The sequence below is a fragment of the Balaenoptera acutorostrata genome, chromosome 3 (assembly GCF_949987535.1).
Source record: "Balaenoptera acutorostrata chromosome 3, mBalAcu1.1, whole genome shotgun sequence".
NCBI classification, from domain to species: Eukaryota; Metazoa; Chordata; class Mammalia; order Artiodactyla; family Balaenopteridae; genus Balaenoptera; species Balaenoptera acutorostrata.
The window spans coordinates 118,258,512-118,402,690 of record NC_080066.1 but is presented as its reverse complement, the minus strand read 5'-3'; the positions used below and the strand labels follow the sequence as shown (position 1 = coordinate 118,402,690).

The 144,179-nt window shown below is 41.6% G+C and overlaps 1 protein-coding gene, 1 long non-coding RNA gene and 1 pseudogene across 3 annotated transcripts; 2 read left to right on the top strand and 1 right to left on the bottom strand.

The window, feature by feature from the left end:
* The first annotated feature begins 35,404 nt into the window (after nt 1–35,404).
* NKX2-1 (NK2 homeobox 1) lies at nt 35,405–38,519 on the top strand. The gene is made up of 3 exons (XM_057543930.1): nt 35,405–35,509; nt 35,609–35,994; nt 36,952–38,519. Exons 2-3 carry the CDS (start codon nt 35,622–35,624, stop codon nt 37,677–37,679), a joined length of 1,101 nt encoding a protein of 366 aa, XP_057399913.1. The 5' UTR covers nt 35,405–35,509; nt 35,609–35,621; the 3' UTR covers nt 37,680–38,519.
* Nucleotides 38,520–41,578: 3,059 nt separating this feature from the next.
* LOC130707685 (uncharacterized) lies at nt 41,579–84,124 on the top strand. Of its 2 annotated transcripts, none has more exons than XR_009007699.1 (5): nt 41,579–41,850; nt 63,196–63,293; nt 63,459–63,747; nt 78,000–78,327; nt 83,920–84,124. It is a non-coding gene; the product is annotated as an uncharacterized LOC130707685 (long non-coding RNA). The 2 variants fall into 2 exon arrangements; XR_009007698.1 differs by lacking the exon at nt 83,920–84,124 and adding an exon at nt 82,987–83,418.
* Nucleotides 84,125–86,952: 2,828 nt separating this feature from the next.
* On the bottom strand, nt 86,953–89,056 carry LOC103003308 (ferritin light chain-like; annotated as a pseudogene).
* Between the last annotated feature and the right edge of the window lie 55,123 nt (nt 89,057–144,179).

Here is a 144,179-nt window from a genome sequence, read left to right as displayed (position 1 = left end):
TCCCATGTAGAAGAAAATGAAGTTAGGTCTTTATCACACACCCTGCAAAAATTTTTCAAATTTGTCTAGGGTTATTTTTATTAATTCTCAATAATCACTGGGAATCCCCAATTTCAGTGTTTCACTTTTTAATGTATAGATTGTATCAAGAGAGGTCAGGGCTAGGAGAATCCTCTGTATAAGGTTGCTAGTTGAAACCTCTCTTTCCCTTAAAAAATACATGTTTATATCTTATAAAAAAAGATACAAAAGATAGACACTAATATTCTCACTTTTTAGGTGAAATGTTAAATTATCTTATTCTAAATAACATGGATAATTGGGGACAAAAATGAGTTTAGAGCCCCAGATTTTAAAAATTCAATATTCAATTATGCAACACTTTACTGTTTTAAAATTTCCTCCTGTCTGATTTTAGCACTGAAAGTCCTGAATGTCAGGGAAACCCTTAGTCCTGGGCAACTGGACAGTTGGTCATCCTACAAAAGATCTTCTCTTTTATAAGCTATGACAAACTATAGCAGTAATAGTAAAAAAAAAAAAGGTGAAATTATTGAGCCATAACTTTGAAGAGGCCTTTAATGTGAAGAAGCATTATCATCTTGAGGAATTTCTAATACTTTTAATTATAGGCAGCACTGTGTGAAATATTGAGTCTGGGTCCCTGTAGAGAAAAATCAGTAAAGTATATGCATGAAATTGCCATCTTAACTGACAGGGATATGTGACAGGCGAAGATATAAAACAAATGATAATTATCTGATCAATAACCAAGTTTAGTATATTTGTTCATTGATTTTCCCATCTCTGTGCACATTAGCTGTCAACTAGCTAGAAGCTAACTAGCTAACTAGCTAGTTGAGTGATAGATCAATCTATGCCAAATCTTTACCTTGAGTTTAAAAAAAAAATTCCATTTTCTGTCTCTACTGTTTTTATCTACTTAATTTTTGATAATGTATATTAAATAGTATTCATGTAAGTAAAAAATTATGAGAAGGTTTGTTCTTAAAAATCTGAAAAATTCGTATACATTATCATAGACTTTAAAACAGATTCCTTCTCCCTTTGAATCATCAAATTTTAAGCCAGCTCAGTATTGAAGCCCAGCTGTGGTGGAGTAAAAAGAGTTTGCACTTTGGAGTCAGACAGATTTACTGGTTGTGTGATCTTGGGTAAATTACTTAGCTTTTCTGATTCTAGTTTCTTCCTTTATAAAATGTGTATAAAACCAACCATCTGAACGAATTGCCTGAGAATCAAATGACATCGTAGACAAACCACCTGGCAAGCGGAAGATTATCAGGAACTAATAATGTTACACATCATGATTAACAGTGGCAAACAAAATGGATGGTGCTAAGAGGCAGTTAGAAATACCACTGAATCAGGCATCAGTATTTGGATTAAGACCAAACTTGTCACTTTCTAACCTGGACCTTGAAATACATACTTAATAACTGTGGCTTTCAGTTTCCTCACCTGTAAAATGGGAATAATTTATCCTTGTGTACCTTTGTTAACTTTTTTCTTTATCTTTTAGTTGCAAAAAGTAAAGTGAAATAAAATACACCCTCAAAGTAAAGAAAGGACTCCCCACCCATGTGATGCTGGGTTCCCAGGAATATTAACCCTCCTGTAAGTTCATGTCCACACATCAGCTCACCTCCCACAAGTTTTGCTTCCTATATCCATCATTTAGGCATCATGACCTCCAAGCTTGGCCTTTATTTAGCTTTTTGTTCCCTTCCAACCAAGGTATGGCTCCTAGCCACCAGCCCAGTTCCTTGCCCCTTAAGTGAGTTCCTGGCAGGGCAGCTACGTAATTTGCAGGGCCCAGTGCAAAAATGCTGGACACTTCATTCCAAAAGCAGGAAAACAGCACAACTAAAGGTACTAAATGTAAAACATGACAAAATTAAATCGTTTTACCATATGATTCAGCAATCAAGCTTCTTGGAGTTTACCCAAAGGAGTTGAAAACTTATGTTCACACAAAACCTGCATGTAGATGTTGATAGCAGCTTTATTCATAATTGCCAAAACTTGGAAGCAATCAAGATGTCTGTCCTTCAGTAGGTCAGTGGATAAACTGTGGTATACCCAGACAATGGAATAAAATTCAGTGTTAAAAAGAAATGAAAAAAAAAAAAAAAAAAAAAAAAAAGAAATGAGCTATCAAGCCATGAAAAGATATGGAGAAAACTTAAGTGCATATTACAAAGTGAAAGAAGCCGATATGAAAAGGCTACCTACTGTATGGTTCCAACTCTATGACCTTCTGGAAAAGGTAAAACTATGGAGATACTAAAAAGATTAGTGGTTTCCGGATGTTGGGGGGAGGTAAGGATGAATAGGCAGAGTACAGATGAATTTGGAGGCAATGAAACTACTGTGTATGATAGAATAATGGTAGATATATGTCATAATAAATTTGTTCAAACACATAGAATGTGTGGGCACCAACTGTGAACCCTAATATAAGCTATGGACTCTGGGTGCTAATGATGTGTCAGTGTAGGTTTATCAATTGCAACAAATGTACCACTCATATGGGGGATGTTGATAATGGGGAAGGCTAAGCACTAAGTGTAGAGGCAGAGTATATATGGGAAATCTCTGGATCTTCCCCTCAATTTTGCTGTGAATCTAAAACTGCTCTAAAAGGTAAAGTTTATTTTTTTTAAAGGAACATGGGGTTGTCCCCTTGACAAATTTGGCCATCATTCTTCCTTGGGTAGATTGTAGCTATATCTTATATTAGTTGTTGATTCATCATATTTCTTTCAAGAGTCCTTGGAAACTCTCAGCATTGATTTCACTATGTAGCACCCACAAGGAGGACTTTGTTTCCCTAAGCTCTGTTTTAACTGTCCAATGAAAGATTCTCTGTCCTCTACCTTTTCTGATTCCTCTCTCCAGGGTATTTTTTCTCAACTAATGTTAGTGCCAAACAACCCTATTTACCCTTTAATGGTCAATTCTACTGTCTGTTTGAAACTATTTCTCCTTTTTATACAAGTCACTAGGGCTTGATTGAAATGCACTAGTGTGCAGATTTTATAAGTTATTCTTTTATAAGTAACTGTATCTTGTGTCTTACATTTCTCAGCAGAGACTAAAATCAGAAGTTTCACCTGAAAATGAAATAAAATTATAAACTGTTCTTTTAAAAACTCAATGATACATGTTCCAACATAGGCAAGGGTCAAAAACATTATGATAAGTGAAATAAGCTAGATACAAACAATCACATATTGTATGGTTTGATTCATATGAAATGTCCAGAATAGACAAGTCTATAGGGACAGAAAGTAGATTAATGATTGATGAGGATGAGGAACGGGCTGTTACTACTAATGGGCAGGAGGTTTCTTTCTGAGCTGATGAAAATGTTCTAAATTGCGTTGTTGTGATGGCTGTACAACTCTGTAAATATTCTAAAATTATTGAGTTATAATTTACAATGAGAAATTTATGGTATGAAAATTATATCTTAAGTGGTTTTACAAAATAAAATCAATGGATATGATCCTCTGTTGAACATATACATCTAATTCCAGTTTCCTGTCTTTTTCACATCTCTTTTTGTCACTTTCTATTTTTTTTAATTTTAATTTTAATTTTTTATTACTCACTTTCTATTTTTATTCATTCTAGAGTAGGCTTCTAAAACATATCCTGTTACTTTAGAACCAAGAACATCTCAAATTTTCTTTTAAAAGAAGTGCATTAAATACATAAAAAATCTGAGCAGAGACAATTATTAAAGTATAAAATTTTGATTTGTTTTATGAGATCTTCCCTAGTTTCTTTAAATTGGCAAATTTGCCTAATAAATTTTAAATATGCCTATATGTATGAAATGTTTATTTAAGCTCTTATGAAAGTTTACTTGTTTTATGAAAAATACCCAGGCAGGGTTAGAGAAGGAGCTATCCCAAAACAGGGCTGCTGTTGTGGACTGAATGTGTCCTCCCTAAATTCATATGTTGAACCCTAATCCCTAACGTGATAGTATTAGGAGGTGGGGCCTTTGGGAGGTAATTAGGTCATGAGGGTGGAGCATTCATGAATGGGATTAGTGCCCTTATAAGATGAGTCACAAGAGAGCTTGCTTCCTCTCTGCCATGTGAGGATATGATGCTAAGATGGCTATCTGCAGACCAGGAAGCAGACCTCACTGGACACCAGATCTGTCAGCACTTTGATGTTGGACACTGCAGCCTCCAGAACTGAGGCTGAGAAATGAATACTTGTTTAAGCCACCTAACCTATGGTGTATTGGTTATAGCAGCCTGAACTCGGACAGCTGCTGAGTGGGAGTACTAGGGTCAGCAGAGCCAGAGTCCCCCAGGGTTCACAGCCACTGGGACAAAGTTGCTGCCAATATCAAAATTTTGGCTACATAAGCAATCCCTAAACATATATTATTTTTCTGGCTGCAGGATCTGAAGTGAAGCAGAAGCAGTAGAGAAAAGCTAAATGTAAATTAATAATAAACAACTGCCGTTATTGGCCATCACTAAGCACCAGGCACTGTGCTGAATGCTTTACACACATTCAATTAATCCACACAATAATCCTATTTCTAAAATACAAATAGAGAAACTGAGACTCAGAGAAGTTAAATAACCTGCCCAAGGTCTCAGAGCTATAAACTAAATCTCCGTATACGTAATGTTAAGAAGATATCAGACCTTTCATGGAGTAAAGAACCCCAGAAAATTACTTGTCCATTTTGGAAGCCACTAGTTGTATGGTATAGAATTGAGACTGGTTTTATCATCAATGAGGTAGTTGTTTTCTTCATAGTTGCCTGTTCTGTTCCAAATTGCTGAGTCTCTTCCCCAAAGTATAAAAATGCACATTAGAGGTTTAACCCATAACAAAGGGAAGTGTGTCATATTACAACTTAGTTTAAACTAACCCCTGGAGTGCTGCGATGTGTCCATGTTGGATCAAAGGTTCTTCCCAAGCAGTCTGATTTTATGAATTTTCCTGAGCTGTGTTAAATAGCATCCCATTAGCATCATCATGAATGAGGAGTGAGGGGTGGGCTCAGCACAAAAGCATGACCTCTTATTAGTTGCTATTCTGATACTTTATTTGTCAGCACTGATTCAATGGCAGGGAGAGAAGCCTCATAGGAGATTATGTAGAAAGACTATGCTACACTTTTCAGCCTTTCTCAAGCCATCAGGGTAAAGAATTGACTGCTACTTATATCCATAATTATATGTGGCAGTTTGGCTCTGTAATTAAATTCAAAATAAATCACATGCAGCAATTTGTTAAATTTAAATAATGTTACAAAAAAATAAAAAGATCAGTGAATGAAATGAGCTTCTGAACTTAGGGATATGATTTGAGGAAAGACTGTCATTCAAACTAACAGGGTTTTTGGCTGCAAAAATAAACTCAGTAACACTTAACTCTGCTGAATCTAGGATGTGATGAGGCCATTAAAATCTGTGCCATTGGACTGGATTATAAAGGAAACGACTGCAATAAACCTTCATGTACAGGAAATTCAAAACAAGTAATGTTCATAGACTGGTTTCAATTTATTTTCCAAATGATTAAGAATTACACATAATATTAAAATCTAGTTGGATTTTCCCAGTCCTTCAGAAGAGGCTGAGGTACAAAGAAGAGATTTATCCAAATCGGTATCAGAAGTAGGATAAATTAAAATAACTGTGTATAACAACAACAACAGCACTACGTGCTTGCTGAATTTTTTTTTTAATTAAAAAGCACTCTCATATACATTAAATAGGTACAAGTATCCCAAGAGAGTCCAGAAAAAGACTTGATCTGTGGTCACTTTAAGCTGCTCACTGTCAGCTGGGGGAGACAGACAGGGTGGGACAGGGTGAATGGGGTAGCCTAGGGCTAGATTTGCCCAACAGACTTGATGGACAGAAGAACAAGGATTAATAAGGGGATTTCTCCCAGTGTCCTCGTAAAAAGAACTTCAAGGCCTGGAACCTAGACATTAGGCACGGAGGATGTAGCTGAGCTATCACTCTGTGTGGTGGAAAACAGTGTGCTGGTGTGGCTGGAGGTGTAAAGGTCCTCGCTTCTCCAGCGGGGGTGGGGGTGGTGGGGGGGTGGAATACCTGACCGTGGGCAGGCTGACAAGAGGCATTACGCTTTAGTGTCCCCCCCGCCGAGATGTGAGGGGGACAGTGGGAAGCCACATCTATCTACTTGCGTCTCTATCACGTGCGTAAACTTCGTATGCTTATCGACTGCTTTAGGAGTAAATTAAAGTAGAAGCAAACCTGAACCAAGTCTAAGTTACTGTTCTTGCCCATCCTTGAACCTGAACCAAACTTCGTGGTCTGATGAATACCGTGTAGTCAGGCTTCCATGGCTAAAACCAGGCCTCCAATAATTTGAATTATGAGTTAGTCAGTCTATTTTAAATTTTTACTTAGAACACAAGCAAATAATTCTCCAGCTTGTCAAGGGAGCAATCCACCAAAGGTAGGCAGCTTCTGCAGTCAGACTTTTTTTTTTTTAATTTTCTTTTTATTTATTTATTTATTTATTTGGCTGCTTTGGGTCTTGAGTTGTTGCTGCGCATGGGCTTTCTCTAGTTGCGGCGAGTGGGGGGCCACTCTTCGTTGCAGAGCACAGGCTCTAGGCGCTCAGGCTTCAGTAGTTGTGGCTCTTGGGCTCAGTAGTTGTGGCTTGCAGGCTTAGTTGCTCCACGACATGTGGGATCTTCCCGGACCAGGGCTCGAACCCATGTCCCCTGCATTGGCAGGCGGATTCTCAACCACTGTGCCACCAGGGAAGTCCCTGCAGTCAGACTTTTAAAAAACTTACAGTTTTATCTAAGAAAATTTGGTAAAAATTTTAATTTATATATTTTTTGTTACAAAAGGGCTGATTCTAATTTTCCTGAACTGAAAGAAGCCTGTTCTATGGTAGATATCTACCGCATCATATCTGCCATATTCTCTCATTAGACTAAGTAAGTCAGTAAGTCCAGCCAACTCTCGTGAGGAAGAGCTTATACAAGGGAATGAGTACTATCAGAAGGTGGAGATCATTGGGGACCACCTTACAGGCTGCCTACCACAATATCCAACCTCACTAATAATCAAAGAAACACAAATTAAAATTAAAAAGTATCATTTAAATTGTTTATATTATTAAAGTTTTAAAATTATAACATCCAGCAATTGCCAAGGTATGATGAAATATGCTTTATTGGGAGCAAACGTAAATTGATACGTTTTGGAAAGCAATCTATAAATATGCATTAGAATCCACTAACATATTAAAAATCCTTTAAAGCCAGTAATCCTGCCTCTAAGAATCTATCCTAAGGAAAGAAATTATAAAAAACAAAACCCAAAATCTGTAGGCATGGATGTGATTATTACAACACTTTTTATAATAGTAAAAAGGAGTGGTTAAATAGAGGTTTATTTACTTTACAGAATATTATACAGTCATTGCTTTTATTTTTTATTTTTTTAATTAATTTTTTGCTGCGTCGGGTCTTCGTTGCTGCGCTCAGGCTTTCTCCAGTTGCGGCGAGCGGGGGCTACTCTTCATTGTTGTGTGAGGGCTTCTCACTGCGGTGGCTTCTCTTGTTGCGGAGCACGGGCTGTAGGTGCAAGGGGTTCAGTAGTTGTGGCGCGTGGGCTCTAGAGCACAGGCTCAGTAGTTGTGGCGCATGGGCTTAGTTGCTCCACGGCATGTGGGATCTTCCTGGACCAGGACTCGAACCCGTGTCCCCTGCATTGACAGGCAGATTCTTAACCACTGTGCCACAAGGGAAGTCCCAGTCATTGTTTTTAATATCATGAAATAACATTGTGAAATGCTTATGATTTAATGTAAATTAGAAAGATAAAGGTATAAAATTCTTTGTCAATTATAGTTACTATCAAGTAAAAATATTTATAAGAATAAAAGACTAAAAAATTTACTCTCAGGTGCTATCAATAATTGAATTTGAGTGATAGAATTATAGATGATTTTTATCTTCTACTGACTACTTTTAACCTTTTTTTGGATTGTAATTATTAAAATTAAAAAATTATGTAGGAATTGATTCATATATGTATATATTCATCCAATTACTTACCTTAAAAATATCACCATACATCTATACATATTTATATAGTGCTTTAATTTTTGATTGGGGTATAGTTGTTTTACAACGTTGTGTTAGTTTCTACTGTACAGCGAAGTAGAGTTCTCTGTGTTATACAGCAGGTTCTTATTAGTTATCTATTTTATAAATATTACTGTATATATGTCAATCCCAATCTCCCAGTTCATCCCACACTCGCCCCCCTTCTCCCTTTGGTGTCCATACGTTTGTTCTCTACATCTGTGTCTCTATTTCTGCCTTGCAAACCAGTTCATCTGTACCATTTTTCTAGATTCCACATATATAGTGCTTTTATAAGTTTCAAAACATTTTACCTACTCTTCACCTTTTTAAAATAAATTTATTTATTTTATTTATTTATTTTTGGCTGCGTTGGGTCTTCATTGCTGCACATGGGCTTTCTCTAGTTGTGGCGAGCAGGGGCTACTGTTTGTTGCGGTGTGAGGGCTTCTCACTGTGGTGGCTTCTCTTGCTGCAGATCACAGGCTCTAGGTATGCGGGCTTCAGTAGTGACACACGGGCTCAGTAGTTGTGGCTTGCAGGCTCTAGAGCGCAAGCTCAGTAGTTGTGGGGCACAGGCTTAGTTGCTCTGTGGCATGTGGAATCTTCCTGGACTAGGGCTCGAACCCTTGTCCCCTGCATCGGCAGGTGGATTCTTAACCGCTGTGCCACCAGGGAAGTCCCACTACTCTTCACTTTTATTGTCACTATATTCTTTTATTTATTCTTCCCATTGCAAAGATTAGAAACTGAGGTTTGAAGAGTTGCTGGCAAGGTTACAGAGCAAATGGAACTCTCACATGATGAGTGGGAATCCAGGATGGTACAGGCGTTCTGGAAAACAACTTGGCAATTTCTTACGGGGTTAAACATAAACCTATCATATGATTCAGCATGCAATCCCACACCTAGAGATTTACCTAGGAGAAATGAACACATGTTCATACACAAAAAAATCTATTTGCATGCATCTAGTAGCTTTATTCCTAATTGCAAAAACAAAAACAAAAGCCCCCAGACGTGGAACAACATGCTCTTCAACTGGTGAATGAATAAACAAATCATGGTACATCCATACAATGGACTGCTCCTCAACAATAGAAGGAACTACTGATAGATGCAACAAAATTGATAAATTTCAAACACACTATGCTAAGTAAATGAAGCCACACTCAAAAGGCTATATATTATATGATTCCATTTATATGGAATTCTGGAAAAGGTAAAGTTATAGGGACAGAAAACAGATCCTCTGTTGCCAGAGGCCAGGGGTGACAAGGGTTGACTGCCAAAGGGCAGCACAAGGGAGTCTTTGAGACAACAAAACTGTACCACATCTTGGTTGTAGTGGTGGTTACCTGACTATACATACTTTGTCAAAACTTATAGAACTGTGTGCCAAGAAGAGTGGGTTTTACTCTACATAAAAGAAAAGAATAAGTGACTTGCTCAAGGTCATTAGACTAGTCTGGCATTGTTTCCAATATTGAGTAGTTCTATCTCTACATCTTTCTACCTTCACCCTGCTATTCATAAAACAAATATCTCTTGTTAAAGACATTTCAGGCAATAGCAAACCAACTGGATACATTTTGTTGAGTCATGGTTCCCACAAGGATGACCCTGAAAAACAGCCACTTTAACGGGTTTAGAGTGCCTGGAGGAATCGGTTTGGAGGTCATTTAAGTGGTGTCTCTTCACTCTTAAGGATCTCTTGCATTCCTAAAGACAATGGGCCCAGCTGCTGCAGCATTAGCATTAAGGCTTCTCCTCTGGGAAAGGAAGAAAGGAAAAACTAACATTTTATTGAATTCTTACCATGGTGCCTGAAGGATATGAAGATAAGAAGTTTCACACATATTATCTCATTTTATCATCACAGCAGCTTTCCAAACCAAGATATTATTATTCCCGTTTTACACATATGGAAACTGAGGCTCAAAGTGATTAAGTAATCCACTGAGAATGAACTCAGACAACTCTGTGCTTAACTGTATTCCACCTTATTTGAACACAGAGTTGACTGATAGACTTATTAACCCTTTCTTTCCCATTGCAGAGTCACAAGAATTTTCTATACCTTGAATATGAAGCTACATCTATTCTGGAAGAAGGAGGAAGTAAGTGTCTTTTTCCAATTTGTACAAAAGTGCTATACAGGCAGATAGTGGACCTGGAGTCTTTTATTGGCCCTGACTGCCCTCCCATGTAAATGGTCATGGTGCCTCTCTCTACAGACCACCCTCATCCCCTGTAGCCTACTTTCCTTCTGGCTTCACGAATGAGAGTTTTAGCTGGTATATCTGGGAGAGGGAGAAATTCTCTAGAGTCTGGGGAGGCAGGATGGCAGAAGCAAAGGATAAAAAACTTAAGGAAGTGAGAAGGATAAGGGCAATGAAATAAAACAATGAACCACCAGGAAACTCTCATTGCTTTGTCTTATGCATTCATTGTGTTAAGCTTTCAGAGTCTGCTTACCATCGAAAAGCTAGGTCTCTGGTTAATCAATCTGGTGAATTAACATCCAGGCCAAAGTCTTTTTTTTTTTTTAATTTATGTATTTATTTATTTATTTATGGCTGTGTTGGGTCTTCGTTTCTGTGCGAGGGCTTTCTCTAGTTGCGGCAAGTGGGGGCCACTCTTCATCGCGGTGCGCGGGCCTCTCGCTATCGCGGCCTCTCTTGTTGCGGAGCACAGGCTCCAGACGCGCAGGCTCAGTAATTGTGGCTCACGGGCCCAGTTGCTCCGCGGCACGTGGGATCTTCCCAGACCAGGGCTCGAACCCGTGTCCCCTGCATTGGCAGGCAGACTCTCAGCCACTGCGCCACCAGGGAAGCCCCAGGCCAAAGTCTTTAAAGCTCATCCTCTATAGCCTTAAGTTTTATCCTCATTTTTATTCCAGGAGAAAAGTAGGAGTCAAAGTGATGAGTAAGCTTTGTGACTGAATGTTTTGTCTACCATGTACAGATCTGAGTTGCTTTTTGCTACAGTCTTCCAGGCAACTCTGTTGGGGTTCCGCAGTCTCTACTATTCATCTGCCCCTGATGGAGTAGAACTGGGCCTGAATGAAATAAGAGCTGTGTTTCAGTTGAAGTTCTATCCCAAGCCTACAGGAAAGAATGTCTGTTGTAGTCGTTAATGCTGTTCATCAAATATTTCCACACTTCTTGAAATATGTTAGGAATGTCCATCCTGGCTCCTTTCTGGTTTGGTGTGGTCATGTGTCTAGTTCTGGCCTGTGAAATGTGAGCTGAAATGAATTGTGATACTTCTCAGCCCAGTACTTAATTGTCCTCTGGCATGGAGATGGGCTGTGTCAGGGACATGCCTGCTCATAGCCTGGATCCCTGAGAGACTACAATGAGGAGAGCCCCCTGCTGATCATGGGGGGCGTGCTGTTTTAAGCCCCTGAGGTATGGGGGTTGCTAGTTACCACTGCATAATCTATTTTGACTGATACAATGCCTTTATGGTTTTGTATAATGTTTTCAGTTTTTGATACTTTTGCAGGCTATTAATAACTGATGGGCTATATTTCTGGTTCAAGCAAGGAATGTTCTCACAGAGCTATGTACCAGTATGATACAAAATTTCTCAAAGCAAAAATATGGCACGGTGTTTGAGACTGTCTAAAAATAAAGTGTCAAGAATTACCTTAATAAAATACTATTAAAGTAGGAAGATAATAAAATTAATTGTTTATCTCAAAACCATCAGGTTAATTACGCTTTTATTTATTTATTTATTTATTTTTTTCTTTAAAGATTTATTTTTATTGATTGATATGTTGGGTCTTCGTTTCTGTGCTAGGGCTTTCTCTAGTTGCAGCAAGTGGGGGCCACTCTTCATCGCGGTGCGCGGGCCTCTCACTATCGCGGCCTCTCTTGTTGCGGAGCACAGGCTCCAGACGCGCAGGCTCAGCAGTTGTGGCTCACGGGTCTAGTTGCTCCGCGGCATGTGGGATCTTCCCAGACCAGGGCGCGAACCCGTGTCCCCTGCATTAGCAGGCAGACTCTCAACCACTACGCCACCAGGGAAGCCCTTAAGCTTTTATTATATGTCTCTAATACAATGTTCCTTTAAGAAAAACTCAGTGGGTGTACAAATAAACCTTTCATATTGACTAAAACAAGTTTTCTTAACTTTATTAATCTTGATATTAACTATTACTTTATCACTTATAATCTGTTTGATGTGTTGGAGGCATTTAAAAAATGAAAACAGAAACATTCTTAAATGTCCAAAAAAGAAAAGCAAAATGTTAAAACCATTAGAACTGTTAGATTTTGTTGCCATCTTTTAAAAATATCACTAGCTTTTAGAATATTATATACTGTATAGAGCATGTAGGAAGAATATATTCACAATGAAACTTCCTTTTTTATTTTCTTTAACTTCAAATCTTGCCGGCATGCACAATACTGCTTTGAAGCTGTTCATCATACTTAAAGAATACATTTTTATTTTTTATCTTATATGTCCCTAAGTTAACAAGGGCATGTATGTTTCTCTTAGACAACAAGAATATCCTGATATTCAAATTACAAGACCTCAGAGAGAAAGTCCTTAAACATTTAATTCTTATATTCTCAGAGCTGAGTGGATCCTGCTTTCCACAGACTTGCTGTATTTCATTGATTCTAAGATACATTCTTAAAATTTTTTACATTTTATATTTTAACATTTACTATTTCCCACTAAATTGTGGAGCTATCACTCTGATATTTAATATTTTATATCTGGGAATAACATGATTTTTATTTCTTTAAAGACAACTTAATTATTCTATCTAGATACTCCTAGAATTTTTGTTTATGTTTTATATTTAGCTAATATTTTATATTTAGCAAAACACCCCAAAATATAGTAGCTTAAAGATGCAACCAATTATTATTTGTCATGATTCTATAAGGGGAGCTAGGCAGTTCCTCTGCTGGTTTCATGTGGCACTGTTGTACAACTGCATTCATCCGGATGGTCAGCTGGACTGAAAGATGCACAATGACATTACTCCTGTGTCTGGCAGTTGGTCTTGGCTGTCAGCTGTGGAGTCTCGGTTTTCCTCCATGTGGCCTCTCATTCCCCCATTAGATTAGACTGGATTCTTTTCATGGCTGGGTTCCCTCTTAAGGCCTAGGCTCCAGAACTCACAGAACATCACTTCCATCATGTTCTCTTGGTCATTATAAGACACACCCAGATTGAAGGGGTAGAGAAATAGACTACACTTCTTGATGGAAGATGCTTCCAAGAATTTGTGTCTATATTTACCCTCTAGCCACATAATTATTTACATTCCTCCCCCATGCATAAGACACTTATCTCCTCCTAAGACCTCCAAAAATTTGATAGAACTATATCATCAGATGCAATATTTCATTATCTGCATCTAGTTCAGATATGGATAAGGTTCCTCCCATATGGCGACCCATGATCTAAAGATTAGTGAACTAAAACAGAAATCCAAAAACGATTTCTGTAAAGATCCCCTTAGTAAATATTTTTGGCTTTGTGGGCCATTTAGCCTCTGTTGTAACTATTCAATTCTGTCGTTGTAGTGTGAAAGCAGCCATAGATAACATGTATACGATGAGTGTGGCTGTGTTCCAATAAGTGTGGTATTTACAAAAACAGGCTATGGAATGGCTTTAGCCCATGGGTCACAGTTTGTCCACCCCTGAATAGAGGATGAGAGGCCCCACAGAGGAAAACTGAGGTACCCCAGCCAACAATCTAAACCAACTGTCTGACATAAGAGTGAGATGATTTGTGCCCTTTCAGACCAGCCAGCCCTCTTACTGACTTAGCCCATGTGAAACCAGCGAGGAACTTCCCAGCCAACCCACAAAATCATGATAAATAATTAATTGCTGTTTTTTTAATCCACTAAGTTTTGGGCATTTCATTACACAGCAGTATTTTTTTTTACATTCCAATAAAGCTGGAATATATATATATATATATATATACTTTTTCAGATTCTTTTCTATTATAGGTTATTACAAGGTATTGAATATAGTGCCCTGTGATCTACAGTAGGTCCTTGTTGTTTATCTATTTTATATATAATAGTGTGTATGTGTTAATTCCAAATCCCTAATTTATCCCTCCCCCTCCTTTACCCTTTGGTAACTATAAGTTTGTTTTCTACGTCTGTGAATCTATTTCTGTTTTGTAAATAAGTTCCTTTGTATCATTTTTTTAGATTCCACATATAAATGATATCATATGATATTTTTCTTTCTCTGCCTGACTGACTTCATGTAGTATGATGATCTCTAGGTCCATTCGTGTTGCTGCAAATGGCATTATTTCATTCTTTTTTATGGCTGAGTAATATTCGTATATATATATATATATATATATATATATATATCACATCTTCTTTATTTATTCATATGTTGATGGGCATTTGCTTCCATTGGCTTTTGTAAATAGTGCTGCTATGAATATTGGGGTGCATGTATCCTTTTGAATTATAGTTTTTGTCTTTTCTGGTTATATGCCCAGGAGTGGGATTGCTGGGTCATATGGTAGTTCTATTTTTAGTTTTGTAAGTAACCTCCATACTGTCTCCATAGTGGCTGCACCAATTTACATTCCCACCAGCAGGGTAAGAGGGTTCCTTTTTCTCCACCTCCTCTCCAGCATTTGTTATTTGTAGACTAGACTTTTTGATGATGGCCATTCTGGTTGGTATGAAGTGATACCTCCTTGTAGTTTTGGTTTGCATTTCTCTAATAATTCACGATGTTGAGCATCTTTTCATGTGCCTGTTGGCCATCTGGATGTCTTCCTTGGAGAAATGTCTATTTAGGTCTTCTGCCCATTTTTTGATTGGGTTGTTTGGTTTTTTGATATTGAGCTGTATAAGCTGTTTGTATATTTTGGGAAATTAATCCCTGGTAGGTCACATCGTTTGCAAATATTTTCTCCCATTCTGTAGGTTGTCTTTTTGTTTTGTTTATGGTTTCCTTTGCTGTGTAAAAGCTTTTAAGTTTAATTAGGTCCCATTTGTTTCTTTTTGCTTTTGTTTGCATTACTTTAGGAGACGGATCCAAGAAAATATTGCTGTGATTTATGTCACAGAGTGTTTTGCCTAAGTTTTCCTCTAAGAGTTTTATAGTATCCAGTCTTACTATTTAGATCTTTAATCCATTTTGAATTTAGTTTTGTATATGGTGTTAGAGAATGTTCTAATTTCATTTGTTTACATGTAGCTGTCCAGTTTTCCCAGTACCACTTATTGAAGAGACTGTCTTTTCTCCATTGTATATTCTTGCCTCCTTTGTTGTAGTTTAATTGACCATAAGTGCATGGGTTTATTTCTGGACTTTCTATCCTGTTTCATTGATCTATGTGTCTGTTTTTGTGCCAGTACCATTCTGTTTTCTTTTTTTTTTAAATATTTATTTATTTATTTATTTTATTTATGGCTGTGTTGGGTCTTCGTTTCTGTGCAAGGGCTTTCTCTAGTTGTGGCAAGTGGGGACCACTCTTCATCGCAGTGCGCGGGCCTCTCATTATTGCGGCCTCTCTTGTTGTGGAGCACAGGCTCCAGACGCACAGGCTCAGTAATTGTGGCTCACGGGCCCAGTTGCTCCGCGGCATGTGGGATCCTCCCAGACCAGGGCTCGAACCCGTGTCCCCTGCATTGGCAGGCATATTCTCAACCACTGCGCCACCAGGGAAGCCCCCCATTCTGTTTTAATTACTGTAGGTTTGTAGTATAGTCTGAGATCAGGGAGCATGATTCCTCCAGCTCCATTCTTCTTTCTCAAGATTGTTTTGGCTATTCAGGGTCTTTTGTGTTTCCATATATATCTTACAAAATTTTGTTTGGTTCTTATACAGTAATATTTAACTAAAAGAAAAATTGATACCTGGAAGTGGGGTGCTGTTGTAACAAAATCATATGGCATTTGGTAAATAGTAAATATATGTACAGTTTCCTGGGGAGAGAATGAATAATTTTAATTAAATCCTTATAAGGATATAAGGCCTACAAAAAAGATTAAGAACCCCTGATCTTAATATATCCCAATAAAATTTTTAGTGTTAAGATGTGGTAGATTAAATATGATCACACATTTTTTTGCTCTAATTTAAAAATTTCATTAACAATCAGAAACTCATCCATGGAGAATGTCAAGTTAAGAATCCCTGGCTTGAGTATTGGTATATTTTCATTAATTTTCAGTTTACCCTCTCTATCTGCAGATACAGTTCTTTATTTAGCTTATTAAAATTATTTTTCATTGTTATAGCTTTATTGCCTCCATTCCAAGTGCACCATCCATATGCAGGCTCTCTCTGCTCTGTCTTCCACTATTACTAGCTTCTTGCTTGTCATTTTCATCTCTAAATCCTTTTCTTTGTAATTTTAGCAAGCTTCGCAAATATTTTCTCCATATTACTAATTTGGTTTCCTTTGGGGTTGGTTCAGTTCATTATGGACATATTACTTAAAGGCAATGTGTGGATCTGGTTTGGTTTCTGATTAGATAAGACAAGTACTTGAAGAAATAATTATTGAGACAATTGAGGAAATCTGAATATGATCTGGGTATTAGATGTACTAAGGAGGTATTAGTCTTATTAGGTGTGATGATGGAATTGTGGTCACCTTTTTTAAACAAAGGGAAAAAAAGACTATGTATCAGATAAACTCACTCAAGTAGGAGACTCCTCATTAAAATTAATGCAAGGCAAAAGACAATGGAATAACATCTTTTAAATGCTGAAAGGAAAGAAATTGTCTCATTAAATGATATACATTAAATATGTACAGTTTTTTTGTAATGACAATTATAACTCAATAAAATGGTTTAAAAAGAGATTATCAACCTATAATTCCATATCAAAAAATTCTTCAAAAAAGAAAGCAAAATAAAACATTTTCAGACCAATAAAAAAATGACAGACTCATTGCCAGCAGACTTACACTACAAAAAAATGTTAAAGGAAGTTCTTCACATTGAAGGAAAATAATACTAGCTGGAAAATAGGAGCTACACACAAGAATAGAGAGTTCCAGAAATGGTAATCATATGAGTATATATAAAAGATAATTTCCCTGGTTTTAAATTTTATATTTTAAATAATAGACTGTTTACAATATATGGAAGTAAAATATATGACAATAGCAGAAATAACATAAAGAAAAAATTAATTATGTTGCTGTAAGTTCTTTACACTATGTATGACGTGTTGTAATATTTGAAAGTAAACTATGGTAAATTAAAGATGCATTATAACTTATTTATAAGTTATGAACTCTAGGGAAACCATTTTTTAAAGAATTAAAATAGAGAAAACAATTGTGATTCTAAAATGAAATACTAAAACATACTCAACTACCAAAAGAAGGCTGAAAAAAGAGGGGGGAAAAAGAACAAAGAATAGAGAGAACAAGTATTAGACTAATAGCAGTATGGTAAAATTAAACCAAACATATTAAAAATTACTTCAGCTAGATATGGTCTAAACATCCCAATAAAAAGGCAGAAGTCATCAGTCTGGATAAAAAAGCAAGATCCAACTACATGCTGTCTACAAGAAAAAGAATTATATAAAGTCACAAATAGATCAAAAGTAAAAAAAATGGGGCTCTGCTTCTTGTAATGGCAACGTAGCTTCTATTTAACCAAATGTTCAACAGATAACTATAAATTCTAGACAAAATATAAAAACAACTACCTAAAAGTCCCAGAGAGTAACAAAAGCAGGCAGAATCTAGAAGGGAGTCAACATTTGGATGAAGAGGACATCGTTGGAGGAGTTTCAGACTTTTATGGCTTTTTTCTTAGAGAGAGGCCACAGTGAAAAATAAAACTCAGTTAGAAGCCCACAGAGCCTCTACAATGAATCATTCACAGTGGATGAAATCCAACATTACTATGAAGAAAAAAGAAAATGAGACTCATACACAAAAGATAATCAGTGGATACCAGCCCTAGGATGACCCAAATGTTGAAATTAGCAGGCAAGGATTTTAAAGCAACTATTATAGCTATACTCAAGGACATATGCTTGTAATAAATGAATATGCTTATAATAAATGAACAAATAGAAACTATAAATAAGAGCCAAATGACAAGGCAGCAGCTTGAGCACATGGTAAGGTTGCAGGCTCATGGACAAAGTGAGCTGGAAAGCACTGGAGCAGAGAGAGTCCAGGCCAAGTATTAAGTTTGGCTTGTGATGCTTATAATTAGAATCAATAATTTGCAATTGCACGTTCACCTGATGCAGTCCTGTCCTCTTCATCCAATTTCTTAAGGTCCCTCTCAGTTTATGAACCTCTTAAAAGTATTACTATTCTAAGATCTGATAATTAAACCCTGTGGGATAAATCAAATCATTATTACAGAATTGTCAAGTTAACGTTGCTGCTGTTTCAAGGTCCAACAATGGGTCTCTTTTTCACTAAAAGGTGTAATGATGACTAGAATACCAAGATCTGGTATAGCCTACACTGTGCTTCTAAAGCTTGGGCCTTTAACCCTTACATGTAGTCACACTGATTGTGACAAAAGAAAGATCTATGAGCTTGGCTATAAAATGTATGAGAGGTATTTTCTACTGCTACATGCACCATGATGTTAAAGTTCAGCAGTTTAAACAAGACTCAACCCATGCCTAGTGAAGTTAAGCGACTTCTGTTGGATGTTTTGCAGCCTCAACAGCATGGAAGACATTGACTAAGCAGGCATCAGATCAATGAGTCTTTGAATAGAACTTCAACTGGGTTCTCTGACCAAGCATTGCAGACCCTGCAAAAAACACTGAATGGTATCATTGCACCTAAGAGGCATTTACCATAGCAACCAATCTGTCAGACATGATCATGTATGAGAGGAATTTCTTTCTCCTTCTTGAAGACATATTGGAAAAGAGCAACTAGCCGAAGAACAGAGAGATCATTGTGGAGTTATTAATGGCTGTACCCATCGTACTCAAAAGAAATCTTCAGCCAGACTTTCAAGACAAAAAGTAGATCTAGACAAACTAGTAAAAGAAGCATTTCATTAATTTCAAAAATATGAGATTGAACTAAAGGAAGTTGAAAAAAAAAGATGATATGGTTTTCTTTTACAACACTCTCTCCAATCCCCTGGAAAAAAGAGGAACATACAGCTATTTAACAAAGGCTCTGATAAGTATTCTGCTGGAGGGAGAAGTCAAGCCAAGCAATAATGACCTGTGTTTGGTTAGCTGGTGAGGCAGGTAGAAGAAACTCTGTTGAGACACTTTGTTCAGAAGTGTGTTGTTTTTTTGAAGCTTAATCAAGGCATCCATAAATTAATGGACTGATTATGCTGGTGAGGTACTTGCCACACTGTTGGCAGAGTTATTGGACCTCTTGAATGCTATAACCAATCTAATGGTAAGAAATATCTTTATTCAAGAGTAAAAAATTTGATGATCATGCCAATAGCAATAATAATCTTCACTGAATGATAGAATACTTTTAAAATGGAAAATTGACCTCTGCTTGTTTAATGATCTAATAGAGCATGAAAATGAATCTGTGCTTTATGTTTTTTGATCACTTGATATTGTCTCACAGGTCACTGAAGCTCTGCTTTTTTAAAAAATCTTTTTTCCTCTGCTTTTCAGATTGGATAATTTCTATCAATCTGTGTTCAAGTTCTTTGTCCCTTTCTTCTTCTGTCTCCAATCTTCTCTTCAGCTCATCCAGTGACTGTTTTTCCCATTTCACATGTTGTAGCTCTTTAGTTTCAGAATTTCCATTTGATTTATAAAATAGCATTTATTTCCCTAAAGTTCCCCATTTTGTTTAGCTATTATCAATATAATATTTTAATTTGTCTTTGAATATATACATATATATTATTATATATATTTACCTCTTTAAATGTACTTTTCTGCTAATTCCAACATTTTGGTCATGTAGAATTCTGTTTCTATTAACTGCTTTCTCTTTTGACCTTGGGAACTATCTCCTGTGTCTTCACATGCCTAACAATTTTTTATTATAATCTGGCCATTATGAATAATACATTTTAGGGTCTTGGGATTCTGGATTCCTTTATCTTCTGCTAATCTTCTTTGAAGAGTACTCGTTTTTGTTCTACCAGGAAGTTAAATTACTAGCTGATCCCCCTTGAACTTGCAGAGCATTGGTTTTACACATTACTAGGCATATTTATTGAAATATTTGCCCCTTACCTTGGAGACCAATCTTTTAGTACTGTGACATTGCCTGTTTTTCCAAGGCAAACTTTCTTTTGATGGAAAGCCAGAGGTGTTCACTGAATCCATTTAACTTGGTGAGAATCAAATTCCAAACTCTCCTGCTTTTACATTCTTCCAGGTACTGTTTTCTGCTGAGCTCCTTGGAATCTCTCCTGTGCATAAGCATTTTGAGAGTTGGATTGTGATTTGAATAGCATTTAAATGCAAATTTGGGGTCTTCCCTCTCTCCACCCCAAACCCTCTACAGGGTTCCTCTATTCTGGGATTTCCCTAACGTAATTTTTCAGATATTTTTGCAGCCTCTAACTTCATGCTCTGATACCTCCAGCTGAAAACACTAGTCTTTTCTGTTCATCTTCTATCTGACCTTTGTGTGGTCTGAGTAGTGTCCTCAGTGAAATAGCCCGGTAAACTTGCTTCTCACCCAGTGAATGGTTCCATTAAAGACTAGAACCCCCTTCAGTTTCTGCCTGTTTTTGATCATTTTCCAAAGCCTTCAAATAATTGTGTGTGTGTGTGTGTCTGTGTGTGTGTGCATTGTCCAGAGTTTACTGTTGTCTGAGAAAGACTTAGTCTGATATGAGCTACTTTCCATTACCAGAATCAGAACTCCCATTCAAGAATACACACTTAAACAAGCTTTTAAGGTGATTCTTTTATACTCTAAAGTTTAGGAGCTGCTGTCTTAGATAAACTGTTGTTCTTAACTTGATCCTTTAAAAGTCATCTTCACTGCAAAAAAGAATTTAAACTCTTTAGGTACATTAGTCACACTCCTTTTAACCGTGAAAGTAAAGTCCTGCAAAACATGATAACTATACTCTTCCCCACAATGTGTTCCTTGTTACTACAGTTTCCTAAAGGGACTGGAACCTCTTTGTTAAAAATCAGAGAACATTGTAGTAGAGTGGAAAGAATACAGTGTGGTACTCGGTTGTTAGGTTTTAAATGTGATAATGCCTAAAGTAAAGATCCAATAATATCAAAATTACCCTAGAAAATCTTATAAAATGGTGACAAAAATTTGTGTATATAATATGATACAGTAATTTTTATGTGTGTTAAAATTTGAGAACTACTGAACTAGAAAAAAATGGTAATACAAAGAAACTCTCTAAGCAGTGAGTGGACATTCAAACTATCCTGCTGTCAAAATAACTACAAAATTAGAAGGTGTGAATGGGGAGCAGGTAGAGAATTCTTAAAACTCCCTGTTTGTCAACCCAATCCAAAAATGGGCAGAAGACCTAAATAGACCTTTCTGCAAAGAAGATATACAGATTGCCAACAAACACATGAAAGGATGCTCAACATCACTAATCATTAGAGAAATGCAAATCAACACTACAGTGAGATATCACCTCACACCGGTCAGAATGGCCATCATCAAAAGGTCTACAAACAATAAATGCTGGAGAGGGTGTGGAGAAAAGGGAACCCTCTTGCACTGTTGGTGGGAATGCAAGTTGATACAGCCACTATGGAGAACAGTATGGAGGTTCCTTAAAAAACTAAAGATAGAACTACCATACGACCCAGCAATCCCACTACTGGGTGTATACCCTGAGAAAACCATAATTCAAAGAGTCATGTACCACAATGTTCATTGCAGCTCTATTTACAATAGCCAGGACATGGAAGCAACCTAAGTGTCCATCGACAGATGAATGGATAAAGAAGATGTGGCACATATATACAATGGAATATTACTCAGCCATAAAAAGGAACGAAATTGAGTTATTTGTAGTGAGGTGGATGGACCTAGAGACTGTCATACAGAGTGAAGTAAGTCAGAAAGAGAAAAACAAATACCATATGCTAACGCATATATATGGAATCTAAAAAAAAAAAAAGGTTCTGATGAACTTAGGGGCAGGACAGGAATAAAGACGCAAACATAGAGAATGGACTTGAGGACATGGGGAGGGGGAAGGGTAAGCTGGGACGAAGTGAGAGAGTGGCATGGACATATATACACTACCAAATGTAAAATAGATAGCTAGTGGGAAGCAGCCACATAACACAGGGAGAACAGCTCAGTGCTTTGTGACCAGAGGGGTGGGATAGTGAGGGTGGGAGGGAGACGCAAGAGGGAGGAGATATGGGGATATATATATATATATGTATAGCTGATTCACTTTGTTATAAAGCAGAAACTAACACACCATTGTAAAGCAATTATACTCCAATAAAGGTGTTAAAAAAAAAAAACCTCCCTGTTTGTCTAGGCTATGACTTCTCTTATGTTTTGGAATATGACATGCTGACAATCAAAACTTAGCTCTACTACTTACTAGCTATGTAATCTTCAGCAATTTGCTTAACCTTTCTGAATCTTGGTTTCCTCATCTATAAAAATTGGGAACCCTTCTTTTGTAATATGAATGCCAAAATGCCTGGAACATTTCCTAGGACATGTCAGAAGGGAGGGTCCCGGACTTTCCCTTTATCTAAGAGTATTCCCCGAGCTTTGTTCTCAAAAGACCCAGGCAAATTCATTTCTGATGATTGGTTTGGATTCAATCTATATTCTCCCAATACCTTGTTTTTAAAGGGGGCAAGGTTTCAATGAACAACTTCAACTTAAACACAAGGGAACCTTTTGAAAACTTATAGTTTCCTGCTCATTTTCCCAAATGAATGCAACTTGATGGATAATTTATAAGAGGCTTAGTCAAGATAAGAATAACCATGATAATGACGATTACATCCCAGAAAGGGCTTAAACTAATGATTATAGAATGTCTAACTCTGATATCTCCATTTATAAATATACTGCCTGCTGTTCTGGGAGCAATCAGTGGTAGTTCTATAATTTTCATATAGGATACAGTGAGAGGTGACAATCTTGTGTGCCTTCAGGCAGATGGTAGGCAGGGCCATGAAACTGTACTTACACAAGGTAATAAAAATAAACTTTCCATATCGGAGGCTGGAGGGAATTTTTAGAGTTTGTTGGGGAAGAGGTGAAATCCTCCCAATGCTTCTCACTTGTGCTGTCCCTGGAAACGATGTAAGCCAGAAGACAGTGGAACAACATCTTTAAAATATTGCAAGAAAAAAAAATACTGAACACTTATAATTCTGTACCCAATGAAGCTATCTTTGGAAAATGGAGATTAAAATAAAGACACTTTCAGATATGCAAAAGCTGAAAGAATTTATCACCATCAGATCTGCACTACAAAAAAATATTTAAAATAAATTCTTTAGGCAGAAGGAAAGTAATACCAGGTGGAAATATGGATCTACTGAAGAGCACTGGAAATAGTAACTATGTGTGAAATAGAAAAGTCTTTTTCCCTTAGTATTTAAATCTCATTTAAAGATAACTGATTGTGTAAAACAAAGGTAATAAACATTTACTGTGGAGGTTATAATATATTTAGAAATAAAATGTATGACAACAATAGCACAAAGGACAGAAGGCAAAGAGTTGGAAGTATGCATTTGTGAGGTTCTTATACTACACATAAAGTGGTACATCATTTGAAGGTAAACTGCAATAAGTTAAATTAAATCTTAAAGCAGCTACTGAAATAACACAACAAAACAATATAGCTAATAAGCCAAAAGAAGGAGATAAAATGGAATCATAGAGAATACTCATTTAATACAAAAGAAGACCAAAAAAGAGGGAAAGGGGAACAAAGGAACAGTCTCAAATAGAATACAAATAGTAAGATGGTCAATTTAGCCCTAACAATAGCAATAATCACATTAAATGCAACTGCTCTAAATATCCCAATTAAAGGCAAAAATTGTAGAGTTGGACTAAAAGCAAGACCCAACTATATGCTGCTTACAAGAAACCACATTAACTATAAAGACACAAATAGGCTAAAAGTAAAAGAAAGAAAATGGACATATGATGCTAATACTAATCAAAGTAAAGCCATATTAATATCAGAAAAAGAAGAGATCAGAACATGGAATAATACCAGAAATAAAAGGAGTCATTTCATAAGGGTAAAGTGTTGAATTCAAGAGGACATAACAATCCAAAATGTTTATGAACCTAGTAACAGAGCTTCAAAATACATGAAGCAAAAGCTGATAGACCTGTAAGAAGAAATAGAGAAACCTACAATTATAGTTGAAGATTTCAATATCTCTCTCTTAACAATTGATAGAACAAGTAGACAGAATAACAATAAGAGCACAGAAGACTTGAATAACACTATGAAGAAAGTTGCCCTAATTGACATTTATAGAACACTCCACTCAGCTTTAACAGAGTAAAAATTCTTTTCAAATGTACTCATAGATTTACCAAGAGAAACCATATTCTGAGCTATTAAACAAGTCTCAATAAAAATATTTGAGTCACACAAAGTAAGTACAGTAAGTACTCTGATCACAGTAGAATCAAGAGTACAACAGAATCACAATAGATCACAAGAGAAATCAATAACAGCAAGATGTCTGGGAAATCCCCAAACTTTTAGAAATTAAAAAACATAAATCTATGTAACCCAAGAGTCAAAGAAGAATTCAAAACAAATTAGAAAATATTTTAACGGATTTGCAAATGAAAGTGAAAACACAACCTATCAAAATGTACAGGATACAGCTAAAGCAGTGCTTATAAGGGAAATTTGTAGCACTAAATGCCTATTTAGAAAAGAAGTTCTCTATAGTGGGCTGAATTGTGACTTTCAAAAAGATATGTCCACATCCTAGTCCCGAGAACCTGTGAATGTTACCTTATTTGGAAAAAGAGTCTTTGCAGATATAATTAAGGATCTTGAGATGAGGAGATTGTCATTATCCAGGTAGGCTGTACATGCCATCACAAGCATCTTTATAAGAGAGTGGCAAAGAGAAACACACACAGAAGGAAAGACCATGTGAAACGGAGACAGAGATTGGGGTAATGTATTCACAAGCCAAGGAATGCCAACAGCTCTCAGAAGCTGGAAAAGGCAAGGAACGGAATCTCCCCTAGAGACCCGGAAAGAATGCAAACCTGCTGACACCTTGATTTCCGACTTCAGGCCTCCAGAACTGTGAGAGTATAAATTTCTGTGTTAAGCCTCCAAGTTTGTGGTGATTTGTTACAGCAACCACAGGAAACTCATATAGTCTCAAATCAGTGACCTCATTTTCCATGTTAAGAAACTAGAAAAAGAAGTGCAAATTAAGCACACTGTTAGCAGAATAAAAGAAATAATAAAGATGGGAACAGAAATCATTGGAGTGGAAAACATAAAATCAATACAAGAAAATCAATGAAACCAAAAGTGGAGTCTTTGAAGAGATCAATAAAATTGATAAATCTCTAGCTAGACTTCTCAAAAAAGAGAGACAGAGGGAAGACACAAGTTATTGATATCAACAATAGAAGAGGTGATGACATAACTCTAGACCCTACAGGTATTAAAAGGATAATAAGGAAATAGCTTATATGAATAATTTTATTTCAACAACTTAGATGAAATGGATGAATTCATTGAAAGACACAAACTACCAAAGCTCACTCAGGAAGAAATAGGTAATCTGAATATCTATTTTCATAATATACATATATAACCTTTCCACAAACAAAACTCCAGGCCAGATGGCTTCACTGGCAAAGTCTACCAGACATTCAAGCATTTGCCAAAGACATACAAATTTTTCACAAACTCTTCCAGAAAACTGAAGAGGTAGGAATATTTCTCAACTCATTCTGTATAGCCAGCCTCTGATACCAGAAATAGACAAAGCCATTACAAGAAAAGAAAATTACAGATTAACATGCTCATGAACATAGACGCAAAAGTTCTTAAGTAACCTTTAACCAATTAAATACAACAATGTATAAAATGAGTAACAAATGATGACCAAGTAGAGTTTATCTCAGAAAGGCCAGATTGGTTTAACATTCAAAAATCAATTAATGTAATTCAACAAATTAACAGACCAAAACTGAAAAATCAAGTGGTCATATCTCAAGAGATGCAGTAAAAGCACTGGACAAAATCCAACATCCATTCCTGACATAAGCTCTCCAGTAAACAGGAATAGAAGGGAACTCCTTCAGACTGTTAAATGGCCATCTACATAAAGCCTATGGCTAACGTCATGCTTAAGACAAAAGACTGAACGCTTTGATAGCCATACATGTAACATCTCACCCAGCTATTCTGCTCCTAGGTATTTACCCAAGACAAATGAGAGCATTATGTATAACATAAATGTTTATAGCATCTTTATTTGTAATAGCCCCAAACTGGAAATAACCCAAATGTTCATCCACAGGTGAATGGATAAAGCACATTTGGTATATCCATACGATTGAGTACTATTCAGCAATGATAACAACAACAATAATAATAAACCAACCTATACATGCATGTGACAACATTGATGAATCTCAAAATAATTATGCTAAGTACAAAAAGCCAGATAAAATAGAGTGCATACTGTTTGATGCCATTTATGTGTAATTCTAGAGAATGATAACTATAGGGACTGAAAGCCACTAGTCTGATTGCCTAGTAATCAGGATGAGTACAGAGAGGAATAAGAGAGAGGGCTTACTCTAAGCGTCATGAGAAACTTTTGGGGTGTTATACATGTTTATTATCTTGATTGTGATTATGGTTTCATGGGTGTATACATATATCAGAACATCTAATTTAATGCTGAATACATGTGCAGTTTATTGTATGTCAGTTATACTTCAATAAATCTATATAAAATGAATAAAATTGTGAGAAGTTTAGGGAGACTAGAGTGTGAAGGGGTAGGTAGGAAGGCAGGGAGAAATTAGTTTGAAGAGATAGGTGGGAGTCTGTCCTGTGGACAGGATCATGGACTAGACTAGAGAAAGCCTAATGGTAGAAACAAGAACTAAGTGATTAGGCAATAGATGATATACCGCATTGACGAAGGCAGTGAAAGGAGAGAAGAACTGGTTATGAAGAAGTGGGGCTGGATCTGGGAGACATCTTATATGTGGAATTGATATAGCTTTATGACCAGTTGGTCTTATTAGATATCTGATACTCAGATATCTGGCTTGGAAGCTGCTTTAGACTGAATTTTGCTCCCCCAAATTCATATGTTGAACCCCTAACCTTCAATGTGACTGTATCTGGAGATAGGGTATTTAGGAGGTAATTAATGTTAAATATGTTAATGAGATTGTATAGGTGGGCCGTAACCCAATAGGACTGTAGCCTTATGAGATGAGGAAGAAATAGAAATCTCTCTTTATCATGTGAAGACATGGTGAGAAGGAACTGTGTGCAAGCCAGAAAGCATCTTCCCCTGAAACTGAACCCTGTAGGACCTTGATCTTGGACTTTCCAGCTTCCAGAACTGTGAGAAAATTAATTTCTGTTGTTTAAGCCACTCAGTCTATGGTATTTGTTATGGCAGCCTAAGAAGACTAACACAAGCTTTTGGGGGGTAGTTGGGTTGGGGGGGTGCAGATATGTTCATGCCACTCACCTAGATCAAGAACACAGAAGGTGAAGCAAGTTGCAGCAGTGTTATGAGTTCAGACTGTGATATGTTTGGTGGACATTCACATGAGGACGTAAACAATTGGAAACATAGGTCTGAAGCTCTGGAGAGAGATTGGCTGGAGGCACATATTTGGGAACCATCAGCAATCAGTGGCAGTTGAAACCATGGAGATGGGTATACAGTTGGGGAGGAAAGTCCAGCAATGGAGAAGAAATGGCCAGAGACAGAGGAGAAGAACCATTACTGAGTGGTGATTCTGAAGCCAATGAGAGAATTTTGAAAAGAGTTGATTAACAGTATCAAATGCTGCAGCACACGGGGACATGTTTCTAGGGACATGTTAAGTGTTTGGCATCAAGGACCCTACAATCTAGCTGAAAAGAGAATACATATGCATATGAAACAATTACGAAATCATTCAAGTAGGGTAAATTGTCTTATTAGTGTGACGGAGAAGTGCAGTAAAGATTTGTCCATTTATTCTACAAATGTGTTGAGCTCCTACTATGTGTCTGATGTTTAGTTGTTGGATGAGGCACTTGGGCTTTTAAAAAAGAAGGGTATGACTGAATTACGGGGATGCGAATAATGATATTCTGGTGAAGTGGAAAAGAACAAAAGCAGAGTAATTTAGGTATATGGGACGAGATGGAGAGGATCCAGTCTTGACAGGAGTCCAAGGAGGGGAGAATAATTGGGGAGAAAGCCTGGATGGGTGAGTTGGTGCCAGAGATTAGAAGACTGTGGGGTGCCCACCCTAGTATAGCTAGTCTCAGAAGTATTCTTGCTCCAGTATTTTCTAGGCACTAAGCACCTACAGCTGCAACAGCGAGTAGAGCCTTCTCATGTCAAGCAAGTAGGGCCACTGCTTTCTGCAGGTTTCGGATATGCAGAAAGTACAAGCTGCTTCACTGGCTACCAAATACATGTACAATTGCCGTCATGCATGGAGGGAGAACTTTCATAACGAGATTCCAAGGCAAAGCATAATTAGGTCTTTAGGTATCACAGCACCTTCCGTGGCTCTTTCAAATAGTGGGTGCGTGAGGCTGGGTGATCCCAAGAGTCCATTGTAACCTATATTGCAATGGGATTGGCAAGTAGATATGTGGCCGGATGGATAATACGGTGAATTGTTAGATGGACAAATTCGTGGCGGACGAACCACTACCAGGGAACTAATTAACAAAGCTTCTCCAGGACCGCCCTGAGGATGCAGTTCTCCTGATGGCCGGAAGAGGGCGCTGCGGATAGTCTCAATCTGCAGCTGTCAGCAAAAGAGTCCTGGGCCGCGAAGGGGAAGCTAGCCGTGGTCACGTCCCGGAAAACCCAGAGCTGCAGACATCTCCCAGAGAGCTCCTGGGGTTGGTACTGCGGCTACCTGAAACTGCCCGGGGCCAAGTGTTGGGGGAGGGGGAATGGTGGGAGGTTGGAGAGGAGAAAGGAGCAGAGGAAGAAAGCCCAGCGCTGTTGCTGACTCCGCGGGAAACGCGAACGCTGAAAACCCATGGGAGCACACCGCTGGGGCTGTGGTTTGATGAGAGACAGAAGGTAGAAAGAGCAGCGGGTTTCGGCGGTCTAAAGCTGAATGCGGCCGCATACGGACCCTGGGGCGAAATAGCGGTGCTGCCGCAAGGATCCTTCCCGAATCTGTCTTTTAGGCCTCAGGTCTCAGCAGCAGCTACAAAACTTTCCTTCGAGCTGCCCGCGCCCCAGAGCGCCTCCGCGGGTGCCCCTGCTCCTTAGCATGGGGGCTTCCCGTATCCTGAGTATGGTGGAATCACCACTATCCACTCTCTCGCCTGTTTAGAGGCTCTTAATTTTAACAGTAATGAAGAACTGGGAAGAAACAGAAGCCGATTCGCTGTGAAACTCAGGCTCGGATCCGGCATCTGTCTCCTGCGTCGCCCCACATCGGCCTTGCTGAGTCTCCGAGCAGCTGCAGGCCCGCGTCCCCCGCTTCCCACCCACCAAATCTCGGTTTTCCCCATTTCAAAGGCTGCTGCTAGCGCTGAGTCCCCCTTCTCTCTGCTCTGTAACCCAGTCCCCAAATTCTCCCCGTACCCCAAACCCCTTCCTGCCAGGGGGCGCCTCTGGAGTTAGTGGAGAGGGTAAGGGCTCTGACTATAACTTGGGATGAGTTGAATCTAGGCTTGAACTGTGTGACGTGAAAATAGGAGGGTTTCAAGACCACAGGTATCGACTTCTGGAGGGCTTGACCTGACAAGACACGTTTCTTTGACACCAAAGAGCTGAGGGTGGGAGTCTCCTCTTTTCCTGGAGGATGCTGGCCTTCACATGCGCAATCTCGCCTCTCATTCCAACCCCAGAGTCCCGAGTGGAGTGCAGGGAGAGGGCTGCACAGAAGCCGCGCTGGGACGTCCTAGTGTCTGTCATCCCCCTCCTCGGTCCTGCTCTCAGGACCTGCCCAGAGGCCACGGTTTGAGGAGAGCATCCCCCAAAGAAAGGCCACCCTCAAAGACCCTAGATGGTCAAGGTGAGATGGAGAGCAGTTAGAGGAATTTCCAAATCTCTTCTTTGCCCCGCGTCTGCGAAATCCTCCTCCGGAAAGCTGCCAGACTGTACTCCCTGGGGCTTCGCTTCTCGAGAGGTTCTCAATTTTGGTGCCTGGGAAAAGGGCACAGGGGGTTCCTGTGGGATCCTTCAGGGAGAGGAAGACGCCCTCCAGAGGGGGCTCCGGATACTCTCTCAGTTCCTTGCATCTCGGGATTGGAGGCCAGCGCCCTCCAGCGCCCAGCTGCGTTCCTGCTTTCTGCTCCCTGGGCGGGGTTGCCTCGAAGGCACCCGGAAACCCAGCTCAGCCTGGCTCTGGAGTCTGCGCCTGGCTGAGGAAGACTCGCCTGCCTCTGGCCTGGGCGCGGGAGCAGCCGAGGGGGCAGAGAGCTGCACGCAGAGTAAGAGGCCTGGATTCACAGTTTCTATAAACCCAAGATACAGAACCAGAAGTAATAACCCCTTCCATGTGCTAGCAAATTTTATGATTTACGAACTCATGTACATCCCTAGCACAACCTGGGAGGTACACCGGACAGGTTAGGATCATTTTTGCAGCTCAGGAAACAGGTGCTAAGAGACTTTGTTTCCTTAATTCAACATTTCTTGAGGCAATGGAGGATTCGAGGATAAATAAAGCAAGGACTAGCTCTTGGAGGAGGGGGTGGGGGGGCTGAAAATAACACCCTAGTTTACTCTGGCCGTAAGGGTAGTGGCTCCAGACTGACAGGCGTCCACAAGAGCTATACCACATGGCTGAAAAGTGGCAGAGCTGGGGCTGGAACCGGGACTTGTGACTTATATTCAACAGCCTTGCCCACAGCCCCGACCGCGTGAAGATCAGGAAATGGTGCATAAACACACACACACACACACACACACACACACACACACAAACCTTCATTACGACCCTCTCTATCTCGGTTGAAGCCTGAAGTTAACATTTGTCACAAGCTACATATTATTTGAGAGATTTTTGTTGATTTGTAAGCTCCATGTAGGTAGGAGCCTCATCTATCTTATTTAAGGCTGAATTTTCAAACCTAGCTCGGAGCCTGGCACAGATCCCACACTTAATAAATATTTGTTGAATGAATCACAAATTGCAATAACTCAGAGCAAAATAACACCACCAGGAAACAGGTCGCTCCCTTCCCTAGGGAGTGTGAAGGACCATAAAGGGAATTAGAAGAATGGGGGAGGGGAGAAGATAGGCTTTCCCATCTCATCATCCCCCACCTGGTCCGAGCTATAGCCCCGAATTAGCCTTCTGTATGAGCCTTCTAAGTTCTCAAAGAAGTGGTCCAGAAGGGAAAGAAGGGCATTTCCCTTTGGCCAGGAGGGTGGTGAGCAAAGGCTGATGGCAGCTCCGCGTGTCTCGGACTCGGCCTGGGCCTGCACCTCCCGGGCTCCTAGATTCCGTGCCAAGCCGCAGCCAGCGAAGCAGAGCGTGGCCGAGATTGAGGAGGGTGTGGGAGACCGCGCCCGGGAAAACTCCTTGAGAGGCCTGAGCTGGGCCTCGCTCTGCGTCCGCCCCACCGGGCCACCTCGCCCGGGAGCGAGCTGGCTGAAGGCTAAGGGAAGATGTGCGGGCTCTATAAGGTGAACTCGGGCTTCCCAAGTATCCCCTGCAATCATGGAGAAACTACTGGTTTAACTGGGGTCCGCCCCATTTAAGATGAGTCGGTGGGTGGGGAGGGGGGGCTAGAAGAAAGGACACTCTGGGCAGGAAGAGGTGTTGGGGCCAGGAGAGGGACTCTCAAGGCCCTTGCTTGGACCAGCCCGGAGATATGGGTAGCCACCTTTTCCCCACAAGGCGCCTTGGTCCTCGGGCTTATTCTTGGCAGTGCAGCGCATCTGGGAAAAGGTGCGGAGCGGTGCGTGTGTGAAGGGGCAGAAGCAGAAGAGGCGCAGGGGCAGGTGCCTCAAGGTGCAACAGTGGCCCAGACGAGGTCCAGAGGAGAGCAGGTGCTGGCGCGTGCCGTGCCGGGGGAGCATGGAGCACAGTCTCGGTTGCGGAGGGGAGGGGGCGTGGAGCAGGAGCCCTTGCCCTCCACCTCCCTACTTGGAGCTCCCGCTCCTGCTCAGGGCCCCAACCCAACGCCTGCCAGCTGCCTGCGTGGCTCCGGGTCCTGGTCCCGTCCGCAAGCCTGGGCTGGGGGCGGGGAGCTGCCAGCCACGTGCCTGCTTCGGAGCTGAAAGCTTCCGAGGGACCAAGGCCGAGGAGGCATGGCTCAAGGACTGCGGAAGATTCACCCAACTCTTCCCCTCACTCAGATTCAGGGCTTTAACGCGAGGAAGAGGGGTATGCTAATAATAACAATACAGAAATCTCGAGCGCTGGCACCGAACTTTAAGTACTTCCAAAGCTTTCAAAGCACTTTCACGTGCCCGATTTTATTTGAATCTTACAAAAACCTTGTGAAGAATTACCTCTATTTCTAAATGGCACTGAGACTGGGAGAGACATACAACGTTCTACACTGAGTGTTTCTTACGTTTACTGATAATATAAAATAATGGAGAGGGAGAGAAGAGAAAGAAGACGGGAGACTGGGAGACCCATCCCGCCTTGGCATTAAGACCCCAGATGAGACGCAGGCCCAGGGCTGGGGGCCCAACTGCAAACAAGATCTGTATTCAGTTTTGTCCGCTCTCCTCAGTTTTGTCCTTTGTCCGTTCACTTGAGCCCAGCGTCGTCCTCTTCCCTCCTCGCTCCAGGACTTAGGCATCGCATTGACCAAGGCGCAGTTGATGGGGGTCTGAGTCCTTCCTGAGAGCGCCCCCAAGAGAAGTCCCTTGGAAGGAAGGGCAATGAGCGACCTGGAGCCCGTCTTTCGAAGCACAACCGACGCGTGCGTCTCGGCGCCCATACACAGGTTTGCCTGCCCCAAAGCCAAAAAGCGGGCCCAGAAACACGGGCCCGTGCGGTAGGCAGGAGATGGGCGTGCCCTGAGCTTTCTCTCCCCTCCTAAGGGGCATAGGTGGTGAGGAAACTGAATGTAGTATGTAAGTTGGCTTTGTATTGAGGGAGTGCAGAGCACTCCTCAAGGGGAGGATTGAAATCTTGAAATAAAAAGCCAATAAACAAAACAACTTTCCCTACAACGATTGCTATTAATGGAAAAGGCGTCTAACCTGCTGAATTAAATCGTTCAAAAGAGCCTGTTCATCATCGGGAGCTCCTCTACAAGGAGGGGAAGGAAAATGTGAAAACAAAACCAAAATCGAGAAGCCTCCTTAACCGGCCCCCGCAGTGTCTTGGAGGCCCCTGCCCGACCTAAGAGCCCTCCGCCCTCCCAGCCCCCGGCGCGGAGAGGAGGCTAAAACAGCCAAAGAGAAAACAAAACAACAACAAAACGTTTAATATCCAAGGGGAAAAGTCGGAGTGGGTCTCCGGATCTGCACCGCACAGGGCTCGGCTCCGTAGTCCACTCTGCTGGAGGCCCGGGCCTGGCCGGAGCGGCGCGGCGGATGCCTCCGGCCGGGCTGGGGAGAGCAGCCCACAGTTTCTCCTCTCCAGGCGCCTAAGGACCCTCAAGGCGCGGGGCTCACACTTGAAGCCTGGGAACGCGCAGACAGGAAACCCACTTCCTCCTAAGCAGTTTCTTGCTAGCCGGATGAGAGGCGCCCAATTGAAGCAGAATGATCCTCATCTACTAATATCCAGAGTGGCCACAAAGCGACTGGCCATTTATGCCGGCACTTTAAACAAAGATATTTGGTTACTGCCGGGGAAGCAAGTGCACTTTTGCATGGCTGAGCTCCGGGTGGAGGAGGCAAGCCTCAACCCAGCCTCCCGCCCGCTCGGCTGCTCACGCCCGGGGATTCGCCCCCTCCCGGCCAGCTCGTCCCGCCGGGGTTCAGGCTCAGTTCCACCCGGCAACAGGCGGGCGGGCACTCACGACCCTCCCTGCCCGAGCCCTCCCTGAAGCATCAGGGGGGGAAACAGCGTGACCCTGGGCTCGGGTGCTGGGGCTGTGATGTCCTCGGAAAGTCAGCTCCAGTCCCAGAACCCCGCGTGTCCGGGCGATGGGCGAGGGTCGGGGACACCAGGTTTGTTCGAGGTGGAGCAACTTCAGCGATGGCCCTTCGCGTTAATCCCCCCAGCTTCTCAGCTCCGGCGGCCAGTGGTGTCCTTGCCTTAGCAGGGGATGGGGGTGGGGAAGGGTAGCCGAGTGTGGGTTGGGGGGGGCGGTGTGAAGCAGGGGGCCCTAGCCCTCTGGGAAGACCCTGAGCTGGGGGGAGGGCGGCGCGGGGATCTGGGACAGCCTCTCGGCGGCAGCCGATCCCCTGCTCAGCGCCTCCTCCGCCCGCTGGGATTCTCTCTCGGGTAGGGGGAAAGGGGGCGGGGAGCAGAGGTGTCCTTCTGACGGCGGCAGAAGAGGCAGACAGACTGACAGACACGCAGACCAACAGTGGAGCCCCAGGGTTCGTCCCCTGACTCCCGAGCTCCTTTGGTGGCGACTGGGGCTCGGCGCTGCGAAGCCAGATGTGGTCCGGAGGCGGTGGGAAGGCGCGGGGCTGGGAGGCCGCGGCGGGAGGGAGGAGCAGCCCCGGCAGGCTCAGGTGAAAACCCACCCGCCCCTCGGCCCACTCCCCGTCCCCGCCCGGGGGACCCCGACCGAACTGGAAAGTGGTTCACTTTGTAACTCCGCAATTTGGTTGCAAAGCGGCGTTCACCTTCCTTCCTCCCCAACAGCCCTCCTCCTCGGCTACTCCCCATCCCACCTCTTGCCCTCCCCTCTCTCGGTTCCCTCCTCCTTTCCCTCTCCCCCGCCTCCCCCCCCCCCGCGCGCCACCGCACCCCACAAAAATGGGGGTAGGGGTTCCGGGGGAGGGGGAAAGAAATGCTTTGGGTTGCGTCTCTGCCTCTCTCTCTCTGTCTCTCTCTCTGTCTCTCTCTCTCTGCCTCTTTGAGACCTAAAAATCCTGACAAGTGAAACTTAAAGGTGTTTACCTTGTCATCAGCATGTAAGCTAATTATCTCGGGCAAGATGTAGGCTTCTATTGTCTTGTTGCTTTAGCGCTTACGCCCCGCCTCTGGTGGCTGCCTAAAACCTGGCGCCGGGCTAAAACAAACGCGAGGCAGCCCCCGAGCCTCCACTCAAGCCAATTAAGGCGGACTCGGTCCACTCGGTTACGTGTACATCCAACAAGATCGGCGTTAAGGTAACACCAGAATATTTGGCAAAAGGAGAAAAAAAAAAAGCAGCGAGGCTTCGCCTTCCCCCTCTCCCTTTTTTTTCCTCCTCTTCCTTCCTCCTCCAGCCGCCGCCGAATCATGTCGATGAGTCCAAAGCACACGACTCCGTTCTCAGTGTCTGACATCTTGAGTCCCCTGGAGGAAAGCTACAAGAAAGTGGGCATGGAGGGCGGCGGCCTCGGGGCTCCGCTGGCGGCTTACAGGCAGGGCCAGGCGGCACCGCCGGCCGCCGCCATGCAGCAGCACGCCGTGGGGCACCACGGCGCCGTCACCGCCGCCTACCACATGACGGCTGCGGGGGTGCCCCAGCTCTCGCACTCCGCCGTGGGGGGCTACTGCAACGGCAACCTGGGCAACATGAGCGAGCTGCCGCCGTACCAGGACACCATGCGGAACAGCACCTCGGGCCCCGGATGGTACGGCGCCAACCCGGACCCGCGCTTCCCCGCCAGTAAGTGAGGCCGCCCCACTGCAGGGCCGCGGGTTGAGCGCAGGAGGTGCGGGGAGAGCCGCCGGGAAGGCGCGGCGCCTGCCGGCTGCGCGCTGGGCATCAGGGTGGGCGGCCGGGCAGTGGCGCCAACGAGTCGGGCGCAGGAGCTGGGGAGTCTTCCCTTGTTGAGCTGAGGGGTCCAAGAAGAGGCACTTGGTAGCTCTGGGGTCCTGAGGGCAGGAGCTGGTATTTGGCGCCTGCCAGATGCGGCCAAGTGGCCGCTCTGCTCCGCGCGGGAGACCTCGGAATGCGGAGGGAGGTGGCCCCCTAACTAAGAGAGCCGGGACGAGCAAGGCGCGGAGAGGCGCGGCCTGGCCGGGAGGGAGGTTGCCCTGCTGGGATGATGCGCTCAGGCCCCTGGCCTGGCCCACTCTCCAGTCTAGGCTGGTGGGAGGGCTTGTGGCTCCAGAGGGGGTTCTAAATGGGCCGAACAAGTGCCCTCATTGGGGCTGACAGGAGAGAGCGGCCAAGAGGCAAAGAGTCTGGGGTCTCGGGGTCTCTAGCTTTTCGAAAGCGCACACCTCCCTCTCCTAAGCTCCCAAAGCTGGAGCCTACAGCTAGACCCCAGTTCCTGGCCTGGGCCCAGTTTGCTGCCCGTGGCCCACTAACCGCACGAATCCGGTGGGCTGGGCACGAAAGGAACAGGAGGAGCAGTCTTTCTCCACTCTGCTTTTTGGGTGAAGCACCGAGACTGAGGGAGGGAGCCGGGGTTGAGGCGGGGAGCTCTGCAGTAAACCCCTCGACGGCATGGCCTGGGGCAGGCGCTGGCGATCCCCGCGACTGGGCCTCTCAGGGTGGAGGCGGCCTAGGTGAGGAGTGCGCCGTCGGGGCAGGGGCCGGGCCGGCCAAGCGCGCAGAAGGCAGAGGTGGTCTGGCCCGGCCCGGCCCCTGCCGACGCTGTGCGTTTGTCGCTTACAGTCTCCCGCTTCATGGGCCCGGCGAGCGGCATGAACATGAGCGGCATGGGCGGCCTGGGCTCTCTGGGGGACGTGAGCAAGAACATGGCCCCACTACCAAGCGCACCGCGCCGGAAGCGCCGGGTGCTCTTCTCCCAGGCGCAGGTGTACGAGCTGGAGCGACGCTTCAAACAACAGAAGTACCTGTCCGCGCCCGAGCGCGAGCACCTCGCCAGCATGATCCACCTGACACCCACGCAGGTCAAGATCTGGTTCCAGAACCACCGCTACAAGATGAAGCGCCAAGCCAAGGACAAGGCAGCGCAGCAGCAACTGCAGCAGGATAGCGGCGGCGGGGGCGCCGGGTGCCAGCAGCAGCAAGCGCAGCAGCAGTCACCGCGCCGCGTGGCTGTGCCGGTCCTGGTGAAAGACGGCAAACCCTGCCAGGCGGGCGCCCCTGCGCCGGGCGCCGCCAGCCTGCAAGGCCACGCGCAGCAGCAGGCGCAGCAGCAGGCGCAGGCCGCTCAGGCGGCGGCAGCAGCTATCTCAGTGGGCAGCGGCGGCCCCGGCCTCGGCGCGCACCCGGGCCACCAGCCGGGCAGCGCGGGCCAGTCTCCGGACCTGGCGCACCACGCCACCAGCCCCGCGGCGCTGCAGGGCCAGGTCTCCAGCCTGTCCCACCTGAACTCCTCGGGCTCGGACTACGGCACCGTGTCCTGCTCCACCTTGCTATATGGTCGGACCTGGTGAGAGGACGCCGGGCCGGGCCTAGCCCAGCGCTCTGCCTCATCGCTTCCCCTACTGCCCGCCACACACCACCAACCACCCACTACACCGTGCGCTTCGACTTTTCTAAAGAACCTGTCCCGATAAGACCAAGGGAAAAAACACAACGACCAAACTGCTGGACGTATTTCTTTTTTCTTTTCTTTTCTTTTCTTTTTATAAAACGTGCAGGATTTTTTTTAAAAAAAGAAAATAAAACAACCAAGTGATCCAATTCTTTAAGGAGTCTTAAACAGAGAAGGACATAACAGGAACCGCTTTGGGGGTGTCTTTTGGGTGATTCCGATGGGTTTCCCACGCTCGGGTGGGGCGCAGTTTGGAGAGGGCTCTACGCTGACATGCCTCTGGACTCTAGAGATCGAAAACTTCACTCTGGGTACACCGTGCCAGCAAAGTGGACTTGCCTGTAAATACCAGGATTTCTTTGAAGGGGCGACGGGGGCTGGGGAGAGGAAAAGACTCCTCGACAGATCCCGCTTGCCACTGACACAAAGGAAATGCCCCCTCCTGGCCCCCTCTGGCCACCCAGGCTCAGCTGAGACCGGCCCTGGTTAAAATTGTTTTATGTTTGATGTGAACTTGTAGCTGTAAAACGCTGTCAAAAGTTGGACTAAATGCTTAGTTTTAGTAATCTGTACATTTTGTTGTAAAAAACAAAAACAAAAAACCAGTCCCCGTTCCCGTCCCCAGCCCATCATATTTTTTATGGGCCTTGACAAATCTGTGTATATTATTTGGCAGTTTGGTATTTGCAGCGTCAGTCTTTTTCTGTTGTAACTTATGTAGATATCTGGCTTAAGTATAGTTCCTAAGAAGCTTCTAATAAATTATACAAATTAAAAAGATTCTTTTTCTGATTAAAAAACCCATCTTTTGTTTGGTTTTGATTTGGCTTTTTTGGTGGTAGGGGGTGTGGCTCAACATTGGCCTGATGAGATTCGAATTGTTTGGGGGCTCAAAGGATCCTGAACCAGCTAAGGAGGCCGGGCCCAGAGTCTTTGCCCCACGGGAAGAGGGAGTTTTGTTCTGCCTCTGAATTAAGTAGAACCAAACCTTGAGCAGTCCTGGGACTTGGCAATAGAGAGTAGAAAAGCTAAACTCCTTCCACCAGGAGGAAAAGGGAGAAACGAAGAAAAAGAGACCAAAGGACTAGTTTTCAAAGCCAGGCTTCTGTTTCTTTAAACCTCAGAAGTATCTACCGTGATCTTGTACAGCTGAGCCAGTGTTTTAAAGCAGCCGGCCTCGGACATTCGTTTTAAATAACCCTGAATGAACGATTATTTTTACTAGACGGATCATGCCTGTAGATTTCAACATTAATTCTTTATTTCGAATCTTTGGCGGAGCCTCCTTGGGACTAGAATTCGGTGTGAGGCTGTTTTCGAAAGCGAGGAAGTTGTTAAGGGTTTCGTTTCTGCTCTAAAACAGTTATCCCCGCACAGGTTGGCCGACGGCTTCTCATGGCTTCTCCGGCCTTGGGCGGTGTCCGACTGGGCTGCTGGCCTTGGGGACACCCCTGGCAGGGCTTTGGGAGCTGGCCTTTCTGCTCTTTGTTCCAAGGTTTCCGTCTCTGGGCTCCTGGTCTCCTAAATCTTTGTAGTAAGGAATCTTTCTCCTGTCTCCAACTCTCCACCTCTCCCCGCGCTCCCGCGCCCCCATCCCAGCAAAAACAAAACAAAACAAACAAACAAAAAACTGACCTCTCTCGCTACCTCTAATTTCTTGGTCTCTTTGGTACCCAGATATATCTGTTGGGGAAGTCTTAATTGCCCCGGGGAGGCGAGGAAGAAGGAGTGGTTGTGGACAGAGAGAAATACGTAGTCCCTAGATGGGCTGTTGCCCCTTCCGTGTCACTTCTGACAAACCTACAGGAAAAGTGGCTGGGTGGGCTGTGGACAGATGCCCCTCCTAGAACTTTTCTCTAGGCCTGAAAGTGTTTGATTGTGGAGGATTGATTCATATTTGGCATGTACTCATTTATCGCCTGGAATTTCAACTTTCTTTTTTCCGTTCTTGCCTGTCACCACCTTTTCTTCCTCTTCTTTGCAGCTCATTCTGACTCCATCTCTCTCTTCCCAGACCTCCACCCTCACCCCCCGGAAATGTGTAAGGAAAATGGGGGGGGCAGAGGGGGGTATGCTGGTACCAGCAGTCCTCTCTGTTAACTTCCTTGGGGCTCTTCTCCGTGGCGCCCTGACTGGGGACTAGGACGGACCTCCTCCCTCAGGTCTGGCTGCTGAGATACTGTTTTCAGTATCTAGAAGAGACTCGGAGATTCCGAGAGGGCGGTTGGTTGGATCTAGAGAGTGTGCTAGTTGGGGGAAGTCTCAGCAGGCCTCACGTTTTGGAAAACAAGGAAAAACCCGGGAAGTCTGAACACTTGTATTGGAGTGGGCAGCAATGGTCCTGGGACAGTGTGTGTAGGTAGTTAAGTCACCCAGCTCAGGCCCGGCTTGGCAGGGGAGACGTTAATGTTAAGGTCTGAATTCTGTGGGGTGGGAGCTTCCGCTCCACCTGCCCCTGTGCCCAACTCAAGGGAGGGGCTGGGCGGGCGGTGCCCGACAATGGCCAGGGGGTCTGTCCCCCCAACCCTTCTTGCCCGGAGCGGCCCCGGCCCCGGAGAGTAACAATTTTAGTGAGCTGTGGTACCCTCAGTCTTATCACCCTTGCACTGGTTGGAGTTTCTACCAAGTACATTCTTCTCCCCGCCGTCTAGAGTTGGCTTAATTTTGAAGTCTGTTTACTGGTCCCGAGAAAAGGTGAATTCAGCCAGGTCTGCAGATGGGGCCGAGACAAACAGGGCCTTGGCCCCTTCTCTCCGTCCATCACACGGGGTCCACCAGCTCCGGTCCCTGGCCGCGCATCGCTGTAGCTGCAGGAAGCGGCCCTGGAAGGCAATCTGAAGCGTCCTGGTAGGGAAAAGGGTGCGCGCTGGGTGCAGCGAAAGACCAAAGACGGAGACACACTTCATCCCCACATCCCAGTCAGCCTCTGTGATCTTTGCCTTCTCCAGCAGTGGACCTCCCCTAAGTCTCCAGCATCTCTGGCCCGGGGAGGTTCTGGTCTCCTCTGGTGGAGAAAGACTTCTGGTGATGTCCCTGACGCTGAAGTGCCTGGAAGAGCCAGAAGCTTCTCCACGCGTGGGGGCAGCACAGTTCGCCCCGAGGTCCAGGAGAAGCTGAACGCCGCCACCTAAGCACCCCATCCATCCCTAGGCCCCGATGGCTTCGGGAAGTGGGGGAGATTTTGCAGACAGCATCCCCCCCCCTTCCTCCTCTTCCCCACCCCCAACCCCTCCATGTAAACACGAGGACTTTCTCGAGAGCCTTGGAGAGCGGCTCTAGTGGCTTCAGGGCCTGAAACCCCAGGCTTGGCTTGTTTGATGTTTAGCATCCCAAAGCGGCTCTCCACCCCCGCCCCAGCCTGGGAACCCGGAGCTGTGGGTCGGAGAGGCAGGAAAGCTGCCCTCTCAGCTGGCCGGGCCAGGGACTGGGCCGGGCTTAGGGGAGGCGACAAGATCGGGAAAGAGATGCTCCGAGCCGGAAAGAAGGGAGCCCGGGCTGCCGCCGCCCCCAACAGGAACAGAAGCGGGTACAGCTGGAGTCCTCAAGCCCAGGAGGTGGGTGGGGGCAGGGGATGCGTCACCAGCCAGGGCACCGGCTCTGGGACCGGGCCGGCACGGTGGGAAGTAGCTCGGGGCCCACGAGTGAAATCAGAGGCAGGCCGGAGCCGGCTCGGCGAGAAACGCTCAGGGCACTTACTCCTGGAGGCGGGGACGGCCCCGCGCGCTCCAGTCCAAGGGCCTCGCAGGAGGCAGCTCTTCCTCCCACTGCTTAGGGCTTGGCCTTTCTAAGGGCAAGACTGGCTCGGGAGCCTTCCAGGGGATTTTAATCGTCCTGGGGCAGGGGTAGGCCTAGGTCTGGCCTTGAGGTCCCCGATTTTGAGACCTCAGGGAAGAATTCTCATACTTTAGAGGCCGCACACTCTCCGAGCGCGCTCGCGGGCGTTTGGGCGCCGGTGAGGGGTTTTCTCCGGGCGCGAGTGCACAAAAGGTAGCGCGAGTCTCTTCTCAGGCGACCCGGGATAAGAGGAAAGGAGAGCGGGGTTTTCTGACTTCCAACTCATTAGGGACCAGGTAAGGTCAATGCTTTCTCTATTATGGCTTTATCTTAAAAGCGGGTCAATTTAAGATAAGGGGGGGGGGCGGAATCCAGGATCTGTGTGAACCGTGCTGATAAAGACTGACCCCTTTCCTGAACTAAAAGCAAGCCAGGCAGACATTCATTTTCTTTAAACAAGAGAGCTGTGAGAAGCTGCCTTGAATTCTGATCTAATGTCCCCAGTCTCTCTAGACATCGCTCTCCCCTCCCCCCAATTATTGGTGTGTATGTGGAGTGGGGAGCCAAGTGATCGAGGATATTGTTTGCGGAGAACTAGAAAGCCTGTTGGGAAATGTGAATCTAAGATGATATGGCTCTTAGGCATGGTTTGCTGGCTTGTTTGTTTCAAATGCTGCTGTCTTTTAGAATGGATGGAAAGCAACAGACTTGAGTATTGGGAGGGATGAGCCTGAATGGGTTCCTTGATCGGTTCCCTATTAGGAGATGCTGGGTACCACCTTCCTCTGGCCCTCCCTGCCTTCCTGACTGGTGTGCTTGTGGTTGTGCAATTGTGTTCTGTGACTTCAGGCCACCCTCTGTGGGGCCCAGTTTGGGCTTCTGCCTCAACTGGGAGCACAGAAAGTTTCCTGGTGCCTCTTTGGCCAGTAGCTTCAGGAAAAAGCGTCCTATCCCCCAATCACCCTCTGTGGCAAGCTTGTCCGTCCAAGTGGCGGAAGGAATTGGGTGTTGATGGGAGTAGAGGAAAGAATGTTTTTATTGAAGGGAGAGCCAAGGTCTGAATGCCATCTCCCCTCCATGTAGTTGTATTTCTAAACTTTCCTTGATGGTCCTCAAAGACACGGAGGAGGGACAGGTTCAGCATCTCGAGAGCGCAGCTTCTGCCTCATCTGAAGCCACAGCTGAAGTGGCTGGCTGTACTTCTCTCTGATAGTGACCTAATGCCCTACTTGGAGGGCATCTAGGCACAGCCCCAGGATCCTCATTTGATAATGTTTCCCATTTTGTCTCTGCTTCCTAAACATGTATTGTGTTCGTTATTAGTTGAGTTGTAACGAAGTTTTGGAAAGGGTGAGATTTAAATTGACTTTCCTGTTTTCTTTCTTTTTTAGTTATTTGCAGGACACTGCAATGTAAATTGATCACCGTTAATGTTCTGCTTGAAATGAGAACAAACATTAAAAAAAAAATCACAGGCAATAACAGGCTTTGTTAAAGAGGGCTCTTTTTTCCAATACAATATTCACATCTGATTCTGCCCACTCTGTATGTAGGTGTAAGTGGTTGCATACAGACACCTGTCTGTGTGTGTATTGTAGAAATACATACACGTATGTATCTAACATATCTATTTTATTAAGATATTCAAAAAGAAAAAATTAATATAGGATTCTCTTAGTAGGGGATCTTATAGAACCTGTTAGATGCAAGAAAGTTGAATGCATTTACTACCTCAAGTAAGATGTCACATGAAACTGAGTTTTCCTTAAGAAAATCAAGTGAACGAAAACCTTCTTTAGTTTTTCCCACTTTAAATTGGAATATTAATTTATTTTCATATGAAACTCTAGAGAACTAATTCTGTTTGGGGAAAATATTAAAATTTGTCCTTAAAGAAAATGAACTTGTTGCCTGAGACACACAGCTGTAGATGAGACTTCTTGAAGCAATCTACAACAAAAATTGTTGTCATGTGCTGCACCTACCTTACCCACTAGTAGTAATCGTTAGTATGAACACTGTTTCCAGCTAACAAAAACAAATGGAAGTGTTGCTGCCCCTTGTTTGTAGCAAGTGTCCCCCCTATTCTGGCCTTCACAGAGTAGTGGAAATAAAAGGGCAGGTCTGAGTGTAGTCTGACAACAAGAAAAAGACAAACTTTCCCTCTTCCTTCCCCCATTTTGTACATTCCCCAGAATCCTCTCTTTGATTGCTACATGAAATTGTCAGTAACACCAAGCTGTTGGCGGAGTGTTAAACATTGCATTTCTAGGGTTTCTGGTGATTGTTGACAATGTCATTTCTACAAAAGATGTCGGGGCCTAAAAAGTGTACTTGGATACCCTTTTCCAGTTGCTACGTCCTGGAGCAATTCTGTGGAAAATCACCCAGAATGGCCTGGCCTCCACCTTACCTAGCATTCTCCCTCCCAAGGTTGCTGTGTGAAGGTGTCCAAAGCTCTAGGAAAACAAGGGTTTATTTGGTCTGAGCGTGACTGATTTACCTGATCTCCCAGGCACACACAAGGCTGAGTGCGGGCCTCTTAGATGTAAACCTGGGAATTACCTTAATGACGCGAAGAGGACTAAGCTGGCTCCTCTAACCTAGGAGGCCGGGTCAACGGTTTAACAAATCTGGCTATGTGTATAGAGGGAACACCGCAAGTTAGGGTCCCTTCAGGTGCGCGCAGAGCACCAGGTTTCTAAACAGACTTTTTCAGACAGGCTTTTTCAGAGGAGACTCTGAAGCCTAGAGGATTAAACCTCTCTCTCCCCTCCTGGCCACTCAATGGTGCCTTGAGGTCTGCAAGGCACTGTTTTCTGGGTGGAGTCTAAGGGAATCGGTGGTTCTGGCCAGTGATGGCGTCTTCCTTCCCTTGTGGGTGTGCTTCAGATAGACTTGCAACTCTTGCACCACGGGTGTGCATAGAGCATACATCCCTGCCTCTGGCCAGGGCAAACAGAAGTTGTAGCCAGTTCATTACTACTCACCAACCTGCAAGAGTCACCGAAATGTTGGTTACTGCTCCCTGGCAGGACTGCTGAGGCTGGCGCCAGAGTGTAGTAAATTTTGGAAGTGCTGCAGTGTCTCATACCTACAACTCACGCAGCTGGTAAAACTCAGATAGCTGTCTGCATGTCACTTTGGCTTCAAATGGGAGAGCTGTTGGAAATATTTAACAAAAGCCAGCTTACCCACAGCCATAATCTAGCCCAGGATGGGGGGTAAAGAGAAAATCTTTGACAAAGACGGTGCCCTACAAGGACCATCAGGCATCCGTAACAGTTGACATTAACCTTCCGGTGTGAACTGTTTTCTAACAACTACAATGCCACGCCAACCCAAAATTAGTTGTTGAAAATTCTCGACATGGCTAAATACTTAGATTCTGTTGGTTGGGTGTCTGGGGAAGCTGGGGGTTTGTGTGTTTGTGGTTCTGTTCACTGGTAAGACGAGAGAGGGAAAGAGAGGAGAGTGGAAAGGAGGAGAGGGGAGGGGAGAGGAACAACTGTGCCCAGTGAAAGTGTGCGAGGTTCTGTTGTTGTTTGTGACAGCTGAGTCTCCCGGGTTAGAGCGTTGGGGCAGGGTGGATGAGTGAGTGTATGGTGTCTGGTGTTTAGGGGTGACGCTAGTAAGGAGGGCTGGGGGGGCAGAATGGGAGGAAGCGTGTGTACCATGTCTTTGCGTTGGGCCAGTAACACGGTGGCAACGTAATTATCCCGCTTAAACATGCTCAAATGGCAAAAAGTTGCAAAATAGATGACCTCCCTGAGAAGAGAGGGAGCTGGTTACAGAGGTCTGCAGCCATCATCCTTTTTTCAATACATTTTAAACAAGAGGATCTAGCAAGTGATTCCGATTCAATACACATAATCAGTTTGCAAGTCTTATTTCCATTTGAAAACAGGGCCATTTGCAATCATAAAAGCTGGACACGCTGAAAGATTCAGAGCGCTTTCCGAGCAGATGATGGGTGACAGAATCTGCAGGCAAGCACTAAATATTTTCTTCTAGCCTCAGACCTTATGCATCAGCCTTCCGTCCCGATGTATTTTAAATCGAATATTCCTGTTGAATATATAACTTAATTGCTTAGAAAATCGAGACTCAATGATTGGAGGGGGAAAAAGCCGGCAAGAAAGGTGAGAGAAACCACGTTAGTTGTTTTCCCAGGTGCTGGTTAACGGTTATTTAGTGAAGAGTACACGGATAAAAGATTTGATGAAAAATTCAAGCTTGTTTTGAAAGGAAGGGTCACCAGAAGAGGTTGTCTGGGGCTAAAATTCGAGCGTTAGAGCCGCGAAGCCCTGCGCGGGTGCGGCGGGGGCCACAGGGCGTCTGCGGGGCGGGGGCGGTGAGCTGCCACCGAAGCCCACGGCGCTGCTCCGCGGCCTCCAGCCTCACCGCCAGAGGCCTGAGACCCCCTCCCGGCCTCGCGGTTTCATATTGGTTGCCAGGGGTCTCAGCTAGAAGTGTGGGCACTTAAAATGTCGATCTATTTTAAGGTCTCTCGTAGAAAGTTTTGGTTTCCAGGATCAAGAGAAGCAACTGTCCGCGACCTCCCCATTCCCGCCGGCGGCCTCAGCTCTCCCCACCCCCTCGGCCTCCCCTCCATCCCGGGTCCGAGGCCTCCCCCCGCCCACGTGCGGCCTCCCCACCCCCCGGCGCCCAGCCCCAGGCCTCAGTTTCTCCTCCCACCCAGCCTCGCCCCCCCCCCACCCCAAAGCCAGCGGTGACTCTCCAGCCGGTTCCTAGCTGGGGACAGGAGCAACTCCGCTCCGCGCTGCCTGCCCACCCGGCCCCCAGCCCCTTCTGGAAACCTCCCCAAGGAGTCTGGTGTGCGGCTGAATAGAAATTTCCCGTGAATTTTGACCCCAGATTATATAGTGAATATATTAGTTCACTGGGTCACCACGATGATCCAAACCCTAATCTGAAGGGATTTTTAAAACGATCTTAAAACACAACCTTTCTTTGAACAAATAAAATCAAACAAAGCCAGCGAACTGCTGCTGTTTTCCCTGATGAGTGTTCCTAAGGAAAAGAGAGATTTCGTCTCTGCCCAGATACCAACATCTAACGAACTTTCTAGTAGGCTGAAACTCAATCTAATAATAGCATGTGCTTAATGTCGATTCCATTTTTATTTCGAAAGGAGATAATTTATTAACCTCCTCAAGTTGGTGCCTCTTAGGCAGGTGTTGTGTTTTTAGACGTCCTTGCAAAGCATTTTCGCCTCTGGGAAGATCTCAGGAGAACCAATAGACGGAGCGGGGGCAAGTGGGGGAGATTCTGCACAGCTCCTGCTGGCTTACTCAGTTTCCTGCAAAACTCATCCTAAAAGCCCTGGTGTTCTTTTTAACAGATGTCAAATTACAGGGACCACAAAGATCTAAAGACATCCTTCACACATACACACACCAGCTGTAAACTCTCTAGTTTGTTTGTTTGTTTTCCTCTCTAGGACCCATTTTGTGGATAAGCAAGAGTGGTCCTGAGGCACAGGTCCACCCTGAGCCAAGGGGTGGGAGCAGGTCAGGCCTCCTACAACGGGGAGCCTCCACACTCCCTATTTCTGCAAAGCGGGAGGACAGAACCCCAACAGCTGACAGGAGGTGAGGGTGAGGCTGGACCAGTAGGACCCAATCTGCTAGGGTGTAGGGGAGCTAGCTCATCCACCTGAGGGCAGGGCCCCAGCCTAGGCTGGTCTGGGTAGTCAGAGGGGGTGCACAGGAATGTGTCCCGCAAAGAATCAGAGAGCCAGAGCAGGCTCCCAGGCAGGAAGTTTCAGCCACCTGACAGCCCCATAGCGATATGGTGACTACATAACCATTTCTAGGAGTGCCGGTTGAATTGTGCTGATTCCGTCCCACCCTCGTGGACCTCCCTGGGGACCAAGCATACACAGGTTTAGGATTGCTGGCCCGTCTTCAGCAGCAATCCTAGTCTGGGGGAAGAAACTTCAACCTGCCTTACTCAGGAAGTTCTGTCCCTGACTCCCAAGGCTGATGTGGGAGACCCTCATTAGGACCCAAAGATCACCTGCAGAAGCATCATATTCTTGTATTTATAGCCCGAAGTGACTTCATTATCTACTTTTCGTTTGTTTCCTCATCCTCCTCGTTTTCTATTTTTTCATTTCAATGCCTACATTTTACTTGCTTACTTGTCCAATTCCAGCCTCATAGCTGCAGTATTACTTCGTAGGCAATTCGGTATCATTTTCCTAATGTCAGTACTAAAAGGAAAAGGAGATAAAGTGGATGCGCTAAGCCATAGAGAATGAAAGCCAGCAAGGCCCATATGGGAGGCCAGTTGGGGGGTAAGAAGACCAGAGAACCGCCAAGGTCAGCCTATCAGAGGACTAGCGAGAAAAATGAGGAAAGCAAAGAGAAGCAGCAGTGCAGAGAAATTCAATTAATGTCAGTAGATGGGAAGGAAGGAATACAGCCCCGACCTAAGGCGTACGCCTGGCCTGGGCAGGCCGAGAACCGGCTGAAGAGGAAACATGTCTGTGTATGGTGGTCCGTCTTTGAGCTGAGGGGCGAATCTAGCAACCCCTTCCTTCCCTCCTGCCAGACCTTAAGAATAGGGACTTTATGCCAGAGCCAATTAAAGGGCTATGGAGCTGAAGGACTAGGGACTGGAGTTCGCCTCCCAAATTCCGGCCTGGCCAGCTCCGGGCTCTTTACCCCTGGGGGGAGCGAATTCCTGGGAACCTGATGGCGGCGGGTGGGGGCAGGGCAAGAGGATGGTGGTAGAGGGCGGAACCACCCGGTGAGGAAATAGTGGCTTCTGGAAACTTCCGTGGAAACATACAAAAACGCTTTCCTTCACACAAGTGCCTCAACCCTCCTCTCTGCAATTGGAGAAGGGACTTTAGAAAAATTGGTCTTTGCCGACCCTGACTGTTGGACAGCGCCCCCTTTCGTCCCGGTCGGCGCGGCCTCGAAGGAGGCGCCACGTGGAGGGAGTCCCAGCCGCCTGCGAAAAAGGCAGGGCGATTCCGCTGGGACTCGGAGCCGAGCCCGCCCCGCAGCCCTCACCTTCGGGTCCTGAGCCGCTTCCTCCGGTGGAAGGCGGGTCCCCAGGGGGCGACCGGTTCCCCGCGACCCTGGAGGGCGCGCTGCGGGCAGAACCGCGTCGGTGCTGGAGATCCCTCCCCAGAGCGGGGCGCGCTCCCCACGCCCTCCCCGGGCCCGCCCGGCTCTGTGGGGCGCTCGCAGCCTCTGAGCCGCGGCCCGGGAGGAGGCCAGGGCTTGCCCCGCCGCCGGGGTCTCTACCCCTGGGAGGAGGGGGAGGAAATCCCCACCCCCCAACTTTCAACGACCGACCAGTGATCCCCTCCTACCCTCGCCCAGCCTGCTTGCAGCCTTCTCCCAGGGGTCTGAATCCCCGGGGCCCTTCCTTTTTTAAGGGTCTCGCGCACACTGTGATATGTTTTAGCTGCAACATATTAACCCTTTTAATACCCTAGCATGACACTGTTAGTGAGGACCTCATGTGGTTGGTGACCGCGGAAGGGCACATTTGAGACTCTTCCCCGCCGTTGAGGCATAGGCTCCCCTCCCCACCCGTGAGGCCGAGGAGAGGGACCCAGGCCGAAAGGCGGCCCGTCGGGGCGGAGGGCGGCCGCCCAGCCTTCCCGCCGTCGGCGCCCACCGCTCGGCCCCAGCGGCCAGAGGCGTCCCGCATCTCGGTCCCCGGCCCCTCGGCGACTCCGCCGTCGGGGCTTTTTCCGGAAAGGACGAGGCACCGCAGAGCAAAGGCAGGCAAGCCGGCTCCAGACTCCCAGGTCCTCCCTCCTGGACCCGCGCGCTCGGCCTCCCTCCCCCGTTAATATTCTTCATTAATTTCGGAGGCAAAGATGTCCAACTTTGGGGGGAATTTGTTTCATCTCTCCTAAATTCAGAAACGGAGTCTTCAAAAGTCTTAATGTATGTGTTTAGTTTTTATCTAGCATTCAAATGAATGCGAAGCCACGGATCGAATCCCGTCACTCATTTGGGGTTAGCTTCTCCCGATATTTCACACGGAAAACAAAACTGGGTCCCTCTTATTTGTACTTGTCCTTAACCTTTGCAGCAACTGCTGTAGATGCGGCTCTATCCATTCTCTAATAGATTTTTACCAGGGGCTGGTGACAGAGAACTGATTTCTTTTCTATTAGGGTTTAGCACATCTTTGTTGAAGGCCTGTAGAATGACCAGGGATTAGATTTGCATCTCTTAGACGCCCTGTGTGGTCTTTGTGCGAAGCTTGTAACTGTTAAAAATGACTTGTTAGGAAGCGTGTGGGCTCTCATCGCTCTCCTTTTGACAGAATGATTGTGAAATTCAGATTGGCCCTGTAGGATTTAGCCCGCAGATTCCACCTGAACTCTAAGCAATTAGACCCTAATCTCACTGCAATCATATTTGAGTTAGGATTTGTTGCACATTGTTTACTTCAGTTAAAAGCAGTGGAATATATATATATATTTTCTCCAGCTTTTAAAGTGAAATCTCCAGGCGTAAAACCTCAGGACTTCTTAGAAACGGTTTTGGTGGTGATGGGGATTTCTTTTCGGTACGGTTTCCTCCTAGTCCTCCCGCCCGCCCCTCCCGCATTTAAATAACTCTTCTTTCATCCCCTGTGGCCACGCTAATGTCCGGAGCATCTTCTCAGGGGCTGAATTCAGGTCGCCTGGGACGAACCGCTTGTAGATGACTCCCTGCTTCCAGGGGCGCCCAAACTCCGGCGTCCCCAAGTCCCCGACTGGGCTCCTCCGTCCCGCTGGAGCGCGGAGCTTGCCCGCCCTCGCTGGTTGGCGGGCTGGTCCCCGCGTGAGCTCCGTGCACCGGGCGCTGGTCGGGTCGGGGGTCCGGCTTCCCGCGGCGGAGCAGACGCTTCTAAGGCGCCCGGCGCCCGCTCGGCCGCACGGCGACTGCGAGGCGGCGCGGTTACTGCGACCGCCGCGTGGGTCCGGAGCTGCCCCCGGGACCCACGGCGGCCCCTCGGCGCCAGGACGTGGGGGGAGGGAGGGTGGTCTCCTCCGCGCCTCTCCCGGCCCGGCGGGCGTGGGGCCTCGCGGCCTGGCTTCGGCCAACGTCTAGGCCCGAAGCGCCCGGGGTGGCCTCCAGCCTCTCCTCGCCGGGCCCCGGCCCAGAGCGCGGGGCTCCGGGCGTCCCCCTGCGGGGCCGTCAGGTTCTCAGCGATTCTCAGGGCATTTCACCCCGCCGCGGTTCCCAAAGGGTCACCTGCGGTTACTAACTGTCAAATCAGGTCACCTTCGTAGCATTATCTTGATCTGTGGTGACTTTATCGCCTTCGTTTATTTATCCAATGCGACTTTGTCACTTTATTTCCTCAGAACATCTCATTTGGGAGACACATGACAATGACTCCGGGTTATCGGGATTTTTCTACTTTGATTCACAACCACTTATTTGCTCCCCAGTGAGTTTGATTCGGTTCCCTAACAGACTGCTTCACCTTTCTTAGCACTATCGAGCGAGCCAACGATGTAAACAAAAATTTTCTAGCATGGAGGACCTCAATGCCATATATTTGCGGGGGGAAGAGGGAGATACCACTTTTGAAACTTCCCAATAAACTTTTTAATAGCAAGTGCTCTCATTGTCACTTGTCTCAGGCAGAAAAAAAAAATTACAATGTTCTTTGTACTTGATTCCACAGGAAGGAAGGAAAGCCAGCCTACAACCTAATTCTGCCTTTGTAACGAAAACATTTTAAATGAGGAGAAAGTACTTTGCTGACACTACTTATATAAATGTGAGCAGTGCTAGCTGCTTTAAGCAAGGGTGTTCTCTTCCAGCATTTTCTGCAGTGGAGTCTATTTTAAAGAGGCTCATCTCTTTGGATAATTCTTATAGCTAATTGTTCTTAACTTTATTAAGAATTCTTAAGGGTTCAAAGGAATAAAGGAGATTCTGTCTTGCCGTTGGATGGGGGGAGGTGGGATGTGGTCCTGGGGGTGGGGAGGAAGGGGGAGAGCAAGACTGTGATAATCTCTTTGAGATCTACCAGGAGAAGTCTTGATCTATTGATTGAGGATCGCTGCTCTAAATGAGTCCTGTGTGCAGTTTAGTGCAGTTTTTCATTTGTGAATAGGGACTGTATCAAAATCCTAGTGCAACCATGACAATTGGGTAATCACACACAAGGCATCTTTGCTAATGGAGAGATTCTGTAAATATGTTTCTAGTGAATACACAGATAACAGTCACAGTGGAAGGGTCAGGTGCCACAAATCATAGATTACTCTGCCAAGGGTTGCCCTCCATCTGAGGCTTAGGAAGGACATTAACTGCCTTTGCACTCTCAGAATACTCTCCTCAGTTTGTGATTTCACTTACTTGACCCTACTTCTGTTATTAAAAAGCTGGCAGGCGCAATCAAGGGCAAGCAGGTTGGCTACCTACCCTTCTGGCAGCTCTCCAATATTCCCATTTAGCTGCCAGGAGACAAGGAGAGGGGTGAATCAGTCCTGTAAGCCTGCAGTAGCTAGAAGGTACCAGGAAAACTTTAGTGGCAGCAGGCAGATCCACCAATCAGCCCTGTTTCTAAATTCTTCACTTCATATATGTAATAAATTACTCTGGGGACTTCACTCATAGGAAGGTCAGGGAGGAGAATGATAAGAAGTGACTTAGGTACGGGAACTCGCAAGCAGTTTCTTTGGAAAGTAAGTTGTAAGTGCATTACTTGACAGCTCCAGTTTTGAAAACTGCCACAAACAGAAATACGATTTTCATTGCTAACAGGGAGCAACAATCAGGAAAAGTGTCCCTTATCAGATAGGAGTAGGGAAAAACCAAGAGCTTTTAATGAAATTTGGAGGATTATCACTTCCTGTCCATAGAACAAACCTCTGGCTTTTCACATTTGCTTTAATAGAGAAATCGGTGCTAATTTGATAAGATTCAGGTGCTCAACTTTCAGGGAAATGTGGAATTGAAATATATAAAAATAAGTTTTTCCTATCTTAAACTGAAACAAGCAGGTATTTGGCATACAAGAACATTGCAAAAGCAAAATACATCTCTCGCTAGTATTAGCATTCTTTCCTTGAAGATGTAAAATCTAGGATTATATAACATGAAAGAATCATAAGTGTGAAACAAGACTTTCTAAGTTTCCTTTGTCGGCAGGATAGGCCCTTTTCTCATGCTCTTACATTGGAAGTGGCTCTGGGATCTAGAATGAACTATCATGACTGACGATAAAGCCATCACTTTTACTAGTGGGTACCATGAGAAGTAAACTGACTTCATTAATGAAGTCTTCTCCAGGGGATTTGTTTGTGTGAGAGGACTTATAGCACTTTTTGAACAGGAAAGAAAAGTACAATTCACTGAAGTATGAGTGTTCAGGATGTCTAGAAAAGTGTATTTTTGGAAGAATATTATATTTCTAATATGTCAGGTGGTCTCTAGATGTAAGATATTAAAAAAAGTAATTTTTTTCAAAATTAGGCTATCATTACATTAGCGTATTCTTAAAGAATGGAGATAGACATTACTCATCTACATTACCAAAGGGGAAAAATATTTAAAAACCAGATGACAGACCAGCCTTATAATTTAAACAATACTGAATGGTGAACAATCTTCCAAGTTCATTTAAGCAGGAATAGGGAGAGAATCTCTATAAAAGTGAATAAAAAAGATCTTATTGTACTGATATGCCTAATCCCCCATTTTATTCGCTTATAATGCAAATCATTACTTGCTCTTGCTACTAAGAGCCATTTTAATGTAATGGATTCATTTCAGACCCTCAAGAAAACCAAAGACTATGTCTTTTTATAAGTTTATGAGGAACCTTCAACTGGTCCCACCCAAGTTGGAGACGTAGATATATTTTTTTCTTGCTTTTTAAGTTAAAAGTTGGAATTTATGCTGATGAACATTTTCCATCTTGACTAACACTTCCTGCCAGAGAAGTTTTTCTCTCAAGAAAACAGATAGCAAGTGGACAAAAGGAGATTTCTAGCCTCTGTGATTTGATAGTAGTCACATTTCCCATTCTTAAATTTAGAGCTGTAAACAACCATATTTTTTTTTTCCTTTTGTATATCTGCTGTTAGTCAATACCTGTGTAGTGACTGGCACATAATAGTTGTTTAGTAAGTTTGCTGAATGAATAAATTTATGAAACTCACTATTTCCCTGACTGTAATTTTTTTCTGATATATGAAAATGTAAAGATAAAGGAGTATTATTAACCTTTTTCTTTTCTTTTAAAAAATGTGAACAAAAAATTGTTAAAATTCTATGTGGGTTTGACTCAGAATGACAGAAAAGTGTCCCCATTCTATGTCAGTTAGCAAGAGGGGAATCTGACTCACATTTCTCTGCCTATTCACATGAAAACTGTTTTAGGTAATGCTGTAATGTTTAAAACAAACAAAAACCCCCAAAGCTTAGATGTAACACAAAATGAACCCTAAAAATTAATGACTTGGAAAATCCACAGAGTTAATCTCTTTTTTACATTCCAGATTTAAACTTTCTATGGGACACCCACCATTCAAGACCTTTAAAATTCTAAAGGGTAGCCATCTTCTGAAGTGGTGAGGGGAACAGAAGGTCACAAATCCTATCATTCGATAAAGGGTGGGGATAGGAAATGGCCAGTGTGGTCTCACCTACTAGAAATCATGTTGATTGTTAATAATAATGCCGCAGAGGGCTGCTCTATGGAAGGTGGTTGATGGCCAAGAGGAATCCATGATGCAGGTGCAATGGCTACTATTGCTGTATTCCCCACTTCTTTCTTTAGTGAGCACCCCTCACATTTGTGTAGGGACTGTAGCTTTGGGGCAAAATGGAACCTTGGAGTGATGTCATTGGAGGAGAGATAATCAAAAGATTGGAAGTAGCTTCAGAGTTGGGATGCCCTGTGCCTTTTATTGACCCAAACAGCTACTAGAGCTTCTCTTCATTGATTTGGATAATCGAAAGATTGGAGGTAGCTTCAGAGTTGGGATGCCCTGTGCCTTTTATTGGCCCGAACAGCTACTAGAGCTTCTCTTCATTGATTTGGGGCCTGCTCAAGATGATATACATGTTAAGGGAAGACTGTACTGGCAAATTCTTCTCTATTTTGAATATGGAGCCTTTCATCAATGACTGTGAGGGTATTATTTCAAGAGGAAAATGTGTGTTTATGTACCCAGGACATCCCCCGCTTCAGCTGAGCTGTCCTAGAAGACATTTGCATGTGGGCAGCATTTTCTCAGCAAGATGAGGAAAACTGGAAGGAGTTAAACCATAATAGAACCCCAAATAAGCTGAGCCTTAAATCTAAATTCCATTTGTTTCAGACTAAAAATCCTCTTTTAAAGCACTCACTTGGCACGAAGATACTGCTATTACTTCCAGTTTATATCCAAACAAGCATTTACATTTTTAGTGGGTTACAGGTTATCCTTCAACTTGTGTTTCTAATAAGAAATGGAGTCACAAAAGGAACCGTTCTTTACCAACTGTTCTATACCATGTCTGGAATAATGGTGACCCACTCTTTACCCAAGAATTCTCCTCTTGATTCCCAGTTAGATAGGAGTTGGAATTTCGTCACCACCTTCATGCCAAAGTCAACTTTCTACGGTGAGAGGGTGATTATAAAATTGTGCTTAGAGCAAACAGTTGAGAGAAACCAAAAACAGAGGTTGACACAAATATCCTGTTGTCAGTGTACATCCAGTTTAGACATTATATAGAAGAACTAGGGGATATCACCCTAAGACTTAAAGATTTTGTGATAAGAAAAAAATATGGTGGTCTATTTATTGATTTTTTTCATTCAGTCAGTAAACAGTCACTGAGCGCTTACACCAGGCAAAGTACTAGGCATGGAGAAAAAGCAGTGCCTCTGACCTCAGAAACAATGTGTTTGGGGAAACAGTCATGTATATAGGCAGAGTTCAATGCAATGAGTGGAGTAATGTGAGCTCTGTGCAAAATGCAGCGGAATCCCATGGGAAGAAGCATGTATATTTGGCAGGAGGAGAAAAAGTAATGTGTTGACTTTTGAAGGAAGAGCAGAGTTTGTCAGACATTCCAGGTGGAGGAAACAGCATGTGCAAAGGTCTGGAGGCAATGAGGAGCATACTGTGTTTAGGGAGTCATACCCAGTTTGTATTCTCGAAGCAGAAAGTGTAAAGAGAGGGTTAGGAGTAAAACTGAAGGGGTGGTACTGGCTAAATGTTTTGAAGACCCTTGAAGGCCAGACTAAGAACTGTAGAATTATCTTGTAGCACATGGAAAGCCATAGAAAAAATTCAAACATAATCAGATGTGCATTTTAGAAAGACCATGTTGTCAGCAGACTGGACAATGGATTGGAAGTGGGGACAAATTGGCAACAGTGAGACAATATGGTGGTTGTTTTTACCTGCCTGCTTGGTATAAGAATGCTAAAGAGAACTACCTTTCACTAAATAGATACAAATCCTCAAACCCTGGCAAGAATAAAGGCATAAAGATAGCTTCCAAAGAGGCATCTTTTAAAGAAAAATGACTATTGACACTGGGTAAAGGTCGTTGGTTAATTTTGTATGCCCTGCGTATACCTTTTAGGGTCAAGGATGCGTTGCTCATTGTTTTACTTAGTTGTATGATTGACATCCACCTGAGCTGCCATTTCTGTTACTGTGTTGGAAGACTGGGTGGGGTTGTAGAAATTGTGCTACCAATTGTGTCTCTAGTTTAGCTTTACCTCCTAGTCTTTGTAAGACCTTGGGGGTGTCACTTTACCTCTTTGGGCCTCAGTTTTCTTAGTCATAAAGTGAGGGGCACAGCATAAGTTATTTGTAATGCCACTTTATTCGTATTATTCTATGACTTGTGACTTTGTTTGCACTTACTAACCTCTCCTAATGTTTATTTCTTACTTCATCTGAATGATTTTTCACAATTTTAAGAGGGACAGAAATGTTTGGAAGATAATCCCAGATGTGTTATTTAGGGCAAAATTCTGTTTTTATTGCAGTACTTTTAACACAATTAGCCTTCCTCCTGGAAGTAGCAGGATATTGGTAGCCGTTTTGAAACTGTGGCCTTTCTGCTCAAATGAGTCACTTTTTATCCTCATATGAACAAAAAGATGACTATTTAATCACTTTCAAAGTCTACTAGGTTAAGTTGATAATTTAGCTCTAATTTTTAGGTTGTGGATTTTCCTTTTCAAAATGATTTGTTTCTCAGGTCAGATAATTGTATATTCTCAGAAAGCTAATGTATGGATAAAATCGTGGCCCTTAAAATTATAGAAAATGTACTGCTTCTAATAATACTTTCCTTATTTTAAATTCCTCATTTCCTTGGAAACTTTCTGTTATTTAATGCTCTTTTTTTTTTTTCACTTAAGGGCCTGTTTACATTAGTAATATATCTTCCAGAGCTCTGGGAGTTCATAGGGTTTGTACCTACAAAACAGCACAGCACTGTTTCTGTGCTTCAGAGACATGCAGGGGTCCCAGGGCAAATCAAAATGTTTTTAAATGTATGACATGTGTGAAGTTGATGAAAATTCATGAATTCTCTCTGCCAGGGCTGCTTGAGCTTAAGTCATCAGAGAAAGGTGAGTATAAAGAATTTTATTTAATACTTTTAATTCTGGAATCCTTCCCATTCCTTGTGCTCCCGCGTTTTAGTTCTGTTCTATTTAGTAGACTGATTACGAAAACAAAAAAAAAAATAAAAAATTAGCAGCATGGTCTAAATTGCTTTTCAGAATTTCCTGTTTAAACCATCACTCAGATGTATAACTTTTAAAGAGGAATTGAAATGTGGTTTGAGAATGTAATCACGTACTATAGAACATGCAAAATACATGTGAAAGACCACACGAGTGCTGTTAATTTAACTGATTATACTTTATGCTTTAGAAATATTTTCAAACTTATCTTTTAAAATTGAAAAGAAAATATTGCAAGAAAATTTTAAGAGATAAAAAAAGCCAAAATGCTTTTGATATTGAGATCAGCTGTTTTAAAGTAAAAATCCATTCAAAGCAAAATAAAAGGCATTGTGTAGTGTGTGCTGGCTAAAACTGAGAATACAAGAGCATTGCAGTTAATTAGAACCAATCAACAGGATGCTTTGCAACATTTCTCACATCAGTGCACCATCTGATCTTCATAATACAAATTTCCCACAGCCTTGATGCAAAAAGGACTGGAAATAAATATTTGAGTCATTAAAATATATGATGTATTTCAATTGCTTTTTTCAATAATTATTTTTAGGTCATTGTTATGAAAATAAGATTTTGAAAATCCCCACATGTTTTTCTGTATGTGTTTTAGGGGGATAATCTTAGTTACAATTTTTTGGTTGTAATTTTATATGTGTTTGAACATGAGAAAAAAATATCAAATTTTGAAAATAAAACTTAAAGCATGAATTTGAGTTTTTATATTATTTAGGTATGATTACTGTACTTTTGAAAGATAACCGGGCTTTTCCTGGACTGTTGAGCCATTATATTCTGAGTGATTAATTACAAATAATGAAGTACTACATCATTAACAGGATACTGAACTAAGTTAATTGCATTAACATTTATATCATATATGTCTTAAAAGAATACACAATACTTAACACTATTATATTTCTACAGTTTATTCAATGCTTGGTTCTACTCAGAAGTTTTACTTTAGTTTCATTTATTTATACATCAGGAATTGTTCTATGAGGGCAAAAATATAGCTTTTGCCATATTTCCATGAAGTTCATAGTTTGTTCATTATGAACAACATTTGTTTTCCTTTTCTTTGCCCCCTGCATCCTATATTTGATTTTATAATTTTATTGTGTGTGTGTGTGGGTGTGTGTGAGTGAGATAGATTCTTTGTTGTCTTCTCACATTAAAGGTAGAGCTCCCTCTGGGCCACTGAGGTGCTTCAAAACAGATTCATAAGACGGCTTGTTAAAAATGGTTAACTTGAATCAGAAATATATACATCTTGACAATAGCTTATAAGTTTTTCTCCCTTATAAAAGTTAATTTGTGAATGTCTAGCAGGTGCCTTTTTTAGAGGCAAAAATAGCTCTGAAACTGGTGCTATTAGTAAGAGAATTGTCTTCCAAACGAGTAGATGATCCGGTCTCCTATATTTATAAAGTACAACTCGCTGACGGCAGTAATTTACCCTTCAGACTGCAATCATCTCTTGCGGAAAGGAGACGTGCTTTAGAAGAAAACAAATACAGCCCGCTTTTGACCATTTTGGGGTTTTGTTTGTTTGTTTTGTTTTAATCTCTATGTTTTCTCCTATCACATCACACAAGATGTTTTTTTCTCTCTCCGCTCCCCAAAAAAGCTTTCTGCTGAATAGTTTATTTCTTGAGCACTCATTGTATATTTCTGTAGAAAGAAAAAAATAATAGTTTCAAAGAACTATCTTCTCTTTAGAACCAAACTTTTTTCTTTGTACTCTTCTTGTCACAGATTTGATCTACTTCATTGCAGGAGGGTGTCTCTTAGCTGGGTTCTCTCTAGGAAATTTACTCTTTCTACTGCTTTACGGAGACAAATAGCTTTTATGGCAAATACTTTAGAACGCTCATCTTACAAGTACAGAAAAGACTATGTTAGGATGTAAATTTTTTTTCTGACTATAGAGCCTATTAAATGCATAGTAATATTTGTAACATTTTAAAAATCTGATCCATTTGCCTGTCAGGATTGGAGCAGTCGCTACAAATGTTCACTGCTCCATGAAAAGCAGTTTCAATAAATAACAGCCTGAAATGGGCTGTGTTGCAGTTAGTTTGGTTTATAGGAATTAGAGTAATAATGCTCTAAAATTCATATTAAAATAACTCTGCGTATCTCTAACATCACTATTTTTTAAAGCATACAATTTAAATAGAAAAGTCATTTGATAAAAATAATTGGTTCGCGCAAAATGGGACTCACATTCTTCTGCCAGATAATGATTCAGCAGCTACTCTAACTTCAGTAGTACTTCATTAGATGCAATTCTCATTCATCTTGAAGTCTTAAGAGAAAAGCCACGTTCTTTATTTTTAAAAATTATTTTTAAAGAAGTAAACAAATGCAGGAGAATGGAATAAAATCTCTTTACTTGCTGTTATTCAATTCTTTAAACATTTTCCTAGGGGACAGGAATGTTATATGTTTAGTTTCAGGACAAAGACACCTTTTTAAATGAAGAGCTTAAAGAAAATCTATAAAGAAGTTCGTTTAATAAGAAGTAGGCTAACTAAGCTTTTGGTTATAAAAATTATCTACATTACAGATTAGAAAATAACTAACATCTAATGATCTTTAAAACTAATATAAAGTTAATCTTTAATAAAGAACATTCTTAAAAAAAAAAAAGCAATTACAAGCAACTTCTGGAGTTCATTTTGGGTAACGTCCAGGGGGCACATTTACTGTTTTTCTATGGTTTTCTATGGTAGAGCTGATTTAATTTGGGAGTTAAGAAAACCTATGTAACTTCAGAATGTTTTCAGATAGTGGTTTTATGCTGGACTGGTTTTATGAAGGACTAGTTTTATGCAATTAAAAACAGAAACAAAAACCTTAGAATCATATAACATTAATTAACTCATTTATTAATTATGGATTATTATTACTGCTATTATTATTTTGCTTGAAAAACGACCAAGCTATACAAGCCAGGAATTTCACGTTCCTAGCAATGGTTTAAAGTTCTTTTGATAGGTTAGCAGTTAATTAAAAGCCCCTTACATGTGACTCATTAGTATTCATATTTATATTTTGAGACTCAAATGAATTTAAAAATTTAAGATCATTAAATTATTTTAGCTGCATGTTGTGTTAAGGCAAAAAAAATCTATTGTAAACTGATTGAGTTCATTTAAGAGAGTGTTTACATTTATGTTGCTTTTTAATGGAAAGTTGCTAAATGTAAAAACATTTGTTAAAATGTTTTATTTGTTAATGAAAACAATTCCATAGATATTAATAAATCTTCCCTTTCTTGACTTTCTATCAATTTTTAATTTATTTTAAAATAAAAATATTTATCTTCAAAGGAATGAGTAAATATATTTAGAATTCAAATTCACTTTAATGAAAGAGAGTTTAAAATCTCCAACAGGATAGTGAACTATTTACTTGGCTTCAGTTTGTCTGTCATGTACATGATTTGACAGAACTAACTAGTGAAAACTAACTAACCAAAACCAGAAATCAACTGAGAGGATAGTCAAGAAGGAAAAAGGAAGACTTGCAGGAAATGATATTTTCCCATCAGTGGATAGGCATGCATACATTAAAGGCATAAAAGGCAGCAGGGGGAGAAACAAAAGCTGTATACCGAGGATTCTGCAAGTCTGAATTAACCAAATGGAAAAAAAAAATGAAATCATTCTGCTTAAACTTGTTCACTAATAAAAGGAGAATCGCTTTTGTTAAATATGCTTGGTGTGATTATCAAGCAAAATTTTTTTCTCCCAGACATCTATGAATAAAACATGTGTTTGAGCATTAGGTAAACAAACAATAAATGGATGAGTTCAGTTGCAACATAATAACATTTTATTTAGAAAACATATATAATCATATTTGTATTGGCAATCCAAATTTAATGACTTCTTTCAGTAAAATTAAAGTGCCTCACAAATAGCATCTTATGCATAAGGATTGCTTATTCTTTGCCCATTTTTCTCTATTTTTCCAAAGAAACAGATTTTTAAGGTCTCTGCTGAACCATACATAAACTAGATGAAGCACGATTTCTCAGAAAAAAAATTCCTTTTGGATCGTCTTAATTTTAGGTTACAGATGTTGTAAAAATAAATTTAAAAATACATTTCTAGGGCTGAGAGAGAAAACGTTCTCAAGTCGAGTGTGGTTTGGGCTGATTTGAACAAGGCTCTGTGTGTAGCTGAACCACAGTCTTTGGCTTATTAGCCATTTCATTAACACAACATCTTCTGTAAACTATGAATGAGAAGAAACCATTTACAATAAGGAAAGCAAACAACAGAATGAATTTCCTGTGTTGGTGTTTTATAAGACTGTTAAACAGAAAATGGAGGGAAGAACTCTCTTTAGACGATATCACTTAATTAAGTAAAGCATCCTAATCAGAGTCCCCTCCAATTGTAATGACTGTAGGGAGTCAAGTACATTTCTCTCTATATTAGAGTATCTAACTGCAATGATTTATTGATATTTATTTTAGAAGTACAACACAAAAGCAATAAAACAGGAAAAGCAGGGAGAAGGGAACATGCTATTGCTTACTGCAGGTACAATCAGAGCACTTCAACAAAATTCCTGATTTTCTTGTGGAAGGTTCTCCTTTCGAAAATAAGAGCACATTTTTAGATGAGATTGTTCCTTTCCCGCATTTGACTTTTTCAAATATTCGCTGTGACGTTTCTTTGTCCATTGGGTGAATCATTGATTAACTTTCTTCGCTGCAAGAATCACCACAAATGAGTGGATGAGCACCTGCTGTTTTCCGCAGTGACATTACTGGATTGCATTTTACACTGATTTGAGTCTTAAAATACAGCTTCTCTGTATGGGAGAGAGATTTGAGGCAGGAGAGTCAATACACTGTATAGTCAGACAGACATTGGCTGCCCTCCAAGCTGCACACAGCATAAACCTGTTTATCTGCCACATTTCACAAATCTCAAAAACATATGAATAATCAGGCAAGCAACTGGATAAGTGATTCACACTAGGGAACCCAACCAATATTCTGATGAGAGGGTTCTATGATGCTAAGGCTTTGGGGCAAATAGACTTGTATTATAGAAACTGCACATAATAAACGTGATTAGTGGTTCAAAGGAGAAAACACTGTATACCAAAACGAATTTGGAGAGGTATTCCCAACTCTGTGGACTTTGGTTGGATATTTATGTGCAAGTTATCTGGCTAATTGAGTTCCAAAATATGCTTTCACCCATATCATTCCAAAAATTGGGGCAATGTGCATTTGGACTTAATATCAGTTGACAAGATAATTCATTTCTAGATTCCTGGATCTAAATATTGGAGGCCAGTGGCTTAAAACCACAAAATACAACAACATATATTTAAAATTACCAAACATGCTTAGAACCTATTTACTTTGTGGAAGCGAACATTTCTTAAACAGTTACACTCATTTTTGTAATTGAGGATTAATTGCTTGGTAATAAGTGAATTAGGCAAATAAAGGTACAATTATTCATACATTTACTGCTTTCTTTATTTTTCTCTTAATTTCTGTTATTTCTTCCTCAATTGCTGATCTTTTAACCTCTCTTTTCCTTATCTCAGTGGTTATTGTGCTTTAGCATTCAGTCGTAAAATGGAAGTTCTCAAAAGTTTTGGGGCTAACCTCAAAAGTATGCTTTGGTTCTGAAGATCTCTTAAGATTGTTTATGAATTTCAGGCTTGGATTACTTCCATAAACAAGACCCGGTTATAATTACAGCAAGATGAATTGTCTATTTGCTTGGTATGTTTGTCTATTAGCTTCTAGTATAGACCTACCATCTTAGTACCAAGAGAATGTAGGTTTCTCTACATTTGCAAACACAAAATACTATTCCAGAGAGAAGAGGAATCATATAAGGCATTAAAATTAATGTTGTACACCCCACAACTTTTTTTTTTCTGTGTTGCAGAGAGAAAGGCTAATTGCTAAAACTTTTGACACTGGAAAACTTGGTTAGATTAGTAACCAAAGATATCATCATCTTAGCAACAGGAAATCTTGGAAAAGGTAGGTGACTCAGAAATTGATGTTCCGAATGAAATTTTGCTACTTTCAAACTTCTTGATTAAAGCCTTGCCTCAAGGGAACCTATATTTGGGTCTACTGCCAATTATATTGCCAATGTTTTTTTCTTGCTTTGACATTTTCTCTTTTTCTTGCTTCTTGTCTCAGGTTTTCTTTCTTCAGGATCAGACACAGTAACTGATTGAGTGGCTCTGCCCATCAGGATTTGAAAACCTAAAATCAGAATCTACCACTTGGTTTAAGTCTGCCCTGAGCAATCTATTCTTTAGCAACAGGACACTTGCGTAATATGGGAGCATCTTTTCTTCTTCACTTCTCCCTGATCTTGTAAAATGTGATACAATTTTTTTCATAATTTTTAAAGTCTACTTCATGGGAAATCTTGCTGCAAATACAATATAAAAACTAAAATTCATTCCTTGAAAGATGTGTGCAGGTAAGTGTCAAGTGTTAAGTTTGGGGGTGATCAAGAGTGATATTAAAATGATCAATAACCTCACCAACAGTCTGAAGGCTCAACACACTGATTTTTGTAATCACAGGAAATTTTATTAACCTCTCTGCATGAATTGGGTTTTGAGTGTATGTCCATAAAGTTGCAGTAGAGTTTGTGATCCACAAGATCAACCATAGCTCTTCCCTCAGCCATAACGAACTCTTTTGGAGGATCTTTAAAGTGGTGGTTATTCACTACAACCAAAATGTCAAAAATAATCACTAAACCCCATATAATCTATACACCATAGAAACCTAAGAAATAATAGATTGGCTGTGAGTGAACTTTTTAATTATAAAAGCAATACAAACAGGATATAAAGTTTAAAAACCTTCCTTTCTTTTCCCCTAGCCCCCTCAATCCCATATATATATATAAATTTTTTTTGGCCACGCTGGCATCTTGTGGGATCTTAGTTCCGCGACCAGGGATTGAACCCGTCCCCAGGAGTGAAAACGCTGATTCCTAACCACTGGACCACTAGGGAACTCCCTCTCATATATTTTAACAGACATTTTTATTCATAAGCAAGTGCATCCTCTTTTAAATCTCAAATAACATCACACAATATATTTACTATTCTGTACTTATTTTTATTCACTTAGCAATATATTTTGGCTATATATTGCCTTATACATGGGTTTATTTCATTCTTCTAGCAGCTGCACAGGGTATCAGGTGATAAGATATTATGGATATAATGATCCCCATATTGATGAATATTTAGTTTTTTAAGACTTTTTGCTTTTTCAAATAATACTTCCACAAACATGTATTTTGTGTACTTTTATAAATGTATTTGTAGAATTAATTGCTTGAAGTGAAATTGCTAGGTAAAAACACATTTACAGTTTTTGAATGATACTGTCATATTATTGATACAACCAAAGAGGTTGTATCAATTTACTATTGAGAGGCAGGTATTTCAACAGGCGCTGAGGTGAGTTCTGTGTGTGACACATCCGCCTGCCGTTCTATCTCTTCAGGCTTGGCTTAACATAGTTCAGTGGCAGCTGGGGTGATTTCTGATGGCTTAGTGGAGAAAGAGAACCCTTCTGTGGCCTGTGTGCTAGGGTAGCAGCGATGGCTGGATGGGGGCAGCCCTGGGACGGTGAGGGAACGAGCTGGGAAGTACAGCTGCCCTCAGTTTAGGACCGGGTCTGAGTTTTCCCCACGACTTGCTAGCAGCCTTCCTGGCAAATGTGAGGGCTGCAAAACAGAATCAGGAGTCATTCCCACAGGCTATTATGAGAACGGAGATGGAGGAGAATTAGGACCATGTGAGACACAGACACACACACACACACACACACACACACACACATTCTCGCACAACCTGTCTGCTCAGATTCTTTTTTTTTTTAATTAATTTTTATTGGAGTATAGTTTCTTTATCTGCTCAGATTCTTATCCAGGTGTGTGGTTAACCATTTTTTCCCAACCTGGGGCAGGCTTCAAGGAAGTGCTGTTCTCAGTCACTCGTGGCTAATCCTCATCAGGTAGGAGTCCTCCAGGCTTCCTCTGCATTTTACTATTCAGCTTCTCTGTGTTCAAAAAACCCAGAACTTTTACATGACATGTCCCAGTCACTGGATTTGAAGAGGCGTCCTCATCCTTGAAACTTCTACTCCTTATTCAATATTTTCATTTGGCCTGGTATCTTATGAGTCCCATTTTTATCCTTAAATAGAAACTTGGAAGTGCCTCTTAATTTCCACCCTAGATTTCGGCCTTTTAAGTTGAGGGTTACTTTAATCTTCTCAAGGTTATAGTCACACAAGGAAGTTTAGTTTGTATTCAGCATTAACATGCTAGGTGCTATGTAGGGGCTGTGGATGCAAAGATGAATGAAACAGAGTTCATGCCTTCCAGAAGCTCATAAAATAGTGAAGAGACAGCACAAACTAAAGTACAGGCTACTCTTTGATAAGTGTTAAGACTGAGGTATTTACTAAAAGTTCTATGAAGTCCCACTTCTGGAAATGTATCCTGCAGATATATCTGTATATGTACAAAAGGACACATAGACTGATTGTTCACTGCAGTGTTGTTTGTGATGTTAAGGAACATTTTGAGTGTCTGTCGACAAGGACACTTTATGTGGTTTTAATAAATGCTCTTTATGTATTGATAGGAAGTGATCTCTAGGATATATTGCTCTATGAAAGAAGCAAGCTGCAGAACATGTATAGCATATGTTGCCTTTTGTATATGAAATATAGGAAAATGAGATAGGAAATATAGGAAAATTAATGTTTGCTTGTATATGCATAAAAACATTGTAAGACCCGAAAAGAAACTAATGCAAGTGCTCACCTCTAGGGGGCATCAGGGATTAGTGGGGTGGATGGAAAAAGGGGGTGAAGCACAGCTTCTCAATGCATGCCTTTTTTTTTTTAATATATTTATTTATTTACTTATTTTTGGCTGCGTTGGGTCTTCGGTGCCGCGCGTGGGCCCTCTACAGTTGCGGCGAGTGGGGGCCACTCTCTGCCGCGGTGCGCATGCTCCTCACTGCAGTGGCCTCTCCCGTTGCAGAGCACAGGCTCTAGGTGTGTGGGCTTCAGTACTGCGTCTCTCGGGCTCAGTAGTTGTGGCTCATGGGCTCCAGAGCGCAGGCTCAGCAGTTGCGGCGCATGGGCCCAGCCACTCCGCAGCATGTGGGATCCTCCCGGACCAGCGCCCGAACCCGTGTGCCCCGCATTCGCAGGCGGATTCTTAACCACTGCGCCACCAGGGAAGTCCCTCAATGCATGCCTTTTTATGTCATTTTAATTTTTGAACAATGTGAATGTATTGTCTATTCAAAAATTATATTAAGTAAATTTACACTGTAAGATAAAACTCCCCCCTCTCAAAGCTCTGTATTCTCTGAGGTATTTGGGAGTGCTTAGCTGCATTGATTTGGGATAAAGATCATTACATGGGACAGGACAAGGAGACTGAACAAGAGAAAGAAACCTTTTTAGAGACCACTGAGTTTTTCATACCATATTCTTAGACCCACTATCTCACTGAAATTATTTTCAGCAGAGCTAGGAGGAAGGTTCTCTGCAAAGCTCTCAGAGATGAAATTTCTTATAAACAGGACATATGTAAGATGTGGAGTAGATTTCATTCTCTAAACGTCCTATAGGGCAGGCGGTTCAGAGTGGCCACCTCAGGTTTCCCGTGATGGCTTTGTAGGAAAGGCATGATTTGCCCATATCTTGAGTTGACCTGCTTAAGTCATGAAATTGAGCAATGTGGAAATTTTCTTCTTTAACTTTTAAATAAAGGTCTTATGCAGAAATGCTACTTTTCTTTGACAAGGCTGTGTTCCCTAAATTTCCCAGAACACCACATTAAGGTGATTTGGGGAAAAATAGTAGGATAGAATAAGATCTTGAGAATTCTTTGGTCACTTCCATGAACTGAGAGTATGAGGTTATGAAAAAAGGAGGTAGAGAATAAATAGCTTGTGAGAAAAAAAATGTTGATGATAATTTCATAATAATAAAAGACAGTGTTAGGAGATTGTTGAAGAGTGATATAAGCATCACACAAACCACACAGGGACAGAAAAGACTGCTGGATGATGAGGGGGATTTTACTTCCTTGTACGTTTCTGCACTGAATCTCCTCACTACTACTGCTGCTACTACTACTACTACTACTACTACTACTACTACTACTGCTACTACTGCTACTACTGCTACTACTGCTACTGCTACTACTGCTACTGCTACTACTAACAGCTGCTGCTCCTACCTTTTCGGCTCATTTTAGCCATTTTTGTCCATAAGACTACACCCAAGTGATAACCCCTGGTTACCCAGGGAGCTAGTGGCAAGGCTGGAAACATGGAGATGGGTGAGCATGAAGGTAGGTGACTCAGCACCTTCCATTCACCAGTTTTTTTAATTGCTCCCCCGCCCTCTGCCCCGACCCATATCATTTAGTCTCTCAGCTGGTCTCAAATCAGTCCTGTGGTAAAGGATCTGAAAAATCCTGGTGACTTGGGAACAAGGCTTCCAGATATGATAAAGTGACCATATAACTTATTCAACCTAAACCTAGTATCAGGTTCTTTTTCAGAGTACTAGTGACTCACCATTTTTATGCGATTACCACACAAATGTGAACACGTTAAGCAGCTATTGCCAGCAATCAGGGCTACTTGTTACATAGCATCAGTAAGAGCGACTCAGGTGAGAAACAACTCTGATTATAGGTATTTAGCCCAAATGTACATCAGTTGTAACTCCGTAAATGTATTTCTTTTAGCAGCTAATTGAAATACTTTATCAGTGAAAGCCTTGACACAACAGTTATACAAACACACATGTAAGAACATGGGGAAATTAAATAAGACTTACAATATACACTTTAACAAAACGATGCTTAATTTATACTCCCTTTGTAATTTTAACTAAATATTGTGGTGAGTATTTCTTACTTGAAATCCTAAGTATATGGGCATTTATTACACACAATATGAAAATACTTCAGGAGGTTGTGATTAACGCCACGGTATTCAGGCACAGTTTATAGAGACTTTCAATCAAAGACAAAAGGCCCAAGAGGATGATGAAACACACAAAATAGATGTATATATACAACCAAGGACTTAATTCAGACATCTCATATCAGCTCAGCTCTAGCTCTTGTCTTTTCAGGAACGTCTCCAAACAAGCATTCTCTACATCTGGCCCAAGGCTGCCCTAGGGATCAGCGCCTGGGTAGGGTGGCTAGATAAATACAAGATGCCCAGTTACATTTAATTTCAGGTAAACAATGAATAATTTTTAGTATAAATATGTCCCAAACATTGCATGCGACATACTTAGACAGACATATACTGTAGCTCTGATGTGCTTACTCTCTGAGGCAAGATGCCTCACGGGTTTGAAACCCCCAAATCCAGAACTTCAGTCTAGCACCATAGTCTTGGTTCTCTTACTGTGTACTGCCCTCACCCTCTATTGCCTAACCTTGCCTCTTCCTAATAGAGCATTTTGTTCATACTGCATATTTTCAAAGAATTTTTTAAACATTAGTGATTGGAGAGAGACATAGTTGCCTTCCCACCAGTTGTAATACAGAGAAAACACTAAAACCTACTTTCCTTTCTCTCTCTCTCTGCCAATTTTGATTTTTCAAAGGCATGTCCTTAAGGTTTAATGCTAGATTTAAAAGGGTGGGCAGATATGGAATAAGATAGGAGGGTTCCTTTCAGACTAAGTTTGTACACCTGGGTTGGTTTCTAGGGCTTGTGGTAAAGGTAGCTACTCAAAGGCTTAATTTTAAAATTTCTAGGTCAAGCCAAATGCCACCACTATTAAAATCCAGCAACTAAGGAAATGAACAGCAGTGTGGTAGGATAAAGAACAACAGATGTAGAGCTGTCAGATTTGAGATTGAGGCCTGGCTCTGTACCTGAACCAGCTGTGAGATGCTAAGCAAGTCCTTCAGCCTCCATGAACCTCAGTTTCCTTCTCAATAAAAATGGGGATAGTGGAGAGATGAAGTGACCATAATCGTTGTTCCCAAGTCACCAGGATTTTTCAGATCCTTTGCCACAGGACTGATTTGAGACCAACTGAGAGACTAAATGATATGGGTCGGGGCCGGGGGCAGGGGAGCAATTAAATAAACGGATGAATGGAAGGAGAGATGGTGAACTATGGAGAGAGATACTGTGTATAGAAATGATTTGTAAACTTCAAGTCCAATCTAGATGTTTGTAGTGATGATGATGATGAAGATGACAGCCAAGACATAAAGAGACATTACAGGAAGTCATTTATTAAAGAGATATTTTAATTCAGACCCTAAAAATTTAAATACCTACTCAGTTCACAGGATTTATATGCACAAGAGTATTGTTCTTATATGGTTTGGGAAAGAAAAAAAAAACAACCCTATTCCATATGCTTTTAGAAGAAAGCTTACTAAAATCTTTCATGTCAAAAAACGGGATTTAAAAAAATTGAAGTATAGTTGATTTAAAATATATATTAGTTTCAGGTGTATAGCATAGTGATTCAGTATTTTTAAAATTATACTCCATTAAAAGTTATTACAAGATAATAGGTGTAATCCCCTGTGCTATACAATATATCCTCGTTGCTTATCTATTTTATACATACTAGTTTGTATATCTTAATCCCATACCTCTAACCTGTCCCTCCCCCTTCCCTCTCCTCTTTGGTAAACATTAGCTTGTTTTCTATATCTGTGAGTCTGTTTCTGTTTTGCATATACATTCATTTGTATTATTTTTTAGATTCCACATATATGTGATATCAAACAGTATTTGTTGTTCTCTAACTTATTTCGCTAAGCATAATATTCTCTAGGTCCATCCATGTTGTTGCAAATGGCAGAATTTCATTTTTTTTTTTATGGCAGAGTAATAGTCTATTGCAAGTACATATACCACATCTTCTTTATCCATTCATCTGTTGATGGGAATTTGGGTTGCTTCTATATCTTGGCTATTGTAAATAGTGCTGCTATGAATATTGGGGTGCATGTATCTTTTCAAATTAGAGTTTTCATTTTTTCCAGATATATATCCAGGAGTAGAATTGCTGGATCATATGGTAGCTCTTTTTTTTGTTTTTTGAGGAGCCTCCATACTGTTTTCCATAGTAGCTGCACCAATTTATATCCCCACGAACAGTGTAGGAGGGTTCCCTTTTCTTCACATCCTCTCTAACATTTGTTATCTGTAGATTTTTTTGATGATAGCCATTCTTACAGGTGTGAGGTGATATTTTTGTTCTGATTTGCATTTCTCTAATAGTTAGCAATGCTGAGCATCTTTTCATGTGCCTATTGGCCATCTGTATGTCTTCTTTGGAAAAATGTCTATTCAGGTCTTCTGCCCATTTTTTAATTGGGTTTTTTTTTTTAATGCTGAGTTGTATGAGCTGTTTATGTATTTTGGATATTAACCCCTTGTTAGTCATATCATTTGCAAATGTTTTCTCCCATTCTGTAGGCTGTCTTTTTGTTCTGTCAATGGTTCCCTTTGCTGTGCAAAAGCTTTTAGGTTTAATTAGGTCCCATTTGTTTATTTTTGCTTTTCTGTCCCTTGACTGAGGAGACACAGCCAAAAAAATATTGCTACGATTTATGTCAAAGAGTGTTCCACTTATGTTCTCTTCTAGGAGTTTTATGGTTGCAGGTCTTACATTTAGGTATTTAATCCATTTTTAGTTTATTTTTGTATATGGTGAAAAGTGTGATTTTTAGAGTATAATTTATTTATGTGGGGTCACATTGAAAAATGGATAATGGAGTGGCAGTCTAAGAAACATTTTGTTTAAAGCCTTCTATTTTTTGTCAATACTCATTCAACAACCAACCTATTTATTTTGTACAAGCCTCAGGCACATTATTATTGTTGTTGTTGCTGTTGTTATTGTTATTACTATTTAACATTACAGGTTGGAGTCTTTGATGCACAGAGGAATCTTTCATGAGGTGTTGAGTGTATCCATCTGTTCAGAGATAAAGCAGAGAGAGCAAAAGAACAGATGGGACCAGAGGTCCCCTGGTTCCCTTTTAGCACTTCCATCCTGAGCTCAAGAAGGGTGAACATTTCAGGAGGACTGAGCCATCAGGGCACTGGGTACCAACTCTGATTGAAGAATATTTACCCTTGCTTAATTTTACTTCATTTTTAACTACATGACCAATATATATGTGTTACAGAAAACTAGAGAATATGGATAAGCAAAAAGGAGACAATCATCCCTAATTCTATCCTCCACTGTACAGTAGATATGATTATACCTGCAAGATGCCGTGGTACTCAACAGAGCAAAAAGCATAAAAGTGGCATCTTCCACAAGAATTATTTAACCAAGCACATGTGAGACACAACCCAAGACCTGCGCATGTATGTGTGTGTGTTTGTTAGTGTATATGTGTGTAGGAGGGCAAACTCTAGAGAAGGCTTCATCTCAGCCATCTTACCTAACTTCTTCTTCCCTAAAACCAGTCCTAAAACTTGTTACTAAAGTGATAAAATGATGGTCCTTTCCTGGCATTTGACTAAACTGCTCCTGGACTCACAACCTTCCTCTAGTTTTCTGTGATTCTTGGATTGGGCTTAGGCCTCTCTGTCTCCCACTCCAGAATTTCTGGGCTAATGGTACTATTTATCTTGTAGGGTTGTTGGAGGATTAGACAATGTAATACTTGGAAAGGGCTTAGAACAGCACTGGGCACATGGTAAGTCCTCCTCAGTATCAACTCTAGCATGATTGCTGTCTAAATTCACCTCCCAAACAGGCCCCATTTTCTGCTTGGTGCGCCGTGAGAGACTTAGGCTTAAATTGTGTCTCACCATTTACTAGCTATATGTTCTTGGACAAATTATTTAACTTCTTGGTAATGTGAATTAGCCCCACAAATCTGGAGTACGTTTTGTTCCAGACATTGTGCCAGGTGCTGCAGACCCACGGAGAACAGCTCAAACATGGATACTGCCTGCCAAGCACTCAGTGTCTGGGGAGTGGGGACAGGCAGCTAGATAAATAATAGTACAGAACTGTAAGGAAAGCACATTTGTCCAACTTGAGTTGGATCAATAGTTAATAGATTAATCCAACAAGTCAGTAAAGTAGAGAATTATAAAAAATATTATCTACGTGCATTAAATGTTCTATTTCAACTTAAGCAGATTAGGGGTTGCCAGGGGACAGGAGAGGAGGATCAGGGAGTGATTACTGAAAGGGTACAGGGTTTTGCTGGGGTGATGAGAAAATTTTGAAATGAGAGAGAGGTGGTGGTTGTACAACATTGTGAATGCACTAAATGCCACTGAACTGTATACTTTAAAATGGTTAATTGTATGTTATGTGAATTTCACCTCAATTAAAAAAACACATATAAATGTACTTTATTTTTGCCAACCTTTTGATATAGGGCTAAGGACTTTTCTTTAGGTATATGTCCAATAACTGAAGTCCCAGGTCAGCTTCCTGGCATAAACTACTCCCATAACATATATATTTTGATTTCCAGTTTTAGTTTCTTTAAGTTGGGACAAGAACTTAAATACCTGACAACATTGTTAATCAACTATACTCCAATATAAAATAAAAATAAAAAAAGAACTTAAATACCTGAAAATCTATCTGAGAGTCTGTTTAGATTTATGATTTTTCTCATTTACAGCTTTTACATACACATATAAAGTGACAGCATTTTTTTACCATCTCACATTTGTGTCTTTCTACATTATTTTTCATAGAAAAACAACTTTCCTTCTGTACTCATATTTTATGAATTTACATAATATTTTGTTGAATAATATAACAACAAATAAAACAGGTATAAGTTTGGAACAAACACATCTGGCTCTTGTTAGGCATACAATTCAATTCAACTAGTGGCATCAGAGTTAGATGGGTGTACTAGAGAGTAGTTTACCATGTTTGATCAGTGGTGAGGCCAGGGCTATAGTCACTATGTTTTACAGGGGAAATGATGTGTATCAAGTGAGTTGGTTAAGTGGAGGTCAGTTCTGAGAACATTTATAATACATGGATGCCCGTAAGAAGGATGTTAACCTGAACTTGGGGAAGTGATTATAAGCTGAGATCTAAAGGTTTGGAATGATCTAACCAGAAAGCTAGGAGATGGTGTTTCAAGCCCTGCAAACACCCAGAGAGAAAAGAGAGCACCTACAGTAGAGGAAGAGCAGGAAGTATGGCTGGACTGTGGTGTGCAGAAGGGGATGTGTTGAAAATGAAGCTTGAAGAGGATCTTGCAAGCCACATTAAGAAGTTTAGAGTTTATTTTAGGGACAGTAGAAATCCAAGGAAAAGTCTTAAGGAGGACTGACATAACTAGACTTGCATATTAGAAAGATTCCTTGGACTGCATTCCAAAGGATAGATTAGAGATGGTGGTGGGACAGCAGAGGGATGGAGATACAGGTGAGCGATGGTAGGATCTCAACTGAATGTAGTGCTATAGGGGGCAAGGGAGAGTGCTTTGGGGGTGAGGGAGAGAGGAAAGACCTGGTTAAAGTTCAAATGTTTCTGGCTTTGGTGGTGGTGCCGTTTACCAACATAGAGCACATGAAACTAGAGTAGTTTTGGGGGAAGATGAGTACATCTTTGAACATATTGAATTTGAGGTTCAAAGAAGCTGTGGGATGTCCATTGAGTGGCTAGACATGTGACTCTAAAGCTGGATCAGCGCAGAGTAGGTGTTAAAAAACTTAGTTTCCCTTTACCTAGTATCTGTTTCCTCACTGCTTGCCCTCAAGCCATTTCTCTGCTGTCACCTCCTCTCCTCTCAATCTCCTACTTCTTTTTTTGGCTGCGCCAGGTGGCTTGTGGGATCTTAGTTCCCCAACCAGAGATTGAACCCAGGTCCCAGCAGTGAAAGTGCCATGTTCTAACCACTGGACTGCCAGGGAATTCTCTACTTTTTTTTTTTTTTTTTTTTTAGCATTTTGGTGTATTTCTCTCCAATATTTCCATGCTTTAGAAAAACACAGTTGAAAACGTACTGTATGTACTCTTTTCACTTGCTATTTTAATGTGAGCATTTTTCTGTTATTATTATTAACTATGATTTTGATGACTGCTAGATATTCCCATCTTACAGATGTACCAAGCTTCACTTGGCCATTTTTCTATAGTTAGCATCTAGGTGCTCATGTGTTTACAAACAAATCTTTGTTCATATTGCTGACTATTTCTCTACACTAGGCTTCTAGAAGTGGGATTACAACAGTAAACATTTTATTTATTTATTTATTTATTATTATTTATTTATGGCTGTGTTGGGTCCTCGTTTCTGTGCGAGGGCCCTCCCCAGTTGCGGCAAGTGGGGACCACTCCTCATCGCAGTGCGCAGGCCTCTCACCATCGTGGCCTCTCTTGTTGCGGAGCACAGGCTCCAGACGCGCAGGCTCAGCAATTGTGGCCCACGGGCCCAGCTGCTCCGCGGCACGTGGGACCCTCCCAGACCAGGGCTCGAACCCGCGTCCCCTGCGCCGGCAGGCAGACTCTCAACCACTGCGCCACCAGGGAAGCCCAGTAAACATTTTAAGGGGAATGGAAAGCTAGTTTCATATTAAGGATTGGAAGTGATACTGCTGTTTTCTCACAGGACTATCTTTTTAGTACTTGAAAAGTACTATCTTTGCAAGTCCTGTTGATATTATCACCAAAAAAGGGGGCTTTATGAATCTCATTCATCTTTTATATTTTGTTAGTAGCATCATCTTCTTCATCTTAAAAATATTAATCATCTGTTTGTCTATAGTGTTACACACTGTTCAGAGGGAATTGTATAGATTTGATCCCTACATTCTAAAAGTTTACAGTCTAAGCGAGAAATACCCATGCAGGCAGGCATTCTTAAGATTCACCAGAATCAGACAGAAACCGTTAAAACTACATCATGGATGGACCTCCAAGTGTGTCTAGGGCAATCACATTTAAAGGATCAGGGCCAAAGGACATTTATTACATAGACTTAGGGGGAAGAGATCAGTGGGGATGGGTTGGGACACCCAGCGCTCACCTGGACCACATGTGTAGCCTGCTCATTCCCTCTAAAAGTCTCTGTTGTAACCTACTTCCTCCTCTCCTCCAGTGCATAATACCAAGCGGCTGCTCTCAGAAATGTACTGTAACCACCACCTGCTTGGCCTTTAACTTCCTCTCCCCTTTCCCTCTTGACCTACCTTTCCCATGTCACCTTTCTGTCTCCCAGCCTCAGGTCCCAGCCTCAGGACTCAGCCTCAGGTCCCTTTATCAGCAGGGGTGATGGGTGGCACTGGTTTGAAGAGCTTACCGGTTCTCCTGTCAGCCTGGAGCTGTGTTTGGAAAGCACAGGCCCTGACCGTGGCTGTCAGCCCTCCCAGACACCACCTGCTGCCTGTCTGTCATCATCAGCTTCAGGTACTGTGCTCACGGGTCTGCGCCTCCTCTTACCACCCTCTGCTGCACGTGTCCTATGAGTGCCGCCCTCCCTGACACGAGAGAGCCCGTTTTAGATTCTAGGAACAAATCCTCCCTTGTCTGCCTCATTCCCACCGAAGATAAAAATAACACTAATAGCAACAAAAAACATTTAGTGAGTGCTTATTATTATTCCTTTAATTGTTTTGGTCCTTCCATTCCTGGCCATGACAAGAGACACGCTACAAGTTACTCCTGAAGAGATCTGGTGACACATGTGGACAAATATATTAGCACAGTATCACTGGCATCAAAGCTAATATGCCTGTCTACCCAGAACAGGCCCAAGGGAGAGGGAAAAGCAAAACCCGTACCTGTCTCACTGCTTCTGTGCCAAGTCCAGGAATGGACTTGCCTGCTGCTTCCAGTGACTAGTCACAACGAAGGAGGTCATCAGAAGCCAAGGTGTTGTTAAGAAGAATATTCACTAAAAGAAAGGCACTGACTTCATTCTTGGGTGGATCCTCTTCCTGTGAATCAAGTGATCCCTTTACCTAGTTTTCTTGTTCTTCCTGAGTCTAATCTGTATCTGTTTTTACTGTGTTTCAGCTACGAGTATAGTAGAAGTACATTAGAAAGAACTTTGAAAAGCTTCCCCCCCCCCCCCATGTTGGCTTCATGCTAATACGAACTTATGGTCTGAAAATAATTTTTTTGTTTATCTGGGTGTGCAGTCATCCTTACCACTGACTAACTAAGAGGTAATTATCACCAAATATTCATCCACTGAGGGGGAGTTACAAGTTATGGCAGGTGTTTGGTGAATAATAGTAATGCAATTTATTTTACTGTTTACTCTCAGAATGATCAGCTAGTAAAACACAAATTATAGCAACAAGGATATATTGTACAGCACAGGGAATTATAGCCGTTATCTTGTAATAACTTTTAATAGAGTATAATCTATAAAAATACTGAATCCCTATGCAGTACATCTGAAACTAATACTGTAAATGAAGTATATTTCAGTAAAAAGAAAAACATCAAAAAAACCCACATGGGCTTCCCTGGTGGCGCAGTGGTTGAGAATCTGCCTGCTAATGCAGGGGACACGGGTTCGAGCCCTGGTCTGGGAAGATCCCACATGCCGCGGAGCAGCTGGGCCCGTGAGCCACAATTGCTGAGCCTGCGCGTCTGGAGCCTGTGCCCCGCAACGGGAGGGGCCGCGATAGAGAAAGGCCCGCGCACCGCGATGAAGAGCGGTCCCCGCACCGCGATGAAGAGTGGCCCCCGCTTGCCGCAACTGGAGAAAGCCCTCGCACGAACCGAAGACCCAACACAGCCAAAGATAAATAAATAAATAAATAAATATTTAAAAAAAAAAAACCCCACAAATTATGGATTGGTACTTAAAATTATTTTGTTTGTAAGTCTTCTGTCCATCCATATTAGATCTAAACTTTTTTCAACTTTATTTTACTAATTATGTTTCCTGTGCATGAATCACATAATCATGAATATACTGTGCTATGCTAACTACCATGCATGTACTCTCTCAGTGCTTGAAGTAACCCCATGAGCCTGATACTAATATTATTCCCATTTTATTGATGAGGAAACTGAGGCTCAGAAATTGAATTCCAGAACATTCTGCTCTCAACCACTGTACTGTGATGGCATGTTTCATTTTAATATATTTTATTATTTCATGGATTCAAGTTTATCATGATTTAAAACTTATCTCCTGAACATACCAACTATTTTTAGGAAAAGTCTTACTAGGCACACCTGGTATATAAAGTAGATATTTTTAAAAATTCAACATTACAAGGAACTTTCGTAAAACTCTTTTGTGCTGCATTATTACCATCTCATAGATATAATATTAGATTCATGAATACAAAAGTTTCTCTTCTGTGTTAAAGTAATGATGAACTGTAAACTATTCAGAAGGGTGAACAATTATGGCTGGTATGAGCCCAAAATCCTTGGGAATTTGTCTGCAATTAGAATGCTCAAGTAAACATTAGTTGGACCGTGCTAAATCTTGGATTCTGTCTTTAACTTTGCAGCAAAATTAAAACGTATCATCTTGTGTCCTAATTTCTGATCAGGCATAGGAAAATATTAGGAAGTGGAGAGATGTTGAAATGCCCTTTTTCCCCCACACCTAAAGTCCTGTTTGGTTCAGTGTTCTGAGGAGCTGAGATGGGATTATGAACCTACTACTGTGTCTTCTAATGAGAGCTCTTTCTATTCCGCATTTATCAGATGTTAATTATTCATACTGCACGACTGAGGATTTTGGAGTCAGAGATTCACCTGCAATATTTGGAATACCAGTGGAGGTCTACATCAATGCAGAATTTATACAGCAGCTGGTGCTAGTCAAAGCTAATGATGGAATTTCAGTTTAATAAAAAGACCCCCAACTGAGCACACCATCTTGAAAAAAGTGTACTTATCAAACAGCTTTCAATCAGTTCAAGAGAGACACCTTAATTGGGAAGAGGAATATTTGAGAGTAGTTTGTCATTGTGCCAATTCCAGATCAATAACTTCACGTCTGTGCTTTGGTAGACATTGCTTTTGCTTTATGGTAAGTAACCATATCTACATCCTCTCCATTTGGATAAGGAGATCTTTGTTTCATTTGACAATGTTAATTCTTTTAATTCTCCTCTGTATCTTCATAATAAACATGAGAAAAATTTAGACTTGTGATTATAATGGTCAATATTGTTTTTTATTTTAAAACAAATTTTATATTTTTGTTACAGGAAAGCAGTGCTTATGAGGTTTTTATATTTTCAAAAATTGTTTCATTGAAATAAAAATTATATGAGTAAAATTAAATTATGGTGGTTTAAGTAAAGGAAGAATCTGCTGAGCAATGATGATCTGGAGTCATATAAAATTATCTTGGAGAAAACCGTACAGAGTAATCTACTAACAAGAAACAAAAAAATGGGTTTACTTTTATTTATTTATTTATTTATTTTTTAACATATTTATTGGAGTATAATTGCTATACAATGGTGTGTTAGTTTCTGCTTTATAACAAAGTGAATCAGTTATACATATACATATGTTCCCATATCTCTTCCCTCTTGCATCTCCCTCCCTCCCACCCTCCCTATCCCACCCCTCTAGGTGGTCACAAAGCACCGAGCTGATCTCCCTGTGCTATGCGGCTGCTTCCCACTAGCTATCTATTTTACATTTGGTAGTGTATATATGTCCATGACACTCTCTCACCCTGTCACATCTTACCCTTTCCCCTCCCCATATCCTCAAGTCCATTCTCTAGTAGGTCTGTGTCTTTATTCCCGTCTTGCCACTAGGTTCTTCATGACCTATTTTTTTTTTTCCTTAGATTCCATATATATGTGTTAGCATACTGTATTTGTTTTTCTCTTTCTGACTTACTTCACTCTGTATGACAGACTCTAACTGCATCCACCTCACTACAAATACCTCCATTTCGTTTCTTTTTATGGCTGAGTAATATTCCATTGTATATATGTGCCACATTTTCTTTATCCATTCATCTGATGATGGACATTTAGGTTGCTTCCATGTCCTGGCTATTGTAAATAGAGCTGCAATGAACATTTTGGTACATGACTCTTTTTGAATTATGGTTTTCTCAGGGTATATGCCCAGTAGTGGGATTGCTGGGTCGTATGGTATTTCTATTTTTAGTTTTTTAAGGAACCTCCATACTGTTCTCCATAGTGGCTGTATCAATTTACATTCCCACCAACAGTGCAAGAGTGTTCCCTTTTCTCCACACCCTCTCCAGCATTTATTGTTTCTAGATTTTTTGATGATGGCCATTCTGACCAGTGTGAGATGATATCTCATTGTAGTTTTGATTTGCATTTCTCTAATGATTAATGATGTTGAGCATTCTTTCATGTGTTTGTTGGCAATCTGTATATCTTCTTTGGAGAAATGTCTATTTAGGTCTTCTGCCCATTTTTGGATTGGATTGTTTGTTTTTTTGTTATTGAGCTGCATGAGCTGCTTGTAAATCTTGGAGATTAATCCTTTGTCAGTTGCTTCATTTGCAAATATTTTCTCCCATTCTGATGGTTGTCTTTTGGTCTTGTTTATGGTTTCCTTTGCTGTGCAAAAGCTTTTAAGTTTCATTAGGTCCCATTTGTTTATTTTTGTTTTTATTTCCATTTCTCTAGGAGCTGGGTCAAAAAGGATCTTGCTGTGATTTATGTCATAGAGTGTTCTGCCTATGTTTTCCTCTAAGAGTTTGATAGTGTCTGGCCTTACATTTATGTCTTTAATCCATTTTGAGTTTATTTTTGTGTATGGTGTTAGGGAGTGTTCTAATTTCATACTTTTACATGTAGCTGTCCAGTTTTCCCAGCACCACTTATTGAAGAGGCTGTCTTTTCTCCACTGTATATGTGGGTTTACTTTTAGAAGGAAGGATTTGGAATACTAAAGAGGAATGTGACTTGCTCATCAAGTCTTAGCTTCCTTATTTGTTAAAAGGAGATGTTCGTTCAAACTGGTGACTTTCAAACTATTTGTAATGTCTGGTCTTAATGGTACCTAAGGGTCACTGTGGACCAGCAGGGCAGGTGGAGAGGGCAGAGAGGGTCGTGGAGCGGGAGCCCAAACGTGAAGGTGGAGGCGAAGCTGGAGGGGAGGGCTCTGCAGTTCCTTTTCTCACTTCAACCTGGACAGAGCATTTTTTCCCCTTCCTTCCTCTTTTCCTTCCTTCTTTTCTCTCTCTCTCTTTCTTTCTCTCTCTCTCTCTTCCTTCATCCCAAAATTTATATCTACTTACATAGATATAAATTAACACATAGAAATACTGAGTTTCTGTAAACAATTTCTTTTTGAAAAATAGGGTCCCACTGCTAAAATGTAGTTTGAAAATCACCAAACTAGACAATTCTAAGTCCTCTTCCTTCTATGAATTCCTTCCTTCTAGTAATTCTTTGATTACTGTTAGGATTTTAAGATCCAGAAACAAAATAGCAAGGGAGGTTGAAGATTTTTTAGGACACACAACAAATATCTATCTTGTATGAATTGTAGTTCTGCTAAGATGCAAAGCTGTGGATAAAATGGCATCTTGCAGACCCCGACAGAGATTGGGGCTATGGTGAATAGGTCTAATTTTTTCTTTTTTTTCAGAGCAAGTATGCAGGACAGAGCCAAGCTCACTTAGGCACTTAATCTACTAGGTGATGTTTGGACAGAATGACAGCGTTATGGCCTAATTTTAAAAATCAAAGTCTCTTGCGTTTAGAGGATCATATACTATAAAAGTCGGGGGGATACTTTGAGATCACTTTCCTCATTTTATGTGTTCACTCATCAATTAAATCAGTAAATTTTTATGAAATGTGTCAGCTACTATGCTGGGTGTTGGGGTAATATATACTGTCCTATGTGTATAGAGATTATGTTTTAGTGGAGGACACAGTCAATTAAACAAATAATCAAACACATAAGAATATAACTTCAAATTTTTAGAAGTGCTATTAAGTACAAGAGTATGCTTCTCTGAGATCATATATTAGAGAATACATGAGAACACCAGGCTGTAGGGAGAGAAAGTGGCCTCAAGTCACTAAACTGTACACTGAGGAGCTGACACTAGTCTCAGTCATGTGTTCCCTCTATCTCACCACTTTGGCTGTGGAAGTTTAGGCCAATAGTAAGGGCTAAGTGATGGAAATCAGAAATCTATGAGTTCCTTTTCTGGCATCTCCACTACTTTGAAATGTTGGGCAACCTTGAGAGACACCTAAATATCTGCACTTAAGAATGGAAGCTTCAAATTTTGGAAAACAGTTTTTTAACAATTTTTAAAAATAATTGTTTTAAGGTATCTCTGTTTCCAATATGGTTGACAAGAGGCTGAAAATGGTTTGCAGAGGTAACAAAGTCTGCAATTAAAGAAAAGCAGTCACTTAGTAGCTACAGCAAGACTCCTGTATTGTTATTAAAATTTCTAGGCTGCAACCAGGTTCAGCAGCTTCCTTGAGTCTCCTTTTGCAAACTTCCTCCCTCCTCATCTCTTTTCCTTCTACCCCCACCTGTACCACAATCTTTGTTATCAAACTAGCTTCTATCTTTTCATATTTTTAGTCTATGTTCATATAATCCTGTGTAAGCATATATATGTACACAATAATATATATAAATTCCCATGAATGGGTTTTGGGGGCCATGTTTTTTGAAAAATAGATCATATTATATACCCCTTTCACTGGGAAATGCCTCAGGAAGATGTCTCCAAGTCAACTGGTATAGTTCTACTTCTACTACTTCTATAGTATCAATGGGTATTTATAGTGAATGAAAATTTGATTATTTCTTGAGCAGTAGGGCGGAGTGAACTCAGGGTACAAAGAAGATAAAACACTACAATGAAAGGAAAAGTGAGGTACAGATGCCTAAACCATTTGGTATCTTTTTGATAGAACTGATTAGTGGAGGAAGAGACATTTCTCTTCCTGAAGAAAAAAATAAAAATAGATCTTCAATACCTCAGCAGCAATTTTCATCATCAAATCAGTTCCAGACCACATGGGATGATTAATTCTTTCAGCCCCCTCAGAGAGTGAGAATTTCAGAAATACCATTAGTCAGAAATGAACTTAGGAAAACATTTGTAAAATCTCTTGTCATCTCAGAAGAATCTTAATACAACAAACTACTGAATTGTCAGTAAAACATACAAACTGAACCTCCCCATCTTGTTCACTTAGGAAGGGGGATCTAACCCAGAAGATGCGTTGGATAGAAAGGTCTAGAATCTAGATTGTTCAGTGTATAATTGCTATGCAATTTCTTGAGCATTATCATATCCCTTAAAATTCCTCTTATGTTAATCACATTCATCATTTTGGTTCCATTTTCATTAAAAGAGAAAACATCTTCATACTAGTACTACCTTAGAATCTGCTGACTGACCCAGCTTTCAGAGGCAGTATCTTCTAGTAAAAATATGTCTCTTGTTACATGTACAACCAATAAAACAAAACTAGCTTGTACAATTTAATGTAACCTTACTGCAGACTTCCACAATACCTATCACTATTTTATTAATGTCTTAATTTAATTCAAAGCATTAGAAACCAAGGTGAGTATCAGATATTGCTCCAATATCCAATACTGTGTCTTCTGAATTATCTGGGACTGACAGTGGATTTGGGAGGGGGAGGCGCCCTTGGATTTCTAATGAGACACCTCTTTTCTGTTTGCTGATTTTTTAAAGGTCATGAAGAGTTGGTTGAGAAAGAAGGGAACATGGAATATCTGGTTTTAGATCATCCCAAACTTATCTCATCAATAAAATGTCACTTCAGGTCTGCTTATTTGTTTGACGGGAAAGAGGTGGAACTTTAAAAAGGCCTGGAGTAACTTAGTGGATTGAAGAGAGACCTTCTCAAATCAGAGATGAGGACTTTTTCACCTGCATTTTTCAAACACAAACTTAAAAAATTAATAAATTAACTTTTCATTTCAACACCTTGAAACCTTAGAAAATTGCATTATCACTGATAAATTATTAAAATAACTTTTTTCTTTTTCAGACATAATAAAGACCATTTTCATAGACCTGTTGTATAGCTTCAAATGGAATAAATAGATAAATGAGCTGCTTTCTATTTTCATTCTAGTTACAGGGGAGGAATTTTTTTGGATTCTGGATGTTAGCCGTTCCTTTAAAAATTACTCTGGAAACCCTCTATAAATGAAAGAAATATGTATAGTATGCAAATTCAGTGTGCTGTCCTCATTTACCCAGTGGAATTCAGAATAAGCCCCAGCTTGTGAACATATTAAAGCAGATTGAAATGGATATTAGTGGGATTTGTAAGGAGAAGCACTCCAGTCAGTCAAACATGCTATGCACGAGAACTTTGATAATGTTGTTTTACTGATAATTACCTGCCGGCTGTCACCTCAAAGTGGGATTTCATGCAGGTTCCTGTATTTAAACATTACATTTGGAGCCCAGCCTGCCAAGACACTTATACCGATCTGGCCATGTCCGTTTTATTTCACAATTACCTGTGACTTTCTTCGTGAAAAGCAATGCAGTTAACTCCCTTTTAATTGTGTTTGATCTGTGCGGGCAAGAGACCATAAATACCGTGTTCCCCCTTCCCTGGCCCAGAGCAGGTTTTGCCTCTCTCCCTTGCAGGCATCAGCAGACACCAGAATTACTGGAAAGCAGCACTTCCTGATGACCAGCATGAATATTCATCGGACCTCAGAAACTGGTCGCTGGGGCAAAGCAAAGACCTTCTACTTATAAACGAAAGGTGTTTTAAACAGGAAAGACCATCTTCTGTGGTCCTCCTGGGTGTCTAGCGTGTTCGGGTCCTCCAGCTCTGCATCAAACTTCCTTTTCTCTGTACCATGCCCCCACTTTTTTCCCCCCATACTGAACTCCTAATTAAATTTAACAGTTTCAAGAGTTTAAACTGTATACCTTTTTAATTGTGTCCTACTTTGTATTGGCTGATGCACAGGTCTGAAAATGGATATTACAGCTTTTTATGATGTAATATCACCCTAATTGGTGCTTCATAGGCCGTGGCTGAATTCTTTTCAATTAAGCGCTAACATACAGTAACTGTTTCTCTCTGCAAATGGTGGAAAGCCATTCACAAGAGAGGACTGGTACTGCACAATTCCAAAGTACCTTAATGTGTCAAAAATGTTTTGTGAAGAAAGCTACACTGTAAATGCAATCACCTACATTGGTGTTCCCATTGTTAACCGGGAGTGAAAGTATTGCTAATTGTTCTGCGTTTTAGCTGGGTTTTTAAAGCATTATGTAGTAAGTACACCGGAGGGTCAATTTGTGAAGTGAAATACTTAGCATGCAAAGCGTAATACAAGATGCTGTGTAATACTTGACCTCTCAGCATAATAAATGTAGCAGTGAAACGCTGTGCATTCAGTATTCACTGAATAGAGCCTTCGCAGTGGAACAAAACCAGAAAATGTTCTCTTCATTCCTTTTTTTTTTCACTAAGCGAAAATTATTCTTTATAATGGCCATTGCAGCAATTAGCTGGCATTTGGTAGAATAAATGTGCAGAAATAGCAATTTCTTATTTTAAATGAGATTTTGTATGGAGCCTGCAAATTACTTGAGGTATATGAATAATTGTGCCTTAGCTTTATGCTACAGAATAGGGTGTGGGTGGGTATAAAGATTTCCTATTTGCAGTTAAATGTTTAGACATTTTATTATTTTAATTTCACTCACAGTCTGCCTGGACTGACCCTGCTTTCCCATTGATCATTTCATGTGCGCCTGGAAGCAGTGTGCAGATGGCGGGAGACTCCCAATTAGTGCATCATGTTTTTTATGAATGTGACATATAAGTGCAATCAGGTCTTCTCTGGAGGCAATGGCAGTGTTGCGACTTTGAGTTTCTAAATCAATACAATTTAATAATCTGCATGGAATGAATGTTTATCAATGTTCTCTGTGGTCAAATGCAATTGGAAACTTCATTAAATTTTTATCCAAAGTTTTTCACCTTATTGAAATGCATTCTTCCAGGCATTCATGATTCATCCAATTAGCCTTAACTAGGGTATTTTTTTTTTCTCTCAAAGTGATTCAGTTAATTATGTCCAGATATTCATAATTATAAGGTGGATGAGTTGGGTAAAACTGAAATTATGAAGCCTGCAGAGAGATTCTATGAGGTTTAGAATGTAGAATATAAGAAAGGAATGAGTAAAAGTCAGAGCAATGAAGTGCTTTGTTTTAATCTCCCTCAGCCCTCCCCACCCCAACTGCTTTCTCATGGCGTTTTATGTATTTATTTTTTTGCTTATTTGTAATCCAACAACTTGAAAAAATTGATTTGCGGTAAGCTCAGAGTGAATAATAATAATAATAATAAAGCAAACACTGCAGATACTAAGAACCCTTGACTGACATGTCGAAAGTTATTTTTAAAAAAATTTTAAGGTAATATATAGTCATTTAAAGGCTAACTATTCAAACAGTCAAAGAAGAAATTTCCTTTCACCCACTGACCACCATGCAAAGTTCTCTGACCAGAGGTAACTACTTTAGCAGGTCTCTTACATGTTCTCTTCCCACACTTTTAAGTCCTTTCTTCTCATTACCGTCCTTCACACATTTTACTGGCATATTCTAATTATACTTATTCTACATAATATCTTGTTTCAAGCATTTTATTTTTTCCTAGGCAACTTTTCTAGCTCAAGAACTTTTTTTAGTCTTTAAAATTATATTTTGGGATTATTTTTTAGCGAAATGAAAGAACAGTCTATCCTAATTATTTTTTTACCTAAGACCTAAGCACATGCAACTTTTTATTCAGACCATCGAGTGACACCCAAAATTCCTCTGCCAAACGTTCTAATGAAGGCAACTCATTAGCAAATGACACAGTTCATCTGTTAAATCCAGCCTGTGACACTGCAGAGTTGGAAACAGCCCCAATTCGTTACTGTTAGTCTAATCTGGGTAAATGATGTTCTCACATAGCAAGCAGATAGCAGTCCTCTGTCACTCTACAAACAAGGCTTGTTTGCTACACTCCCTCACAACAAGCCCCAGGGAGGGTGCTGGGTCATTGTATTACTGCCTTTGCCCAATGCTCATGCCTAAGAACTTTAACAAACTGCATAGCCACTGCCCAGAAAGAATTGTACATGATTTCTGTCCTATTTTAGCTCCTCATGTTTTTTTTTTAACCGATGGAACAAATAAGAAGTCACAATTAGAGTTTTACCATTTGAAATGATTCATAGTAAACCCAAGAATGTGAGTTATAACATTTTTCTAATTATTCCTTCCTGAAATGTTCCTCCTGAGACTTTCCAAAGAAGGAGAATGTGGTGGACTAAGGGTAAAATTTCATTCCTATCTTTGTGTGGTACAGACAAGTGTTGTATAAATAACTGTGTAAGTAAAGATATTGGTATGTTAGAACAGAGAGAGAGAAATGTCAACTGCGTTTTCATATTAACTGTTATTAAAAATGCTCTGGTCGTGGTGATCACCTGGATGATTTTTCTTTTTTTTTCTGCAAAAACCTTAATTGTTTCCATTTGGTCCAAGACTTGGGAGAGGGCCCCAGGGTGGTTAAAAAGCTGCCTGGTGGCTGCAGAGACGGGCTTCAGGCAGAAGCCCTGACACCACAGGGGCTCCTTAAAGGCGGCTGGGCTTCGGAGGCTCCTAGTCGTGCTTGAGGGTGAGCCTTTCGAAGAGATATTCGCCCAGTCCAGCCTGGGGACCAGCCAGCCTGCGGAGGTTGATCACGTGGTCGCCCATCTTCTTGATGAGTTTCACCTGCTCTTCCAGGAAGTGGCTCTCCAGGAAGTCATAGAGTTGGGGCTCTGCGTGGACAGAACCCAGGGCATGCAGATCCAAAAGGGGCGGGTTCAGGTTCCTCGCCCTGAGAATGCCGGCTTCCACAGCGTCCTGGGTTTTACCGCACTCCTCTTGAGGTGGCTTCTGCACCTCCGCAGCCCTGGTTTTGCATTTTCAAGAGACACTTGGCGCCCTTGCGCTTCTCCTTGGCCAATTCGTGGAAAAAATGGCCCACGCCCTCCAGAGCCACATCGTCGCGGTGGAAATAGAAGCCCGGAGAGAGAGGTAGGTGTGGGAGGCCCCACAGATGCATGTTAACCGGGTGGTTGACTTCGGCCTCCACATCGGTGGAATAATTCTGATGATCTGGGAACTCATGCTTGATCAGTAATAAGGAGCTAAGCTCAAAAAACAGTGTTGGCTGGTCCCGGTGGCCTAGGATAGCTGATGGCTGATTCCGAAGGTTGGAACTGGAAAAAAGGTTGGAGGGTGGTCAGAGTCTGGAGCAAGGGGCGTACCTAGGTCTGTTCTGTCCAAACACTGTTGAAGCAAGAGACAGATCTGGGGGACCGCTGAGCGCACTGCTGGATAATTCTTTTCATAAGCTATTTCCTGTCATTGTGATCAACTAACAAATCTTCACCACACCCTGAGAGGTAAACAGGGGGCTTTATAGTTAATTTAAAAAAGAAAGAAAAAAAAAGGGTGGCACAAATAGTGAAAATCTGTTGTATGTTGAACTGTTAGTCTCTGCATCATTGGAGGTTTTATATTATTGCCATAAAAATCTAATGACAATATTTTCACCTGGAATATTTACCAAGAAAAAACCTTTCTCTTTCAAAAATTGAGTAGAATACCTATGTAGGGGATGCTTCCTGTTTTAAGTGTCTACATTAAGAAAGAAACTTTCTCTTCCTGTTTCCCAAGGAAACTCCCAAGTAAACTAGTTTCCTTGGAAAACTTCAACGAAGAGGGCCTCATTGTAGTTCACTCTAACTAGATGACTCCCCGTTTTCCATATCTGTTCTCCTACATCCCGCTTTTACTGGGGGTGGGCCTTCTCTTTGGGGATCTCCTCACTCCCAAATCTGGTTGTCCAATTCCTTTTCCTCATTCGAGGCCTAAGTCGAATGCTCTCTCCTCCATGAAGCTTTCTCTGCTGTCCTACTGAGAAGGAATCTCTCCCTCTTCTGAATTATGAAAGCAATTTGTCTCTCTACCTCTCAGTTGTTTATACACATTTCATCACCCCTGCTTAACTGTAGGCATCTTGGGAGTAGGATCCAGTCTGAACCAATTCTAGTGCCTTACGCATTGTGAGTATTCAATAAATATCTCCAGTGAATAAATTTTACCGAGAAGATTCTGGTCATTGATCCATCATTATGATGGCAAAGAGTTCCAAACATAGAGTCCAAAATCTTTCAGGTACACACACAGAAAGTCCATTGTGCTTCTGTTGTGCCTCATTCCTTGAGAAATGACCAGATTGCAACAGTCCCCCTCCTCCTATGGCAAAAAAGTTGTGTGCAATATGGGTGACATCATGGGATTTCTCACTTTGTCCCCTTGTCTGGTTAAAGATAAACTCTAATCAACCCTGGCCTCTTTCCTGGATACCTATTTGCCATTCAAGTTATCAAGCAGAAATAGTTTATTTTAAAAAATTATAAAAGCTGACATTTTTTTGAGGGTTGTGTGCCAGGAGATGTACTGAGGACTTTATAAATATTGTCTCATTTGAGCCTCACAACCAGACATGAGGGAGAAGCTATTATTACCCGCACATCACTGGGAGGGAGCTGAGCTGAGTGGTTGGATGTCTTTCCCAGTTATACTGCGATGCTGGGAAAGAGCAGAAGCAGGACTCAGGTCTGTTTACATCCATAATCTGAGGTCTTAATCCTTCTTCCTTTTTTCCAGCTTCACAGTTTTCTTCACCCCCTCTCCTCAGTGAACTTCCCATGGAACGGTTGAACTCAGGGGATATTTGTACACTTTTGTGGGAACTGCTTACCCAGAGCAAATCAAACTCTAGGGGCTCTAGACAATGATTCTCTGTGTGTCCAGCAAAAACACCCACCTTCAACAGAAAATAATTTACTGTAAATCCCATTTCTACCTAATTCTGTATGGTATGGGCGGTTTGGGGCGCAGTTAGGAAATGAAAGGAGGCTGAGTAAAGACACAAACATTTCTCTTCGCTTGTAGGGAAGGTGCTGTCACACAGCTGAGCATGGAAATGGGTTTACACCAGGGAGGTGGGCTTAGGTGTGAAAGAGATGATCCCCTAGCCCACCTGGGAGCTGTGGCTGTCAGCCTGGGATACACCAAGGTCCAGATACCCCAAGCCTCAGTGTGTGCAAGGCGAATCCATGCTGATACATGGAGCCCAGAACAGAGCTCCTGGAGAAACCTTCCGCTTGGTGTTAGGAGAGAAAGAACAGCAATGCCCTTCATCCAATACAAATTTTCCAACACGAAGGTGAGAGAAAAACCAAACATTTACTCAAAGAAACAGGTAAAATCCCATCTGATAAACCGTGCCACAATATTTTCTGCAAGTTTTATTTATTCAGCATTTATACTAGTGGTTCTCAAATTTTAGGATGTAAAATTACCTGGGGGGGGGGTTGTTAAAATGAATAGGCCCAGATCCTTTCCCCTAAAATTCCGATTCTGTGGGTTTAGGGTGAGTTCCTGGGCTCTGAATTTTAGACCACATCCAAAGAGATTCTCGTGTTCCTCGTCAGAGAAGTAAATTCTAAGAAAACAAGTCTGAAATGTAGGCAAGTGCTCTGAGAGCTGACGTTCTGTGGGGTTTTTTAGGATGAAGCTTATTAATAACATTCTCCAGGAATGCTGTCTTTGGAGAGCTGGTGACGGCTGACAATGCCTTCAGCTACTACCAGAAAGTTTCCTGTTCTCCTTCAACAAGGAAAACTTGTTCTAGGAAAACTTTGAGACAGGACCAAGGGTGGGGTGAAGGGCAGCGAAGCTGTCGCTGTGTGGGTGAGAGGAAGCACCTGTGCCCCTGCTGGTCTTAGCTGTGCAGGTCTCCCAGGCACTCTGCAGGAGGCAGGTCAAGGGACCCCTAAGCTTCAAGGAGGATCATCTTCTGAGGGAGGGCTCAGCAAATCTGAAGTCTCGAACAACAGATCGTTCATTCATTCGACAGTTGTAGGGGCCTCTTATGTATCCACCTGGTAGGCCTGGGCCTTACACATGCTTTTCTCTCTTCCGGGAAGGCCGATATCCCCCAGCTTCGCCTAGTTAATTTTCTCCTTCCAGACCTGGCCTCCCTAATGAGGCCAGTTCCCCCAGGATATGCCCTCGTGTTATCATTAACCTGGGAAATGGGATTCCTTGATTCATGCCTGTCTCTCTCATTTGTAAGCTCCATGAGGGCAGGGGCCATGTTATTTTACTTTTATTTTTTAATATTTTTAGCTCTGAGTCACTGGATTTCAGCAAAAATAATTTGCTGAAATCGTTTTCAGAGTGACTGCTGCATTTAGCAATGTACCAGTTTAACAGAGTGGATTATTTTTCTGTTATAAATTATACAGCAAATTGTATTAGAGAGAATGTTTTAACAGCTTTTGATGGTTTCTATGAAGGTTTAGTTCATTGGTTTTAATTTTGTCTTCATAAAGCATTTTAAGGAAAGTTTGATTGTTAACAGCTAAGAATCATAGAATGGTTTAGCCTTTTAGAGTATATATTAAATATTCAGGAAAGGGTATTTAGTAACCAGTAACCAAAACTTAAAGATTAGTACCCTAAATCTGACATACATTCCCTTAAGTATGAAATTGCTAAAGAGGGATTCAGAGTAACTAAATTAACATGAAACACAGGGATTTTAGACACTAACTGCTAGTCATATAAAATCAAGGCTGATATGCCATTTGAGGCATTGGTGAAAGAATGTAAAAATGCTTAAAGAGAAATCCTAAGTGGCATTCAGAAAGATGGGGAAACTAAGTCAGTTGAAACAGTCTCATTCCATGTATAATGCTGTAATTTAAAAATTTAATTGCCAGAAACAAAAGTTAAGTCCACCATGCCACCAAGCAATTGTAAAAAGAATATTAATTAATTATGGTTATAATTTGAAAATATCTGACAATTACAGAAATTAGAAGTAGCCGAAGATTCAATTTTTATTTTCTAGCAAGGAGAAATTGAGGTAGTTTTACATGATTGTAGTGCACCAAAAAATTTGAAATAAAAGGGCAAATGTGTTCAATGATACATAAAGGAAGTAAGGAGGTTCATGAGGGGTTGGCATGATTAAATGAATGACAAAAGTTTAAATTTGACTTACATATTACCATAAAACTAAAATTTACAAAAAAGAATTTAAAAGATTAGTTACAAATTCTAAAAATGCTAAAAAGATAGGTAAAATAAAAAATGAAGGAAATATAATAATTATTATAAGGAAATATAATAATAGGAAATAATGAAGCAACAACATCATATACTGAGGCCATTATTCCTCTTAGAAAAATGGCAAAAATAATCCTTTAAGTGCTAAAGAGTTGACAAAACTGTAAATGACTTAAAAAAAGAAATCTGTTTCAGACTGAATATTTCTGAGAAAAATAACTAAAATTTTGGGTAACATATGAAATATTCATGAATATAAAATTTATCCATAAGAAGAGTAAACTATCCATAGCTTTTGACAAATTATAGTTCTTCAAAATGCTGCTATAAAAAGCAAATAAAAACTGACTAAGACCATCCTATAAAAATTGTAAATTGTATAGTTAAACTTGTTTTTGGTAGATAATTACATTTGGTAAATGTGACAGATTAGTTATTCAGTAATCGACCATTTGATGAATTAATTTTGCAGGGTTGATTTTTGGCCAATTAGCCAGTTTCTTTCTTCAGAGTTTTTTTTATTTACCATCTCCAAAACCTGTTGCAGTGCCTGGTATGCAGAAGATGATTGATAAACAGTGGATGAATAAATGAATGAATGAACTGTGCTGGGGCAGGGGAATATAAAGGCAAATAAGACTGTCAGGGTTCTTGGCTTCGTGAAGCTTACATTCTCTACTGAGTGGTAGTTCAACTCTTTTCGGTTATAATCTCTATATAACTGTAGAGTGACTTCATCTTCGTGTTGTACTGATTCTTGATTCATAGGTGCAGGTTTACTGTACTGTTACACTACATTTGGTATTTAAATGGAAATAGAACTTCATTCCATAGAAAGGTGGAAAACTTTTTCGAATAAGCCAGAGTGAGGCAATATTACACAGGCTGTTTGGCAGTAAAATTTCTGATAGAATGATTGAAACTCTAAAGGTAAATTCCGTCTACGTGACATTCGCACAACACTTCATTCTGAAGTGATTGTCAAACAGATGCAAGAGAGAGAGAGAGGGAGAGAGAGAGAAAAGCAAGCAGAGAGGAAGGAAGAGCCAGCCGGCCCTCTCCCCCCACCCCGCACCCCCCATTCATCATGGAGGAAGTGCTCACACAAATCCCATCCCAGGAAGTCACAGCTGGGCTGAAGTCTTTTTTTCTTTTCTTTTTCCTTCTACCCCTTCAACTCGTCTCCTTGTCCATGATCAGAAACGAAAGGAAATGAGGTAAATGTAAACCCATCCCAAGCTTCACAAAGTCGACAGATGACAGGTAGGACATGCAAATAGAGAGCCCGGCCCCTTGCGCACTGCCCGCGGTATCCTGAGCTCTTGGGGAACTGGTACAGTAAGAGCCAGAGGCTTTTCCTGTGCAGTGAGTTGGAATTAAACATGCTAATTTGAGGTCTCTTTCAAGTATTTTGTTTAACTCCATTGGCCTTTAATTCCTTTATATTGCATCATTTAATGTAATGTTATTTATATATGAAACATGTTATGCTTATTAACCAACGTGCAAAAATCCAAAGTACAGATTTTCTGTAATGGGCTAATTACAGGACTTTAAAGCCACCTACTGAGTTTTGCTGAGCTTCACAACAGGTTCACTGAACTGGATAAATTTATTCAAACGTGTGGAAATGAACCCCATTCTATGTGCAACGGTACTGGGAAAACACACAAATTATACCTCAATACCAGTTTAATGGGTCAAACAGTGAACCTGAATACTGAACTTATCTACATCTTAAACTAGTGGGGAGGCTTGTGGGAAGAAAGGGAGTTTCTCCCTGTTTGTAAACAGTGGTAATAAAACAATAAGCCTGGAAATTAGGAGCCAGTTCTCCACACTCAGAAGACAGAAGGGACTTGCCTTCCAGTGACCTTTGAAAATACACAACTTTCATAACCCAACCTGAGTGGAATGGAGTGACGAAAGCTCAGCAAACACACATCTCAAGCACAGCCCTTTAATCTTTGCTGTGGAGAACAAGAGGCACCTTTTCTTGTGTCATGGTTTAGGAAGACTTCAGCACAGAGTGTTCAGAGTTAGACACACAAATAAGGTATAAATATGTGGCGGAATTAAACACTGTCTTCAAACCAGCTTTTTACCCCTGAGCTGGATCAAAACAACAGGAATATGTTGATCATGTTAGTATTAATTCTTCATTAATCCGTTCTTAAATGGATTTTTTTTTTTTTGTATTTGAGAGTTCCAGAGGATTTTACACTCCAACTGCATAGCACCATATTTAGAACTATTATCCCATTGTAAGAATACAAAGACTGGGGGGGGGGGGCGGGGTGGGGAGAAGAAAATGGAGGCTATAGACGGAGGTTTGAGAACCTTGTCAGGGACAAAGTTGAAAGAAAAGACCCTATTTGCTATGTTGCATCATTGCCAATGGAAGTACTGTTTTCCAGTAGAGAAACATACACACACACACACACATGCACACATACACGCACACACACGCATATATGATCATTTCTATCCCTTAGATGAAGATGGACAATACTTTGATTCTTTGATAGGTTTCTGTAGTAGAACTATTAATTTTGTCATGAAAGAGAAAAGAAGGTCATTTCCAAGCCTGAAAGAGTTCCAGTCTTGTCCTCAGGGCACCTTCTTTACAATGTACAATCTACCCTGTGACTGACAGTTGGGTGTTGATAACCTAATTCATGCCTGTCTCTTCAGTGAGACGTTAGTGTGCCCAGCTCTCAAAGCAATGAGCCTGGATTTTCAGAGCGCTCTCCGAAAGTGCCACGTATACCAATAAAAAGAGAGATCTGCAGGAAATGAGGTGTGACGCAGGCCAGCTTCACCAAGACTCTCGGACCAAGAAATAAGAATTTAAATATGAAATACTAAAATTTAACACATGACTGAAACAAAATAAATGGTGTACCAGTGAAAGCATTTGAGGTAATTAATCAATGCTGTGTTTGTACATATCATTAAATATATTATACTCAGTTTAGATTTGATTTCTATGCTCCTTTTATAAAGAGTTAAAAGAAAAATACATTTGAATTCACGCTGATACCGAAAACATGCTCCTAGCTTCTAGTTTTTTGGATTTCAAATCATTTCCATTAACAAACAGCTATTTGCCCTCTAATAAAATATGTCATTATGCTTTATTCACATCACACAAAAGAATCACTGAAAAATCGCCCCAATGATGGCCAATAATTACACATTTTGCTCCTGTGCTAGCGATGAAGAAATCTGTTCATTGGAGAAAGCAGGTGCTGGGGCATCAAGCTAATAGTCAATGTGAGCCGTGGTAATTAGCCACAGCGATTGCTAAAATTAACAATTAGCTAACATGCAATTCTCTTTTTTGCAGGCTGCAGTTTACTTTGTATAATCCTTGCATGTTCTTAGTAATTATTCTGACAGCTTATTATTTTTATTTTTTCTGGTTTGAACACAGCTTTAACATTTGCATTGGGCGACCCAAATGTTCAACAGGCAGGGGCGAAACAACTGCTTGACTATGCATTTTTCTGAGGCCACATTTGGTGGTTTATCTTAACTTTTCATGGTTGGGGAGGGGATGGTTATAGGGATAAGATCTCTGATTCTTTCACAGCTATTGTCTCTCCCCTCGGGCCTTCCCCCAGTGCAGCACACTTGGTCATCCCGAAGCTTTTACAGGGAAAACTGCCCAGTCAGCGGCAATTTAGACTCAAGGGAACGACTCCAGGGCTGAAGTGCTATAGTCAAGCCGGTCAAAACATCTTCTTTTCATTCTTCTTCCCTGGAGTGTGTCTTCGGTTAATGCATTCACTGTCCTCACACAATACCCTCCACAGCCCCCCCCCCCTTACTGAGGGAGAAAATGCAGCATTCTGTGTGGATTGTTCTGGTCAGGGACTGTACGCTGGTATAATATCGCTAGAGCCTTCCAGTGGAATAAGCCTGGTGAAGCCTCAGCCTATGTGTGAAAGAAAAAAGAAAAAGAAAAGTTAAATGGCAAGGGAGTAATTTGTTTCCAGAAAACCTCTGGGAGGGAAAGATGTGATGAAAGCTTTTACAGCATTTAAGTAAGATAAACTGTGGCAACAACTTTAGCAAACTGCTATTCCAGATTGTATTCGTTTCCTATGCTGGCCAACAAATCACCACAGACGTAAGGATATAAACGATACAATTTTATTTTCATACAGCTCTGGAGGTCAGAAGTCTGAAATGGGTCTCACTGGGCTAAAGTCAAGGTGTCACCAGGGCTGCGTTCCTTTCCTTGCCTTTTCCAGCTTCTAGAGTCTGCCCATACTCCTTGGCTTGTGGCCCTTCAGAGCCAGCAATATTTCCTCCTCTCACTCTCCATTCTTAGTCATGTCTCCCTCTGACCACAGCTGGGAGAGATTCTCCAATTTTAAGGACCTATGCGATTACATTGGGCCCACCTGGATAATCCAGGATACTCTCCCCATCGCAAATCCTTAACTTAATCACATCTCTTTTGCTGTGTAAGGTAACATATCCACAGGTTCCAGGGCTTAGGACACGGACATCTTTGGAGGGCCATTATTCTGCCTATCACACACACCAATGAAATATGTACATATGATAAGTTTGTGTTTCTCTACAGTTGTGAGTCATCACACATTTAGTGTCAGGGAATTGGACTATTGAGGAGTGGTGGGGATTGGGGGCCGGGGGGAGTGGATGTCCGTGGCTTCCATAGACAGTAACTCTGTATGGCCCTTCCATGCCAGGTGTCTTAACTAATGCACAGAGCCAGTGTAGGCCAGGCTTTGTCCTGTCCCTCCCTCCCAGGCTCCTGAGTTTGGAGGGCCTTTTCAGCCTCTTGGTAAGAGGGCTGCCTCTTAGAGTGCAGGCTTGGCCTGGCTAAGAGCTATCATCATGTGTACTGTGCTTTATTACGGTGTTGGGCTGTAGCATGCTGGTTTACTGTGTGAATGAGTGAAACAGATTGCTGTCCACAGAAGCTCTGAATTATATGAAGAAACACCACCCACTGCAGCCCTGAATTATAAAATGCAGTGAAGGGAGAGGCAAAGTGCTGGTGTATGCTCAGGCCACCCAAGATGGCTGTTCCCTTGCTCTCTGTACATCCCCCCTGCTCAACCAGTGCCTGCTTCACCTGCACCCTACTCACCTGACTGACCTTCCTACCTACTTGCCCCTGCCCCAGCTGGTGATTGTTCTAGATTTAGATCAGAGCTCTCCACTAGGCTTATCAAGGGGTGGTGAGGGGCATGCCACTCTGCTGGTTTCCCTGGTAACCGATGAGCCAACCTGATGTCAATCCCCCTAACTGGTAACCTCCCCCTGCCCCAGGAAGCAAGCACAGCCGCCGTGTCCTGCCTGCCGCCTGACACACGTAGTGTGGTGTTGCTCCAGGACCTGCTTCTGACATGTAAGCCCCCGCTGCCCGTTAAACCCCAGATGTCCCTGTCGCTGACTCTGGGCTCTTTCTTTGGTCTTGGAGCTGGGCAAGTACAGGCCTTGTAGGCCTGAGGGGTGCAGCCCAGCAGCTGGATTCCTGAGAGGTGCTGAGACCCTGTGTAGGGTGCGAGGCGATTGTCAGGACTCAGAAAGGCTTCTGCAGACGTGAGGATAAGCCTGGGGAATTGGGCCTTCGGACAGGCTGTGGGCTGCAGAGGCTGAGGAAGGCCTGGCTTGGAAGGAGAGGTCAGGGAGGTGAGCCGTGGCAGAGGCCGGGGCCAGTCTTGCGGTGGTAAAACGTAGCAACATATTGTTTGTTTAAGTGGGAGGAAACTGGAATGAGCAGAGTCTGCCCAGAAGAGTTGAGCAGGCAGGAGTCAAACAGCCAGAGAAGAAATTGTTACCAAGTTGAACTAAGGTGAGACCTCACACAGTCGCAGGTGTTCCTGGTCAGGCAGCAGAAGAGATGGGCGTATTGAGGTGTGCCTTGTCGTAAGAAACTCTACTCTTTAAAATAGAAATGCGTTGGATTTTTTTGCTTTACAAAATAATTCATCCAATTGGTTTGTTGATATAGTGAGCTCCTTGCATGTATCTAAAACAGGATTCTAGCCACAAAAAAATGTACTGTCCACCCCCAACAGCATATCTGTTGTAAAAAGGGAGCCAAGCACACAAGCTAAGGCTCTTGAAAAACAGTGGACCAAGGGAAATTTGGAGCCAAAGCATAAAAATGCTTTGCTAAAAATTTCAAGGTGTTTGCCTCAACTCAAGAGGCTGGTCAAGATATAGGGATGACATTTTCAGTGGTGGGGCAAGGTCATCAGAATGATGACAATATATTTAAGGGAAAATGTGTTCTAAGAAGGAGGCATCTCACCAGAGGATTGTTTTTATCTCACGTAAGAACAGCTGTAGCTTCCATGGAGGAAGTATGCTGGCTTAGAGCATGAGTACCGCCTTCATTCTCTATGACCTGCACTTTTTCTTCACTTCTGGCTTCTTAAAACAGTATTTAGTATTTAGGTCATTATCTTTTTGATTTACAGATGCCAAGACACACGGTGTTAGAAAATAGTTTAAGTTCCTAGAGGCAGGCCTGGTAGAGTTGGGAATAGAGCCTAGAATTCCTGAATCGTACTCTTGATGCTGGTGTTTTGGGGCTGTGTGTGCACAGCGTGGGCGAGAGAGTGGAGTGTGGAAGGTAGGGGGGTGTGGACACGGAAGGTGGGGGGGTGGGCAGGCGGGAACGGCGAGGGAGAGGGCGAGGCTGGTATTGAGAAAACTATGAGTCATATATGCTTCTTCAGGGGCAAAGGCCCATGCAACCTCAGATCTTGGGCATCACGGAAGATTCTCAAAGACAGGCTTCAGTGAATAAAAATTACTGAACCAGATGCTACGTTATGGTCAGGGAGGGCTGAGGCAAGGGAAACTGTTAAAAGCCACTGCAAAGAAAATGGAGGAGCAGGGGGCTAAGTGGCCAGGAAAGAGACCACTCTCCTCCATCTAGATAGTTTTTGTAAGCGGAGCAAAGAGTCCAGTGTGTTTTTGCTAAACTTACTTAACGTGCCTACTTGTCAAGTGCAGCACAGGACAGGAAACATAATTCCTAAAGTTCTGCAGCATAAGACTTCAGACCCAGCCTAGAGCATTTAGCTGGGTAATGCCACGCCTCACAGATATGCAACCAGAACCAACCCCACCTTTGCCCCCCACCTCCAAACTGCTCTGCTGTCATCCTTCAGCCTCATTCTCTCACCCTCTGCACCAGGAGATAGTTCACTGTTACAACACCCAGAGAGGCATTGCAAGTTGGGTAGGTCACCTTGGGGAAAGATGGCAGTATGAATGTATAATGGGTCCATTCAGATCAACGGTATTTAGTCCAGGGCAAAATATCAAGTGGAAAGAATAATAACACAGAAGAGACAGTGGGGGGTGTATCTGTGTTTTCTAGGGACCCTCAGAAATGCTTGCTCTTGGTTCTTTTTCATTTGGTGTCATTCCCAGTTTTTACTGGCGCTTAGTTCCCTCTGCTTCCGTTTAGAGCATAGTTTGGCAAGGTTGCATTTGCTCCTTTGTTGAAGCCAGGATGACAGAACAATGTCTTGTGTACGGATTCCACTTTTCCGACACACTTTGCCACTTTCTTCTCCTCCTCCCAATTACTGCTCTCAGATCAAGATATCCAGCATTGTGCCCTATCCTTAGGAAGGCTCTCCACATCTTGAGGTTACCTGGTCGTGGAGGTCATTGGTTTCTTATCTGACCCGTGGCTTGTCGGTCTGTGACTGGTGGGCTGTTTCTAGTATATGGACTGTCCAAATAGTGTTCAGGATCCCGGGTTCAAATGAAGATACATTCACTTCACAATAAAGCCATATCAGAAGGGACATCACTGCAAAACTTTACCGCTGTGGAAACAGGAAATGGTACTTATGTTAGATCAGGAAAAGAAGAACTTGGCATCAAAAATTGACGCTTGGGCGCACTAAGTGCATATGTCCTAGTTTAAGTACTATATGGGCAGCGTTGATTGCAGGCTATCTAACCCAATCACTGCAATAGCTCAGTGAGAAGCAGAGTCGTGTCATACAATAAAATGCTATTAATTTTATGTTTCTCGTTAAACTTTAGGCAGTCTGGGTATTTTATGGAGACTTCTAAATGTAGAAATCTAATTTAAAATTTTACCCATTAAATGTCTCCACACTCGTGTTTTGGATGATCTAATGAGTGGCACCATTTATAGGCCACAAGGTTATAATCTGAATTTATGAACTGTAAAGAAAATACCAGTATGCTGACTAACTAATGAGCTTTTTAATGATGAGAAATAGATAAAGCTTAAAATGCAGAATGCTTATCAAGGACCTCAGACAATAGCAAAGTGGAGCAATTTAGAAGTACTTACCAGCGCTACTGCTGTGACAGCGAGAAGTGAACTATTTTCTTTCATTTTAAAGCATTGCTTTTCATACATGGGAGTAATTTCTATATTTTCTTAACTAACATTAAATGTCCTGGTATAATCCTCTTTTCAGCAGAGTTCAAAATATAAATAATCTATTGATACCACTTTGATAAAGCACGAGAAAACGCCTTTACAAAAGGGGGGAAATATCTGAGTATCAGCATGGGATAGTGAGATCCTGGGTTTCAAGGGGTTGATGGCTGAGACTTCCCTCAGGGAAGTGGAGAAGCTTTAAACACAGGCATGCTGCCCGGCGAGGGTGGCAGGGCCCTGGTTGGGCTGACATGGCATCACCATCTCAGGTGATTTATAGCAAGTCTGGACTTCCAAAGAGAGTGTCTGAAGTTTGCCTGTGGCTGCCTTTGCCCTTGCTCTCTGCAGCATGAAAAGAATTAATAAAATAACACCTTCTTGTGTAAAGGCTCTTTATCTCGGGCCTCTAGAATGTGGCACCCCAGACATTTCTGGGATGTAGGACCAGCCTGGGAGAGATGAGTCATTTCAGAGCACTTGGGTCCCCAGACAGCTATTGGGGTCTGAAAGTGCCCTCCTCAATTCAAAAACTCCAAGTCTAAATTCCCATGACCAGGGAGGAAAGGAAAAGCTGGGATATGCTGTCATGCTGGGGCTCTGCTTGTTGTTGCTGCCATTGCTGTTGTTAATAAGGAACTAGACTGAGCTTGTCTTTTCCTTCTCAGGAAGTGCGCTTTCTAGCCGGTTCATTTAACTGCTCTCGCTTGGACAATGGAAAGGCCCCCAGAGAGTGGGGCTTTCATGGTTTTTGACGTACAGCACAAACCTACTGGCCCTGACAGTTTCAGTCCTCTGTAGGAAACAGGAGAGGTGGCAATGGAAGGAGCAGGGAGAAGCAAATCCTGGGGTATTAATGGCTAGAGGTGGTGGGCTCTGGTGGCAAGCGTGAGGTCTTTGGTGTGTCAGCCCTGGATTTGAGCCATAGCTCTACAACTATCAGCAAGCTGCGTAACCTTCTTGAGCTTTGGTTCATTTATGCCTTATGAGGATGAAGCCCAAGCCCAGGTAGTGCTGGCTTCATCCATTTCAGAAGAGTCAGAACAGAGAGGGGAAGAAGTCACTGAGTAAGGTCCTGCCAGAAGCCCACTGGCCCTGGATTCTCAGCCAGGATAACTCAGCACTGCCTCCTGCCTTCTACTCATCTCACTCCTCCTCCTCACCTCTTAACTTCTTCTCTTCTCTTTCTTTTTTTTTTTTAATTATTTTTTGGGCCATGCCACTCAGCTCGAGGGATCTTAGTTCCCCCACCCAGGCCCCAACAGTGAAAGGGCCAAGTCCTAACCACTGGACCGCCAGGGAATTCCTTCCTTCTCTTCTCTTTACTCCCCTTTCAATCCTGAAAATCCTCTTTGATTTGAAAACAAATCACCCAAAACTTGCCACTTCTGAGTTTAGTTCAAATGACTTGACCAGTAAAAGCAGAAGTTCTTTCCCATCACTTAATTATAATCTACATTTGGATTTATTTGCCTTAGACAAGACCTTGATTCAGGATTTCCAGCTAAAATGCAGAACCACCTAAATCTGAATTTCAGATAAACAAGAAATAAGTTTTTAGTCTAAGTATGTTCTACGTAAGATTTGTATTTTCATTTGCTAAATCTGGCAACCCTAGCTAACTAAATGTGAGCTAAGTTCTCCTTGATAATATCTTGACTTTGTGACTTTCACAGCTTACCAATCCCCAGATTTTATTTCCTGAATAATACGTCTTATAAGCGTATCTGTCTATAATCAGACTCGTATAATGCAAAGAGGCACCATTTGTGTGCTTGTTCTATTTTGCTTTTGCCAGGCTCTCCACTTTCCATGTGTCCCTGGTGTATGGCCTTGACCGATACAGACATGAGTTTTGTAGATGGGCCGTGGGGAGGAGCCAAAATTGAGGAAGGCATGGAGAACATCTGTTCTGCATGAAATTCAGTGTGGTCCTACGTGTGGTGGGGTCAGATCCGGGCACCACCAACTGGGCCTATTCCTCCTCTCTTTCCCCTGCCTAGGGCTGCAGTGCCAGGCTGCTGGGCATCTGATGGGGCACTGGGGGAGGCCACTACTGCAGGAAGCAGGGGTCCTATAGGGGTCCATGAATTTGGATGGGAAAAAATACATCTTTATGTTTATAACCCCTTTCAGGGTTGCAGGCAATGAAAACGATGACTATCAGTACCTGGGATTGTGCCGCCAAGGAAGATCACAGGATTTTTTTGTCTTTAATAACACATTAAGGTTATTACAGATATTCAAAATTGAATTACTCCATAAGACTTCAAAATTGCAGGAGCTGCCAGATTTGTCCATAGATCTTATTATTTAAAGTAATAAATTCATTAACAATAAATCGTCATAAAATTGCCTATATATAAATTTGCTTTTTAAATGTTTTGATAACTTTATTTCAGTATAATTGGTTTTCTTTGTCATCCTGGGTATTTTATTTTATGCATTTAAAGACATTCTGAGAAGAGGTCCACAGGCTTCATCAGACTGCCGGAGGGCACACACAAAAGGAAAAGTTATGAATTTGGACTAAAGGAAGATCTGAGCTCATGTAGATATAATTTACTTTCCCAAATCCATTGTCTCCAAAGCAAAATGGACCAAACTCTCCTCATTTTCTCTTCCAAATGCATACTAGCAACTGAAAACTGCCCTGTTATGAATTCCAAGTTGCTTTTAATATTCCCCTTAACCTGAATTTTACCTGCTGAGAATTTTTTCAAGGGAGAGTGATTTCTGGAGGAGAAGTACAAAGTCTTCCAGGGGATTATAAATGGTAAAAGAAAAATAATTAAGACCAGAGCCCAAGTTTGCCTTCACTTCTTGGCTCCATTTTCAAACGCTTTGTAATTAGGATCACTATAAAAGCCAATATTGCACAAAACTATAGTACATAAAAATATTAAATATAGAAATGTGTTGGGTAGGATAGCAAAACTGTGTTTATTTGATACATTTAGATGCAATCCCTGGGCATTTGCTCCTTTGACTGCAACTCTTCTCTACCGCCTTGTTGGTGAGCTTGGGAGCTCAGGAAAAGATGGGCTCCGGCTTAGGAAAGAGGTAACCGATGCAGAGAAAAGGGAGCCTTTACTGCCCACACCTCTTTGTTATTTGTGAGCTTCCGTCTGAGGGCTCTGGGAAGGTTGAGAGGAGGCGAGGGGCCTAGAGATGGGGGACTGCGTGCTGGAAAATGGGTGGCTTGCTGGGTGGGAAGCGGGGGTGCCTGATCGTGGCTTGGAGGGGCAGCGGGGCGGGGTGGGGGGGGACACGAATGAATGCCTGAGGGTTGAACTGGGAGAATAAAGCCACGAAGGAACCAGTCTCATTAAAGAATCCATTTCCCATTTTCAGCAGTTTGCTACATTAACAAGCTGAGCTGTGAAAGGATTAGATCCGCTAAGTGAGAGCCTGTTCTGTGCACCACTGCTAAACACATTTCAGAAAGCAGTGGATTCGCCTTAAATGAGTATCTGCTGGAGGAGCAAAGCCCTAGGAAAACAAAGGGGCACGCCAGGGTAAGCTAATAATTCCCGCTGTGCTTTGAGGGCAATGAAATGACTGCAGCCCTGAGAACTTTTTCTCCCTCCCCTGCAGTTGGTATAAACATAAGAGCCATTTTGATGATCATATCGACACTTCAGCAACAAGTGCTTCCCAGGTGCCAACTAAATGTCACTCTCTAAAGGGTTAAATGGACCCAAAGGACTCAACCTCAAATATTCTTCTTCTGCTTCCATTTAGTGTGCATACCTATTAAAGAAAATGATGGGCATAGATTCATATCCTGTCTACAAATAATCGAATGATACAAGAACAAATCTACCACCAGCTGCTTCGTCCCATGCCATGCTTTGACTGGAAGGGGAAAGCCAAGTTTCGAGCCGGGTCTAGCCTGACTCAGGCCCTAACTTGTGAGTCCTGCTATTCTAACCCTTTCTCTTGATCTGCTTTTCAGCCTGTCTCGGAGCACACAGCTCAGCACAGCAGGGAAGTTGCTTAGCAAAGGGCCACCCACTTGCCTATTATTCCTTCCTCGCCTGTGACATGACACAAGAACAAAGTAGACATTAACCGCTACATTAAACCCAGAAAGAAAGTAATCAGCAACCTGTTATTCCCTTAATAAAGGGAAACACATGCAGTGTGAAATCCAGAAGACTAATCAATAGCCGCAGACAATGCAATGTGCCAAACAAATTGCAAATCAATTAGAATCCTTGTTTTCTTTGAAATGGTTCACTATATCTAAAGCAATTACTCCTTCATTAGACCTAATTTAACAGCATGACTGCCCTGGTTACAACTGGCAGCGTCTGGCTATCAAATGGAAGAAGGGCAGCTTATTTCTGTCTGTCTGTGAGTCTAGCACCAATCAAAAAAAAAATTGAATTCCTTTATATGACAGAAACTTTTAATGAATGGGTGGATATTTGTCTTAATCAAAATATCAATACCAAAATGACAATACCTCCCCCCAAGGGAAATTAAGAGAGAAAAGAACTACAAGAATTACTGAATAAGAAACTGTGGTTAAAAAATGTATGTATTCTTTTTATGCTAGCCTAAAGTAGATTAAAATGACATTTAAATACGTAAAGTCTTTTTAGCTTTTCAACTTAAAACATCTCTTGACACTAGTTCTAGGACTTTTGAAAAGAGAAACCTCCTGAAACCTTCCAAGAATTTGGAATATTCTTGTAAATGATCACATAAAAAAGTACTAGTTCAATTTATTTGTAAAGCTATTTTAAAAGTAGCTTTATTGAGGTATGTTTTACATACAATAAAATTCACCCATTTAAAATGTACATCTGATGAATTTTGACAAATGTATACAGTCATGTAACCACCACCTCAATCAAGATGTAGAACATTTCGGGACTTTCCTGGTGGCGCAGTGGTTAAGAATCCGCCTGCCAATGCAGGGGACACGGGTTTGATCCCACATCCCACATGCCGCAGAGCAACTAAGCCCGTGCACCACAACTACTGAGCCTGCGCTCTAGAGCCCGCGAGCCACAACTACTGAGCCCACGTGCTGCAACTACTGAAGCGTGCACACCTAGAGCCTGTGCTCCGCAACAAGAGAAGCCACTGCAGTGAGAAGCCTGCACACTGCAACGAAGGCCCCCCCCAAAAAAGATATAGAACATTTCTATCACCCCAATAAGTTCCCAGGTTCCCTTTTGCAGGAGGTCTCCACCCTTCATCCCTGGCCCCAGGCAACATGGATCTGCTTTCTGTCAGCCCATTTCACTTTTAAAAACAGTTTCCCATCCTGTGGAAGGAAGTACGGGACTGGAAAAATAATTGAAATAAGGTTTTTCTACCAGTACAGGAAAAAATGGTTTTATACAACTGGGACGGCAAGTAACAATCTCTGAGAACTGAAAAAAGATTACAACTTTTTAGAAAGTAGATAGGCTTAAGGAGATCAAACTATTTCTGGAAGCTGAGGTAAATATTCTTAAATGAACTGAAAAAAACTTAATAGTCATAACTTGTTATTAAATCACTAAACCTCATAGGCTGATATTTTCTTCTCTTTGAAAATAGTCACAGCTCCAAGAATTGTTTTTTCATTTTATGTTTCTGAATTATTTTTTTCTGACTATAAAATCAGTCCATTTTGATTATATGAAATTCCAACATTACAGAATTAAAAAAGTAGGAAGGAAGGTCCTTGTATTTCCATTCCTCCCAACGATTTTCCAAAGGATGTTCTTTATAGCATTGTTGTAGTAGCGAAAACTTGGAAGCTCTGGGAGTTTGAGCCTTAAATTAAGTCACACATGTTCCTGCTTCCCTTCATCCTTCCTTTGCTTCCCTTATAACAGCTTTTACTCCCCCTCCCCTCCTCCTAATCCTCCCTCTTCACCTCACATCAAATGGCTTTTCATTCTCTGCATCCTTTGCCTTTCTTTTTTTTTTTTCTTCAGAGTTCAGGCAGGAAAATTCTTGCCCTGAGAGCACCCATATCTTTTGCAAGCCAACCAACCCATTTCCCATCTCCTACTCCTCAAAAGAAAATAGTCTGTCAAAGCTTTCACATTCTGAAGGTAAATTTGTGCTACCCCACAGGGCACCCCATCTTGCCCCCTTTAACCTTTCACTATTAACACTGTCATTCAGTCAAATTATTTTTTGTTTCTATTGGGTAGACTAACACTCATAATTTACTCTAGTCAGTCAATCAATTAATCAACGAGCATTCATTGAAGGCCTGCTTCCCAGCAAAACCTGATTGGCTGGTTCTGGGAGTTGATTTGTAACTCTAATGAAAAGCATTTAGGATGGTGGGGGATGGGATGAGGAAGTTATGAAGTTGCGTCATCATCCAAAGGTGATTTCGTTTGGTGCTTAGGCTAAGCAAAAGCTGAGGTGAAAGTAAACAAGAAAGAGTACATTCCTCCTTTTCAGCTCTCTCCACTGACCTTAGAGTGGAAAAGGCTTTGTCATGGACACTGCAGCTGCTTCAGTTCCAGGGCTTGGCTAAAAATGGAGTGGCCTCGGGAAGGAAGATGCTATAACTATCTGAAGAGTATTTTTAATTATTTAGATTAAATCTTCCTTAACCCATGGCTATTTATGCTCTCCGAATTTGCAACTCTTCATGTGCACCGCCCCGCCCCCCTCCCCCACCCCCCACTTGCTTTGCCATAACTTCAAGACCATTGTCAGCTGACCGGTAGGTGAATACTTAGGCCGGGCCCACAGGGCTTCAGCTGGCGGTGGTAGCTAAGGAAGAGACAAGGGTTGGTCTCTGACCGACAAGATGGTGACCACCACATAATTAGATACTGAATAAATCAATGTGAGCTCTTCTAAGAAGAGAAATGGCAACTTTTATCCTTTGTGAGGCAAAGAGACAAGGATTTTGGGGGTTTTCAGTTTCCTAAGAAAGATAAAAATCAATTAGATTATAGAAGTTCCCACTAGAGAGTCTTGACAGAAACCCTTCACTCATAATTTTACATCCTGCCATATTCACTGGTTAAGTCACTGCTGGGAATTTTTGAATTGATAACAGTTATTTAAATGTTTTTTCAAAGCAATGTCCAACCAACATGAACTATCTGATGGCTCTGGTTCATAGGCTTTACATCATTCCTGCACATGGCATGGAGACCTGATTCTTGCTAGTGCACAGATAAAAGCCATAACGGAATGGTGACAGAACAAATGAAGCCTGTCCTTCAAAGCAAGTACGGCCCTTTGTTTGTTCTGCTATAGAAAAAGTGAATAGACGGGTCTTTTGCAAACTTTCAGGGTACCAACTTTTTATCTCCTTCCCCCACTCCTTGGAATAATCATTTTGGTTATTGAATCTTTTTCTTTGAATGTCTTATTGACCATTAATATGAGAATTTTATCCACCATGGGTGAATGTTAACTAATACCGTTTTTCATACAAATGCAAACATCCTTTTTACCCGCCTCTGGTGACTCGGCGTCTTGCACCAGCATGGTATCATTCAGCTTCAGTTGCTATAGCATTTTCAAGAACCTCTCTGTTCTTGTCATAAATTACCTTTAAGTGAAAAAAGCTCAAAGGAGGTCTGTAGCAAACTGTATCAAATAATGAATTTGTAAGCGGTGGAAGAAAACACTTATCTTACTTATGGCTCTTCTCCCATCGATTGTTCAGTGACCCTTCTTTGGGATACAGATGAGCATAACCCTGAAAAATGTTTGTGTTGTCTTTCTTTAACTGGCAGCCTGCGGGCTGCATGATCTAATAAATATTGGCAGGGCCAAATGAAATAATATAGAAGAGCTTCTCTTCTTTAAAGTCCACAGACCAAGAGACTCTTGTCACTTGTTAATATCTCCATCAAACACTGAAGTGTTAACATATGTGATACGACCACGCAATCAAGTAAGGACCGATTTGTTGACTAATTAAACCAACACAACAAGCTCTTTAGCACCTACAAGTGACAAGTTTAGAGCAGGCAAGTGGAAACTCTCAATTGAGCCCCCTTTTATGAGACTATCATGCCAAATTCAATTCTGACTGAGTAGTATTTGAATGTACTTGACTTCCACCATGTGCTGACATGCTTACAATAATTCATCATGGGTGACAATAGCCCAATATTAGAGATTTATGATATATACAAAACAGTTACAAATGAAATATAGCCCTAACGTGGGTCTGCTTTCCTTACCCACTGCCTATTGATATTATAATTAATGGTCAATTACTTAGGGGAAAGAAAACAGAAAATAGTCATTACTGGTTTCAGTCATCATTGGATTTTTTTTTTTTTTGGGCAAATTCTGGAGGTAAATGAAATCATTTTCACAGTGGTTGCTTCAAAATAATAAATGGACATCGACGCCTGATGTTCATGACTCATTTTAGCAATGAGAATGAGCTAATAATAATATTTTAAAGGAAACTGTATTAAATTAAGCCCGAGAAGTACAAAAGAATTCCAAGGTGTATCTTTGTGTGTGTAGATAACACATGCATGTTATGTCTGTGTGAATATATACACCTCCCTCCACCTACCACCCAGAGGCTTTATATTCAGTTTTCTTGTTTGTAAATTGAAGCACTTCCACTAACTTATTTCTAATGTCGTTCTGAGTCCTAAAATTTCATGGCCTCTGATTGACCTCTCCATATCCAGGTTAGTGAAAAGAGAGGCAGAACACTTCCTATTGTTTTTGGCCCTCTTCCGCTCTCCTTTCTCTGTATACTCACTTTTTGTCCTTTGTGTGCACATATCCAAATTTTCTGTACCCAGCCCCAGCCTTCTGACTGACCCCGTCCTTGCCAGCTGGACAATTCCACTTGTGGATAATCAAGAGTTGAGTGTATCCATAACACATATACCTACAGATATATGAGTCATATTTTCCAATCCCGTTATGCCTATAAATGCATTAGTACATAAGACACATTAGTAGTAGTAGGTCCCCCAGGGGCTCTTGAATTAGCAGGGAAAGCCACAGGTCATGGCCACTTAATATAGAACTGTTCTCTGGGCCCAGCTACAGATGCTCTGCTTTAGCCAGGCCCCAGGTTCTATGCATCCCAGAGCTGCAGATCAGTAGCCTGTATCCCAGGTGCTAAATGTCTTCTCTTGTCTCAAATGCCTGGCTGGGAACAAGGGTCAGCATCTGGTAAGATACCAAATAGGGTCTCATCAAATTTTGAGGTTGACCTCCAGACCCTAAGTGGCCACATCCTGTCCATCAAAATAGCTGTCTGGTAATTCCCTCACCTTGTGATGAAATGACTGATACTGTGCTAGCTGCAAGTTCTCCTGCCTCCTGTCCCCCATCCCCCTCAAAGAGACAATCTTCTTATTTTTCCCTTAGTCTCTGGCTGGATTTTCTTCATTTTGAGTAGACACTGTAGTCATATAGTTCAAAAATCAAAATTATATAAAACTATATTCCTTGAGAGGACTTGCTCATAGCTTCATCTCTGTCCACCCTGGAGAAGCAGGAAAGCTGGTGGTATAACTCAGTCCAAGGCCAAAAACCTGAGAAGCAGTGGGCTGCTAGTATAAGTCCTAGTCTGAAAGCCTAGAACCGGGAGCTCTGATGTCTAACGTATGAGAGCAGGAGAAGACGGTTGTCCCAGCTCAAGAAAAGAAAGAATTTACCTTTCCTCCACCTTTTTGTTCTATTTAGGTCCCCAGTGGATTGGATGACACCTACCTGCATTGGTAAGGGAGATCTTCTTTACTTTGCCTAAACACTCTCACAGATACACTCAGAAATAGTGTTTTACTGGTAATCTGGGCATCCCTTAGCCCAGTCAAGTTGACATATACAATCAACTATCAAAGAGATATTGTAATAACTTCTTGATGCCAACATTCCCAAAGTGGGATATGTTTACCACTGGTCTTTGAGGGTATGTGCATAAAGATATTTATTTCAATGGCTATAACTTTATTTTGTATCAGAAAAATTAATGATCAATATATTAAACATGAATATTGTTTCTTAGGATGAGTCTTAAGATAAAAAACAATAACTAATGTAATTTGGTTTAACGTCCTTTTAAAGAGAACCGTAAAGTAAATAATGAACAGTTGATGTGCAGCTAAGGCAAAGAATGTGGTATACAGAAGACCAAGATTTGGGAAATGTTGCTCCATGCAATATATGTATTTCTAAAAAGTACAAAATGTTTTCAAAATAAATTGCTTTAAAACTTTTAGAGAAAGTCACTAATTTAAAAAACCCTAAAATGAATCTTTTCATAACTTGAATCATCGCCATAATATAATTATTCTTTACTGTAAAGATCTCAAAATTTCATGTTTTGGCTTCAAGTTGCTTCAAGAGAAAGACATATGTATTCCAGTTGAGAACCGTAACACAGTATTGGAGAGAGAGTTAATGAGTTTCTGCTCATAAACGTGGGAAGCACATTACAATTCCTTTTTTAAAAACTATGCACATTTTAAAACAGTGTATGCAGTCTTGAGAACTTTGGGTTTATGGGTTGATGAGATATTTCAAAGCAAACTTTAGCGTGTTTGAAAATATGGTAATTCTCTTTAGTAAATAGAGAAATCAAAAAGTTCAGCACAAGAATGGAGTACTAGGTTTTTTTATATGTACAGACACGCACAATTTCATTTTTGTTTTTAGATGCAAATTACTGGGAGAAGGAATCTTCATGCTCAAAATACTGAGAGCTTAGATTTTTAAAAAATCCATTAATTTTAGTTTCTTTCAAGGTCCAGAGGATTTTTTACAGACTGCTTTTGAGATCAGATGGTCTCTAAAGAAATCAATCCAATTTCAATAGAAGAGCTATGCTGTGTTGGGATTTTTCATATAATCCAACTGCTAAATGATATCAGGGCTACTTTTATTTAAAAGAAGAAATACAGACAACTCAGTGTTCTCAAATCTCTACATTCTCACAAGATCAGCTGACCAAAAATCCTTCCCTAAAGAGAAAGAATACATTTTCCATGATCAAGGAAAATCGACGTTAATGAAATAACATCTATACTGATATAGAATGTTATTTATTTGAAAATATCAAACATAGTGCTAATGCTCTAAGTGAAAGCCACGAGAGTAAGGATGAAGCATATGAAACTTATTTCTGCATTGTTCCTGAAATGCAACTCAACTCCTCAGGCCTACAGGAGCTTCTTCAGCCTCTTGACTCAGAGGAACCCATAACTATACTCTCCAGATTTGGCAGATATCAAGAGAACAGGGTCATGAATAAAGAGGGTCATCAGTAAGTCTAAATCTAAGAATGTGCTTGTATTGTAAAGGGAGAGAGAAGTAAATTGTTATTTTATTTTGATTGAAGTATAGTTGATTTACAATACTGTGTTAGTTTCAGGTGTACAGCAAAGTGATTCAGTTATACATATACATATATATATATTCTTTTAAAATTCTTTTCCATTATAGGTTATTACAAGATACTGACTATAGTTCCCTGTGCTATACAGTAAATCCTTGTTGTTTATCTTTTGTATATAAGGTAGTGTGTATCTGTTAATCCCATACTTCTAATTTATCCCTCCCACCCTTCCCCTTTGGTAACTGTAAGTTTGTTTTCTGTGTCTGTGAGTTTGTTTCTGTTTTGTAAATAAGTTCATTTGTACTATTTTTTTAGATTCTACGTATAAGTGGTATCACATATTTGTCTTTCTTTGTCTGACTTACTTCACTTAGTATGGTAATCTCTAGGTCCATCCATGTTGCTGCAAATAGCATTATTTCATTATTTTTTATGGCTGAGTAATATTCCATTGTATGTGTGTGTGTATGTATATGTGTGTGTGTGTGTGTGTGTGTGTATATATATACACACACATATATATATATATATACACACCACATCTTTATCCATTCCTTTTGGACACTTAGGTTGCTTCCATGTCTTGGCTATTGTAAATAGTGCTGCTATGAACATTGGTGTGCATGTATCTTTTAGAATTAGAGTTTTCTCCAGATATATGCCCAGGAGTGGGATTGCTGGATCATATGGTAACTTTATTTTAAGCTCTTAAAGGAATCTCCATACTGTTCTCCATAGTGGCTGTACCAATTTACATTCCCACCAACAGCGTAGAAGTGTTCCCTTTTCTCCACACCCTCTCCAGCATTTATTATTTGTAGACTTTTTAATGATAGCCACTCTGACCAGTGTGAGGTGGTACCTCATTGTAGTTTTGATTTACATTTCTCTAATAAAGTGATGTTGAGCATCTTTTCATGTGCCTATTGGCCATCTGGATGTCTTCTCTGGAGAAATGTCTATTTAGGTCTTCTGCCCATTTTTTGATTGGGTTGTTTGGTTTTTTGTTATAGATTTGTAGGAGCTGTTTGTGTGTTTTGGAAATTACACCCTTGTTGGTCACATCGTTTGCAAATATTATCTCCCAGTCCAGAGGTTATCTTTTTAGTTTTGTAGATGATTTCCTTTGCTGTGCAAAAACTTATAAGTTTGATTAGGTCCCATTTGTTTATTTTTGCTTTTATTTCTATGGACTTGGGAGACTGACTTAAGAAAATACTGGTACAATTTATGTCAGAGACTGTTTTGCCTATGATCTCTTCTAGGAGTTTTATGGTGTCATGTCTTATATTTAAGTCTTTAAGCCATTTTGAGTTTATTTTGGTATATGGTGTGAAGGAGTGTTCTAACTTCATTGGTTTACGTGCAGCTGTCCAGCTTTCCCAACACCACTTGATGAAGAGACTGTCTTTTCTCCATTATATATTCTTGCCTCCTTTGTCAAAGATTAATTGAGCATAGGTGTGTGGGTTTATTTCTGGTACTTTATCCTGTTCAACTGATCTATATGTCTGGGTTTGTGCCAGTATCACGCTGTTTTGATTACTGTAGCTTTGTAGTATTTTCTGAAGTCTGGGAGGGTTATGCCTCCAGGTTTGTTCTTTTTCCTCAGGATTGTTTTGGAAATTCTGGGTCTTTTGTGGTTCCATATAACTTTTAGGATTATTTGTTCTAGTTCTGTGAAAAATGTCATGGGTAATTTAATAGAGATTGCATTAAGCCTGTAGATTGCTTAGGGTAGTATGGCCATTTTAACTATATTAATTCTTCCAATCCAAAAGCATGGGATATAAGTGAATTCTTATTATTAAAAGTCCTCCCAAATAAAAGTTTTGAAGAGTTCAATCTAACAGATGCAACCAAATCTTTTTATTGACATGTTGCTTCATTGGTTTACAAGATATAAGATCAGAACAAAAAAGAAAAGGGTTTCTATTTCTCAAGTTGCTCATTTATAATTTCCATTAACAATTACTCATCTCCTTCACCTCTGTCAGTCCTTCCCTGCCCACTCCAATGTTTTGAATTAGTCGTTGTGAAAAAGACACTTTCTAGAAAGTTCTTAATGATGGCCGTGATTTGTAATTTTGAAAATGTCTAGATCAGGTTTCACAAATTGGATTTCTTGGAACCTCAGTCCTTGATGATGTTAATTGGTTTTCCATGAAAAAGAGTTCAATGTGAGACCCAGTATGACCAAAAGATATCCCTCAAACACCCAACAGAAAGAGTTGTTCAAGGAAACTCTTGGAAGGGTCTCAGACTGCCTTTTGCAAAAACCCATCTTGTCTGATGAGCCAAAGTTAGTATGTCTGGTATAAAAAGTAACTTTGCCATATTTATGTATCCTTTAATTCTTGTGTCAAGCAGTAAAAGTCATGCAAACAATGCATACTAATTATATAAAATATAGATGCACTTTTAGAATACAGACTCTATGTTTCACCACACTGAAATAACTTAAAAGATTTTGTCTATGTTCTTGTTTTTTACTAAGCACATATGTGTATATACACATACACACACATATTTTTAAAAATGTAATCATGTCATGTCCATAGTTTTACAATTTAAATTTGTTCACTCAATAAATGTTTTATAATATCATTTTTAATGGCTATATAATACTCCATTTACAGATGTTCCATAATATATGAACTAATCTCTGATTGTTGAATATTTATGACCTTTGAAAATTTCAGTTGCTTGAAAAATAATTCCAGATTAATGACTCTAAGAAATAGGTCATAGCAAAGTTCAAAATTAAAAATCAGGAAAACTTTTTTCTCCCTCTTTTTCCCCTGTGATACCAAAACTACATATCAACTAAAAAAAATCAAAATATAGGACATTATTATTTACAACTTGTGCCCAATCCATGTCCAAAAAGAATTACAATAAAGGGCCTATATCTTTCATCATTACTTTTAAACTGAAAGCAATCAACATACACCCTGCCTATGGAAAGCATGTTTTGAAAGCACCTATGTACCAAACAAATAGCATTTTGTAAGTGTTAGCATAATTTCCATTTCAATATTGAGTTTTCATCAGTAATCAATGGTTATAAGGGTTGCACAATAATATTTCAAGATCGATAATTTACAGTGTGAAAAAGGAATGAAGTTAAGAAAGTATAGTTAAGTACTGTTTGTTTGTAGGTAACCCATAATTGTGGTTGCCACACAATCACATGTCTTTGCGAACTGGTCTCTGTGCAGTGCCTGCCTGGCCTATAGGTCTGAAAACGAGCCAGGTATCCCAACCACATCCCAGAAATGCCTATGATACCAGCAACAGTCAAGCCAAGTTTCTTATCAGTATGGTCTAACCAAGGTTTCCCTAAGGAAGAGGGTATGTGCTTCTAAACAAAAGCAAAGAAGCTTAATGTTTTAGTTAAACTTTCTGGAACAGTGAATATAGTTCACAGGCTGAAACTAGTCCCCATTTCCTTTCCTCCTTTACTTCCTCTGTGGATGATAAGAAATCCTGGGTACCCATTTGGAGGAACCCACTACTACCCCAACTCACTGTTTGGCGTTCTAGATCTTTCACAGACTACATTCTGAGCTTATTTCTTACTCACCTCCCTTCTACTCTTGACCCTTTAGTCTTTTCAAAACTCGGCAATTAGCGTGATCCGGATCTAGTCCGTAAGTGAAATTATGTCACTCCTCTGCTCAAGCTGCCCCACCCCCAGTGGCCCCTCCTTTGACTTAGGTTAAAAGCCAGAGGCCTTAAAACCCTCTCCAAGGCCCAGCTCCCCATGATGGCTTTGAGCTCACATGCTCTCCACACACTCATTCCACTTCAGCCACAAGGGCCCCCTTCCTCCTGCTCCCTGAGTTTCCTCCTTCTGCCACCTCAGGGTCTTTACACTTGTTCCCTCTGTTTGGAATGTTCTTCGCCCAGATACACACATGGGTTGTTCCCTCAGGCCCTCAGGTCTTTACATAAATATCATCTTTTCAATGGGGCCTTCTCTGGCCACCCTACCTATACTAGATTGAAAAATATGGCCAGTATTCTGGTACATCACAATATTGGGACACCACAGTTATGTGGTACAAGCCCAAAGGTACATCTAATTTCAGACATGGCTGGATCCAAGGGCTCAAATGACATCTTTGAAGCTCTGTTGCTCTCTCTCCATTTCTTGGACACTCTATCCACTACCAGGTTAATATCTCCAGAAAACAGAGATAGTCTCTTCTCACAGCAATTCCAGACAACTCCTGGGATTGTGTCCAGTGACCATTCCTGAACCGATTGCTGGACAAGGGACACGGTTATCCTCCTAGTGGCCAGGCCCACATTGTGGGCCTATCCCTTTCGATAGAGCTGGGAGCAGGATTAACCCCATCATCATATGGGATGGGTTCCCCTGGGAAAGGAAAGTTCTGTTACCAGGAGAACAGAGGTAATGTGTTCCAGATAGGCTTACACCCGACATGTCCAATTACGTTCTATTAGTAGCACTATGTATCTGACTGTGGACAAACCCTCTCAGGTAGTAGAAAAGACACAGATACCATTGATTTTTCCCTTATGAAGAAGGATCAGTAACAAAGGAGAAGACACGTCATGTCGGATGGAAAAGCAGACGGAATGATTGCCAAGCTTTTTGATTCTCTTGCCTAGCTCCAACTGGTTTTCCACATGTCAGCTTTAGAATTTAAAGATGGGGCTGGGAAGGGTCCACGGTGTCTGTAGTGCATGTTAAATAAGGCTCCACAGCAACATCCACAACCTGAAATAAAAGTGGTGTTTCAGAAAGCCCTGCCTTGAGGAGAGAGTCGGGGGTAGGGGCTGCGGAGTGGGGAGAGACTACATTTTATTGGGGAAAAAACCACCATGTTTAACAAAGATTTTGAGAACAAGGTAAAATGAGAATATACAATGGCCATTATAGGGCAGAACTGAGATGAGAGAAGGGAATCAATATGCCTCAGCAATACTTAAGAGATGTTTTTCATGTGGAAAATGATCTTAGGACCACTTTTGCTATTTTGAAATCCAGCCCAAGCACTTGTGAGAAGATGACCTTTTATATATTGCATTTTGCAGAGAACTATATATAGTTGGATACAATATCTTGACCTACACGGGGAAAAATGAAACAGAGAGAAAAATGGTATTTCCGGGTTTTCAACCAAAAACCAGTACATGGCAGAAGAGAGAGTGCAGAGCCTGCAAACTTGGCCCAGTAGAGCGCGCTGGCTGAAATGTCATTATCTGAAGGATTCTAGACATCTGCATTATTTTGCATGAGCCTCCATCAGCAAGTGACGTAGAGTGGGGAGGAAAAGCATTGTTTTTTTTCATTTCTTAAAAACATCTTGTCCCGATTCTTGGCTTCACATGCTTTGGGGTGGGGGGGGGGGGTGATCGGAGGAGGTGCTCCTAAGGAGAAAAGGTCACTGATTTCCAAAAGGTTAGAGATTCTTTTTTTCTTCCAAAGAATAACATTTCAGCTTGATATTATTTTAGTATTTACCACTCTGTATTGTCTTAGACCTCATCTTGGCAAAGGGCTCCTAAACAACTGCCACTTTTAGCATTGCTGCCAAAAGGCGCCTTTTCACAATAAAGCATGCTGTGCTTTGGCAGGAAATCAATAAAGTGAAAATCTGTTCTCATCATCCATACATTTACCATCACAATCAACAATCAAAGGCAAGACCTGGGTTCTTTATCCACAGGCTCCAGCCTCCCAATTTTCTGCTATGAAAGGCAGCATAAATTAGAACCCTCGGTTCCTGTTAGCTGGGCTTAATGGGTATGATTTATGAACCATTAAATGAGGTTATGTAAATTGATCCTCAGCAGAATGCTAGCGCCCAGGTGACAGGTGCAGCGCGCTCGTCCACAAGGGTTCTGCACAAATCAGATTTCAGTGACATTCAGTTTGAGGAAAGAGAAATATGTTGTCAACAAGGAAGTGATTTAAATAGTGCCCTGGGTTTGTCAGCAATTATGCCTTTCTTCTTAATTGCTGAAAACTATATAAATTCTAATAGGAAATAAATTAGTAATTTACCAGTTAATGACAAGGGGTATAAAGGAGAAGGGCTTATATTTTAAAAGCCATATTACCAGTGAGGCCATACACTTGGGTGATTTCACTTATGCCGTTCAAGTTGAAGAGATGCTTTAAAGCAAGAGTATAAACTTTGACACACTACCACTAAAATTACACTCATTGGCAACAGAAAAGAAAACTGGATCCACAGAGAAAATGCCCTTGTGGAATTGCTTCAAGTGTTCCGTAGAAATGGAGATGTCACCAGGGTTTCTATTTGTCATCACCATTAACATCCTAAGCATAAAACAAATACTCTTTTTTAACCAGGATGCAAAAAATTTGCTTTATCTTTCAAAAACTTTTTGGAAAGCTGGGATCTGATCACTCGAGTCAAAAACACACAGGGCTTTTAGCCTGCCTGCCTCGTTCAGACAATACATAGCAAGAACACTTTCTGCTATATTCTTTGCAGCGAAAGGAACAGGCTTTGTGCGTAATGATGATCCCCTCATTTTGCGTCTCCAAATTAAAAGCCCAGTTTAACCAAACAAAAAAAGAGCCCCGGGGGAGTGTATACAAATGATTTTCACTAGTTATAAAAATGGAAAAAATATCTCAAATCCATTACTCCCCTTAGGCTTGCTGTCCGTAATCAAGAATGTGGTGGCCTTCTGAGAAAGGCTTCTCCTGGGAAAGTGAGTTCAATATCATCCCCGGCTTTTGTCTGAAGCTGTTATTGTGCCTGTTACCATGCAGCTGACCCCGTAAGAGGACACATATGGATGGGATAGGAATGTTCCCTCGTCCCTGGCTGAGCCTATTAGAGCTCTCAACAGGGGGTCTCTACTACTCTTTTTAGTAGTCATTTCTGCCTCACAAGTGCAGTTGTTTATGGACAGCCGAGAGGATTTGAACCACTGTGGTGCTATACGAAAGAGTGACGATAGGGCAGAGGTCATAGGTTTGAAGAGGGTTGTCACTGCGGCTCCCTAGGAGAGGTTCTCGCTGCAGAGGAAAATACTAAGGTGTCGTTTGTGAACTTAGAAAAGAGGCCTGAAAGGCCACAAGTGAAGAATTACATAACCATTGACATCTGTAGATGACTTTAGTGCTGGTGGGTAAAAATCCTTTGAAGGTAGGGAAGGGTTATGAAAAGTAGTTTTATAATTGGTGTAGGAGAAAACGTTTGGGGACCCATGCAGCAGTAAAGGCCCACCAGCTCTTTCACTTACTAGCACCATGATGTAAAAAGCGTATGGCTGTGAGCAAGTTATTTTACCTTCTGGATAACAGCCCTGTCTCATAGGATGCTATTGTGGAGATTAAATAAGATAATGCATGAAAGTGTGTGTGTGTGTGTGTGTGTGTGTGTGTGTATTGAAGCAATATGAATATACACTATGTGTGTGTGTATATATATATATATACACTATATATATATATATATATATATATATATGCAATAGCCCAAACTTTACATATATATATATATAGAGAGAGAGAGAGATCTCTCTCCCTCTTTCCCTCTTTATATATAAAGAGGGAGAGAGACCTCAGTTTCTCGCTCTAGAACCTTGAGAGACCTGCTTCTAGATATCTCTGTCCATGTAAGCACACCCCTTAATGCCAGATCTTCATGGTCCTCTTACCCAAACCAACCAAGCCCTCCCATATCCCTCCACTCTGGTCCTCCCTTGCCTCCTATGCTGTGCAGTAGTGGTATGTTGATTAAGAGCATGATTCTGAATCATGTCATCGGGATTTACACCCCGACTTCCCTACTTGATAGCTTTGCGACCTTGAACAGCTTATTTCACCCATCTGTGCCTTCGATTCCTTGCCTGTAAAATGGGGATAAAGCACAGCACCTCCTGCGTGGGGTTATTCTGAGGATTAAATGAGTTAACATATGTGATATGCCTAGTATGGAAGGTGGCAAATAGTAAGTGCTATGGACCATTCTTCTTCTTCTTCTTCTTCTTCTTCTGATAGTGCCCTCTACCTCTCTTGTCTCTGTATTCAGATATTCGATTGCTTGCTTGAAAGAGGGCACTAACATATACTGAGCCCAAGCCACATACCAGGCACTTTCCGCACATTGCTAAGATCTAAAACGTGCATTTTATCCCCACGTGGTAAGGGAAGCGGAAGCTCAGTGAAATTAAGTGATCTGCCAAGAATACAAGGCAAATAAGTGTAGAGCCAGCATTCAGACCCAGGTCTGTCTGACCTCCAGTCCCATGCTCTTTCACTGCACATCACGGGCCCGGGACAGAACATTCACGGACATGGTAAAGAAATGGACAGGAACGCCTCCTAGTAGGACGTCACCTCGGTGTGGTGGAAAGCGCGCTGGGCTCTGACTCCCACACTCTTTGAATTTGAGTTTCCTCACCTATAAAAACAGAGGTGCTAGACTGGAGGCTTCCAAACCGTGCGCCCCGAGCCCTTGGGTATCTTCAAGATTGCTCAGGGGCCACTACGGAACAAGGGCCTAGCAACAGAACCCGGACCCCCCATGAGCTGCCCATCCCATCTAAATAGAGTAATACTGGGACTCTGGATAAGATGTTTGACAATATCAAGATCAAAGCATCAGCTCTAATATTCTGAGTATCTTTTTTAAATTCGAGAGAGGGAAAATATGACCCCAGTCTATACTGAAATAATGTTCTATCCAGTAAACATTTCTCTGGTTCTATTACATGCAAGACACCACATTGGAGATTGAATACATAACCTCCCCTTCCCCCCAAAATTGTCTTATACGAACTCCCTGCTCTACGCTGAGTGCACTCTCAAGATGCCTTTCTTTCAAGAATTGTGTTTTCAATTCACTTAAAAGCCAGAACGTGAAATGCTCCCCAAAAGCTCTTAACTTTTGTACTTTAGATCCCCATTTCCCTGAAGAATATTTTTATCTCTTCCCTTTTTCCATGTTTTATCAGTGTACTTTATCTTGTGAACACAACTCTGTGTCCTAAAGAGCCTAACACTTTGTTACTTTTTCAATAAGTAATTCTCAAGTGAACAGCCATTGTCCCTTGGGTGGCAGGCTCCAAGCATTGCCAGTGTTTTCCCTGTTGGCAGTCTGGGCACCAGTCCGGAAGGGTCCCCCGCCCTTTCTAGTCCAAGAAGTTTATTCTAGGACAAGGCATCACTTGCTAATTGAATTAGCCTCCCTCTTTGTGTTTTGATTCAATGGAGATTACCTCAGGGAATTCAGAGGCTCTTCTGTGACTTTGTTTCTGGGAGGCTAATTCTTCCCCATGGGTTCCAGAAATGATTCCCTTCCCCCCTTCTTATTTCTTGGAAGAGGGATCAACGAGGAATGTGGATCTCGGTGAATACTGCTGGGCGGAGGACAGAACACAAATGAAGGGTTGGCTTTAAAATGAGGACCGCAAGGGAAAGAGTTTCCAGCTGTCCCACAGGGTGGTGAGTGAGGGCTCATCTTCACTTAGGAAAACTGCTTTTTAAGAATGCCATGGTAGTTGGGAAAGTACTATAATGCAATAGTACCAGATTTAAGAAAACCCTGGAGACTGATTGAAGAATTTAAAGATTCTGAGACCCCAATAATCCCAGAATATCTGTGAATATTCTTACACCTCTGTCTGTAAGAAAAAATGGGCAAGCTTGACTGGCTATCACAGAAGTGTGTGTGTGTGTGTGTGTGTGTGTGTGTGTGTGTGTGTGTGTGTGTGTTTTGTGTGAGACCATTTCAGCTTCAAGATCTAAACCAGTGGCTCACAACTAGAGTATCTGAGAAGTATCTGGAGTATCCAGGGAACCTAAGAAAAAAGTGATATAGATACAGATAAATGTAGGCTCCATCCTTTGAGATTCAGATTCTGGTGAGAGCCTTGCATCCTTCCTCTTTGAAAAGCTCCCCAGGAGATTAGGATGCCCAGCGAGGCTGAGAATCACTAGTCTAAGCAAAAACAGGCACTGGAGGCCCTCATCATAATATCTTTGGCTTTTGTGGTTTTCATACCCTGCTGAGTGTCAATCAGCTGCATGCTGCCCTGTAGTGACAAGGTGTCGGACAGGTTGATTGCATATATAGAGTATAGTCATCACTTTCTTGGGTCTGTAAATTCTCTGCTCAGGGTTTATTCCTAAAATAGTGCTACTTTTGACCAAAATACTGCTAACACCAGCAAAGGTAGAACTCTGTCTTAATTAACGCATTTAATCTCTTTGTGAGGTCATTTATCCCCTCTGGATAGCTCGGGCCCTATAAAAACATTTCATTTGACATAATGGGTAACACTGAGAGGCCACAATTTCAGTGATTTTTGTTGTTGTTGTTTGTTTGATCGTGAACTGTTTCTTGAGACAAGAGCTTAATAGACTGCATCAATATTTTTTTTTTTTTTAACCTGAAAAGTTGATGCCTACTATAATAGACCAGGAAGATTAATCCTGCGGTTTAGTCCCACATCAGCCAACTTGCTTTAGGATCACACAGACATGGCCCACTTGTGAGCCACTGGTGTCCCCCTCGCCCAGCCCCATACGCACATAGCCTCTCCTCTTCAATTCACCGGACACAGCCTTCAGAATTGGCTTCTTTGAACCCCTTTGCATCATGTCACTTCTCTCTCAGGAACTTCCAGGGGCTTCCTGCTGTCAATCATTTTAAATCTAAATTCATCTAGCCAGGCCAGCCTTCTAACCCTCACAGTGACCACCGTTTTTTATTGCTCCTCGACATAGACGTCTCTCCCTCCTCACCAGGCCAAGAACTCTTATTTGTGCTTAATGCAGGACGATACTCACTCTGCCTAGACTTCAGTACCCTTCCCACTTCTGCCTTGAACTTGCATGGCTGTGGTCAACAGGGCTGGAGCTTTGTTTCTAGGGCCCATTTTGACTCCACCCCAGAAACAGTTGCTCTGTGCCATGGCAGGATGAACCAACCCCCCCCCCCCCCTTTCCTCTATTTGATGCTGGCAATGTCCATTTTGGCCCCAAGAAGTTCCCTGCTCCCATCTGAGTCCTCCTCCAAAGCATAGCTGAGACTCACACCTTCAAAGAAACTTTCCTGTGATTAACTTCACGTCATGTTTGCATGTATGGACTAGCCTGCCTGCGCTGTTTGCATTAACTTTACATGGTCCTAGATTGTGGTCTCTGCCATAGTCCGCATCACTAGCTGGATTGTAACTCCTACAGAGCAAGCATTTTGCCTTAGGCTACTTCTGTATCCCTCTAAAGTTTGGTGAACGTAAGCCAGAACAGCTGATGTTCTTGTGAGGACAGTGGCCTGCAGGCCCTGACTAGAGTGAGCTCTTGGATGCTTTTGGTCAGCTTTTGGATGCCCTCCCCCCCCCTTCCCCCGGCCTGGGAGAACATAGGAGCCCTGTACCCCTCTGAGGTGAGGGGTAGCCAAATCCACTTCCCATACTTGGAAGGAGAAGGAGAAGAAAGGAGATGGTTTTCTGCTATCCACAAGGACATTCATACAGAGTGAGCCTCATTAGACTTGGTGTCTGAGCTCATTTGATTTGTCACACCCCTGAATTCGACAGGGCTCAGGATTCTCTGACTCAGCAAGGGCTTTGGGGCAGCTTTCTACGTAGTATCAGACTTCTGGATAAACCTCAGCCCCAAGTCTGTCTGGGTTGGCTAGGGTACCCTGTTCACACCAGCCACAATTTTAATCCTCTCTACTGCCTTCCCCGAAGAAAGAAGTGGACTTCTTCCTACCGCAGCCCTTCGTGTTGGTCTTGCAGGACTTTGGGGTCTTAGTAATGATAACACCACCTTTCTCCAAGGAACCAGCTCAGGCTGCTACTTACTAGTGTTCCAAAGTCAATAAAACTTCACGGTACTGTGTAAGGTAGGCACATGGTTCCCTTATTTTACAGAAGTGGAAGGGAGGCAGGGAGTAGTTGTCAGGACACGTGTTGGGGCCAGAGAGGGGAATAATAATACGCCCTTTGTCTCTCGTACCTTGTCTTGATTTTTAAAACTAAATTATTCTATGAAATCATCTCAAACCGATCTTCAAGTACCCTGCTAGATGCACTCAACTTGTCAAATGTTAAAAAGAAGAGTATGTCCTCTATTTTTATGACGTGACTTAACATGGACATATATACACGACCACATGTGAAATAGATAGCTAGTGGGAAGCAGCCGCGTAGCACAGGGAGATCCGCTTGGTGCTTTGTGTCCACCTAGAGGGGTGGGATAGGGAGGGTGGGAGGGAGACGCAAGAGGGAGGAGATATAGGGATATATGTATACGTATAGCTGATTCACTGTGTTATCAAGCAGAAACTAACACATCATTGTAAAGCAATTATACTCAATAAAGATGTTAATAAATAAATAAATAAATAAATAATTTAAAAAAATAACAAAAGTCCACTACCCAGTCATTTCTGATTCAATCAGGTAAACTGGGAGGCTGTGAATTTTTAAGGAAAGTGTCAACAGCTTTCAGCAGGTTGCAAAAATCTTTGATCTGAACATTTCTCAGCCTTGCCATTCTTTCTCCATTAACTCTCCACTAACTCCCCATCCTCATCCTCCTTTTTTTAAAAGCGGTAGGTTGACCACCATTAATGTAAAAAGTCAGGATGTAGAGCAGGACTTTGGGGAAAAGGCCTGTATTCTGAACCAGTTAGATGAGGCTTCCTTAGACTGGGGGTTAAACACTGAACCAAATCATACAATCCAAGACAGTTACCCTAAAACCTAGCTGCTGCCTCAGGGTTCTTAAGGTTGGTGGGGAAGGGGGCACGAGAGATGGGCAACATGTTTCTTTTCTCCTTTCCTGCATGGAAGAATAACTACTTTTGTTACTTGCTCTTGCTTTGTCTCCTATTGCTATTTAATATTATTCACATCAGTCAATGTTCTTGAACACACTGGTAATAAATACTCTGAAGCAATTTTCCACTGTTTCTAGGATACTGCTTCCTGGTTCCATGACCATGAGGATGCCACCTTCTCCAGGTCACACATACACACCTGCCTGCTGATCTTTAACCCAACAGACCCTCCTGACCACAGCTCCAACACATGAGAAACAGATCTGAATAACTACCCCTTCTCATTTCAAATATAACCTTTGCACTTTCAGGTAACTGGGGAGAATGTGACTATGTGCCCTTTAAAATAAGTCCCTTTGTAAGAGAAAACAACAACAAACTTACCTGGAAGATGCAGCGACAAAAAATGAAGACAGATAATTTAAAACGCTTGTCCACTTGGGGTATAGTTTTGATTGAGAAAACAAAGGTTTTGTGAAATAAGAAAAAAAATCCCTTCCACCTAGTGGCTTCCTAGGATATTGCCATTATGGTGCCTTAAACCTGGCCACAATTTTGAGCCATGGTGGGTTAGGAAAGTTAGCCTGGGAAGCTACACTGTGGGCAGCACAGAGGCGTTTGCTCTGCAGAGGGCCATACCCACATGGCAGGATTTGTGAGCTGTGGAGTTTTGTCGGGAGAATCAAACTGTTTGGCTGACAGGGTCACATTTTTTTCTACCCTTACCAGGGAATGTCATTCAGGTGACTGAGACTATTATCCGTGTTAAATTCATTAACTGTATTTATTAAATATAGAAGAATTTAAAAGAATATTTACTCCTAATGACCCAGATACTGACAGTAGAATCAGCTAGGGTCCACTTTTAGGACCTTAGAAAGAAAATTAGGGAAAAAATATGGATAAATTCTAGAGTTATTTTTTTTAAATGAGGGTATGCATAATGTAGAAATAATAAAAAAAATCTCCCTAATACACATATAAAAATTGCATTCTGCCCAACAGCAGTGAAACTGAAGACATTGGAAACAACGTAATCGCTCACTCACAGTTTCATCTTATTTTTCTACCCTTGTTATCCCTTTGCTTCTGCTTCCTTATTTATTTTACTTTTGATCTTGTGGCATACATATATTTCTATCACCTCAAATTATTTCTTAGAACAAGTAAGGTGTACTTAAAATAAACAGGGCGCATGCTGCTGATGACTTCAGAACTATTGTGATAAACTTGACATTTCAGTAGGACTATCTCTTACAATACACCTCTGGAATTTACCATTGAAGTGGTTTCCTACCGTAGTGAAGGCAAGCAGGCTTCTCAGATCATGTGAGTAACCTAAGACAGCTGCTGTATCATGCTCTTGTGTTTTTCTTTATACACTATACAGCAAAATGTCAGGTGTGAGGTACTTGTTGACAATAAACCATTAATTTGCATTCACATCACTTCATGGCATTTCTGCTCAGAACCATAACCTTTGTTATTATTTTATGGTTGGGTCTCAAGGAATCTAAGTCCAAAGTGTGGTGATACACTTTATTCTGAAATGGTTTACAAAACGTGTCCAGCAGATTTTGTAGTTCCCCTAATGCTTACTGTACTCAAATTCTGAATAAATTCCTAGAGAACAGAAAGAAAGGTGTGGTGCTAGAAGGCAAGTGATAAATGGTTTTTAGAAGGACAGCAATCCCTTATTTGATTGAGATTGCTGAACTTAAGTAAGCTTCAGTTACAAAATAGTGTAAAAGGGGGTTTAAGATTTAAGTGAGTAGAATTGAGTAAGATTTTAGAATAATGCCAATGAATATGTTATATCTATATGTATAATTATAAATACCAATAAAATGTCTTCTGTGATACTTGCAAAGCTTGGAAAAAGGAAATAATAATAATAACCATACATAAGTGGCAGTTATCAGTTTACAAGATACTTTCTACATTTATTATCTATTTTGATTATTGTGTCCTCTTTGTGAAATAGGTTTTATTGACTTTGTTTTAAAATTGGGAAAACTGGGCTCGGAGAGGCTGAATGACTTGCCCAAGGTCATACAGTTAATTAATCATTGAGCAGGATCTCAGGCAGGGCAGATACTAAAATATCCATCATACAGATGAGAAAAAGTGCTCCAGAAACACTTGCCCGAGGCCATGGGGATTGTGGTCAGTGAAGGCAGATCTAAGAAACAGCCTTTCCCTTTGGGCTGCTTTTCCCTTTTGGTCAGTGTGGTGCCAAAAAAAAAAAAAAAGACCTATCACATTTGGGTTTGCGAGGCTCTTTGGAGGCAGATCAGTGACACGCATTGCCTCTGCCATAGGGGGCACGTTGTTGCTCAGCTCTGCTGGTGCCCTGCTTTCTCTCTGTGCTTCTTCTTGAGGTTCCCCAGTGCTATTGCCTGTGCTGCCAGGACCGGTGGGTTGATGGTGGAGAGGAGCCCAGGCCACATGCCACCTCTGTGACTCTGCTGTCCTCACCATCCCTCTCATGGTCCACACAGACTGTACTCTGACCTTTTCCTCAGGTCATCTCTCCCCTGTGCCTTTTCAGTGATATCAGCTCCTGACAATACAAAACAGCTCATTCTATTTGTATTTCTTACTATAAATTTGAGAGAGAGAGAGAATCTAATGAGCCTAGTTCATCTTTTTTTTTAATTGAAGTATAGTTGACTTATCAATACAATGTTGTTAACTTCTGCTATACAGCAAAGTGATTCAGTTATACATATATATTTTTTTCATATTCTTTTCTATTATAGTTTATTATAAGCTATCGAATATAGTTCCCTGTGCTGTACAGTAGGACTTAGTTTATCTATTTTATACATAGTAGCATGTATCTGCTAATCCCAAACATCTAATTTCTTGCTCCCCACAAATCTTTCCCCTTTGGTAACCATAAGTTTGTTTTCTATGTCTGTGAGTCTATTTCTCTATGTAAATAAGTTCATTTGTATAATTTTTTTAAGATTCCACATGTAAGTGATACCATATGATATTTGTCTTTCTCTGTCTGACTTACTTCACTTAGTATGATAATCTCTAGGTCCATCCATGTTGCTGCAAATGACATTACTTCATTCTTTTTTATGTCTGAGTAATATTCCTGTGTGTGTGTGTGTGTGTGTGTGTGTGTGTGTGTGTGTGTGTACATCTCCTTTATTCATTCATCTGTCGATGGACACTTAGGTTGGACCATGTCTTGCCTATTGTAAATAGTGCTGCTATGTAGTTTGTCTTTTTTAATGGGAACATATCATGGATTACTGGTATGAGTGGGCTGCCTTGGACCAGGTGCCACTGCTGGTCCATCAGTTGTGAGATAATCACAGGATCTATGAAGAGCCAATCTCCCTAGGGCATGGCTACGGGGAGGGCAGTTTGTCTCAAAGTGGGATGTAGGTATGGCAGATATTTTGAGATGTGGTCTGTCTAGACCTGTCCAAAGGAGAGAGACTTATAGTAATTACCACTAAGTTTACAGGGATGAGGGGTCATTCTGGTTGAGGTGGGGCTGGGAGACTTCACAAGGACAAAGGAGTATGGATTGGATCTTTTTTTAATTTTTGGTTGTGTTGGGTCTTTGTTGCTGCATGCGGGCTTTCTCTAGTTGCGGCAAGTGGGGGCTACTCCTTGTTCTCATTGCAGTGGCTTCTCTTGTTGCGGAGCACAGGCTCTAGGTGTGCGGGCTTCAGTAGTTGTGGCACATGGGCTCAGTAGTTGTGGCTCGCAGGCTCTAGAGCACAGGCTCAGTAGTTGTGGGCTTCAGTAGTTGTGGTACACGGGCTTAGTTGCTCCGCGGCATGTAGGACCTTCTGGGAACAGGGCTCTAACCTGTGTCCCCTGCATTGGCAGGCGGATTCTTAACCACTGCGACACCAGGGAAGTCCCTGGATTGGGTCTTGAAGTATAGATTTTAGCTGGCTTAGGAAAGAGAAGGCTGAAAGGGGGATGTTATAGACAGAGGAAACAGTGCATGCAAAGGCACAGAGACTTGGCTTGAGAAAGCACAGCATTCTGGGGAAGAGCAAATCGTCCTGTGTGGCTGAAATGCCACGTCTGTGGAGAAGCATAGTGAGAGATGAGGCTGGAAAGTTAGGGAGGGTGAGATTTGTGATTCTCGGCTCAAGGCAGTGTTACCCCACAAGGAACATTAGGAAATCTTTTTTTTTTTTTTAATGGTTATTAGGGATTGTTACTGGCATTTAGTAAGTGGGACTAGGAATAAGAAGGACATTGTGCACAAAGAAGAAAACTGTTTTGTTCCAATGCCAGTAGGGCCTTCATTGAGAAACACTAGGCTAGACCGTGAAGGCCCTTCAAAGTCGTGCCAAGGAATTTGGATTTTAGTCCCAAGAAAGATGATGATGAGAATAAGGAGTCTGGAGTGGCTTCCAGATTTTGGGTTGGACAGTTGAGTGGGAGGTAGTTCCAATCACTGAGGTTGGGGTGATGGGGAGGAGGGAGCAGAGGTGACAGATGGTAGGAAAGAAGATGAATTCATGTTGCACATGTCACAGACCTGTGTTGCCCAGGAGTCAGTGGGATTCACTGCATAGAGAGGTTGGAGGAGAGATGTTGACTTGGAAGCCCTCAAAGCATCAGAGACAGGTAAATTCATGGCATGAATGAGGTCATTCCTGGTGAGTGTGAATTTTGGATTGTTCAAGGTCAATTTTTAATCTCAGGAAGATTTTCCTGCTTCCTATTCAGTGTGTTCACAGAGAACGCCGATTAAAATTAATTTCAACCTAAGTAAAACATAATTAGGAAGACAAACTTGCTGCCAAAAATAAAATGAACTCCAGAATGAAAGGTGAAATTGATATTAGCTCACTTATCTGATAGGTTTATATGATGCTTTATCTTTCTTGATTCTACAAAACCTGGTAAGTTAGGGTGGGAAATATTTTAGGGATTTCTTTTTTAGTAACAGAAAAAGAAACAAAATTTATGTCTTCTTCTTCCTTCTTAGGACTCGCTCTCATTTAGCCTGGGTGATTTGGACTCTGAGTGTGTCTAGTCCCTCATGTAGTTAATATTTTTCTGACATACTACAAAGGGAAGTCTTCGTTTGGTTAGAAGGAATATACCAGGACACAAACTTCATGTATGCTCCCTCTTGGCACAGAAATTACATTTACCCACTATTGTTTGGCTGAAGCATGCCTGCCCAGATAGAATGTGCATCGTATGATTTTTTTATTATCTGGTGATTTAAATCTTAAGTTTCAGTGGAGAAAATCAAACAGCCAGAATTATTGGCATGTTAACCTATAGAGAGTAGAGTCATTGGGAAGATAATCTATAGATGTTATTTTCAATAACAATAGCATTCTGTTCCTCACCACTTCTACAATCACCTAGAAGTTCTTGGGAAGAATCCCATTACTACAGATCACACTAACTTTGATTTTTCAGATTGCTTTACACTAAGTTGATTCAGATTGTATCACTGGGTTCAAATAGACTGAAGTCATGACTGTTTCCGAGGAAAATATTTGTCCTGCCTCTATGTCCTCCCTGGGGAGGGTGTGGGCACAGAGATTGATTAGGAGCTTTTACTTTTCTGAGGTGACCTGCCCTGCCATTCAGTTCACTGTCAAAGCAAAAGGTGTATTTGTATTTGACAGAACGGAATATCTTTACTCCAAGTTCTTGCTAAAGGAAGTAACTTGGAACACTCGAGGACAGATTCTTATTAATAACTTAAACTTTATTGTTTATAAAAACAATATTCATAACAAAAAACCAAACCGCACAATCGAAAATGGGCAGAAGACCTAAATAGACTTTTCTCCAAAAAAGACATACAGATGGCCAACAGGGACATGAAAAGATGCTCAACATCACTAATTATTAGAGAAATGCAAATCAAAACTACAATGAGGTATCACCTGACACAAGTCAGAATGGCTATCATTAAAAAATCTACAAATAACAAATGCTGGAGGGCGTGTGGAGAACCACTATGGGGGGTGTGGAGAGCCACTATGGAGAACAGTATGGAGGTTCCTTTAAAAACTAAAAACAGAGTTACCATATGATCCAGCAATCCCACTCATGGGCATATATCCAGAGAAAACTCTAATTCAAAAAGATACACGCACCCCTATGTTCACAGCAGCACTATTCACAATAGCCAAGACATGGAAACAACCTAAATGTCCATCGACAGATGAATGGATAAAGAAGATGTGGTATATATATACAATGGAATACTACTCAGCCATAAAAAACAATGAATTAATGTCATTTGCAGCAACATGGATCAACCTAGAGATTTTCATACTAAGTGAAGTAAGTCAGAAAGGGAAAGACAAATACCATATGATATCACTTACATGTGGAATCTGAAATACGACACAAATGAACTTATCTATGAAACAGACTCACAGACATAGAGAAAGTCTTGGTTGCTGAGGGCGAGGAGGGTTGGGAGAGGGATGGATTGGGAGTTTGGAATTAGCAGATGCAAACTATTATATATAGAATGGATAAACAACAAGGTCCTACTGTATAGCACAGGGAACTATATTTAATATACTGTGATAAACCATAATGGAAAAGAATATGAAAAAGAATACATATGTATATGTATAACTGAATCCTTTTGCTGTACAGCAGAAATTAACACAACATTGTAAATCAACTATACTTCAATAAAATAAATTAAAAATTTTTTAATGTAAAACAGTATTCGTATAGAGTTGCCTGAAGATATACAGTACATAGTTTCCCTAGATGATTGTTTCCCAAAGTTTCATCTTTAAATTTCCCTTAAATGTAAACAGCTATTATATGATGAAAGGATCAAATTATTATTTTAGTAAAATTCTGGGTTACAATTTCTTTACTGAAGGACTTCTTAGAGCACTTAGTATATGTTAATGTGTATATAAATAACCAAAAAAGATAGGTTTAATATGAGTATGCAATATTTCCCAAATGTACTTGACCACAGAGATCTTTGTTTTAGATCATATCACAGGGAGTAATCATGTTCCTCAGAATACACCTTATTCTAGATATTCTAAATTTTATCCTTGGATCAAACCAGTTCATCAGAATTCTGGGTACTTGGCTAACTTATTCTGGTCTCCCTGTCACAGAATTACTTTAAATTTACTGTATGTGATTAGCCTATATTGAAGGACATTATAAAAAATAGACCTATAGAATCTACTGTTCTATCTATTACAGGGAAATCCTGGAACACATTGTCTGTAGCCCAGCCAGGAACTCTTTATGAGACTTCTTAGAGACATTTCTTTTAAGCCAACACAGGGATGGTTGTGCTTCATCTGAGCAACTTTTCTTTTTAAATTCTATAGGCACTATTAATTTTATAACTGAGTTTTTTTCCTTTGCTTTGACTGCTAGGAAGTTCAGAGTGAAATTTGCAGCCCACCTCGAACAGTGCTACATGACTGTATGGTATGTACCTTGTACAGATTTTGTCTTGGTTTACATATGATTTCTTCCCCATAATTTCCACTTATTTGATTTCTAAATTGAAAAATTCCATTCATTCACTTTTTCCACAAATATTTATTTAGCCCCTTTTATGGGACAAGCACTGGTCTTGGTGTTAGAAATACAATGGTAAAAATGATGTCTATGGTCTTTGCTCTTGAGATCTTACAGTCTACAGGTGGATATAGACTAGTAAATATACAATACACCATATCCAATGAGATAAGGACTTGATGTGAAGTATAAGAGGGATATCTAACCCCCGTGGAGAGATCAGAAACACTGTTAAAGATACTACATACAACCATCAGAAATAAGCTTCTTCAAGCATGCTGGCCTACAAACTGCTTTGAACCCTTCCTTTATCCTGTGGTCAAACACCTTGGTGCCCATCCTCTATCCTACCTTGCATACACATGTGGCACCTTAGTGCTTCATTGCTAAGGTGGTTCCTCCTGTTTTGGTGCTTGGGCTAATGCCTTCTCTCATTTCCTGGTGGGAGATTCTGCAAAGTCCCGTCGCTAAACATACCTAGCCTTGGATATTCTGTTTCCAACAACTCATTGTCTGGAGGCCCTTCCATATCCAATGAACTAGACATAGCCAAAGAGAGGGTAAAGGAGGGAGAAGAAGACACACATTTTGGACATACCTGCATTTAGGGGGAAGAAGGAAGATTAACTAAAGAAAGATCCAGAGGAGTAGCCGTCACAGAGACAGGAAGCCCAGAGTGGCTCAGGGTCATGGAAGCCTTGGGAGGAGAAAATTCTTAAATGTATCCAATGCTACAGAGAATCCAGGAAGGTTAAAAGTTGTTATGCAGCCATTGGATTCGGTGATGTGAAAGGCAATGACAACCTCCAAATAGCAATTTTAGCTGAGTGGTGAGGATGCAAAGAGCTAAGTATTATACAATCCAATGTGATTTGGGTGGTGAAGCAGTAGAAACAAGTATGGGCTAGCTTCTTCACAATTTGGGGAGTAGAGGGAAAGCAAGAGGTAGGGTGGTTCCTTAAAGGAATAGCAGGGTCAGGAGAAGGTTGGTGCTTTTTTGAATGACCAAATGCTTCACCCATATACATCTTTCATCACTAAAGACTGACGAAATGTAGTTATGCCACGGTTGCTGGGCACTGGGATAATGCATACAGTCAACATTCTGAAAGGCTTCTTGAAACAGCACTTGAATCATAACCTAAATTTTTAGGAGGGGCAGTGATTTCTTATCCACCATATCTTGATCAAACTTCAGATAGCCTTAACCTAATATTTGAAAAGTGAATAGTTTAAACTCATTTGTTGAGTTGTTCCTTTGCAGTGGGGTAATAGCCAAACAGTGACAACCAAACAGAGAATTTTGCAAGCAGAGCACCTCTGCTGGCAAAAGCAGCCCAGGGTGGCCGCTGTTCTGGATGAAAGGCATGGACTTGACACTGAGAAACCAGAGGGGAGGCTTGAAAGGCGAGGGCGAGGATGGTCCCCAAAGTCTTCTTAGACTGTATGTTTAGAATATAGTGCAGTAGTTTAGGGAATAGTGCAGTGGAGCCAAGAACTTCCTGGAGACAAGAACTTACACACACACACACACACACACACACACACACACACACACACACCCCTACACCTGTACTACTGGTCTACCTCCCTGTGTGCCTGCTGAGGCTCAAGCTTGCCCACATTCTGAAATCATTCTGCTTCCAGGGAGGATGCAGACAAAAGGCCCTGAAATATTTCTCCAGATTCTTTGCTTGACTGCCTCTAAGGGTGTGCTGCCCAGATAATTCCTGACCCCTTGGTGCCCTCTCATCTACTCCTTTATTGATGAGTCCTGGCTTCCTCCCATCCCCACTGTAGATGTTTTCCCTACAGGGGCTTGTTTCCTCCATTGCTTGTCCCTGGAGCCCAGTTCCCAATCTGTCAGTTCACCCATCACCCTTGCCCTGCCTGCCTCTCCAAGAATCAGGACTAGCTCATTGTGCCAGGGAAATGCTAATAATAATGGCAGCTAACTTTTGTGAACGTTTACTATGTGCCACGCACTGTTCTAAGTGCTTTACATGAATGATTTCACGTTATCATCTTAACAACTCTTTGAGTGATGGGTTTATAGATAAGGAAACAGGCACACACAGTTTAAGCAGCTTGTCCAGGAGACACATCTAAGTTTCAGAGCTGAGAGTCTGGCTTCATAGTCTATGTTCTTAACCCTTATATAATATTGCCTCATCTACTAATTTAGATGAAAAGGACCAAGAGCACAGACAATTTGTCTACGCTCCTAGGGATCAGAAGCCCAAGCAGATTCTGGGTATTAGAAGCACTGAAATCCAGGCCTAGAATCTGAGTAACAGGCCCAAGACCTCAGTAGACAGAGGGAAGCTCCTCTCCATTCTAGGCCAATAGGGCTAGGCTTTCCAAAAGAAAGCCCAACCAGGGGACGGTTAGGCAGGGCTGGAGAATGAAGAAGCACCCAGTGGGGTAAGAAAGCGGGGGAGAGATTAGTGCTATATCTGCCCAATCCAATGCTGGGATCTACATTAGAAGCCCTATCATGAGTTGAATTGTATCCCTCCCCAAAGATGTTAAAGTCCTGGCCCTCAGTACCTGTGAATGTGACCTTATTTGAAAATAGGGTCTTTGCATATAATCAAGTTAGAATGAGGTTATTAGAGTAGGCCCCAATCCAGTATGACTTTGTGCTTTACAAAGGGGAAATTTAGACCCAGAGACAGACACATACAAAGAGAACTCCACATGAAGATAGAAGCAGAGATTGGGGTGATGTACCTACAAACCAAGGAAAGTCAAAGATGGCCAGCAACCCAGCAGAAGCTGGGAGAGAACCATGGAACAGTTTCTCCCTCACAGCCCTCAGACGGAACCAATCCTGCCAACAAGAACTGTGAAACAATTAATTTCTGTTGTTTAAGCTACCTAGTATGTGGTACTTTGTTACAATAGGCATAGATAACTAACACAAAACCTAATGCCAAGATCCCAACTCCATCCCCAACTTAGGTATGGCTGAAAGGTCTGGGGCTGTGAATCACACTTCCAAGTCATAAAACTCTCTCAGGGACCCCTCTTTTCCATGATGGAGATCCATCATGAAGAATATCTCTAAGCAAGAAGGGAAGGGAAAAGAAAGGATATTTGTGAGGGTCTACAGCCTTTCAGAAAGGAGGTGCACGTAAAGGCAGTCTTTTCAGACTTAACATGAATTCAACTGATATTGTGCCAGCCATCAGCTGGCAGGTCCTGGCATCTGTCTCCAACAACACAAATCTGCAACACTCTCATTTAAAGAAGTAAACACATTGCTTACAAATCAGCACATATCAGTATCCTGCATTGGACTAGTTAGGATGGGCTGTGTGTCATTCTAGAGGAGATGTCTGATCTTCATGCACACCTCCATCACCCAAACTGAAATTTTCAAGACATGTACAGAATTGGGAAATAGATTTCCATCCCCAGGAATTAGCAGTCATGGAAAAGCCTGGTGAAATAAAAGTAAGAAAGGTTGGTGCTTTATTTTGAAAATCTCTATACCACTTGCAAGGCTACATTATAAAGATTGGAGCTTTTTCACACAAGTGATTTGCCTTCTGACCTCTGTAGCTGCTTTTTCCACTCTTCTAAGACCTTGGAGTATGTAGGGCCAGACCTGTAGGGTTAGTGTTAGCAGAACACAGTGATTCAGCTCTTCTTTGTAGGAGAATATCTCCAAGCCATCGATTTGTGAATGCGTGCCATTATGTGGGAATCTGAACAAAATGGGACACTGGAATCCACAAGTGTATCAGTATCTATTAGGGGTTTTGGAAATCTCATTGGGTACTGCTGTCATACCACCCTCTAAGGTCTGCAAGTGTTCTGGGCACAGTGATATTAAAGCTCAAAATGCTGAAACTCCCAGCCTGGGTGGTTATATGCCAACAAGCTTCATAAGCTGATAAGTAATCAGCTGAAATCAAGTTGGGGTTCACAGTATCAAATCTAGTTTTCTCTGGGACATAGGAAACAATCCTGAATCTGGTCTAGTCAAAAGACATCTAGGCCTTCCTTTTCTTTTAGTCAATAAAAATTTGCCACTAACATATACATATAATAGTAACCAGAGCATATATTTCTTCTAGTGGAAAGAAGACTATCAGAGATTCAGGAGGCCTGGATCCTTGTTCTGAAGGTAAGACCTTGGGCAATTCCATCCCTCTGGGCCTCTTTCCTCATTTGTAAAAGTTGGACTTGTACCCATTAACCTCAGGGGTAACCTCTAATTCTACAATTTTGTTTCTAATACCAAAATATTCATATGATTGAACAAATAGTATGTGATTTTTTAGCATATTCTCAAGTAATCATTTTTGAAATCAGAAAGATCAAAATTATTGCTATCGTAATGGAAAACATTCACTCCACTTTTTCTTATTATCACTTTGTGACTTAATTTAGATTATGAGCATCTTGTTATAAATTATCTAAGTGACTATTAATAGTGAATAAAAATTCTAATAATAGTAATATAATGATGCAATATGGTTCAATACCCATAATCATCAAATTAACATCTGTTTGGCAGCTATCAGTGGATGTGAATTGGGAGTGGAGAGAGTGGGGAGGGCATAATTACCCAGGTTGGGGCCAATCCCTTGTCTCAGTTGTTTTTGTAATTTCAGTGGAGCTTTTGCAATATTCCTGCCCAGAACTGCGCTGTCATTTTCGTAGGTATTGCCAAAATGGCTGCCTTGCTCCATCCCAGAAGAGAAAATGTTTCACCAAAGATCAAAATATCAATTTTTATCTACAAAGTCCACGGCAACATTTTCTCTATTATTATTATTAATATTATTATTATCATTGAAAATTAAAGGTGCAATATTAAATGTTTTCAGCGGTGGAAGCGATAGAACTTTTACCTTTTTACAAAGGGAGGAACATAATATGACTCTGATTCCCCGCCAACTGCGTGGGACAGCCAAGGCTTTCAATGAATGGACTTTCTGCTAACAAGCTCTTAAAAGGTTGTATGCCTGGCCCTTAGCCTTTAAGCATGGTGAACATTTGCCATGGATAGCAGCCTTGAAAACCCTGTAGCCCATAACAAAAGGATATTTTCCCCCTTTTACAGGGTCAAACCTATGCTGCATACTTCCCGTCAGCCCTGGCACCGCAGACAAGTTCCTTTCATAGTGCAGCATACATAAAGCCTGTAATTATCAGCTGCAGGTAGTGGCCACCTGCTCAGGGAATACACAGAAATGGAAAAAATGTGGCAGAATCTGTAGTAAGAATTCTCCGTTTGAATTGGCCCTGAGAGGCCCTGACTCTGAGGGTTTTGGAAAACATATGACTTTTAATCAGCCTCCTTTTGCTTACTGAACTGGCAATTTCAGAGTCAGAAGGTAATCATACACAGACAGTTATGGCTTCAAGAACTTTCCTAACGAATTCAGCCAGGGCACGGCTCCGTCAAATTTCACAGTACCCTATTCCCTGGGCTCACTGCATGCTACTTTCAGAGCTGTGATGTATTTGTTTGGTATTAATTTTGGTGTTTGATTATGTAGTAGGTGCTACTGTGCACTGCCCAGGTCCCCCTTGAGGTCCGAGGTAGTTATTCTCTCAGCTGCCAGGACTGTTCCCTGCTGAAGATGTGTAGCTGAGTCCCTCCCCAGGAGTTGCCTTCAGCCTAAGGGAGGTACCTCAGGTCACAGCCCTTCGCTCTGGTAGACCTTATCCAGTGATTGGTCTGTGCAGGGATAGAAGGCCCACCCTCTATCTCAGTTCTGGAATGCTTGGAAGAGCCACTCCAGGTTCAAAGCTCCCCAGGGGATCAGCTGAAGTCTGTTGTGACTGAATTAAGTTCAAGCTCTCCTTCTGCCCTATCCAGCCTCCCTCACTCCCTTACAGGTTTTGTTACTGATCACATTCTCCAAATAAACTACCTGCATGCAACCTAAGGTGGATTTAGAAGATTTTTGTTTTTTAATGTTTAAAGTCTGTCTTAAAAGAAAAACAGAAAAATTCAGATTACTGAACAGACTTTATAGTGACTAGCTCAGATTTAGGCTCCTGGAACGAAAGGGCCTAGCTATCCATTGCCAGCTGCCGTGTGATCCTAGTCTGGAATAACTTGGGACTCAGCGAATCCACTGGACTTTGTCTACAACTCTTAGAATTGCCGAAAGCTGAAAGTTAGTTTCACATTGCTCCTATCATTTTCAGTCACTTTAAGATTTCTAAAATCAGGCTTAAAATATTATCTAGATGACATCGCATCTGCTACAAGAGCTGCCATTTACCCGGCTCCCAGGATGCCAAGGAAATGGATCTGAATGTCTAGAAGGCCTGAAGTCATGTCCAATCCATTCTGATCTCAGGGTGGGGGACAGGAGGTGTCAACCCTTGGTCATCTCCAAGCCAAAGAAAACTGAGAAGGCCGGCCACTTCTAGGGATGCCCTTGGGGATTTATTCTACCCTAGGATGTGCTTAAGGTGACAAAGCTAGCAAAGTTCTCAGATTCCCTGAGAACTGGTCCTAGCTTCCTCAAGTCACTTGAGTTGGGAGCTCTGTGGGGCTGGGTTGGGGCAGGTTATCTGTTCTCCAAGACTAGGGTTAGGAATGTGGACAGCCTGAGTTAAGAGCAAGACAGTCGACCGAGGCATAGGTGGCCTGTAGGGCAAGAGTAAGGTTAAGGCCTCTGAGTAGCCTGAGGTCAACACAAGAGAGCAAGGGAGAAGGGGATGTTCGGATTGCCCCAATCACAAGGAGGTAACGCTGGATCCACAATTAGAGAGCGTGGGAACACAGCCGACGTATAGGCTTTAGAATCAGAGTTGCATTCAAACCCCATGTGAGTTCAGCACCTTTAGACAAATGACTTAATTTCCCTTAACCTAAGTTTTCTTATCTGTGAAATGAAAATACTATAATAACCACTTATAGGGTGGTCCTAGAGATTAAATGAGGTAACATGCAAAAAAGTGCTTCCTACAGCTCCTGGCACATAGTAGTGGATCAATAAATTTGCAGTTGCATTATAATTATCAAGGTTAGTAAGGGAGAAGAAGATTTCCTAGAGACCACAGGGTGGGGAGACACCAGCTGTCAGGTGAGAAAAGTTTCTGCCTCAGCTGGAGTGGTGACCTCAGGGCCTTGGGTGAGGAAGCCCCTTCTCCAAGGACTGGGAACCGTGAAGCACCAAGAGGTGATGGGGTGAGTACAGCCTGAGGGCCAAGCAGGAAGGACCTTACTTGAACCATGAGATGGAAGTCACCAACAAGAAACGACTAGTTCTTCCTTGGGATGGCGAGGTAGAGGACAACTTTAAAAATGCTTTGTTTGGAAGAGGCATGATTTTCGCTTATGTTAGATTGCTTAAAACTGTTTGAAAATCGAATTTAAATACTAACAACCGCAAACGCTGATGTAAGAGGAAAATGTTATTTTTTTTTTTTTTTTAATATGAAGATTTTTTTTTTTTTTAATGGGATTTATTTATTTATGGCTGTGTTGGGTCTTCGTTTCTGTGCAAGGGCTTTCTCTAGTTGCGGCAAGCGGGGGCCACTCTTCATCGCGGTGCACGGGCCTCTCACTATCGCAGCCTCTCTTGTTGTGGAGCACAGGCTCCAGACGCGCAGGCTCAGTAGTTGTGGCTCACGGGCCTAGTTGCTCCGCGGCATGTGGGATCTTCCCAGACCAGGGCTCGAACCCGTGTCCCCTGCATCGGCAGGCAGTTTCTCAACCACTGCGCCACCGGGGAAGCCCGGAAAATGTTATTTTTAACACACACACTCACCCACCATCTTTGAAAGGCCTGTGTCTACTACGGGCCCTGATAGGTGTGAGCATGGAAGTTTGGAGAAATAAGCCGGGGAATGGCTAAATTGTTCTGTGTGATATAGGGAGGAAGCTTGTGAGGTTGAAGCACACTGGGGAAGAAAGAACCTCAGGGAATAAATGTGTTTGATCAGGAATGCTAAGTATCCGCCCTTCCCTAATATTGCTACAAAATCTTTGTGGAAATCAACATTACCCACTAATGCCTGTGTTGTGAATGAATCTCTTTAGGGGGAATGTAAAGTGCTGAGCTCTTTGTTAATATTGGTGAAAGGTGAAAACAGAGACTGCATCTGGGGAAGCTGCCGTTGAGTTTCCTGAGATTCTCTGTTGTGACTGTACATCCATGCCTTAAATCAGGCCACCTTGAGAGTCTGCTTCTTTGACTTAAGGTGCATCAGGTAGAAGGTTTAGGGGAAGCAATGCCCTTGAGGCTATTCATTCAAGCAACAGATATTTACTGAGCACTTACATGTGCTGGGTGCTATGCACAGTGTTAACAGAAATGTGGTCTTTGTTATCAAAAAACTCTCAGTCTAATCAGGAAGAAGGATAAGAAACAGCGTGACAAGTGATGTGATGGGAGTATGCAGAATGTGCTATGGGAGTACAGAAGAATGGTGACAGAAAAGACTCTAGAACAAAGGTCAAACTCATTTGCTGATGAGCAAATCATTTATGAGTAAAACATTACGTTGGAAAACATAAGTATTGCCTTATGGTGAGTTGACCATCCAAAAAGAAGCAATTGAGACACAACCATTCAGAGAAGAAGTAGAAGTATCTGAATATTATTCTTTTGGCCTCCTGGTTTCACTTTTTTCCCCATACATCTTGTCTCATGGTTTCTGTATTTTGTTTCCAGAGGAAACTGGCCCAGCAAAAAATCCTTTAAAATAGTATAGAATTGGTGGGTTTTCAAAAGCAGGTTAAAAGGAAAGAGGTGGTTAATTGATAAGCTAGGAATAGACTCTTTAGAGTACAATGAAGCATGTAGCCAAATTGACTTCATAACGAACTTGCTTCCTTACTATTATTTTAAATAATAGAATTTGTATAAACCCAGAGCAGAAGTATTTATGAACAAAGAAATGTATGTATTTTGGATGCATTATTTTTTTATAGAGCTCTGTTATTCAGTAAGAAAAGGGAGGAGACTAAATTAATGAGACATTTTATAATTAACATAGTAAAATGTGTATACTTCAGATGAGTAGTGTCTTTGATATATAAGTTTGAGAAGGTATATATTTATTTTAGCATTTCTGAAACTGCTCAAAATGTTTTTGAGATTTTCTTTAGAGTCAGTTGGAGTTTAAACCAAGAAACCAGCAATGTGATTTTACACTACTTAGAGGCAGTGGTATAGTAGAAAGAATCAGAAATACCCAAGTTCCAATCCTGGCTCTGCCATTTGCTAACTGTGTAACCTTGGAAAAGTTTAGCCTCTCTGTTGCACCTTTCTCATCTCTAAAATGGGGATAATAGTGTCAAAATATTCAGAATTTCTAGGAGTAATGAGATAATGCAAGTTTTTATCACTGTGATTGACACATAGTTAGCAGCTGCTCAATAAGTCTTCCTTCTCCTCCTCACTTATTGTAAGGTTTTATTCTGACCAAAAGTATTTTCAGGCAACTTATTTATCATGCTTAAATGTTCAATCTTTGCCTTTTTGAGGATCTGTAAAGAATATGCTATCAATTCCACTTTCTAGAAATAAACAATGTACAAATGAATATTTATAAGGATATCAATTATAGCATTGCTCATAAGACTGAAAAACTATAAAAACAGCCCAGTGTTTGTCAGTAGAAGGTAGCTTAAATAAATTATGGTGCATCTATACAGTGAATGGCTATGCAGTCATAGATGAATGCTAAGTCTATGCCAACACGGAAAGATATCTATGGAAAGATATGGAAAGAGACATGGAAAGAGAGCTATTTCTCAAGCAAGTTGTTGAATACTGTGTATAATATGGTCCCATTCCTGTTAAAATATGTATGTAAGCACATATATTTAAAAAACCTTGGAAGGATATGCCTCAAAGTAGCAGTATTTGGGGGTTGGTGGTTGTGGGAGACTTTCAGTTTTTAATTGCATATTTGTGTAATATTGAATTGTTTACCATGAGTATGTACAGGTATTACTTTTGTAATTAGAAAACAAGAGAAAAAGAGGGGTGAGGGGGATATTACCTCCAGATTCTGAAGAAAAGGCCAGTAAAAGGGAATTATAAAATATTTTAAGCAATGGCTACATTCAGAAGTTACTGCTTGGCTTTGGGAGTCTAATGCTCGTTTGGAGAGCATATGGATCCTGGTATATTGTGAAAGAATCAAGCCTGCCCATATCAAGCCATACCCAATGTTATGACTACTACAGTACTCTAGTTTCATACTATCACTACATATACAATACATACATACATACATATTACATGCGTACTATAGTTATACCTTCTAGGTAAGACAGCCAGTGCTGTGCGATTTGGGGGTCCTTGGGTAGGCCTCTCTGCCAATACCTCCCTTACTGTCTTGTTAGGATGCCAGAAATTCCATTATTAAGTGGTTTAATTTCTTCAGATTAAGGGATTATCTAATATTAAAATTCTGCACTAAGGACCCTTCTTATGTGTTCCCACAGCATGCTGTATACCTGTGTCAGAGGGTTTATATTGATTTTAATTGTCTATTTCCTATTTGCCCCGAAGACTCAGCTCCTCCTAGAAGGAACCATGTATTGACAGCTCTGTTCCCCAGTGCATTCCACAATGCTGCACACAGAGGGCTCTCAGTATGTTCATCAGTTGAATGAACGCTCCTAGGAAAGACATCACATAAAGGCTGAACCTGTTGTTCCTACTGCAACTATTGTGAAGTTGAATTGAGGAAATATATGTGAAGGCATTTTGTAAACTATTAGTTACTACACAAATGCACATGACTATTGTTACTGGCAAATTATTTTTCTCAGATAATTTTCGAGGGGTATGTGTGTATGTGTGTGTATGTATATATATATATATATATATATATATATATGTATATATATATATATTTTAAACAAGCAAACGTAAATGATTTTTATTAGATTCCTTTTGTCGTTCTAACATTTTCATAATACATGCCCTTTTATTTATTTTAACATCTTTATTGGAGTATAATTGCTTTACAATGGTGTGTTAGTGTCTGCTGTATAACAAAGTGAATCAGCTATATGTATACATATATCCCCATATCCCCTCCCTCTTGCGTCTCCCTCCCACCCTCCCTATCCCACCCCTCTAGGTGGTCACAAAGCACCGAGCTGATCTCCCTGTGCTATGTGGCTGCTTCCCACTAGCTATCTATTTTACATTTGGTAGTGTATATATGTCCATGCTACTCTCTCACTTCGTCTCAGCTTACCCTTCCCCCTCCCCATGTCCTCAAGTCCATTCTCTACGTCTGCATCTTTATTCTGTCCTGCCCCTAGGTTCATTAGAACCTTTTTTTTTTTTTTAGATTCCATATATATATGTTAGCATACTGTATTTGTTTTTCTCTTTCTGACTTACTTCACTCTGTATGACAGACTCTAGGTCCATCCGCTCGAGGGGTATATTTTAATGGGTGCAGGTATGATATTGAGTCTTCTCTCCCTGACAATGGCAAAAATGTCTGACCCATCCTCTATCTGCTTGCATTCTAAAGAGTTCAACTTCTTGCAGGAAGGAGGACTGCTGGGAAAAGAAATTAACAAGGAAATGTTTCACTTCAGTGAAAACAGGCATGAGTGAATGGTAGGCAAGGATTATATGGGAGCAAGGTATAGGAAAATACATACAGCATGTCCTGACAGCCTCAAATAGCACTTTTCATCTATTCCAGAGTCTTTGGTCAATGACACTTCTTTATATGAGACGGAGTTCTTTGGCTCAGGGCTTTTGTCCTCGTGAAAGGCATGGCTTTGCTCTCTAGGTTGCAAAGAAAATGTTTTAAAACTGGGATTTTTTGTCATTAGTTTCCCAGGAAACCATTTTGGTTCTGATGCTAATTTGTGTACCTGACTGTTTGAATTGAAAATGGGGCCTAGGGGAGGGGGAGCAGAGGGAAAGACTGCTTTGGGTTACTGCCCACTAAGAGGGTGCCAGGCTGAGCGTGCCAAGTCGACTTGGCTTTACCCTGTACTTGGTGCCAGCTGGCGCCAGGCTTCTCAACTGAGGTCACCAGAGTACGGGGCCAGGAGACAGAGACTCGTTTTCTTATTTCTGACCCAAGAGAGTAGAGGTTGGGCCCAGCAAACACTCACTGCTGTCTGAGTTAGAGGAAGCCAGCAGACAGGCCTGAGCAAGACAAACAGCTCATGTCTTGGAAGTGTTCTAAGTTTCCTGCTTAAGGCATTTTAAAAAAATCTCCTCCCTCAGATGGAATGATGTCCCTAGAGGGCGTGGATATCTGGAAATTACCTTTACCAAAGCATCTACAAATGAGCTGTATTTACTCTTCTGTGGCTTTCTCTTTTGGTGACCGGAGCCTCCATGATGATGGCATGGAAGGTGTGGCTTTGCATGCCAAAGAACGCAGCAGCATTCTCACTTAAGACCTGTCAAGTTCCCTAGAGAGGTAGCAGCGTATCTGTGCGTTTCAGCTCCAAACGCCTGGTAGCGAAGGTTTGTTAGCTGCCGAAAGTCCTGAAGCCTCCTTGCTGGACGGGCACAGCTCACAGGCAGGACCCTCACAGCCAGACCTGGCCTCACAGCTCTGTGCAGTGCACAGGGAGACCAAGGGTAACAAGGTCTTGGTAAAAGCCATTCCAGGGCCATGTAACCACGAAGGGTGAACC

Coding starts and splice junctions, on each gene's coding strand:
- NKX2-1 (XM_057543930.1), top strand. CDS start 35,622: ATGTCGATGAGTCCAAAGCACACGACTCCGTTCTCAGTGTCTGACATC. Junction 35,995..36,951: donor GGACCCGCGCTTCCCCGCCA/GTAAGTGAGGCC, acceptor TGTCGCTTACAG/TCTCCCGCTTCATGGGCCCG.